Genomic DNA, 144,179 nt, shown 5'->3' on the forward strand with positions numbered 1-144,179 from the left:
ATGTTTAAACAAAAAATACAGACACTAAACTGACTCCCTTACTGGCCAAAAACTAGAGAAAACGTAATGTGTTTGTGTCTGAGTTTGTGTGTGTGTATGTGTGAGAGAGAGAGAGACCATACACAACATGTCTCACCATAACTATGTATTATAATATTATCGAAGGTGATGGTTTCCCTCCGTACAGTGGCGACCCAAGCCATCTGACGCCTCTTGGTGATTTCAGACACCTTGTGTTTTTTTTCCAAGTAGGAAAATGTTGAAAACTAATATGATTCACGAGGCGTTTGCCCTGTCGATCATGAAACCGATTACAGCAGTTCACAATACAGCAATACTGAACCATTTTCCAAAAAATAATCAAAATTAATGACCAAATGACCAACGTTACCTAATGCCTACTATACAGTACATCTACTACTGTACCGCGATTCCCACAATGCATTGCGACGTGACGCAACGATCCCGACCTCTATTAATTATTTATTATTATTATTTAGGTCTTTCTGTGTTGATTTGCTGTTTATTAATATTTTTAAAACTATAACGCTAAATCTATCAACATTTATTTAGATGTTATCATGTATTCATTCATTTCTTTATTTTAATTATATTATTTCGGTCTTATTACAGGTGAAATATTACAGTAAGCCAGAACACGGGCCGAGCGGGGCTCATTCTAAACCCATTAGCGGACATTCATATCACAGAATCTGACAGCGATCAGAGGCTCATCAGCGACAGCATTTTTAAGAAGCCTTTAAAATAGCCTTAATAAAAACTTTTAACTTTAGAGTCTAAAGTAAAAAAATAAAAAAATAAATTAAAAAAAATAAATCTGTAGGCCTATCGCTAATAAATAATTTATTTATTTATTTTTATATATTTTTTTGTTCTTTTTATTTAAACTAAATTGTTTCTTAATGTGAAAATGTGTTACAGTTATGTGTCAAGGACTTGATATTGAATTCTGTAATAAAAATAAAATAAAATCTAGGCCTATGAAAAAAATAAAAATCAATGAAAAAGTAAAGAAAGAACCATTGCACATTTTACAGCCAAAAAAGTTTTAATGTGTTTTTGTCACCAGCAATACAGTATGTTGCTCAGTTTTGTACAGTAAGTTAAGCTCCGATTTTTTTTTCAAGTTTCAGTGAGTTTCTTCTGTTTTCCTGTGAAAAATAAAATAATAATAATAATAATTAATCAGAAATATTGTGCTGAACAGAATCAAAGTGAATCTGAATGATGGCAGGACAATGCAATAGTTACAATAACAGTCAGGTTGGTCATGGTATTTGGTGTTGAAAAAAATAAATATTTCAAATGTTGCGTTTCCAGATGAGATAGCACGTCCATTGAGTGAGGTCTGTACTCCATCACTGAAACGATCCGTGTACGACCACGGAAGATGAGTGCCATTGACTTGCGTTAGAGCACAGACTCACTCCGTGCTCCTATCACAGATTTTAGTTCTGACTATAGCCAAAATGTGTGTAAAACGCCATCAAACTGGATTTTATGATGACAGGACGAGAAAAAATGGCAAGTTAATTACATGCCATTGCAACAGTGTCGACGAAAAGCTTGTAAGTTCCTAAACAAGTGAGTGAAGTCAGGTTGTGGAGGTCCGTGCCATCACGGGACTTTTGTAACTGAAACAAACGTAATTTTTATGCTGACAGGACAATGCAATAACTACAACAGCTGTCTGGTTAATGTCATTATGGCATTTGATGTTGGAAAAGAAACAAACACTTCAAATGTTGCGTTTCTAAATGAGAAAGCACGTCCGTTCAGCGAGTTCTGTACTCCGTCATTGAAACGGGTATCCGTGTGTGGATCACGGGAGGTCAGTGTCATTGACTTGCGTTGGAGAAATATCCGTGGCCGGGTCACGGAATTTGGGGCAATTCCGTGATGGCTTCACGGATTTTGAGTTAAGGACCCGTGGACATTTCACGGAATTCTGTGAGACCAGGTTGGTTCCACCAATCAACTATCGGTGCTGATTAATCGGCAAAACCGATAAATTGGTCGACCTCTAATCCCGATGCACTGCATCCTCAATTGCACGCGTGTGCGTGTGTTCACCTATTTGGGAAGTCGCAGTGACATTCCAGTTAAGGTTTCAAGGGAGTAAAGCCTGTTTATGCCATTAGGAAATTAAATTTGGTAAAATAAATGTTTTTAAAATAAATGTTAATTTAAAAGCAGTGCTCATTCATCAGTGTATTATGCTACCATTAGAGATGCACACAAAGCTTACATTTCCAGGTATGTCCCTCTTTGGCTGATTTATTTTCAAGATGGAGGCTCAACATGGCTTCCGCCATTAGAACAATTCACTCGTATGTATTTTAAATGGCAACTTACTTATACACTTACGAGAATACTTAATTAGTTGTTTGAATTGTATAAACATTGAGAACATATAATTTTGAAAGAACAAATTGTTTTTGTCAAACTTTAACTATTACACAGTGTAGCTTTAATTACTCTTGTCTCGACTCCCTCTGCTATTGTATGCTACCATGACAAAGCACATCAGAATATTATTATTGGTATTCTGTAATTATCCATCTGCCTGCCGTAAGGCTGACCACTGCACAATTGGATATCTTTGATCTAAACTGAGGTCTAACAATAATCTGTAATCAGTCATCTGTCTTTCTTGGTCTTGTCTGGTTCTCATTATATACAAGTTCACATTTTTCATGATATCTACATTATTAAATGATTGAAATTGCATTTGTTTCAATATTCCCAGAGCAGTGCCCGGTGTTCTGTCCAATCTCATTTTGACGTGCATTCTGCAGCATGATGACGAAGCCTTCATTCAAAAATCCACAGAGGAGACCACAGTGTGAATCTACATTCTCAAATTCAGTGACAGATCAGATGACATCGGGATTGTTCTGGAAGGCCGGAACATCTTGCAAGGCTTGGACAACTTTGCGTTAGCTATGGCAATGCTTTTTGGTCTTATGTATGCCTTAAATCTCAACTACCCACCTGAAATGAAAAATACATTTGAGGTACTGCAGAAGATAGTTTTTTAATAACTTGATACTGTTCGTTTACTTCTGTAGCACATACATAAAAATGAGTTGTACTCTTAAAAGAAATGCATGAATTTGACTTCTTATGATTTTAAAATTGAAAACAAAAATGTCAAGGTATGCTTTTGACAACTTGATATTTTTCACCTTTTCCTCTACACCTGTTTGTTTGGTGTATTTGTCTTAATGTTTGTTTTGTTGCAGTTACTGTATGAATGGTTATTACTGTTCACCTTTTCCATGACATGTTTGACTGTGCATTGTCTTTTACTTGAAGTGATGAATAAATGAAATGAGAAAAGTGATATGAGTACTTATGTGCTGTCATTGTTCATTGACATTTGTTCATGGAAAATATATATATATTTTTTTTTTATTAAAGTCACTTATAGTATTCTAAAACTTAATCAGGTTAGTTTTATTTATTGAAACCTCAGCATATATGAATGCAAAATATAAAAATGTCATGTTAGTTTAACAAGCACAAATTATGTATCTTGAACATATATAAATCAAGTTTATTTAACGAACAAATGATGTATTTTGAACATATAAAATCATGTTCGTTTAACAAGCACAAATTATGTATCTTTAACATATAAAAATCATGTCCATTTAACAAGCAAAAAATATGTATTTTGAACATATATAAATCATGTTCGTTTAACAAGCAAAAATGATGTAGCTTTGACATGTGTACATGATGTTGCGTACACCTAACTTTATTATGTGCAACTGATGTACATATTTTTTTTATGTTAATCCAACAGGTTTTTTTTTTCAGTGTATTTTAACTATGACTAAAGCTCAAAACTGAAATAATAATATTATTTAAAAAATTGATATTATATTTACCACGACCGGTGAAACATTCAAATGTCTATTCAAAAAGGTAAGGCGGTCTATGTGCTCAGATGAGAGCGCGTGCGCAGCCTGTTTACATTTAGTTGAATAAATTCGCTCAGCTGGAACAGATTTTGCAGGAACAGCCAGGTACTGGACAAGTAAACCTTCTCTGTCCCTGAAACTAACGCTGCAAATCTTTCACCACCATTTCAGCGAATAGCTTTGTCGTCTTATCGGTTCTGCCTGCGTTGCATTTAAGTCTTAGGGCAAGTGATTCAATGCTTGTCTTAGTTGCCGTTCTGTTATCGCCAGATATTTTATGTACACATTGTAGATGATAGCGCATTGTATTTGTTGTAGATTTGTGTGACAGCTTGGCGCTGCACAGCTTACCCTGAACTGTTTTTTCATCGTTCTTCTCAAAGGGAAACCAGCCATTACTGTGACTTTGAGGCCATGATTATCTGTCTTCTTATGTCTTTTGAGGCATCAAGTGGGAAGCTAACCAATCAGAGATCAGGGCACCGCCCAACGTGCTGCCATAAACAATCAAAAAAAAAAAAGTAAAATAATTTCGATCATAGTTTACGTGATTGATCATCGCTGTAGCGGTCGAGTACTCGATTACTGGATCACTGTTGCCCATCCCTAATGCACTATTTCATCCGTGAAAACCTTAGTCCCCTGGCTATTATGTCAGAATCTGCAATTCAAAATAATTTTCAGCAGCTTTTAGATATTGTTGTTGGTCCGACTTTGTCAAGACAAACCTGACGGAGCTCAGCCCCGAAATTCAACTGCTGTCGCTCTTCTCTTTCTTTTCTTTCCGCTGTAGCTGTTGGGTCCGTGTATATTTTGGTCATTCGATTTTCTATTTAAAAATAAAGATAAATGAGAAACGGTTTGATTGTTGTTTTTTCGTTTTGTTTAAGAAACGGAAAACGAATAGCTGGATTTTTCGTATTTTTGTTTGTGGGTAAAAAATGAGATTATGCTTTAATATTTGTTTGAATGTGTGGGCGGCGCTGAAACGCCCCTTTCATCCCTTCTGTACTGCACTGACAAGCGGCAACCGTGAGCTCAGTTCATTTTCACCAGGAGAGAAGCGGCAGACAGCAGAGTTTATTAATCCTGCCAATTCTTTGCTAGTGGTGCTTGCAAGCTTTTTATATATATATATAGCCTACACTTTTTTTTTTTTTTTGACCAAACAGAAATTAATTTATTCAATGACATTTGAATTTTACTGTAGGATCTACAATGACATGAAATGTGCAGATTTTTAGCCTACTAATTTTATTTTATGCCTATTTAAGAAAAACCTCACAGCCTAACATGTTTTCATTTGCTATACAAACAACAGCAACTGAAGCTTTATCTTGTAGAGTGTAGTCTGCTGCACATCCCGATCCACACCTTCCATCCCGATAACAAGAGGAAAGAGCTTCAGCTCCGTCAGTTTGGGTCGTAAGACACCCTAAATAACATGAAAACCTTACAAAACTCAACAGGATGTGCTCTGTCATCTCGGTCTATATTAACTTCTTTCTGAAATGTCAGAAATGAACCAGGCTCATGCATCAGACGAACCATGTCTAGCTGGACATCATGTCTACTTTTAAAATAAGCAATTTAAATAGAATAATAATAATTTTATATTTAGGCCTATGTAATTCAAATGAAACCAACCAGAGGTGCAGTGTTTCCAGTCTGAACTCATTATCTGTAATGATGTCACACCATATTCGGTCATCTACAGAATTCGTGAATTCAGTTCATAATTCTAAGTAGCCTATAGCCTATAATTAAAACATTTAAAGTAGACTAATTATGGGGAAAACTTAACTTATTTTAATATAAATTTTATCATGGGGTTGGATTTTTCCCATTTTATTTTTTTTTTATGAATGGCCTAGAATAAAATAAGTAGGCAAAAAATTTGTAGTAGGCCTATATTTTATTCCATGTCGTTGTAGATCACAGGCTAAAGCAAAATTCAAATGGTGAATTATGAATAAAGTTGTCGGAAAAATATAATATTATTTTTTATTTTATTATTAATTTAATTAATTAATTTATTTATTATTATTATTATTATTATTATTATTATTATTATTATTATTATTATTATTATTAACCAACAACAATATCTAAAAGCTGCTGAATTTGCTACCGTGGCAGGCCAAATTTATTTTGAATTGCAGATTCTGACATTATAGCCAGGGGACTAAGGTTTTCACGGATGAAATAGTGCACATAGAAATGTCTCTGTGGACGGCGCCGTCTTTTATTCCAACCCGTTATATTCGCTGTAGGCTATCACTGCAATAGTTTGACCAAACTCCCCACCACAATCATTCCCTTTAAATAGATTCCATAATGGTTTGCCAGCTGATGATGATGATGATAACAATAGCCTAATAATAATAATAATAAAAATAAATAATGATAATAATACAAAATAAACAGTTATAGGCTACTAGCTATTTTTTGTTATGTTTTTGGCAGTTTTTGGGCTACAGAAATTTTTACAAACTTTTACAATAGGTAGATAATTTGATTTGATCTTTGAAGTAGCCTATTAGATAGAGATAGCTTCGACATTTGATCACTGTGGTTGGTTACAAAGACGTTACTATTCTGAAAATAATAACGAGATACAAACCTGTAAATATTCAATCGACTTTTCTTAAATTCAAAACAAATTATTAATGCATTCGTAATTTCCATTTCTGAATAGTTGCTATATGGTCACGCAGGTTTGCGCATTAAACCCATGGCCCCGAAAAATATAGCCTATCAACAATTATGTTGTTTCCCCGGACATGATCCCTCTCTGCCAACTTTTTGAACATTTGGTCATTTATTTATTATTATTATTAGGCTATTATAATTATTTAGATAACGCATAGGCCTAAATATAAATGATCAGAAACAAATCGCTTCAACACGTCGAGTTGTTTTTGATTCGGTGTATCAAACGAGTGGATTGAACTCACTCATTAAGACAGTGACTTTCTGCCACCTGGTGTCTGTTTTAGTTTCATAGTAAACGTAGGCTATCACTTCATTGATTCCATCATGTCATATTTATGTCTTCAAAATGTAGGCCTAAGACACTTCATAATATTTGTATGCACTTGTAGGCTAATTGCTGTGTAAATGCATTAAGATCTCTTCTGTATTTATGGCTCTGATGAAGCTCTGGTTGGATTTAAGTGGTAGGCTAACTGCCCTATAGGCTACAGTCTTATCCTCTAACTGAATTTATCGATGTGGATTAACGTGAAGTTCATACATTTAATAAAGCTGTTGCTGTCAGTATTGTTTTTGGAAATTAGGCTACACTCAAATGAAATGGTCTCGTTTCAAAAGCATTGGTCTATATGCTTGCATCGACTTCACTGTAGCCTATGTGCCCTGCTTCCTTTCCATGAGTTTTGACCGAAAAATGGAAAATATCAAGCTCTTCCGTTTCAGAGTCCCTGTTTCATGTTTGTCAGCCCAGGACATTTTACAAATCCAGACCAAACGATGTTTTACGGCCATGTCCGAAAAAAAAGACTAGCCTATCCATGTCACACAGTAAGATTTTAACCATATACCTCGCAGTCACACAGTGTTGCCAACTTCTTTCAATAGAAAGTAGCTAAACCCTGCCTGAAAAGTCGCTAAATGTCGCTAAATGACGTCATATGCTAATTAGCATATTCATGACGTAAGTGCGTCATATTATTTTGCCCTTTCTATGCTCATGTACTGCGTTTTAAGGCAGCCAAAATTCTCAATAAAAGTTTTTTGTTATTATATTTTAATCTTTCTGTTGTCCGACAACGGAATTAATAGTATAATGACTGAAACGCGGTCCATTAAGAACACATAACCAGCTCTCAAAGATGTTAATCTCTGCACTATCCAATTCACGACATTGTCTAATGAAATCACATACACATAAGATTAAGATAATGATTGTACTGTGATCTCGGCTATACTTTTATGTAAAATAGCGTTAGAGGCAACAGAATATATTTTTTAACTGAAAGTGCTGCTCCTCTCTGCTCGCTGAACAGATCAGATGCAGAGAGAGAGGCGTGTGCGCACGCTGGGAGGGAGGGAGGGAGAGAGAGAGAGAGCTCGTGCGGCAGTACCGGAGAGTCTCGGAGACTAAATAAGGTCTGTCAAAAAAAGTCGCCAGATTTGTCGCTAGTCGCTTTTTTGGAAAAAAGTCGCTATGGGGGTCTGAAAAGTCGCTAAATCTAGCGACAAAGTCGCTAAGTTGGCAACACTGCAGTCACAGACCGTATCAACGTCAGTGATCATTATTGTATTTCGCCACAGGGTGTCACTGTGGCCTCAACCCTTCGCCTTCGCTTACTCTGCGCTCGATTGCTATGTCTAAGGTAAACCACGCCCTCCTCATTACCCTACGCAGGAAGAAATGTAGGAAGAAATAAATGAAGAAATAAATAAATGTAGAAATACATAAATGTAGAAATAAATAAATGTGTAAATGAATAAATGTATAAATGAATAAAAGAAGAAATAAATAAATATGGGAAAAAATAAATATATACATAAATAAGGAAATAAATGTATAAAGAATTATTTATTTTCGTTTTTTGCTTTTCTATGTATATTTATTTATATATATATTTATTTATTTTTTTCTTTTTTACATTTATTTGTATATTTATGTATTTATTTATTTTTTATTTCGGCAGACTTGGCATTCCATACCTTAGTAGTTAACAGTAATGAGTTAAGTGTTAATTAATATTAATCACCTGTTAGTTCTTCAATAATTCCTTGTTAGTTATGCAGTAAGTAAGAAACAGTATTCTAAAGTGTTACCCACAGGAGTGTGATTGCTGTGGAATCGAGCCGTGTGCCTGTGTGATACGAGAGGACGCTGCTCATCGCGTTTGTACGGTCCTATGAAATCCGTTGTATTTTTTCCCAAATTCTTTTTTTTTTTTTTTTCAAATTACGCTTTTTTCCATTTACATTTTTCTGGATTACATGTTTTTCTGTTTTAATTTTACTTAACTCCTTTTTAATGGTTAAAATTAATTATATTAATCAAAAAGCATGTCTTATTAATTAAAATCATAAAAAAAACATATAAAAAAATTACATGTTTAGGGTCCTATGAAATGTTTAATTTTTTTCTTCACCATGTGTTTTATTGTTACCCAAATCTGTGTTTTAGCATGTCTAATTATTTAAATGCATTACAATAATTTAATGTATTAATTTTTTTCTTCTAAAAATAGCCTTATGAAATGTTTTTTTTTTTTTTTCTCAGAAATTCTGTTGTGTATTAATTTGTTTCTGATTATCAAATGAAGGCATAAAACATTAATTAAATTTTTATTTTAATTATTGAAAATTAAGCAAACTTTACTTTTTAGTAAACAAGGAGGATTTACTATTAAAAATAAAACGAAACAAAAGAAATGTTGTGTGATTATTCCTTAAAAAAATAATGTTTGTTTCTTTTTAGTAGTAGTAGTAGTAGTAGGCTATGTACATTCTGCTGAACAATAGTTAAATACATTTCTGGCAGATACTTGTCTTAAATTAAATTGGACTTTTATTTTAACGGTTTACCATGTATACAGTACCTTTACAGTTCTGTGTATGTCAGATGCTCATGAAGTGTCTCTCAGTGCAGTTCTGGAGATGTTGTTTGTGTGTTCACGTCCTCATTTAGTGAGACGACAGATGCTGAAATCAGTGCGAGCATCACGTGAGCTTCCATGTGTGTAATAAATGAAGTCACACTTCTGCACCATTCATTAACACAGACACATATGAAGGATTCATATCTAAATAGACTTTCATGGCTTAATATTTACAGGTACAGGTACAGGTCCATAGTGTGATTTGATATAAGTGCAATTACCTTCTTTTGATTAATTCATTCAAATTCTGACAAATTCTGTGACATTCAAATGTAAATTCAGTTTTTGTGACTGGATTCCATGATTCCGTCCTCATTTTCTGCTTGACTTCTGTTGCTATTGTTGATAATATTCTTCTCATGCTGTTTTTGACACGTTACTGTCACTGTGTGGACGCGAATGGCATTGCAGACTCTTTGATGCTCTTTTGACAGTAAATTACTTATTTTCCTGTTTTTATTGTTAAACCAGTGCTCTGGGACTTAACGTTAAGTTTTACTTTTCTCTATTGCATAGTTAAACTTGTATGTTTTGATGGACACTTGAATAAGACTTTATGAACTGGGAACAGAGCTTGAAATTGAAAAAAAAAAAACTTTTTTTTTGTGCATTGAAATTTAGTTTTCCTGTAGCAGAAGCATTTGCATGGATGAACAGGTTTCCATCGGTTAAACTGTAAAATATAAGGACGCTCCAACATCAGCTCAGTTCTGTGGTGAGGTAAAAGACTAATATTGAGTTATGAATCTAACTCTGGTCTGCTGATTGTCATGTTAAAAGTCTGAAGTGAGATGTAAAAATTTACTATGAACTGTTGGTTTAACTGAATAACATCTGAACTTTTTGAGGGAACCGTTTCTTTGATTCTGATTATTGTGGGGATAACTGCAGCACATAAAGAGACTCTGAATGCAAGTTTGAGTTAAGTAAAAAAAATAATTCTTTCTACATTTTCATTGGTCAATTCTCAAATGAAAAGTGATTGTTTATTTTCTGTTATTCTTGTTTCTTTTGTGTATACCCAGTGCCGGCTCTACCCAATATTGGAGACAGGCGCATTTGTCCCCCCCAAAAATCACACCACAATTTTAGTTCTAGCAGTTTGAGAGCGGATGCAGCTCTCTGATGCATGCAAATTAGGCTGCATACAATATCTAAGCTGTTATTGACATTTTAATAGGATGTTCAGTTATAAGCATTTCTTATCTGTGCATTAGAGACCTGCACCGGACGGATTTTTCAGTCCTGCTCCCAAAAGATTCTGTCCTGCGCCGGCCCGCTCCCGCAGAAACATAGCCTAACTTATCTGGGGCCTGATGTATAAACGCTGCGTACGCACAAAATGGGCATAGAAATATGCGTACGCATTTTTCCACGCACATATCGGGATTTATAAAAAATAAACTTGGCGTAAATAAGTGCGCAAAGCAACGATGCTCTTGACCATGCCTACGCACTCTTTTAGAAGAGTATGTGTTTTGGCGACACCAACTGGCCCAAATAGCAATAACTATTTAAAATGAAAAAAACTTCTAAATTATCCTATTACATCACCCAATAAATCAAATTGCATCAACCTGAATTATCATTATAAGCATTGTTAACTAGGTGCAAATACCTTGAATTTACTTTTTTTTTTTTTTAATGAATGGGCTATAAAAAGGTATGTGCGTATATAACATATCATCATAATGGATGCTCTAGCGCTGTTAGAAGACCTTGCTAATGACGCTTTATGGAGAGAGCTTGTTTTCAGAGACCGTGAAGATTTCCTTGTTCATGAAGAAGATTGGCTCATGAGCCGATTTCTATTCCCAAGAGCCATCCTCTTGGAATTGTGTTCTGAATTACGGCCAGTATTGGAAAGACCCTCATGGAGAAACCACGCGCTGCGTGTTCCTGTACAAGTATTGACCACATTAGGCCACTTGGCCACTGGTACTTTCCAGCGAGAGTTGGCAGACCGATCGGGTATGTCGCAGTCATCCCTGAGTCGTGTCATGCCATATGTATGGGATGCCATAGTGAGGATAGCATCCCGATACATCCTAACACGCAAGCTGAACAGGCCAACATCAAAATGCAATTTGCAGCAATCGGCGGTTTTCCCAATGTATTCGGTGCTAATGACTGCACTCATGTTGCAATAAAGGCACCATCTGAGAATGAATTTGCTTTTGCTAACCGAAAACATTTTCATTCTTTTAACGTACAGATCATATGTGATGCGCATATGTCTCTAACAAATGTAGTTGTGAGATGGCCTTGGTCAACTCATGATTCCTAAATTTTGTCCAACAGCAGTGTAGGGAACAGACTGCAAACAGGAGCTGTGCGTGATGGATTGCTTCTTGGTAAGTCGGCAGGAATGCTCAAGTAATTGTAATTGAGTAATGATGCAAATGTGTTTAAAGCATACCTTTTAAAATGTTTTTTCTTTAGGTATAATTATAATCTCCAATGATAAACAAACCCACACTTATTAAAAAAAAAAATTAATTAAAATTTCACATTAATCAATTTAAATTTTCAGGAAACAAAACATGTTTATAGCATTTAAAAATTAAGTGAAATGTTATATTGAATCAATATTGCCCTGGAAAAAAACAAAACGCTATCTGTAGACTATTTTACAAGCATGTACTTTCTTTAAAGTATTCTTATAATATTGTTTATAATTGTTAGCTCTGTCTAGCACTTGATTATATTATAGCAAATGTTATATTAATTGTCCCATTGTATTTATATTCATTGTTTTGTTATATTTTCTTTAGAAAAATATTGTAAATGTTTTACTTCTCAGGAGACAGTGGTTATCCTCTTAGAACGTGGCTACTAACTCCACTAACTAGACCCCAGACCGAACAAGAACGGCGTTATAACGAGAAGCATTGCCGGACGCGTTCAGTGGTCGAACGCACTACTGGTCTGCTAAAAGGACGCTGGAGGTGCTTGGATAGGTCTGGTGGCACAGTATTGTACAGCTCTACAAAGGTTTGCCGCATTGTGGTGGCTTGCGCAGTGTTGCACAACATTGCTCAAAAGAATGGTATACCTGTTCCATCGAACGCCCATACTGAAGATAATGAACCCGACTCTAGCCCTCCTAATGCAGTGCATTGCTATGGAAATACAGCAGCGTATAAATGTAATAAATGGAATGTAAAAAGGCAAGTGAATTCAAATTTTTTTTTTTTCACAAGTTCTTTACGTGAACCACTTATTTCTGACAAAATAATTTGTATTTCTTTCAGTTCAGAACACTGCATTAAAAGCATGAACCATGTGAGGTTGGGTTTGCATGACTTCTTCCGTCAGTACACGCCTTGAGTTACCAGCGCTCGGTGGTGGCACAAAGGATGATGATGATGATGATGCACTGGATTGCGCACAGGATGGGTTTTTTGATGATGGCGGTATGCTGGACGTTGGTGGAGGCACACAAGATGCCGGTGGTGGCACACAAGATGATGGTGGTGGAGGCACACAGGATGGCGGCGGTGGTGGCACGTAGGATCTAAGCCTACATCCCTTGTCTACCCCACTTGGACCACCTAACGGGCTTGAAGGCATTCCAGGATTAACTGTTCCTTTAATCATTAAAAAACGTTTAATTAAATAGAGGTTGTATTGCATATATGTAAATGTGTGAAATAAAATGTTCACTTCATGACTTGCTTTTGTCTTTTTAAGTTACATTTTTAGCATATAAATAAACAGGAAAATCAACTATTTTAATAAACGTATATCTTAAGGGCAGCTGCATCTATTACTAGATTTGTCACTTGGATATTTTAGGACTTTCCACTTCCACAGAATTTGAGTTGGTTGTTTTAAATTATCCACAACACATTTTTTTGGACTCTTGGACTTTGCGAGGCACCAAGGTAACAGCATTGACTGCCTCTGTTACTTGCTCCCATTCTAATATCTTTCTTTTATTTGAAATGCCTGCAGACTTTTTTTCGGCCCTCCACCTCAGACAGTAGTCAGTGAAGTTTCTTTTTTTTTGCTTTTCGTTTCTGTTCTTCCATTTTTAGCCAAACAGATCAATGACAATTATCGGTTGTATTAATATGCAGGGAGATCATACATACTCAAAATAGGCGATCTTAACCTCCTTTTGTGCGTACGCAAATTCTGCCTTATGTGGGTATGCACACTTTAAGAATGGAATCTATGTGAAGTTTTATACATACGGGCCCCTGGTCCCGCTCCTGCCCCCGCCCGCGACTTTCACGTTTTGTCCTGCTCCCGCCCGCAAAAGACCACATAAAAGTAATCTATATAGATTTTTCCAGTAAATGGTCCCCCTCTTTTAGTTTGTTTGTTTTTTATTTCAATGATCAATTTGTGGAAAATAATTCACATAGGAGGTCAAACATTCTAAACATTCAAAATAATATCCTGCAAGTACAATAGGTCTGAAGAGATGAAGAGATTTTTTGGCAAAAAATTTCACAATGCTTGAGTATTGTCTGTTATTAAAGGATTTTAAGGCTGCATTAATTAGGTAAACCGGAACCGGGAACACTTCCCATAACACCTGATTTACTTGCTACTTCATTAGAAGAATGGCATCTACGCTAATATTTGTCTGTTTCTCTCTTATTCCGAGGTCACCGGAGCCACCAGATCCAGTCTGTGTCCAGATCAGAGGGTCACTGCAGTCACCCGGATCCAGTACGTATCCAGACCAGATGGTGGATCAGCACCTAGAAAGGACCTCTACTGCCCTGAAAGACAGCGGAGACCAGGACAACTAGAGCCCCAGATACAGATCCCCTGTAAAGACCTTGTCTCAGAGGAGCACCAGGACAAGACCACAGGAAACAGATGATTCTTCTGCACAATCTGACTTTGCTGCAGCCTGGAATTGAACTACTGGTTTCGTCTGGTCAGAGGAGAACTGACCCCCCAACTGAGCCTGGTTTCTCCCAAGGTTTTTTTTCTCCGTTCTGTCGCCTCTGGCTTGCTTAGTTGGGGTCACTTCATCTACAGCGATATCATTGACTTGATTGCAAATAAATGCACAGACACTATTTAAACTGAACAGAGATGACATCGCTGAATTCAATGATGAACTTCCTTTACCAAACATTTTGCATTATTGACACACTGTTTTCCTAATGAATGTTGTTCAGTGCTTTGACACAATGTATTTTGTTAAAAACGTTATATAAATAAAAGTGACTTGACTTGACTTGTTTTCAGTGTGCTACAGCAGGTGATTTTTAAATCAAATTAAGTCTATGTAACTTTAAAGTAAAATAAATCTGGGACTTCCGGTGAGACGCGCAGCGAGATGGTCGCTTTACACTGAGCTCCTGCCAAAAGCCCTTTGACTGGTGGCTTAACTGCTTGTTTCCTGCAATAAGGTCATTCATATAATATATTGGATAGTTTTGAAACTAATATCGTGAAATGGCGTCAAAGAAAAGTGCAAGTTCGCCTGCAAAACAAGACGTGGGCAAGCGATTCAAAGCTAGCCTTAGCTCAGGAACCTCGCTAGCTAGTTTACTCCCTGAGGAAATCTCCTTGATAATCAAGCAGACGGTAGAGGCGGAAAGGGAGACACTACGGGACCTTGTAACCGAAATGCTGAGTGAGACTTTGACTAAAGCACTAACTATGGTCGAAAGTCAAATAGCTGAAAACGGGACGCTATTGAGATCGCTGAATAGCGACATCAACACGCACGCCAAAAATATGGAAAAGGTGTCCGCTAAAGTCGATACAATGCAAGGAGTGCTTCGCCAGACTAAAAAAGATACCAACCACTGCCTTACAGAGCTGGACACCCTCAGAAGGAAAGTCACCGAGATGGAAGATAGATCAAGAAGGAACAATGTGAGATTGATAAACCTACCAACAGGTGCAGAAGGAGACGATCCAGTCGGATTTCTTTGTAAAATGCTCCCTCAGTGGATCCCGACACTGGCCGGAAAATCCATAGAAATTGACAGAGCCCACCGAATCTTCTCTGCTAACCTCTCCAGACCGCGTACAATGATCTTCAGAGTGCTCCGTTACCGCGATCGTCAAGCCATACTGCAGGGAGCTCGTAATACTAAACCTAAACTTTCAGACAATACTCCGCTTGAATTCTACGCTGACTACAGCGCCGAGACACTGCAGAGAAGAAACAAGTACAAAACGATCCGAGCCCAATTGCGACAGAAAGGCATCGACTCGTTTTTGATCTACCCAGCCATCCTGAAACTCACGTACAGTATTGTTCAAAATAATAGCAGTACAATGTGACTAACCAGAATAATCAAGGTTTTTAGTATATTTTTTATTGCTACGTGGCAAACAAGTTACCAGTAGGTTCAGTAGATTGTCAGAAAACAAACAAGACCCAGCATTCATGATATGCACACTCTTAAGGCTGTGCAATTGGGCAATTAGTTGAAAGGGGTGTGTTCAAAAAAATAGCAGTGTCTACCTTTGACTGTACAAACTCAAAACTATTTTGTACAAACATTTTTTTTTTTTTCTGGGATTTAACAATCCTGTGAATCACTAAACTAATATTTAGTTGTATGACCACAGTTTTTTAAAACTGCTTGACATCTGTGTGGCATGGAGTCAACCAACTTGTGGCACCTCTCAGCTGTTATTCCACTCCATGATTCTTTAACAACATTCCACAATTCATTCACATTTCTTGGTTTTGCTTCAGAAACAGCATTTTTGATATCACCCCACAAGTTCTCAATTGGATTAAGGTCTGGAGATTGGGCTGGCCACTCCATAACATTAATTTTGTTGGTTTGGAACCAAGACTTTGCCCGTTTACTAGTGTGTTTTGGGTCATTGTCTTGTTGAAACAACCATTTCAAGGGCATGTCCTCTTCAGCATAGGGCAACATGACCTCTTCAAGTATTTTAACATATGCAAACTGATCCATGATCCCTGGTATGCGATAAATAGGCCCAACACCATAGTAGGAGAAACATGCCCATATCATGATGCTTGCACCTCCATGCTTCACTGTCTTCACTGTGTACTGTGGCTTGAATTCAGAGATTGGGGGTCGTCTCACAAACTGCCTGTGGCCCTTGGACCCAAAAAGAACAATTTTACTCTCATCAGTCCACAAAATGTTCCTCCATTTCTCTTTAGGCCAGTTGATGTGTTCTTTGGCAAATTGTAACCTCTTCTGCACATGCCTTTTTTTAACAGAGGGACTTTGCGGGGGATTCTTGAAAATAGATTAGCTTCACACAGACGTCTTCTAACTGTCACAGTACTTACAGGTAACTCCAGACTGTCTTTGATCATCCTGGAGGTGATCATTGGCTGAGCCTTTGCCATTCTGGTTATTCTTCTATCCATTTTGATGGTTGTCTTCCGTTTTCTTCCACGTCTCTCTGGTTTTGCTCTCCATTTTAAGGCATTGGAGATCATTTTAGCTGAACAGCCTATCATTTTTTGCACCTCTTTATAGGTTTTCCCCTCTCTAATCAACTTTTTAATCAAAGTAAGCTGTTCTTCTGAACAATGTCTTGAACGACCCATTTTCCTCAGCTTTCAAATGCATGTTCAACAAGTGTTGGCTTCATCCTTAAATAGGGGCCACCTGATTCACACCTGTTTCTTCACAAAATTGATGACATCAGTGATTGAATGCCACACTGCTATTTTTTTGAACACACCCCTTTCAACTAATTCAACTAATTGCCCAACTGCACAGCCTTAAGAGCGTGCATATCATGAATGCTGGGTCTCATTTGTTTTCTGAGAATCTACTGAACCTACTGGTAACTTGTTTGCCACGTAGCAATAAAAAAATATGCGAAAAACCTTGATTATTCTGGTTAGTCACATTGTACTGCTATTATTTTGAACAATACTGTACAAGGGGGATAAATTATCGTTTGATTCAGCAGAGGAGGCTGAAATGTTCTTCGCGGGACAAGACGCCGCTTCAACTCAACCGAATGGGAACAACGCCAGGCCAACTGCTAGAGAATCCTTGCACTTCACAGACATGGAATGACTACTAACAGGACAACATGCGTAGGCATATGATGTTTGAGCTAAAACTTTTTCTATTTAATTTATGATGACGCTATTATGCACGTTAAGTTTTTTTTTTTTTTTTTTTTTTTTTCAGTAGGCTATGCAGCTTTTTCTCATGCCACCTGGGGGTCGCTAAATAGTAGCCTGTGGACTGGATGTAATGTAAAAGCAAGTTTACCTAACAGCGCGGTTATCTTCCGTTTTGTAAATTATTATTATTTTATTTTATTTATTTATTTTTGAACCAAGGTTATTTCTAAAAGCGTGTTTCAGTTATGGAAACAGTGGAAGCGGTCCCAGTTAGGGGCTAATAGGCATAGGTTCCTTGTTAGACATCGCTTCGTGGTTCTCACAGATGACAATATGGGGGAGGGGGAGGGGGGTCGGGGTGTTCAGGGGTGTTTTTTTCCGCATGGGATTGATATGTTTTAACACAGGCAAGTGTTTCATGACAGTAGATTATCTTATTTCATTATACACATTGGCAGTTTACTTTAACCTTATTACACACAGTTTGTTTTTGGCATACCTCAATAGGGACAATGGATAGATACAATGTTATGTCATTTAATGTGAGAGGGCTCAACTCCCCATTCAAAAGGTCCAAGGTCTTAGATTTCCTTCATCGTAAAAATGCTGATATAGCATTATTACAAGAAACTCACCTTAAACCTAATGATACTCTAAGACTACAAAACAGGAGATATAAAATGGTAGCTGCCTCATCAGATGGCAGTAGCGCCAAGGGGGTAGCTGTGTTAATGAGACGTAATCTGACTATAAACATAATTAAAGTAAACTCAGATGCTTCAGGAAGGCTAGCATTCTGTTGTACCTCCATTGAAGGAAGGAAAGTAGCCTTTATTAGTATTTATGCCCCAGTCGTCTTTGACTATGCATTTTTTCATAACATTACAAAAGAATTGTGAACTTTAGATGAGTACCACCTGGTTATTGGTGCAGACATGAATACAGTTTTTGACAATACCCTAGACAGGTCGGCTGATGTCGCTACTCACATTCAGATAACTTCTTCTAAGGCTTTAGGTAATTTAGCAAAGGACCTTAATTTGGTGGATCTTTGGAGACTACATAATCCTTCATCAAGAGATTACACATACTACTCTCCAAGCCATAAGTCTTTTTCTAGGATAGACTACCTACTTATCTCTAGTGAATTGGTTTCTGCATCTTCCTCAATAAATCTTCTTTCTAGGCATATCTCAGATCATAACCCTATTGAAGCAACATTTAGTTTTGGAGATATCAGAAACTATAAGTCTTCTAGGTGGAGGTTTAATTCCTCATTACTACAGAATGAAAGCTTCCTTAATCAACTAAAACTTGAACTTAACGAATTCATAGACATTAATAAGGGCAGTGTAGAGAACCCAATGTTCTTATGGGCCTCCATAAAGGGATTCCTCAGGAACAATGCAATCAGATTCTCATCTCACAACAAACATAATAGACTACGTCAGATTTCAGATTTAGAACAAAAATGTGAACGAATAGAAGGCCAACTTAAAAGGAATTATAATAAAGACATGGAATCTCAATTGAAGACACATCAAGCTGAACTAAACAATCTGTTACGACATAGAGTAGAGTATTTAATGCATATTACTAAGCACAAATATTATTCACAAGGTAGCCGCCCAAGTCATCTTCTTGCCCTAACTCTGAAGCGTCAGGAGAAGAGCCGAACAATAGCGTGCATCAAAAAAGATCAAGGAGAAATGGTGACATCTACTCTAGATATAAATGAATCATTCGCATCCTTTTTTGCAAAACTGTACTCTAGCGACTGTCAGTCCTCTGAGAATGATTATACAAATTTCTTTAACAACCTGAATCTTCCTACTCTTTCCATAGAGGATGCAGAACATCTTGACTTGCCTATCTCACTGGAGGAATTACAATTAGCGCTAAAAAGTATGAAGAGAGGGCGATCCCCAGGCCTAGATGGTTTGCCGGTTGAGCTTTATTCAGTTTTATGGGAGACTTTAGGTCCTTTTTGGCTCGATTCTATAAACTTTGCTATTGAACAAGGGCATTTCCACAAAGACCTTAATACTGCTCTTATTTCAGTTATCCCCAAACTGGACAAAGACCCTTCTGACTGTGCAAGCTACCGGCCAATATCACTTATTAATGCCGACCTCAAAATTTATTCCCGTGTATTAGCCCACAGACTAGAGTCAGTATTGCCAGATTTAATACATCCTGACCAAACAGGATTCATGAAGGGCCGTTTGGCTGCAGACAACATTAGGCGACTAATTCACATTTTAGGTGAAGCGCAGAAAATCCCCTCTTCTTGTGGCCTTCTCTTTCTAGATGCAGAGAAGGCCTTTGATAGGCTTGAGTGGCAGTACTTATGGCGTGTCCTTAAAGAATTTAAGTTTGGTCCTAAGTTTATTAAAATGATTCAGGTGCTGTACGCGAATCCTTCTGCTAGAGTCTGTATAGGAGGTGTCATTTCAAATTTGTTTACTATAAACCGTGGTACAAGACAGGGCTGTCCTCTGTCCCCTTTAATCTTTAAATAGAACCACTAGCGCAGTATATTCGTAATAATATAACTATTTCTCCTATTCACATTGGCACTTCTACTCACAAAGTGTCAATGTATGCAGATGATACATTAATATATATGTCAGATGTACAGAATTCTCTTCCCAACACTATTAAAACATTAAATATGTTTGGTGCACTATCCGGTTTTAAAATTAATTTCTCTAAATCTGCTTTGATGTTAATTAACAGGGATAGAAGTCAGTTAGTTTTACCTACTAATATTGCAATTGCCAAAGAGGTCAAATATCTAGGAGTGTTAATTCAAACATCTATTACAACCATAACTAAATTAAACTACACAAATGCTTTGAAGAAGGTTGAGGAAGATACAAAAAGATGGTCTGCTCTCCCTGCATCTGTCCCGTCTCGCATAGCAGTAGTGAAAATGAATATTTTACCACGCATTAATTTTATTTCCTCTATGCTACCACTACCTCCGCCGAAGGATTACTGGTCCAAGGTTGACTCGCTACTCACAAAATATATATGGAATGGGAGGCGACCACGTATTAAACGGACCACACTACAGCATAACAGACTAGAAGGAGGCTGGGCATTCCCCAACTTTAAATACTATCATTGGTCATTTATCTTGCGTCCAATGAAGCAGTGGTTGGATTCAAATTTTCTGGTCTCTCCATTAACCATTGTACATTGAGGTATGGCCCAGTATTGACATACATGCTTCAGATCATTAGACAAGTTGAGAGATTAGTGGGTTTTAAATCAAAATGGCATAAAACATCTCCTGTATGGCGTAATAACAAGTTATTGTCTGGAAATAAGCCGTTCATTCATGATGTATGGGCAGAGAAGGGTATATGGGTCATTGGAGACTTAAATGGTGAAGATTCTTTACTAAGCTTTAATGACTTGGTTTCACTTTACGGTATCCCTAGACATTCCTTATTCTTTTACTTCAGACTTAGGTCAGCTTTCAAAGCACACAAGGTTGTATGGGGCTCAGAGATGAAGGAGCACCCAGTAGTCGGCTGGATAAAGGTGGCCCCAAAAAGTGTCGTCTCTTTTCTGTATGCTAGGTTACTATCATATTTATCTCCTAAGCCTAGTACATTAGCATGGGATCGTGCAATGGCGCTCAGATGTAGAGAAATAGACTGGAACACAAGCTGGGATAATATATGTAGCTCCTCTCATAATCCTAATCATCAGTTTATTCATATGAAGATATCTCATAGGGCATATCTTACTCCTAGAATCAGACACTTGATTGGTCATGCTCCACACCCATTTTGTACCTTGTGCTCACAAAATACTTTGGGGACTTTTATGCATATAATGTGGGACTGCCCCAAGATCTATGATTTTTGGAATAAGGTGTTACAAGCATTGTCTGATCTGATTGATATTCAGCTCCCTATGGACCCTGTTTTACACCTTCTCAATGATGACTCTAAACTTGAAGACATGAATGAAAGGTCTAGAAAAATTTGGTTAGCTGGTCTTACAGCAGCCAAAAAAATCATTGTTCAAGTTTGGGTTCCACCACACAACTTAGCCCATAAGCATTGGCTGAACACGTTCTTAGAGATTCTTTTTCTTGAACTTTCTTCTGCCAAGATCAACGGCGCTACACCTCGGACTATACAAACATGGAGCAATGGAATCGCTAGAGTTCAGGACATTTTACTGGAAAGACACTAAGTGAACTGTTCTATAACACTGACTGTGCTACACTGATAGTTTTGTTGTATCCCATGCGGTAGGGGTGGGAGGGGGGGTGAGATGGGAGGGTGATGAATGTATTGCTATATATATCTGTACTGTCACAGCATCTCTTTTATATTGTTACCCAACAAGACAAGACAATAAAAATTGAGTACAAAAAAAAAAAAAAAAGTAAAATAAATCTAATCATCCTAATGCAGAACTGATGTTTCACTTTTCAAATGTGTATGCAAGTTCTAATTTACAAAAAACATTACAGTTTAGTCCGTTTCGTTTCTCCTCCAACATGTGAGAAGTTGATCTGAACATCTCTTCACGGTCTACTCATGTTCAGGGCACGGACAGGTACAGTATACGCTTGCGCAGCTTTAGTGCCGGCAGAAAAGGTGCTCTTATTTGTGCGCCAGTACACCAACGGCTGATCGCTTCCTGCTATCTGTGCCTCAGACATGAAACTCTGCACTTCCAGTGCTGAATGGCTGCCTGTGTCCCACGCACCGATTTAGAAATACTTCCACACAAATTACATAGTGAACGATTACAATGTAGTCTGTGCACGCGGGTGCACTTCCGGAAAAATCGGCCGAAAAAAGACCAAAATGTATGGCCGGTCAACCGGTGCATCCCTAATAAATAAATTGTTGTATAGATAAAGGAGACACCATAAAACATATTTTTGGACCAAAATGTATTTTCGATGCTTCAACAAATTCTAACTGACCCTCTGATTTCACATGGACTACTTTGATGATGTTTTTCTTACCTTTCTGGACATGGAAAGTATACCGTACACACAGCTTCAATGGAGGGACTGAGAGCTCTCGGACTAAATCTAAAATATCTTTAACTCTGTTCCAAAGAGGAATATCTCATGGGTTTGGAACAAGATGAGGGTGAGTTATTAATGACATAATTTTTATTATTGGGTGAACTAACCCTTTAAGTGTCATAAGATCTTCCAGAAAACATTATAATATGCAATTTTTTTTCTTCTGATAAATATGAATGTAAAAAAAAAACAACAACAAAAAAAAAACGTTTTAACAGCATATAGTTTATTTATTTTAAAGCTTCATTGTTATATAGACCCCAAACTTCTAAATGGTAGTGTACACTACATTTTTTAATATAAATTATTTTATTTTTTTCAGCAAGGATGCATTAAATTAATCAAAAGTGAGTGTCTAAAAGAAATTTCTATTCATCAAAGAATTCTAACACATTTACAGTATATATTGAGCAGCACAACTGTTTTCAACATTGATAATAATCAGAAATGTTTCTGAGCAGTAAATCATATTATTCTGATTTCTGAAGATCATGTGACTGAAGACTGGAGGACTGATGCTGAAAATACAGCTGCGCATCACAGAAATAAATTACATTTCACAGAAAACTGCTATTTTAAATTGTAATATTATTTCAGAAATTGGTAAGCATTGCATTAGTGTATGTTTGGGGTTAACTTGCTAGTCATATAGTTCAGTGTACCATGGAGAGGTTGTTGGACAGGAGGTTTGCTCAGACTCTGGGATGCAGAAGGCCATCAAGCACTAGAAGAATCTAGAAATATAACAAGCAATCTGTCACAGAGCCAACAATATTCAGTGTACAATGACAGTTTTATCACAAGGGACCAAGCTAGAGCACAGGTCAAATGTAGAAAAGAGAAAGAATATGTATTTAATAAATATCCTGAACAGTTATTATCAATATTATCATTAGACGAGATCAAAATGCATTTAAACTGCAAAGGTGATGTAATGATGTCACTGATTAACGGTAAGGTTAGTGTATATTTAGGTTAAATAAAAAAATGCTATTTTCAATCATCCATTGAAAAATTACCAGCAAATCTTTTATAGAACTATCAATGCCTGTCATCTACACATAAATGTGTTATTATGTGTTAAATGTGTTAAATCCCAAACTCTTCATGAAAACCTCAGTCTACGGAGTTAACATGCGTTACCTCATCTGATAACGGACTTGTTCGAAAACCATTTCTATGAAGTAAATTCAACAGATGCGGGTCAAATACAAGCAAGAGAGATGTCAGGAACAGTGGCATATGATATTTCTGCAATTTTAATTTACTAAACTTACCAAAAGCAGTGAAAACAGCAGTGAGACACGGAGAGCCCAGCTTGCCCATGTTGTTGATCGCCCCGTTTCCATGGCAACTCCCTCCGCTCCAGTGTTTGAATCTGAATGAACGCTATTAGACGGTAGGCCAAGGGTCCGTATCTGCTTTACTTTTCGAAATGGATGATCCCCATGGAGGGAGAACCTGGATTTGTAAAGTTGGGACGGTTGTTTAATTATCAACGATATTAAAAGTGTTGCCACTCCCATTTATTGCACATTTTCCCCAGAATCATAATGCATGAACCGTAAATATGCAGGCAAACGCGGTTGCCTACTATAATAGTTGATCCAATAGTGCGGCAAGATACTGACATGGGATTATTATTAACCAATCAGATATAGTTTGTTTAGAACAGCTTTTTCACGGATGATTTAGCTATGAGACACGAGCAGCAGCAGCGCATCGATATCGTCAAGGATATTCTTTGTGTGATTGTAAGGATTCATTTAATTAGAATATGATATCTATATAAAATGTTTATTCTGTACACTGTTGTTCAAACGTAGCATCTCGTCAGTGTCGTTTTAGTAGGGTAACGTTTCAGCTGGTGAACTATCAGTAGCCAGAGCCATTGAGAATCTTCGTGATATTTGTGAAATGGCTGTAGCACTCCCTGTGGTAGCCAGTGTTTGCTGGTTTGTAGGTTTCTGATTTTGTAACCTGTATACCTGTACTGCCCCTTCTGCAGTGATGCTCATCAGAATCAGAAACATTGATTCAATAAATTTATCCCAACTTATGCCTGTTAAGGGAATTGTGGGTCCACCACTTCCCTCAAATATATGCATACAGCACTTCATGTTTTTCCATTTCATCTAAGTAAACATGGGCAGGAAAGAGAGTATTGACTGTCTCGTTTTTGCATGACGTTATGTTTCCAAGCAATAACATTATGTCAAATGTGTTAAATCAGAAGGGTGTATTTATTAAAGATTACAAAGAAATGACAGGATTTCGTATGACAAAAGGTGTTTACATAGAAAAAATATGTAGCGCTCCAAACAGAAAAAAAGTTCTTGTACTGCAGGTCCTTGTACTACAGGTGCGTAGAGCCAATGGCATTGAAATTCTTCAGTGCTCCAGTGTGCGGCTAGCCACTTCTCTCTCTATTTTTGATTCAAAACAGCTGAACACCTGTGGTAGTGCGATTTGTAGTTGTAGAGAAAAGCCACACATGTGTATCAGTAAATTTGAAGTCACAGAGAGAAATGTTTTAAGAGTTGCAAACCTGTAGCCTTTTTTTCTCTCCCACAAACACAACACAACAGTTACACCTTCTCAAATTCTTCATTGCAGGTGCACAAATCCTATTCTACAAATCACACATTTAGAAACTCGTACGCTCACATTTTTGAAACAATTGCTGCAGTGAATGTGGTGCAAAACGCATTTACACACCCGCATCAAGAAATGTGCAGTCGTGGAGAAATGTTGAACATCCGCAAATCAGTACGTGAATTCATCAAATGAGAGTTGCACACTTGTAGAATATTTTTCTCAGAAATGTCTTGTATATTTTTCAACCTGATCTCAAAGAAATGCGTGAAATGAACACGAGCCCTTAATCCCGATATACGTGGTGGTGGCACGGAATGTGTTGAAATTACGTGTCGGCACCACGGAAACAACACACATACAAAGTCAATGAAGCTAATTTGTCGTGGTGGACACACGGATTCCCTGGTTCAACAACGTCACACAGTGGGCGGCGGTAAATGTTGTTTTCTAGTTTAGGAAACGTCCTCCTTTTATAATTTATTATTTTGAATTTGTTGCTATTTTTGTTGTCTAAATAACAGTAAATTATTTGTTATTTAACTATCGATTTATAGATGGAGTAGTTTTAAAGAATTGACCGAGGCAGTGTTAAATAGATTGTTCCCTTTACGTTATTAAACCCTTTACGATAATTTATGATTTTCAAATGAATTTTCTGTCATAGCATCGAATATTATTAATAATTATTCTTACGAATCAGAAAACTTTCAGTGGTTACCGCGGCAACGGTACGTCACGTTACGCACCGTGACCCACGCTTCTTACCCATAATCACTTTTACCACTCATTTCACCCGCCAATTGACTACAGTAAGTATCTCAACTCAATGGGTGTTTGTTTGTTTGTTTGTTTGTTAAAAAGCACGCAACACCTTTGCTGTTATTTCTTTAGTTGTAGTCAACCCTGGAGATTAGGTTGAATTTGTTACTGTTGCATTCTCATTTACACGGCTACCCGCCGCTATCCAGCCAAATGACAGCTGTTCCCGGCACAGCTGGATTGTGGCACTGCTAGACGCTGCTACCAAAATCAGTTTAAACTCATGTATTTGTCCATGTGTTGTGAAGACAACAATTAACAACGAGTTGTTGCAGTGGTTAATGTTTTATTCAAAGTGCGAAGTAAATGTCAGAAGTGTAACTAAGGGGAATTACCAGAATCAGGGATGGACTGGAATAAAAAAGTGGACCTGGAGTCTTTCCAGAGGATTTGACTGCTCAGTGCGACTTAATGTCATATACCTGATATAATCAAAGCACAATTAAATAGAGAGATATAGATAGAATAACCTGTAACACTATGGTGCCATACTTTTGTAAGACTTTGCCATTTCAGAAGACACTGAAATCATCATGACATAATTGAGGGTAATTGTTACTTTAGTTATGTGTGACATTGAGAAGACAGAGCAGTGGATATTCTGAGAAGCATTTTACGCAACAGGACAGAAAAAGACCACTGTTTCCATTATTTGTAGGCCTAAATAAAAATAGATTTGTGTATGTACTTGCTTGTGTCAAGTGACTGTGGTACAAATCTGACATTTGTACGGTAAGGATTGATTTGTATTTTGATATGATATTTGTGCGTAGTGGTTGTGATTGATTAACATTTATATTTACTCTGTCCTAACAATTAAGAAATGCTCATTTACTACAAAGGCTATTCTAATAATCTTTTGCTTTTTCCTGTTTTACAGCTTTATTGCAACACTTTTTGCCTTCACCAACACACACATATATACACACACGCACACAAATCAAAACAACGGCACTTTTAAGAGCCACACTCTCTCTCTCTCTCTCTCTCTCTTTCTCACTTGTCTCTTTCGATCACTCTCTTTCTCTATTTCTTCATCTTGTTTTTTTTTTTTTTTTTTTTTTTTGTGTATTGTTTCTATTTGTATGTGATGTCCCTAAATTCTGACGTCAGGGTCTTTGATGATCCCAATGATGCCAGGATCCACATGGCAGCATTGATTAGTGATGCTTATCTCCATGATGCCAGGGTAAGGCTTGTCATGAGAAGCAAATACCTAAGTCTGAAAATACTAATTGCTATTGCTGTTTATAGTGATGAAAAGGGTTAGTAAGACCCTTTTATGCAACTACTGAATAATGCACAATTATAAGTGCTGCTGGTATAAGTGCTCTGCAAATATATAGGCTGCCATGGCCAAGAAAAACCCTGCCTTTCCCCAAAGAAAAATGAGAAAAAGCAGGAAGAGATCCCTCACTAATCCACTGGTCACAGGCAGGCGTGAGAAACGTCGGGAAACACACTGCTCTGCATCAGGTTTGTTCTTTACTAAAACACGATTACTGTATCTAAGAATAAAGATAATTCATTAAATAGTGTTTTGGTGGTTACACGTATTATAAAATGAGAGTCAAATACTACTTTGAAAAAATGGTGTTGCAATGTTTGTGAAAATTTTTCTCACTAAAGTATAAGATATTTGAAGAGCATGTGACTGATAATCCTTACTTGTGTTGTGTTTTAATACCTTTTGCTTAGTTCCCCTGCCTCCACTCCAATATTTTCATTTTGAAATGAATTGGTTTCATGTTATATTGATCAGTTATGATTATATTGAAGTAAAATGACTGTCTCTGCAGCTGCTTCTCAATCCAGAAGAAGGGATCCAGTGCATGAGGAAGGCCTTCAGATAGAAGATCAAGAGTTGGCAAGTCTTGGTGAGGATACTGAGTGGTACAGTAGTAACAGTCCACTACAGTTTTTCTATTTCCCACCATTTATTTAATTATAATCAAGCATTATGTTTGGTCAGTTCCATTACAGACTCACAGTATAACTGATATATTAAATTTAATTAAATTTATGCATTTAGCAGACGCTTTTATCCAGAGTGACTTACAGTGCATTCAGGCTAACAGTTTTTACCTAACATGTGTTCCCTGATATATACTTGTGATATATACTCGTGTGTGATCATAATCATGAGTACAGACCTTTTAAGGACAAGTGAATGTATATTTTTGTTTTTTTAGAAACAAGACTCCAAGAGTTAAGGGACACTATAACTGCAGACCAGGTTCCGGAGGGAACAGACAGAATGGTTTCTGCTTGGGAACAAAGGCAGCTTCTCACAGATGTGAGAATGAAAACTGCTAGGCCTATGCTTTTTGATGCAAAGCTCTCAGCCGAGAGAGTATCCGTCCAAAATTGTCACAGATGCTGTGCTGTAGAAGCTGTGATTAGGTGCCTGGACTGTGTACCACTGGACATGGAGTACCTCTGTGCTACCTGTGACATGGAGGCCCACAAGAGAAATATCTTCCATGACAGAGAGGCTGTGTTCCATGGATTTCTTGAGCCCATTCCCCCTACAACTGCTGTGGTGCTGAATGAAAATGGCCAGCCTCAGTTTTGTGAACAAAGTATGTTAAAATTATTATTATATCAAATTGTCTCATACTTATAGTGTAATTCCCCAAATGTTTTTGTAGATTGGCACGTTTATATTTAACAGTGTTTCTAAATGGCTTAGACATTTTTTTCTAAAATGCTAATCTCATTCTAAGATTATTCTCAAAAAGTGCAAGTGTGAAATTTAGTAGCTGAATAACAAAAGTATGATTGGTTTTGACAGTTCTGACCAGCATATCTTTGACCAGCTAAGTCAATTGCATCTTAATAAATGTGTCTAAGCATTTACATAGTGACAATTACAGTTGGTATAGTGGTGTGGCCAGTTTTGATTAATGGTTGTGTTTTAAAGCACTGTTTTGAAAATGAGCTTAGCGTTTTGAGAAATGCATCTAAGGGACTGAGGAAAAGCTGTAAATATGGCCTTCATAACTTCTTTCTGTTTTGCAGTATGTCAACTGCCTGTTCCTGCACCAAGGTCAATTTGTGAATGCACACATGACTTCACAATCACTCCAGGGAAGCATATTTCTGTGGTCACCATCAATTTTTGTGCCTTATTGTACTAGAACTAGCAAAGCGTTGCCCAAATGCCATGTCAAATAGCTAATATATCATAAATTTGTATCTCTGTATAGAAGGCAATCTGTTGCAGTTTGATTACTGAAATTATTTTAGTCTTTACTACAGCATATTTACTTGTTCACAGGACGATACGATGTCTGCTTGCCTCGGAAATCCTGTTCATCATGCTCTGCAGAGTGGACTCCCGAGTTGAAAGAACTGCTCATTTATCGGTACTGGCCAGCTAGCACCAGCTGCCAGACCCTGTACAAGTTTGATGTCTTCACCTCGTTTGAACATATGAAGGTGACGGCACCAGCCATGTCCAGGCAGGCCTTCCTGAAAATGTTGGAGCACAGATCTGTTCAAGCTGGAAGGGTAAATCTGCCTGAATATCACTGAAACGTATAACAAACAAAATTATATTACTTTATACCTAATATTTAATTGTGGGCATTAATTCAAAAAATCCTAACCCGATCATTTCTTAATATACAGACAGGTAGTATCTGTGCTGATACATTTCAGCGAAGCTTTTTTGAGTTTACCTTCTGTCAATACAAAGAAGAGGATATGTGCCAGGTCCATCATTTTGAGTGTCCAGCATGTTATCCAGACATGTTGGCTGTCTGCTCTGATGGGAACCGAAAACATTACCGCTTCAGCAAGTCAAAAGGGTAGGTATAGGTATTTTTCAGAAGTTTATTTTAGACTTGTCTTACACAAATAGTAGCTCTGCGGGTTGTCTTTGAGTGATCATAACTTACATTTTAACAAATAGTAAATGTTGTACTTTTGATTTTTATTACTGACGCATTTTATCTTATCATGGACAGGACTGAGGAGCCACCCATATACGAGGGCTTGTTCTTGGCCAAGGACGAGGAAGTTGCTACCTTTGTTGACCTCGTCAGAGGCAACATGAGAAGTGTACGAACATTTGATTTATTTTTTTAAATATTTTTTATAATACTTGTTTATACAGATATTTTGTGTTTTTATGTATCTTAAAATGTGTTATAAACTGACTTTATAGGCAAATGAAAGTGCTGTGTGCGGTACTGCCAAGTTCACCGCTGGCAGAGAGATGTCAAAAAAGTCTGGTGCTCAGATAGACGAGGAGGGCATTCAAGTTGCAGTTTGCAGGTATGTATGAGCTTGTGTATGATTTTTGAGTCTGATATTTGAGTTTTAATGGTAATCCAAGTCTTAAGGTCCTTGCACACCAAGTCCGAAATTTTCACATGCGTTTTTTCATATTCATGATTCCGTGGCTCTGAATTGTCAAAACACCAGTCAAAGTGAATGCTACTGAAAAACGCAGAAAATCAAACCCGATTCTTAAGTTTATGACAGACGAAAGTTTAGGAGGGAGTCTAACCACTAGATTTTCTTCTGATTTATCAGACATGGGTTTCTCTTACGAGGACTGAACCATTACCGTGGAGAAATATTTGCTTACCCAATGTTTCTTCAAAGAGAGATGTCAAAGAAGGCAAATGTTACCTTCTTCTGTCTGGATGTTACATGCAGGTAATCCACATTGTCATATTGCAAATCAAACTCCATGATTAAATTGTCTTGTTTCTCAGCTTTACAGTGATTTTAGATTTCAATTAAAAATGGATCTTTGTTACACTCACATAATGCTGCTCCTGCTTTTTAGGCACTGGCCCTACCTTAACAAAGTAGCAGAGGGTTTACCAGAGCTTCTGCCATTGACAGAAATGAGGTCATGCCAAAGCCCATACAGCAAAATGCGAGGTACATGCAGTAACTTTGTCTGGTATGGCTGTAGCTATAGGGAAATAATAATGGGTCGGATAATAAAGGATGCTGTGTGTTATCTTTCACCAACTGCTTTTCAGCTGCTTTTGTAGGACATGGATTTTGTTTTCCTCCGCAAAATAAAAAGATTGTGTCATGAGATGTTTTAGAGATAATTGTATGCATTAATGTAGATATAACATTCAAGCAATCTTCAATGCAAAGGATTATTTTTACATTTGTGCATGTTATGCCTGATTGGATGATGTTATATAAAAACTTCTGAAGTACTGCTACATAATGCTTCTCACTCTGTGTTGCAGGTGAGATGGGGTGGCAGAAGCCAGGATGGAGCAGGAAACACGGTGGGAGAAGAAGTAGAGCAGGTATGGTATTAATGTCAGTATTTTAACTATGGCTACAAAGAGTCTTAATAGAATCCATAACACCAAAAGGTACTTATTTGTCATCTAAGTAACACGCCTGGTGTGAGGGTTAAAGTACATCCTTTATGTATGAGTTCAAATAAATAATAGGCAGTTCAGTTGTTCATGCATGCGTAAGGGGTCCCAGATTCCTAGGATAATATAGCACACATTTTTTCTGTTAAACCACAACCAGAGGATCTATGGTGTGTAGGTAATATTTTTATGTAATGGAGACCAAAATTTTATTGTATTATTTTCTTTATAGGTGAACAGCTTTCTCTCCAGGGCAGCACTTGTCACAAAATACATGACAAAGGCTGGTTAGTGTTGCCATTATACTTCACGCTGTCATAGCCTAAATAAATAATAATAAATACTTAATAGTGTTTTTACAGGGAATTAAAAAACAAAGTTTCTCTGTTCTGTTCTTACGAAAGTTATCATTGTATTACTTCAAGGGTATTACCCGTTCAACTAACTTTTAGTGATAGGGTTTAGGCATGTCTGTTGGGTTTCTCTTTTTGTCTTTTGGTTGTGAAATCATACTTTTTGGCTTGTGGGTGCATTGTTTTCATTGGGAAGAGTGAACATGCTAACGCGACAGGCCATGGGTTGGAACAGAAGAAAGAGGGACAACCTTCATCAAGTGTTAGCCCACAGATATGTCAAAGTAAGGGTAAATTATAATTGAGATCCTAAGCACTGCCCGTTTCTCTCAGTGCACCATCTACAGCTAGATCTGAAACTATTTGTTGATTAATTGTTTAATAAAATAAATATGTGACTATTTGGATAATAATCTTGTAACTGAGGGGAGGGTAGTGTTTAGGATTGGTCAGTTACCTTCTAAGATTGTAACCTCACTGTTTTACAGACATTTTTCTCCTATTTACAAGTCTGCTTGGTAGTATACACAGATATTTAATGTGTTATTTAATGTAACACCTGTTCTGATGAATGTCTTGTACCAAAAGCTCAAGTAAAATTTGTGGTTTTTTGCATTGTAGTGGTGCGTAGAGCTTTTTTTCTGACTTTTTTTTCTTTTTAAAAGATCACAGAGAGGGCAAAACTGGAAGCTGCCAGCCTTAGCAAAATCAAGAAGGAGCACAACCTTGATCAGGAGACAATACAGCAGTGGGTGTGTGATGTCAGACAATGGGCGGTTACAGGTAAAACAGTACACTATGTATATAGAGTGTGTGTATATATGCACACACACACACACACACACACACACACACACCTGTTAATGACTGTACCTTATACAAATAATAAAAGGTGGCTATATTTTGAAAATGTCACTAATTGTCTCTTGTTCAACTGTTTTGTTTCACCTATTTAGAGAGAGTCTACACTACAGGTTGTACTGAAGAGCTAAGGGCTGACATTGAGAACATCACTGTAACCCTTTTGCGCAAGAAGACAGATCTGTATCGTTTACATGGTTTGTTGTCAAATCAAGTTATTTAAGTTAATAACACTTCAAAAAACAATAATATTCTGGGATTATGGCACAGTTTTCTTTTCGTTTCGATTTGCAGATAGCAACCAGGCAAGACAAAGAAAGAAAAAGAAAATGACAGAGTTGAAGAAGAAGCTTCGCGAAAAGGTCTTGCAATACAACACCGTAGTGGAAGGAGATCCGATTGACGAGGAATTAGCTTGCAGTCTGACAGAGGGATACATCCTACCATGGGAGAGACACAAAGATGGTATATGTATGAATTGCTAGTTTACCATTGTCCTTTTTGTTACTTGTCATGCAACAACACAGGAATGAGATGATACATTGAAATAAAAAATATCATGAATACGAAAATATGGAAATATTTATCATGGAGCATAAACATTTGAATGGTGACATCAACACCATGTTATTCTGCTGTAGTAAATGCAAATAAAATGCTTGACCATCACAATTTCACAAGCTCTCCATCCAGATTATATTATTGTTACTTTTATTCATATTTTTTTAATTGTTTATATTCTACAGAACCAATGCTGTCACTAAAAAGATTTTTCAGAAATAACATAATTCTGTTATACTTATATAATATAATAATAAACATTCCTTTGTCCACTGTTCCATTCCTTTCCCCAACCAAAGGCAACACGTTCAGGTTGAAGAGATCTATCTTCGACCAGGTAATGCTGCTGAAACGCTTGGAGGAGGAGCAGAGCATCCTGGTAAAGGAGATGTCTCAGCACATCAAGTACCTTCTGAAGCAAGTGCAAGAAGTCGAGTCACTTAGAGGACAGACTTTGGAGCGCATCAAAACCAGCAGTATGTACAGTATCTTTAGATTTTAGTGTCATGAATTAATTTATAATAAATAGATATATAAATAAAGATATAAAGATAATAAAGATATAGATATATATCTCCAGGGAGCTCTATACATTGAGTTGTGATCAGACACTAAGCTGACCTGCTATTTGGCTCCAGTGTGCACAATGTTAAAGTTGTAAATATAATGACTAAAAAATAATGTTGGAGTTGCAAATTCAGCATTGTAAAAAGCAAAAATAGTTACAAATGTCATGTATTGTTTTATGTCTCATATTTCTCTTTCTATTGTTTTCCACAATTCCTCTACAGGTTTCAGTGACCTGACAGAGGACGCTACACATGGGCTCAACAGTGTCCTCAGTCGGAGGGGTCACTCACTTAGAAGTCAACACCAACAGGCTGTTAAAGCATACAGCAGTATAGCCACTATGGAATGTGATTTTCTTTCCATACAGGAGGACATTGAGGAGTGGGATGACAATGGGTTCACCAGCCCTGAATCTGAGGAAGACACCTAAAGACTGCTGCCAAACAACACAGAGGAACTGGAGATTTGTACAAAAAAATCTTGCCTTTGTTTTTAAATAGCTGTACCAAAGTATCTACAGGAAAGTTTGTGTAGAGTCTGTATTTTTATAAAAGGAAAAAAAAAATAGAAAAACATTGTTTTATTTATCTCTTCTAACATTTGAGTTTGCTGGTTTCAGACCAAAACTGCTTATTGCTGCTTTAAATAATTAATTGTCATATTTGCATGGAAAAATGTAATGAAGATTCAATGGCAGTCTGTGTGTAATTGTAACAAGTATAATACTAATGCTTTTTTTTTATTTCCATAATATATTTGGATTTATATTTGTTTGCAATATGCATATGCATGTACCCATATTATTTTGTAGTTATTTGTAGTTATAGCATACTTTATGTTTTCTATATCTACATGTAAATACAGACAGACAAATCCAAACATTTTTCACTTACATCCTGTAAAACTGTATAAAGAAATGTCTTGCATATGCACAACTTTAATAAACCCATTTAATGGAATTGTCTGTTGTGTGAACTTAATATGCCAGTTAAATCCTTCAGTGGTGGACCTGGTCGTGAATAAGTACATTTACAAAAGTACTGTAATTAGGTACAAAATACTGGTATTTTGACTTCTGTATTTTCTATTCAGAAAACTGCTTTAGTTACTATTTACTTCACAAAGTTTTCCACACAAACAATATGAAGAATATAAATTAAGGTACTCAACAGTTTATAAAAGTATAGCTAGTACATTAGTTAATCGACAGAACTTTAATTGCCAGCTATTTAGATAATTGTTTAAGTCATGTCATGTAAAAACATTTAATGGTTCCAGCTTCACAAATGTGAAGATTATCTTTTAATTTTGATTATTTAATATATATATATATATATATATATATATATATATATATATATATATATATATATATATATATATATATATATATATATTAAACATTTTTAGGTTTAGACTGACGAAACAAGCAGTGTGAAGGTGTTACTTTTAGGCTATGGGTTCTTGATTAAGGTTGAGGTTTAACTCTGACTCTACTCTAACCCTAATCCTTTACTTAAGTAACATTATTTTGACTTTTACTTGTAACAGAGTATTTGTCCAGCTAATTATTAGCACTTTTACTTTAAAAGTAAAAAAATTAAAAGTAAATTATCTGAAAACATAATCCACCATTGCCATCATTTGAAAGTACTATTTGGACACCTAATTGCTCCTTTTAGACTAATGCTGATGCGCATAAGTTTATGACTGTGCCAAAACACTCAAATAGTCTGTTTGTTGCTTGGCTGCAGTACATACATACAGGTGCTGGTCATATAATTAGAATATCATCAAAAAGTTTATTTATTTCACTAATTCCATTCAGAAAGCATTTTATCTATTTATTTTAATTTTGATGATTATAACTTAAGTAATATTCTAATTTTATGAGAAACTGATATAATCATCAAAATTAAAATAAATAAACAATTGAAATATATCAGTCTGTGTGTAATGAATGAATATAATATACAAGTTTCACTTTTTGAAGCCATCAACTTTTTGATGATATTCTAATTATATGACCAGCACGGTATAATACTACATTTCTAAAAAAATATATAAAAGTTGAGGTCGGGGCTGCAAAGTCCTCACTGAAACTAAGCCTGAGCCAAGGCTGTGTCCATGAGAAGTTGAAATTTAAACTTTTTCTTAGGACTAAACCAAATATATTGTTGGAAAGGGCTCGACATGAAGAGTAAAATATGTCAGTCTGAAGGTTGTAAATAGCTAAAAACAGCATACATGAAACCAACTGTTATGAATAGTTCTTGACCTCAGCTGTATGACTGTACTCATATGGATAGAGTCATCAAGAGGGGAGCTGTCAAAAATGGTCAAACTTGAATTTCACCTATTTAACAGTAAGGTATTTACAATTTTATTACACAAATGTGATTCCCATCCCCTTTAATCCATCACTAGACTTTTACATCATTATTTACAAATTTCAATTTCAGTAAATTGAGTCATATATTTTTAAACTACAATTCCCTCTAGCCACGCCATCCCACTTGATACTAATTAGTATCATATTTGTAGTTTTTCCTGTTTGCAAAGTTGGGCTGTGACTAGGGTCGTAAAAAGCTGTATGCACAGAAAATATATTGAATATCTAGTACAACCAAACTAGTACTTACACTGTATTTAGGTGTTGTATGTTATACAAAAGAAAAGAATTTGGTTTATTTGAGATATTTTCAGAGCTTGAAAAGAAAAGAAATCAGCATCACAGTAGTTCTTCTGGTTTGCAAAATAGGGTTTCCATAGAAAAACATATCAGGAGAGTATCTTAATGTTTAACTACAGCCGAAACATATATTACACTGAATTTATGTAATTTATTTGAAAAAAGCTAACTTTAGGCATTTGATTTGTATATTGTTTAATTAGAATTTTAAAATGTTTGTTGGGCCACCACGACTCAAATAAAATTGCTCCTGTGTGAATGGTAATGTTATCAGTAGCTTACTTACACAATATTGCATTGTGTTAGTAAGGATTAAGGTGCTAGTATATTACGTAGTCAAGGTCAATGATATATGGACAGACCTAAAAAACACCCATATTAAATTAAAACATTTACAGTGCATACTCACGTCGTTTTTAACTTACTAATATAAGGCTACAAATTACTCCCAAATGTGTAAATATGTATATATTATCTCCTTTCCCTTTTCTTGTTATACAGGTATACATTACCTTTTTCAAAATCTCTATTCACTTTTCTTAAACTCTATTTTGATATGAACAGAAATGGTAAATGAACCAAGAAAATGTAGTACCAAAAACTTTTATTAAAGATTGTCAATTCCCATATTTGAAGTTTGTGAAATGTACATTTTCATTCCCATCAAAACTTTAAATAGCTATTTTACATTGTCAATACACAATCAGCTTCAAGGTAACTGCTACAGAGGGTTAGTCCAAACAGTATGTTATGCAAATTAGGATATGGCATGTTTTCATAGTTAATTACGGTACTGTAATTTAGCACAAGAGGTTGAAAGACTGCTATTTCGAAGCCTGTGAATAAAATGGGAAGTTGCTCATTTAGTTTAATTTGTGGCGGAGGTTATTTAATATGAAATCTTAAAATTAAACCGTGTCCTCTTTGATATTAAGCTATGTCCCCCAGTAAAGCACTCCAACTGTGTGTGTCATCAGTGGACTGAACATTATGGCAGTTGTGAAAGGATCAGTTGTTACTAAGTTGTTAGTTTAGCTTGTCTGAGTCAAAATATGATCAACTGTAACTTTTCCATGGTCTGTTGGCCACAAAACAATCCATATAGGGGTCCTTCAAGTTTAAGAAATGTTAAGTTTTGTTGACTGTTGCACTTTATTGAATCCATACACATAAAAGAGATTGTAACAAGCTTGAAGACAAAACATGAAGAATATTAAAGTTCAAATTACATTACAAACTGCTTAACTGATGTAACATGACAAAGTTATGGAACAATACAAGTGGACAACAAAAAATATGTAAAGAAAAAACACTTAACAAGACCAAGGAAAAAAATTATGTTTGCAATGTATGTTGCATATTTGCAGGCTGCACGGGATGGGAATCAGGCTGGCTGCCAGGATGGAGGCCAGATCTTTCCATTGTGAAAAACAAATAAATAAAGAGAGGGAAGTTGAAGGAGAATTAGTAAGTATAATACACAATGAATTGATTGTCATGATTGTAACATTTACTGTTTTACAATACTTTGTATAGTAGTGCAGTGCATCAAGAATCTGTTGTTCCAGAGTGGGGACGAGGTGATAAAATTATGTAACTGTTAACGTAGTCTTGCATAGCAAGACCTATCTCCACACTAGAGCTGTGCCAGAGTTGGAGGAAGGTCTTGTAGTGTTTAGGTCATTATCATTTTGTTGTATCTGGTTTCCATGTGCGCAAAATTACTTTAAAACGAGATATAAAACATGACGGCCATTATGGTATGTCAGAGTTTCTTACAGTAACTGTTGCTCATGGAAAAATAAACAAAACTAGATAATTGTGTAAAAAAATTTAGATAGGCACAATACAGCTGTCAGGTGGACCAAACGTGGTCTTAAAATGTCAAAAATGCTGTGAAAAAAAAAAAAAATCCTCTAACTGACAAATAAATGTATCCATTCACAGTGTACTAACTGCCAAACCCTGAAACCCTGATGTTTCCTCTGACTATACCATAAACATCTCCAATCACTGCATTCCTCTTGTAGAGACTTACAGCAGAAACGTAACTTTTCACTTTTGGTTTCATACGGCTGCGGATGCACAGTACAACATATCAGTTTCTTCACAATTGTAAACAGCATACAAAAACTGTTTGCAGTACAATTTTTCTTTAATAATCTCTACCCAAGACAATGGCTTGTCAACAATCCCCACAAATTAAAACAGTACATTACGTTACATTTATTCATTTAGCTGATGCTTTTATCCAAAGCGACTTACAAATGCTGTTTATGTCAAAGGTCGCACGCCTCTGGAGCAACTAGGGGTTAAGTATCTTGCTCAGGGACACATTGGTGTGTGAATGCTTTCTTCCAGTACAGAGAGATCCATGCACAGATAGATCCAAGAGCCCAATAATAAAATGCATGTAATCATACATAACCAAAAGCTATTTAACATACCACATTGTGCAGGGCTGCCAGTCATAAAGATGTTCTGTCCTCCCCTGTGGCAGGAAGACAAAGACATTGTATTACTGTATGTTATTTAAATGTTGTTCTTTAACAAGGAGTCAATACATATTCATTGTTGACATTTTATATACTGCATATTTTGAATCATAGTAATCAAATAAGATCCATAACTGACACTTCAAGCTAAAGGTATTTACAGGATGCCTACTTATACAGCTCAATGTTGTGACTTAGACAACAGCATTTTGTCAAGGTAACATTAAGTAATTGCAAAACAATTTATCCAACAGTCATAGAATGTCATCCAGTGTTTCCTTTGTATTTTTTTAGGGTGGAGGGAGGTGGGTGTCTTTAGGGGTAATGTTTGTTTTTTTGAATAAATAATAAAAGCGATAAAAGCAATAGGTCTCATTCACTAATTTTTGCGTACAATTTTCTTATTTATACGCACATTTGAACTTCTCACGAGAACTTTCCGCCTACTTCACAACACGTGCGTACGCACATGAGCTTGTTCTTAAACTCGTTCTTCTGTTAGTGAATTTGGAGTCTTCTAAATGAGCGCCCGCGTGCACAAGGTCAGTAATTAGCATAATTCACGCCCAAACCAGCTCCATATAAGGGCTTTCCACAACAAGGCACTTGTACAGAGAAAGAAAATTATGGCACCTAAACAAAAGACAAAGAAAAATAACTTTAACGATAATGAACGTGAGGTATTGCTGTCTGAGGTGGAAGCCAGGAAAAATTTGTTATTTATAAGTGTATCCTCTGGCATAATGGGCACAGGTAAAATAGAAGCATGGGTTATTACACAGGCTTGAAAATAAGGTGGTATAGGGTGAGAGTGGTTGGTGATGTGGCTTAGGTGTGGTTCTTTTTTGTTGCATAAATTAATGAGGACTTCTCTGGGCAACCTAAAGCGACTGAACAGCCATTCGTCACTCTCTGCGAACATATCTGTGCGCACAGTGCGCTCTCTAAAGACGCGCCACGATGTCTTCAAGCAGTACCAAGTGTGCCATGCCTCTAAACAGAAGATGAGACACATTAATCACCGTTTATATAAGGATAGATCAGGTGATTGTTGTTTGGACCTCTAATATATATATATATATATATATATATATATAAAATTGGAACTGTAGCCTAATTATAATTGATCAATAACATCTAATTATATAGGGTTCTTAACACATGCTTATAAGGCCCCGGTGATTATTGCGTACGTGTGGTATAAGTTGTTCTTGAATCTTTTCGTACATTTAGGATAAATTTTAGTATGAAAGTTTTTGATGAATCATGATTTATTCGTGAAAACGTCCGTAAGCACATTTCACGCAAAAATCTGTGCCTACGCATATTTAGAGAATGAGACCCATTGTTCTTAATCACATATTTGTTGCTGCATTTAAAGTGAAATTTAAATTAATTAAGGTTAATGACAATTCCAATAGCATTATTTAACTAATTGAAAGGAAACACTTTCGTCCAGTTAGTCATTGTCCTACCTTTCTTTTCCTTGTCTTTATTATTTCACGGACTGGGAACATTTCAAGCCGATTGTGAGGACAATCTGTAATTGTAAGGAATATATTATTTGCACCAATGTCCACAATATGTGTTGTACTTTTTGTGGAGGAATCAATTCACAATCCACACATGTATGCATTTTTTCCACTGTTTGTCATTAGCACATTTAGCTCGTCCTAGTGAGATTTAAGAACCACAGGAGTATCAAAGGCTGCACATGGTTCTATTCAAAATCTTTTTTTTTGCCATTGCTTCTTTATGTTGTGTTTCCTAATGGGATGTTTACATTTTCCATCGCTTGCCACAAAGGCAGATATATTTTACACTGGTATTCTTTACACTGGGACTTTAACTTTGCAGCTCTCTAATTACATGAAGCAGGGATGTGTAAAGAACCATCAATTAAATTATTATTTAAAAAAACAATAAAATAATATATTATCTAGGCATACAGTATAATTGCAATTCTGGATCAGATCCATAATAAATAAATAATGTTTGGAGGGTTTACAAAAATTACATTAACTTCAAGATAATTATGCAGGGGGAAAAATGTCTGTGCATAGACTAAAACAGACCTTTGATTTTTTGTAGTCTTTTACGTTGCTGTGGACCCCGCAGTGTTGGCTGCACAGCTGAGACCTGGTGTGCTGGTTCCTGGATGGGTGGAGCCTGGTGTGCTGGTTCCTGGTTGGGTGGAACTGTGTGTGGTGGTGTGTGGCTGGAAAGAGCCTGGTGTGCTGGTTCCTGGATGGGTGGAGCCTGGTGTGCTGGTTCCTGGATGGGTGGAGCCTGGTGTGCTGTTTCTTGGATGGGTGGAGCCTGGTGTGCTGGTTCCTGGATGGGTGGAGCCTGGTGTGCTGGTTCCTGGATGGGTGGAGCCTGGTGTGCTGGTTCCTGGATGGGTGGAGCCTGGTGTGCTGTTTCTTGGATGGGTGGAGCCTGGTGTGCTGGTTCCTGGATGGGTGGAGCCTGGTGTGCTGGTTCCTGGATGGGTGGAGCCTGGTGTGCTGGTTCCTGGATGGGTGGAGCCTGGTGTGCTGGTTCCTGGATGGGTGGAGCCTGGTGTGCTGGTTCCTGGATGGGTGGAGCCTGGTGTGCTGGTTCCTGGATGGGTGGAGCCTGGTGTGCTGGTTCCTGGATGGGTGGAGCCTGGTGTGCTGGTTCCTGGATGGGTGGAGCCTGGTGTGCTGGTTCCTGGATGGGTGGAGCCTGGTGTGCTGGTTCCTGGATGGGTGGAGCCTGGTGTGCTGGTTCCTGGATGGGTGGAGCCTGGTGTGCTGGTTCTTGGATGGGTGGAGCCTGGTGTGCTGGTTCTTGGATGGGTGGAGCCTGGTGTGCTGGTTCTTGGATGGGTGGATCACATGGCACCAAATTTAGAATGAAGTTCTCCTCGTCTTCTTGAGGCAGTTGGTCTGGGTTGAGTCTTGTCCAACCTATAAATGGACATGGAACACACACAAATATAATATATAATATGCAATTAGCCCAAAGTGAAAATAAATGCAACCCCAAATCAACCCTAACGGTTAAAAAAAGGTGGACTTAGTGAATGTGATTATACCCACAGGATTCTGAAAGGCATAGGGCAGAGGAGTCAAGGAAAAATGGAGAATCGGTTGGATATGTGTTCTTTCAACAGCTGTTAAGTATCGCCATTATTGTGTCACAGTCTAAGATGCAAAGAACATTGTTATCCATTGTAAACTTCTACAACCTACAATAAAGGTCTACAACCGCCAACAATTCTAAATCTAATTTATTGAAGCACCGCCATCTAAAACATATAAAAAGAAACACCGGCGCTGACCGGTAGGAGGCTGCTGTCAGTGATGCAAGCACTCGTCGGGAGAGTAGCATTAAGCAAAGTTTAATCTACTGTAAAAACACTGAATACTGCTCTTATAAATACAGGAGCAGAAAAACATTAGTTCAAAAGTCGGGGTTGAGTTGCTTTATTTTTTATTTCAGCCAGGGATGTTAGGAAATGTTATATGTTTTGTAAAAAAAAAAAAAAAACATACTCCATGCTGCTCTTATCAATATGATATTAGTTAAATAGCATTAGATATCTGTTAGTTGGGAGAGACTTTATTATTCTTAAATATGCACATTGCTTCTCTGTATGGTATCACCTGGTTGGAGAAGCAGCAATATGTAAAGATTGGCTGATTGTTGACTCCTAATGTTAATTATTGTTCCAGTAAAGTGGATTAATTTGATGGCTAATTTCACTGGTACTTGTGACTAGTGACAATAAAGGGCTACTACTACTAATTTCTAAAATAAGCAGACTAAACAGGTTATCTGTCACTTTTTAGAAATGGGCGGACAAGTAACATAACAAGTAACTTTTAATTCCCTGTAATAAGTAAAGTAATATTATCATTTTTACAGGAGGAGTAACAATTTCGGAGTAACTTTCCCAACACTGGTTGTGGTCTCAGTTAGGTACTTCCAATCTCCAATCTCTATTCGCAGTGGCACAAGTAGTAGATTTATTTTGACTAGGTACCATTGTTTTTAAAAAATACATTAACATAAACACAAGTTAGTCATAAAGGGCAAAATGAGTAGGATTGTTTCTTGCGGTTTGTAAACACATGATTCAAAGTTGGCCCCTGTTGGAAGGAGCCACATTGGCGGATTTTGTGTGAATACAGCCGAAGCCACCGTCAGCTTTTAATATAGGTCTGCTATAAGTGTGTGTGTGTAGCTCAGACACACATACCTGCTTGACAGAGACAGATCACAGAGGAGAGAGATGGAGACAGCAATGTAACCTGGTTGCTACGTTACTACAGAGTCAGAGTCGCGGCTTTTACTTTATGAAAAACCACAGGAAGTCCTGTTTCCCATTTGCGCTAGCTTCCCAGCTGAGTGTTTAGGCCCAGTCAAAACAATACAGTTGCATTAATTTACATCATCCAAGTACTGACATTTTTATTGATTGGATTTATCTGGAGGTCACTAATTTAGCTTTAGCACACATCCAGTGTCCTGCTTTGCTTGTCATCTGGCTGAAATGCAAACTGTGACTACATAAGTCTGCTGGTGGTCTTGTGCTAGAGCTTCCAGCATATTTGATTTGACAGTGAGTGTGACTCATTAAAAAGTTCAGACTGAAAAAAGTGCTCCCACTGCAGATTTCAAAAGTTTGAATAACTTAAAACTACCAAGGAGATAGAAGTGAGGTATTTTAAAGCACATGTGACCCCTGCCATCATCCCAAAGCATTTTTTGTCCTTGTTTTCCACAATACCAGCTCTTTAAAATTACTCTAAGTTTCAGCTAGGCTACAGCCAGATCGGAATTTCTAGTCTTTGATGTTTGGAAAAGTACAGGACAACACCAAAAATTGTTCAATTGATAGAGAATTAATTTAATAAATAAGGTTAAATAAATGCAATCTCACCTTCAACCATCAATTTGTAGATGGCATTCACATTCTCTAAGCATGTCTTAGCGGATGTGCTAAGTTGGGCATGCACTGGCAGCATTATTTTAGTCTGGTACGTGTGAGTCCCTGTCACCATCTTAGGAGGATGTGCAATCAGCAGCAGGGGCTTCATGCCAAGGGTATACAACTTCTCAAGCTGGAACAGAGAGGTAGAGAGATCAATATACACAAAACTGTAGTTTACAGCTGAATTTGTCCTCAAGCTTGATCTGAAGTTACATCAAAGCTAGAAAACATCTACAAACAATCAAACTATGGTTTTTACATAATCTTTGGGTAGATAAATGTGAGAAGTTTTATGAGTTTCAACTCCATAGACATAATAGTTTGGAAAAACCAGTAAACATGAATTGTATTCTTATTAATAGTGTGGATGTATGAGGCAATATATTATACCAGTTATTATACCAATACATTTATTTGCTTATGTCAAAATAATAAAACACTTTTGGTAAATGAGATGATCGGAAATCTACATACCAGAATGGCAGCATCATCAAGCACGTGGGACTTTATTTTATTTTTTTTCATGGATGCCAACCACTGCTTCTGCTGACTTTTAAATTTTTCCATCTTTTTCTGAAGTCTGACATGTTGGGGTTGTGGATGTTTGCAAAACGAACAAATTTTAAGTCCGCAGTATATTTTTTCCCCACAGTTTGGGCAGGTCTTTTTTTGTGATCCTCCAGCCATTGCTGAACAGAAATAGCTGGGAGTGAGATAGCTAGATTAAAAGAGTGATTAAAAGAGGGAGGGAGGCAATAAGAAAAGAGGAGGGAGGCAATAAGAAAAAGAGAGTGATCGAAAGAGACAAGTGAGAAAGAGAGAGAGAGAGAGAGAGAGAGTGTGGCTCTTAAAAGTGCCGTTGTTTTGATTTGTGTGCGTGTGTGTATATATGTGTGTGTTGGTGAAGGCAAAAAGTGTTGCAATAAAGCTGTAAAACAGGAAAAAGCAAAAGATTATTAGAATAGCCTTTGTAGTAAATGAGCATTTCTTAATTGTTAGGACAGAGTGAATATAAATATTAATCAATCACAACCACTACGCACAAATATCATATCAAAATACAAATCAATCCTTACCGTACAAATGTCAGATTTGTACCACAGTCACTTGACACAAGCAAGTACATACACAAATCTATTTTTATTTAGGCCTACAAATAATGGAAACAGTGGTCTTTTTCTGTCCTGTTGCGTAAAATGCTTCTCAGAATATCCACTGCTCTGTCTTCTCAATGTCACACATAACTAAAGTAACAATTACCCTCAATTATGTCATGATGATTTCAGTGTCTTCTGAAATGGCAAAGTCTTACAAAAGTATGGCACCATAGTGTTACAGGTTATTCTATCTATATCTCTCTATTTAATTGTGCTTTGATTATATCAGGTATATGACATTAAGTCGCACTGAGCAGTCAAATCCTCTGGAAAGACTCCAGGTCCACTTTTTTATTCCAGTCCATCCCTGATTCTGGTAATTCCCCTTAGTTACACTTCTGACATTTACTTCGCACTTTGAATAAAACATTAACCACTGCAACAACTCGTTGTTAATTGTTGTCTTCACAACACATGGACAAATACATGAGTTTAAACTGATTTTGGTAGCAGCGTCTAGCAGTGCCACAATCCAGCTGTGCCGGGAACAGCTGTCATTTGGCTGGATAGCGGCGGGTAGCCGTGTAAATGAGAATGCAACAGTAACAAATTCAACCTAATCTCCAGGGTTGACTACAACTAAAGAAATAACAGCAAAGGTGTTGCGTGCTTTTTAACAAACAAACAAACAAACAAACACCCATTGAGTTGAGATACTTACTGTAGTCAATTGGCGGGTGAAATGAGTGGTAAAAGTGATTATGGGTAAGAAGCGTGGGTCACGGTGCGTAACGTGACGTACCGTTGCCGCGGTAACCACTGAAAGTTTTCTGATTCGTAAGAATAATTATTAATAATATTCGATGCTATGACAGAAAATTCATAAATTATCGTAAAGGGTTTAATAACGTAAAGGGAACAATCTATTTAACACTGCCTCGGGCAATTCTTTAAAACTACTCCATCTATAAATCGATAGTTAAATAACAAATAATTTACTGTTATTTAGACAACAAAAATAGCAACAAATTCAAAATAATAAATTATAAAAGGAGGACGTTTCCTAAACTAGAAAACAACATTTACCGCCGCCCACTGTGTGACGTTGTTGAACCAGGGAATCCGTGTGTCCACCACGACAAATTAGCTTCATTGACTTTGTATGTGTGTTGTTTCCGTGGTGCCGACACGTAATTTCAACACATTCCGTGCCACCACCACGTATATCGGGATTAAGGGCTCGTGTTCATTTCACGCATTTCTTTGAGATCAGGTTGATATTTTTCTAACACAAACACAAAGTACATAACTACAGCTGCTTGAATCTGCTGCGATGAATCTCTAACACTGTTTTTCACTTTCAAGTGACAAGTTTCGCGCTCTCCCTTTTGCACCGAGATATTTGGTTCAAAAGTGATTTGTGCATTTGTAGAGGTAGTGGGCGGGACTGTTTAGAGATTAGAGAATTTCAGCCAATCAGAAGAGCTACTTTGGTTCGTTGCTGAGCATAGACTCATGGTGTCTTATTCACATTGTTTCTAATGTCAAATAGTTTATCCATAATGTTAGACCATTGCTATAAAATAATAGTTTTTTGCTTAATATAGAAAAGGAATTTTTTTTTGTATTTTGTTGTAAAAAAATAAATAAAAAAAAGCTAAATGATGCTTGGCTTATTTGGGCTATGATAAATCTTTCTCTGGTAGTCCATCATCTGTGCTCTTGCTGTTGTGAAACGTGTCCATCTTGGAGGCTGAGGAGAAATTCCTGCGAGGACCTGTCATTGACACAAGGTACTGTAAGGATCCTATAAAGGAAAAAAAAAATGAAACATGACATCCTGCCATAATATATAAATAACCATTATTTATACCAATTTTTTATTTATTTTTATCAGTGAGTGGTATCACTTTGAGAGCAGGATAAAGAAACAATTAAAGAAGAGTGGCAAGCCATAGGAGAGTCATCTACAGGAGTCATGATCATAGAACGGCTGTACTTGAGCTCCGTCACTATATTCTTTTCACTGACTATTTTTTACTTAAAAATCAATTTTATACATCATCGTTTCTGTTTATATAACGCGTGAATATATCCTCTATTGTATTCTACAACAAAAACATTCAGAGCGCCTCGCTATCACTAGTTTTATTTTGATCTCCCGGGTCTGCTATTAGCTTTTAGCCAGTTAGCATCAGCAAGCGTGGTTGCTGCTAACTGCGCTTACATTGCTAATACTTCTATTCACACACATTACCACTGCTGTACTCACTGTTACTTGCTTTAATGGCGGATGAATGTCTCCACTCTGTGCAGCTCAAGCTCGAGGCCGTGGGGAAGCAGATTCGCGACCTGGAGGTGAGGCAGGCCGAGCTGAGAGAGCGGAGAGCCGCGCTGGAATCATCCCGGGCTGACGCTCACAAGTCCGGGGTAAGTATACAGCATGCTGTTAACAGTCCCACCACGTCTACTCTGTGTGTTTCTCTGCGCAGGCCCGGTGCACCCAGGACGCGATCTTCCCAGATGTCCTTCACTGCAACGCCGGGACACCACGGACCCTGGGTGCATCCACAGCGGAGGACGCGAGCTGGGTCCCAGGCGACGACTTCTCCCCCTCCTGCCTTCGAGATCTCCATCCAGAACCGCTTCGCTCCCCTCCGCGAGACAGGACGTGACGCTGTGATCATCGGAGACTCCATCGTCCAACACGTAAGTGTTACGTTAGCCGAAGGTAAAGTGCACACTCATTGTTTACCTGGTGCTCATGTTCTTGATGTTTCTGCGCAGATACCCGCGATCCTGAAGGACGGCGAGAGCCCCAGAGCGGTCGTGCTTCACGCCGGGGTTAACGACACCACACTGCGGCAGACGGAGACGCTGAAGAGGGACTTCAGGAGCCTGATCGAGACGGTTCGCAGCACGACGCCCGCGGCGACGATCATCGTGTCAGGACCACTGCCCACGTATCGACGAGGACACGAAAGGTTCAGTAGACTTTTTGCTTTAAATGAATGGTTGTTGTCATGGTGTAAAGAACAGAAACTGCTATTTGTTAATAACTGGAATCTTTTCTGGGAGCGTCCTAGACTGTTTCGCGCTGATGGATTACACCCCAGCAGAATTGGAGCGGAGCTTCTCTCTGACAACATCTCCAGGACACTTCGCTCCATGTGACTAGTAAGACAATTCTCAAATAACCATTATGATGAGTTTTGTTCCAACCGCTTAAATGCTAAAAGTACTTGCGCTGTAAAACCTATTAAGACTGTGTCTGTTCCCCGAATAGTAAGGTCAAAATATAAATATAATGTAGGATCTAGAAAAATCTCATTGTAATTAAACCAGAAAAATGTAAAGTAAATGAACAAAAACAATTTTTAAAGTTTGGGCTCATAAATATTAGATCACTCACACCAAAAGCAGTTATTGTAAATGAAATGATCACAGATAATAGTTTTGATTTACTCTGCTTGACTGAAACCTGGCTAAAACCAAATGATTATTTTGGTCTAAATGAGTCTACTCCACCAAACTACTGTTATAAGCATGAGCCCCGTCAGACTGGTCGTGGCAGGGGTGTTGCAACAATATATAGTGATATTCTCAATGTTACCCAGAAAACAGGATGCAGGTTTAACTCTTTTGAAATACTTCTGCTAAATGTTACACTGTCAGACATGCAAAAGAAATCTAATGTATCTCTTGCTCTGGCTACTGTGTATAGACCACCAGGGCCGTATACAGAATTCCTAAAAGAATTTGCAGAACTCCTCTCAGACCTTCTAGTTACAGTTGATAAGGCGCTAATCATGGGAGATTTTAATATTCACGTTGATAATGCAAATGATACATTAGGACTTGCGTTTACTGACCTAATAAACTCCTTTGGAGTCAAGCAAAATGTCACCGGGCCCACTCATCGTTTTAATCATACACTAGATTTAATTATATCGCATGGAATCGATCTTACTGCTATAGATATTGTACCTCAAGGTGATGATATTACAGACCATTTCCTTGTATCGTGCATGCTGCGTATAACTGATATTAACTATATGTCTCAGCGTTACCGTCTGGGCAGAACTATTGTTCCAGCCACCAAAGAAAGATTCGCAAATAACCTGCCTGATCTATCTCAACTGCTATTTGTACCCAAAAATACACATGAATTAGATGAAATTACTGACAACATGGGCACTATTTTCTCTAATACATTAGAAGCTGTTGCCCCAATCAAATTGAAAAAAGTTAGAGAAAAACGTACTGTACCATGGTATAACAGTAATACTCACTCTCTCAAGAAAGTAACTCGTAGTCTTGAACGCAAATGGAGAAAAACTAACTTAGAAGTTTTTAGAATTGCATGGAAAAACAGTATGTCCAGCTATAGACAGGCTCTAAAAACTGCTAGGGCAGAGCATATACACAAACTCATTGAAAATAACCAAAACAATCCAAGGTTTTTATTTAGCACAGTGGCTAAGTTAACAAATTACCAGACGCCACCTGATTCAAATATTCCACCAACATTAAATAGTAATGACTTTATGAATTTCTTCACTGATAAAATAGATAACATTAGAAATACAATAGCGAATGTAGATTCTACAACATCTAACACTTCAGTTTTATCCATCGCACCCAAAGATAAACTGCAATGCTTTACAACCATAGGACAGGAAGAGCTAAATAAACTTATCACTGTATCTAAACCAACAACATGTTTATTAGATCCTGTACCCACTAAATTACTGAAAGAGCTGTTACCTGTAGCCGAAGAACCGCTTCTCAATATCATAAACTCGTCGTTATCTTTAGGACACGTCCCAAAACCATTCAAGCTGGCGGTTATCAAGCCTCTTATTAAGAAACCAAAACTAGATCCTAGTGTACTGGCAAATTATAGGCCTATTTCAAATCTTCCATTTATGTCTAAAATTTTAGAAAAAGTTGTGTCTGCTCAATTGAGCACCTTCCTGCATAAAAATGATCTGTATGAAGAATTTCAGTCAGGTTTAAGGCCCCACCATAGCACAGAAACTGCACTTGTTAAAATTACAAATGACCTGCTCCTTGCGTCAGACCAAGGCTGCATCTCATTTCTAGTCTTACTTGATCTTAGTGCTGCGTTCAACACCATAGAACAGTGGTCCTCAAATCTGGCTCGCGAGATCCAGTTTCCTGCAGAGTTTAGCTCCGACTCTAATTAAACACACCTGCCTGTGATTTTCTAATGATCCTGAAGATACTGATTAGCAAACTCATGCGTGTTTGATTAGGGTTAGAGCTAAACTTCGCAGGAAAGTGGATCTCGCGAGCCAGATTTGAGGATCACTGCCATAGATCATGACATACTCAAAGATAGATTACAAAACTATACAGGTATTCAAGGGCAGGCTCTAAGATGGTTTAGATCCTACCTGTCCGATCGCTACCATTTTGTTTTATTAAATAGGGTGTCATCTCATTTATCATCATTAAAATATGGAGTGCCACAAGGATCCGTCCTAGGTCCTCTTCTATTTTCAATATACATGTTGCCCCTTGGTAATATTATTAGAAAATACAGAATTAGCTTCCACTGTTATGCTGATGATACTCAGCTATATATCTCAACGAGACCAGCTGAAACTTCCCAATTATCTAAGCTAACAGAGTGTGTTAAAAATGTAAAAGATTGGATGACACACAATTTTCTCCAATTAAATTCGGATAAGACAGAGATACTAATTATTGGACCAAAAAACACTACACAGAATCTTGTAGATTACAATCTGCAACTAGACGGATGTACTGTAACTTCCTCTACAGTCAGAAATCTGGGTGTTATATTAGACCGAAATTTGTCTTTTGAAAATCATATTTCCAATGTTACAAAAACTGCATTCTTTCATCTTAGAAACATTGCCAAGCTACGAAACATGTTATCTGTTTCTGATGCACAAAAGCTAGTTAATGCATTCATGACCTCTAGACTGGACTATTGTAATGCACTTCTAGGTGGTTGTCCTGCTTCGTCAATAAACAAGCTACAGGTAGTCCAAAATGCAGCAGCTAGAGTCCTTACGAGGTCAAGAAAATATGATCATATTACCCCAATTTTACAGTCTCTGCACTGGCTACCTATTAAGTTCCGTATCAGTTACAAATTATCATTACTTACCTATAAGGCCCTAAATGGTTTAGCTCCAGCGTACCTAACTAGCCTTCTACCACGTTACAACCCATCACGCACCCTAAGGTCACAAAAAGCTGGACTTTTGGTAGTTCCTAGGATAGCAAAGTCCAATAAAGGAGGTAGAGCTTTCTCACATTTGGCTCCCAAACTCTGGAATAGCCTTCCTGATAATGTTCGGGGTTCAGACACACTCTCTCTGTTTAAATCTAGATTAAAAACACATCTCTTTCGCCAAGCATTCGAATAATGTATCTTTTTAATTGTGAGTGTAGTTGCATCTGATCAAAGGTGCATTTTTATTCATTAGCTTGGGTTAAACTAATTTTACTTTGTTGGATCAGCAGCTATGCTAATGATGTCTGTATTTTGTTTCTATGTTTCGCCACGGGATTTACATCCCGTGGTAACTAGGATTTACACAAGCTCCAGTCTGGATCCAGAACACCTGAGAAGAGATGATGCTGACCCTCAGAGGACCCCAGATGATGCTAACCCTGAATCAACAAACAGAACTAACAGTTATTGCTAAATGTGTGACTGAATCATATAATAACTTAATTATTAATATTGATAGTTCATCGTCTAGCTGACTACGTCTTTTATTATTATTATTTTAATTTTTTCTAAAATCCTGTCAAATGTGCACAAACTACTAGCTACTACTTAATATTCTAGAAACATAATTTTCTGTAAAGTTGCTTTGTAACGATTTGTTTTGTAAAAAGCGCTATACAAATAAACTTGAATTGAATTGAATTTAATTGAGTCCAACCCTGCTCCTGGCGATCGACTGTCCTGCAAAGTTTAGTTCCGATCCTAATCAAACACACCTGCATTTATTTTTTAAATGAGCCTGAAGACCTTAATTAGTTGCTTCAGGTGTGTTTGATTAGGATTGGAGCTGAACTTTGCAGGACAGTCGATTGCCAGGAGTAGTGTTGAGCACCCCGGGTTTATGCAGTCTGCGAGGTGGTAAAAGAAAAGAGAGTGTGTCGTTATTATAGTTATAGTAGTTTTTTGTAACAATTACATGAACAGCATATTCCCGTCCTAACCGGAAAACGAACTGCTTTCATATACGTACTCCGCAGTACATGCGAGCTCATTTACATAATGTCAGTCGGAAATAATAAGAGGGGTGTTAAAATATGTTCATTATGTCCTCAGTTGTGTAATGCTGTACTGGTTTCTGTGTTATGCATATGTGTATGCCACAAGTCGGCACTAAAGTGTAAGCTACAGAAGACGCGTTTGCTTTATTATGTTTGTCCCATTTGAATTACGGTTCTCTCTTACTGATGGCTGTCTGACCATGAGACAGCAGCTGGAAAAATAAATATGCCAAGAACGGCTAAAGATGATCCATCTCTATCGTCCACTTTTTCCTCCGAATGCAACGCTAACTGAAACTATGAGTGTAGCACAACATAACAGGTTATGGGCCCAGGGGGCTGTTCCATAAAAGCAGGCGAAAAGCGGGGATTAAAGTCCAAAACCTGACTTGAATGAGCCGAGCTAAACATCCGCGCTTAAATTGGTTCCATAACAGTAAGTTGAGGATCATGTGATTTTACTAATTTGAGTCATGTTTAAATAGTCTAGATAATTGCGCGTGCACGCCATTGTTTAAAAGTCCTGAAAAGTCGAGCATGGGTCAATTGATCTACTGTGGGCTACCATGGCAACAAAAGGAAAAGATAGAGCAGCGATGTTCACGGCAACGGAACAGCGTTTGCTATTGGAAACATATGAAGAATTTAAAGATGTCATCACCAAAAAAGGCATTACAGCGGCAATAAATAAAGCAAGAGAGAAAGGTTGGCAGGAAATTGCTGATCGTCTCAATGCGTAAGTAGCGGTGTAAGCTATTTTAAATAATTTATCAACATTGAATGTGTGTCACAATACATTGCAAAGTTTGTGTGTGAATAACAGTAACGTTAATTGCTTTCACGCAGCAGCAACTTAAGTGAAGGAAAAAGACCTGGCAGCAGGTGAAAATAAAATATAAAAATATAGTTCAGAATGGTAAGTAAATCTAATGGGATGTATATATGTAATCAATGCCAGCTTGAAGTTACAACTATTCAGGGTTTTTTTTTTTTATGTATTTTTTTTTAATTGCAGCGACCAAAAAGAAGACTGAGGTTGCTGGCACTGGGGGAGGGCCACCACCAGCCAGCTTCACTCCTGCAGAGGAGCTGGCTTTGGAAATTAATAAAGGGAGGCCCGTCCTTGAGGGAATAGAGGGGGGGGGGGCATCATCTAAAATGATATCAGGTAGTATAAGGAGTGAGTATATAAAAGGTGTGTGTGTTTTATTAGCATTATTCCTTCCTGACTAACTGATTTCCTCCTTCCTTAGGCATTGTAAACCTAAGTACATCATAGCAGTAATGTCACATAGAAGTACTTGTGCTACTGTAATGGTGCATTTTGGTAAAAAAAATATATATTTTTTTCTATCAAGATTCTGTATGCTGTATGGATCCACCAGACATCATGTTGCCTGTGAGTATGAGACCTTTTAAATAAGACATGTAAGCTAATGATTTTAACTGAGTTTAATCAGTGGTCACAGGGAGAAGTGATGGGAGTTGAGGAGGATGAGGAGACTGTGTCTGTATGTTCAAGGAGGCCTGAGGTAGTCACAGGTTCCATGTGATACTTTATTGAATATAAAAAAAGTGTACTTGTGTGATAAAATGATCATAATGTGTTTTCAGGATGCTGACACTGTTCTAGAGCCCTCTCAGTCTGGGACCACATGTGACAAAGTGAGTATAAAGAAATGAAAACAATGTGACAAGAGTATTCAATGAAATAACTTAAATCTATGTTGCTACAGAACCCAGAAAACATAAAAGGAGTGTATAAACGCTACCTCCTTAAACAAATGGAAGTGATTGATATCGACATCCAGTATAAAAAACTGAAGATGAGGAAGTTGGAGCTGAAAATTCAACAGCTAAAGAAAAATGCAAGTAGAACTACCATTTTTAAAAAAGGAAAAGGAAAAAAAAATGACCTTTTTGATCACTTTCCACTACATTTATTTGTGTGTTTTCACCCCTAACAGGCAGATTCACTCTGAATAAAGACAAATCACATTAAATACTTTGACTTCTGTGTGTTTGTTCAACTAAGGAGAACGTTGAGGGGCCAGTGGAACATTTTAAAGGCTACACATGGTTTAGATCATATTAAGCAAAATAATTATTTGCATATGTGTCTCGTATAAGTCTGCCTGTTTCGTTTTCTTCCAATACTGCCTCATTGCCCCAGTCTTCCTCTTCAGCAATCCTTGGTTGCCTCTCTCTCCTCAGACAAGCAATGTCATGGAGCACTACACAAGCAACTACAATGTCACATGCCCTAGGTGGAGTCACTCTGAGGTGCTTCAGGCACTGAAACCTTGACTTTATCAGCCCAAATGCCATCTCTATACGACCTCTTGTGCGTGAATGGGCAATGTTGTAGCGGTGCTGTGCCTCTGTCTGGGGCTCCTGACAGGGAGTCAAGAGGTAAGGCAGGCATGGGTATCCCTTGTCTCCCCTGCATCACTAATCATCTAAAATAAATTTAAACCTGTAGGTCACTACATTTTAATTGCAATGAACTAAACACTGGTGCCCAGCTTAGTACAGAACACTCAGTGCTAGAGCATAGCCTTCAATATCATCTCAGTGGGACCGTATGTCACGGTTCGTGAATGCACCGTCTCCAGCTGTAGTCATGTTACGTCATGTTGATTGTTTCACGTGGGTGTGGCCGCTGATCGTCTGATCAGCGGCAGGTGCGGCTCGTTCCCACAGACGATATAACGCCCTGTCTTTCGTTTCCTGTTTGTCTGATCGTTGTTTGTAGATCCTGGTGTTTGATGTCGTGTTCGTGTTGTTCCTGCCTTGCCTTGTCGCCGTTCTGTCGGATCCTGTCTTCACGCTTGGAATACACTCACCACCATTGGATTATCACCACTATCATCGTCGTTCAGCGCACCCCACGTCACAACTCACCAGTCTGTGCTGCCACCGTGGTTCCTGCGTCATTCTCCGGCCTTCCACCATCATCATACTACCAATAAACTTACTTGTACTCACATTTGTCTCCTGTCCTCCATTAATGCTGTCACAGAACGATCAGACCATCATGGAGGCAGCGAGTACTCAAGCTTCATTTCTGGAGGAATTTCTCAGCGCCAGTGTTCGGAGGATGGACTCCCAGGAGAGGACTCTTAACGACACTGGTCGCGCAGTCCAAGCTTTGGTGACGCAGGTGTCCGAGCTCACCCAGCAGTTCCATCTTCTTCGAGCACCCACTGCGCCACCCACACCGCCCGCTCTCCCGATACCACCAGTGACCGCCTCCCAGCAGGAACCGCGCCTTCCGATCCCGGAAGCGTACTCTGGTGAGCCCAGTTTTTGCAGAGCATTTCTAACCCGCTGTGATATGCATTTTGCCCTGCAACCCAGGACATTCTCCAACGAGAGGGCGGGTGGGAGAACCAGGACCCATGCTGCGACTCGTTCCTGGTGCTCTCCGAGGAGATGAGGCGGGTCTTCGATCGGGCCGTCGCAGGACGGAAGGCGGCCAGGAGGCTGGCGGAGTTACGCCAGCAGGAGAGGTCCGTCTCCGACTTCTCTATTGAATTCAGAACCCTGGCGGCGGAGTGTCATTGAGAACGAGGAGGCGCAGTGGGACATGTTCCTGCATGGGCTGGCTGACCGCGTCCAGAGGGAGATCTACGCCCTGGATCTGCCCCCCTCTCTTAATGGACTCATTGCGTTACGGGTGGATGCCCACCTCACTCGGATGGAGAGGAGGGGGCTGTTCAACACCCCATCCAGGGGCCCGGCGGACGGGCAATTCAGCGGTGGAGACGTGGTCAGCCCCACCTACGATCACGAACCCATGCAGGTAGGGCGTGCTCGGCTTTCCCGGGAGGAGAAGGAGAGGCGGAGATCCCTGGGCCTCTGCATGTACTGTGGGGGAGCCGGACATCAAGCCCATATCTGTCCAGTAAAAGGCCAAGCCCGGTAGTACGCATGAGGCTACTATCGGGTGGGATCTCTGCCGAGAAGACCTCATCACCACCATCATCTACGCTCCTTCCGGTTAGACTGCGGTGGTCAGCACAGACACACCACTGTCAGACACTACTGGACTCTGGGGCAGAAGGTAACTTCATGGACCGTCATCTTGAACACAAGCTCCACATTCCCCTCAATCCCCTTCCGCACCACATCATGGTCCATGCCCTCACTGGACAGCAACTTCCCACTATTTCTCACAGTACTGAGGACATCACACTCATCACCTCTGGCAACCACTCCGAGACTATCTCTTTTCACATCCTTGACTCTCCCTTGGCACCCATTGTCCTCGGGCACCCTTGGCTCCTTCTCCATAACCCCAAAATAGACTGGTCCTCTAATTCCATCCTTTCTTGGTCTCGAAAGTGTCATGAGTCTTGTTTAGTGTCTGCTTGTCCGTCTGTGTCTGTGTCTGTGTTACAGGAGGAGGCGGTGGATTTATCTAACGTGCCCGCTGAGTACCTCCACCTGAAGGAAGTGTTCAGTAAGTCTCAAGCTGCTTCTCTTCCTCCGCATCGGCCTTACGACTGTGCCATAGGGTTATTGTCAGGTAAGTCTCCGCCTAAGGGCAAACTTTATTCACTTTCTGTTCCAGAGAGGGAGGCTATGGAGAAATATATTTCTGATTCTCTAGCTTCCAAATTCATCCGCCCTTCCTCTTCTCCTGCGGGGGCGGGGTTCTTTTTTGTGGGAAAGAAGGACGGATCACTGCGACCTTGTATTGATTACCGAGAGCTGAACAACATCACGGTAAAGAATACTTATCCTTTGCCGTTGATGTCTTCAGCCTTCGAGAGGTTGCAGGGAGCATCTATTTTCACAAAACTGGACTTACGCAATGCGTATCATTTGGTTCGGATCAGGGAGGGGGATGAATGGAAGACCGCGTTTAACACCCCCAGAGGGCACTTTGAATATTTGGTCATGCCCTCCGGGCTCTCCAACTCCCCAGGGGTCTTCCAGGCACTCATCAACGACGTACTGCGAGATATGATTGATCAGTTCATTTATGTCTACCTGGACGACATATTGATTTTTTCCTCTTCTCTCCAGGAACATGTGCAGCACGTCCGACGAGTGCTTCAGAGGTTGCTAGAGAATGGGCTTTTTGTCAAGGCGGAGAAATGCGAGTTTCATGCACAGTCTATTCCATTTTTGGGGTTTATCGTGTCGACTGAGGGAATACGCATGGATCCCGAGAAGGTTAGGGCTGTGGTAGAATGGCCAAGCCCAGATTCTCGTAAGGCCCTACAGAGGTTTCTGGGGTTCGCTAACTTCTACCGGCGTTTCATTCGCAATTTCAGCCAACTAGCCGCGCCTCTGACCGCCTTGACCTCCGCCAGAACTGCATTCAGGTGGTCAAACACAGCGGAAGCTGTGTTTGCGAAACTGAAGAGCCGTTTCATTTCAGCTCCCATTCTGATTACCCCTGATCCCACACGTCAGTTCGTGGTGGAGGTCGATGCGTCAGAGGTGGGGGTAGGAGCGGTGTTATCCCAACGTTCTCCCTGAGACGACAAGGTCCACCCTTGCACGTATTTTTCTTATCGTTTATCTCCTGCAGAAAGTAATCACGATATTGGTAACAGAGAATTGTTGGCAGTCAAGATGGCATTTGAGGAATGGCGACACTGGTTAGAAGGATCGGGGGTTCCTTTTATAGTATGGACCGACCACAAGAATTTAGAGTACATTAGCACTGCCAAAAGGTTGAACTCCAGGCAGGCTCTATGGGCACTTTTTTTCGGACATTTTGATTTTACTATTTCGTACCGCCCGGGTTCTAAAATTATCAAACCCGATTCCTTATCTCGTATTTTTGACCATTCCGAACGCCCGTCCACTCCCGAGTGTATTTTTCCTGAGACATTAGTGGTCTCCACTCTCACATGGGAAGTCGAATCGAAGGTCAGAACAGCCTTAGAAGGGGTAACGCCTCCGCCCGGGTGCCCACCGAACCGCTTATTTGTGCCGGAGGGATTAAGGTCCAACGTTATCCAGTGGGGACATTGCTCTAATGTGGCTTGCCATCCAGGGGTTAACCGTACTAGATTTTTAGTCAAGCAACGATTCTGGTGGCCACTTATGGCTCGCGACATTCACAATTTTGTTTTGGCTTGCTCGGTATGTGCCACTGGTAAGGCTTGGTAATGGACCGCGTGCTGACATAGCGGAACAACGGAGGACATACAGTTTGCCGGAGATGAGACTAAGTATGAGCTTTGGGGAACCAAAATGTTGGGACATTTTCTTTTATCAGGGCTAAAAGACACGGTGCTAAAAAAAAAAAACACAGTCGGAAGTTGAGATGGCAGCGGATGCAAAGAAAAATGCTGATGCATATGCTGAATTGATTTTATTGTTAGATGACAAAGGCCTTTCATTAGTTATGAGGGATGCCCCCAACAACGGAAGAAAAGCTCTGGAAATATTGAGAGAATATTATGCAGGGAGGGGAAAGCCCAGCATAATCAGCTTGAACACCACGTTGACATCGCTTCAAAAGGCAAACGATGAAAGTGTAATGGACTATATCATTAGAGTAGAGACCACCATCACAGCACTGTGAAACGCAGGTTTGCAGAGTTCAAGACTAAACTACGTAGTTTTGAAGAAACAGAAAAGATAAAAGCAGCTGAGTCAAGCGACAGTGTGATGAAGACCGGATGAAGCCGGACGGCGGCCTGCAAAGACAAGCGCACGTGGCTGTATCAAAGATGACACAGAGATAGTGTGCTTCAATTGTGGTACCAAAGGCCATTGAGCTAGAGGATGTCGACAGAAAACGTGGTGCAGTATCTGCAGAAGTGACACACACAAAGACGCAACGTGTAGGCATTAGGACAAGGACATTAAAGACAAAAAGGACGGTGCAAGTAAAATCTCATAAGATGTCGAGGACTACGTTTTCAAGATGAGAGATGGATGGACCAGTGCCCAGCGGCAGCCGACATGCAGCATCCAGGAGAAGGGACTAATGGTGGACACGGGGGTTACCTCTCATATCACGGACATAACCATGTTCAAAAGTTTCAACAGCGCATTCAGGCCAGAAACACACAGTGTCGAGCTGGCAGACGGCACTCGGTGCAACGGGGTCGCTCAGCAGAGGGGTAATGCTGAGGTTTCCCTCATCGACAGCAAAGGACAGCAATGCAAGGTGATGCTGAAAGACGCTTTGTTTGTACCGTCATACCCCCAAAGCATTTTTCAGTGAAGGCAGCGACCGCATGCGGGGCTACGGTTTACTTTAAAGAAGATAAAGACATCCTGATAACCAGAGACGGTACCAGGTTTAACATGCACATATATGGCAAGTTGTATTATTTGCATACCGGAGCTGAATCTAATGATAAGTGTAATGGATGTCACGACATACAAACATGGCACGAGATTTTAGGTCACTGTAACTATGACAATGTTCTTAAGCTGCAGGGTGTTGTTGAAGGTATGCAGGTAAGGGGTAAAACAGGCAGACCTGAACAAGAGTGTTAGGTGTGTATTCAGGGAAAGTTTGCCCAAACCAGAAATAGGGACCCTGATACCAGAGCAAAGGCTCCCTTACAGATGGTACACACAGACCTTGCAGGTCCAGTAGCCACAGAATCCATAGACGGTTACAAATAAGTGCAGCCATCCACTGATGATTACTCAAACACAGTGTTTGTATATTTTCTAAAGAGAAAAAGTGACACCGTACAGGCTACTGAAAAGTTCCTTGCAGATGTATCTCCTTACGGGAAAGTGAGATGCATCAGATCCAACAACGGAACAGAATTTACGTGCAGTGATTTTCAGACACTTTTGAGGAAAAACTAAATCAGACATGAAACATCAGCTCCGTATTCCCCACACCAGAATGGAACTGCAGAGAAGGGTTGGCGTACTCTTTTTGAGATGGGCTGGTGCATGATAGTTGAAAGTGCATTACCAAAGCAACTATGGCACTACGCAGTACAAACAGCAGCAATGGTACGCAACGGGTGTTTTAACAGGCGTACAGGGCAGACTCCTTATGAGTCACTGACAGACAAGAAGCCAAATGTGTCAAAAATGCAAAAGTTTGGATCTGTGTGCTACACGTACAAACAAGACAAGGGGAAATTTGATTCCAGGTGTGACCAGGGTCGTTTTGTAGGTTATGACAAGAACAGCCTGGTGTATTTGGTTTATCATCCAGATGCAAACAAAGTACAAAAACACAGGCTAGTGAAGTTTGTGGGCAAGTCAGTTGTGGAAAAACAGACAGAGACAGGTGAGCCAGATCTAAGCACTGGTTAAGGCAGTGTGAAACCCAAGACTGGTGAGACCACACAGAGTAGGAGTACAGAAAATGCTTCAGAGCCAAGTATACAGAGTGGAAGTACACATGGTGGTATTCTAGGTGAAGTAACGAGGTCTAGTGACCAAAATCAGACATAGCAGAGTGTGACAAGTGGTAAACCAGAGAGTAGGAGGTTTCCAACTAGAGAGAGAAGAACACTGAGTTACTTGGATGACTTCGTAACTGAAGACAGTGATAGTGATGGGGTTAATATCACAGTAGACTACTGCTGCAGAGCGGTGTGTGGCATTCCACAGACTTTTGAGGAAGCAATGAGGTCAGCTTACTCAAAAGAATGGGTAAAAGCCATGGATGAGAAAATCAAGTCTCTACACGAGAACAAAACGTTTACCCCGACGACACTGCCAATAGGCAAGAAAACAGTCGGGGGTAGATGGATTTACTCTATCGAGACTGATGTAGATGGAAGAGATAAATTCAACGTGCGGTTTGTGGCTAAGGGTTACAACCAGAGAATGAGAATAGACTATGGGGAGACATTTTCACCTACGGCAGACTTGACGAGTGTAAGAGTGGTGCTACAAAAAGCAGCGCAGGCATCAAATGGATGTGAAAACAGCGTATCTGCACGCTCCCATAGACTATGAGATCTTCATCAAGAGAAAGAGGGTGTAGTTTACAAGCTAGAGAATCACTTTACGGCTTAAAACAATCCGGACGAAATTGGAATAAGGTTTTACACGATTGTCTAACTGAGAATGGATTCACTCAAAACCCAGTCGACCACTGTGTTTATGACAAAGAGTCAGAAGGAGACAAAGTGATCATAATTACATGGGTCGATGATTTAATTATTGCAGCAAGCAATCAAGAGAAATTAAAAGAAGTGAAAGAGATGCTTGCAGAAAAGCTTAAAATGAAAGATCTGGGCAAACGGAAACATTTTCTGGGTATCGAATTCAATCAGTCAGATGGGTGTGTAAAAATGACACAGGAAAAGTACATTAACAAGATACTTAAGTGTTTTAATATGCAAGACTGCAGGATCAGAGAAACACCCTGCAAGCAAAAGTTTTGTATACTGAGAATGCAGTAAAGTTGAAAGATGTCAGAATGTACAGAGAAGCTGTGGGAAGCCTAATATACCTGACCACTTGCACCAGACCAGATTTGAGTTTCGTAGTTAGCAAGTTATCACAGTATTTTGCTGAACCTACAGAGGAACAGTGGGTCACTGTAAAGCACGTACTTAGGTATCTCAAAGGTACAGCAGGGAAAGGGTTAAGTTTTAGGAGAAACAATTCTGAGAAACAAGGTATACATGCCTACAGTGATGCTGACTGGGCAGCTGATACCTGTGACAGACGCAGCACTACGGGGTACTGTGTGAGTCTAAGCCAAAGCAGCTCTCTAGTGTCTTGGAAGACTAGAAAGCAGCCATATGTGGTGCTATCCACATGCGAAGCGGAATATATGGCACTGGTTTCAACCATACAAGAGTGTTTATACCTAGAACAGTTACTGGGAGGTATAGATAACTACAAGTACACACAAACTGTAGTACATGAGGATAATCAGGGAACAATTGCTCTCGCCAAAAATCCTATAAACAGATCGAGATGCAAAAAAAAAAAAAAAAAAAAAAAAAAATTAAGGCACTCCAGTGTCTATAACTTTTAATTTTAATTTTGAGCATTATCAAATCTGGTTGATTAAAAAGTAAAGCCCAAAGACACCAAAATTATGTTTGTCTTACTTGATCTTAGTGCTGCGTTCGACACCATAGATCATGACATACTCATAGATCGATTACAAAACTATACAGGTATTCAAGGGCAGGCTCTAAGATGGTTTAGATCCTACCTGTCCGATCGCTACCATTTTGTTTACTTAAATGGGGAGTCATCTCATTTATCATCAGTAAAATATGGAGTGCCACAAGGATCCGTCCTAGGTCCCCTTCTATTTTCAATATATATGTTGCCCCTTGGTAATATTATTAGAAAATACGGAATTAGCTTCCACTGTTATGCTGATGATACTCAGCTATATATCTCAACGAGACCAGATGAAACTTCCCAATTATCTAAGCTAACAGAGTGTGTTAAAAATGTAAAAGATTGGATGACACACAATTTTCTCCAATTAAATTCGGATAAGACAGAGATACTAATTATTAGACCAAAAAACACTACACAGAATCTTGTAGATTACAATCTGCAACTAGACATTGTACTGTTACTTCCTCTACAGTCAGAAATCTGGGTGTTATATTAGACAGCAATTTGTCTTTTGAAAATCATATTTCCAATGTTACAAAAACTGCATTATTCCATCTTAGAAACATTGCCAAGCTACGAAACATGTTATCTGTTTCTGATGCAGAAAAGCTAGTTCATGCATTCATGACCTCTAGACTGGACTATTGTAATGCACTTCTAGGTGGTTGTCCTGCTTCTTCAATAAGCAAGCTACAGGTAGTCCAAAATGCAGCAGCTAGAGTCCTTATGAGGTCAAGAAAATATGATCATATTACCCCAATTTTACAGTCTCTGCACTGGCTACCTATTAAGTTCCGTATCAGTTACAAATTATCATTACTTACCTATAAGGCCCTAAATGGTTTAGCTCCAGCGTACCTAACTAGCCTTCTACCACGTTACAACCCATCACGCACCCTAAGGTCACAAAACGCTGGACTTTTGGTCGTTCCTAGGATAGCAAAGTCCACTAAAGGAGGTAGAGCTTTCTCACATTTGGCTCCCAAACTCTGGAATAGCCTGCCTGATAATGTTCGGGGTTCAGACACACTCTCTCTGTTTAAATCTAGATTAAAAACACATCTCTTTCGCCAAGCATTCAAATAATGTATCTTTTTAATTGTGAGTGTAGTTGCATCTGTTCAAAGCTGCATTTTTATTCATTAGCTTGGGTTAAACTAATTTTACTTTGTTGGATCAGCAGCTATGCTAATGATGTCTGTATTTTGTTTCTATGTTTCGCCACGGGATTTACATCCTGTGGTAACTAGGTTTTAAACAAGCTCCATTCTGGATCCAGAACACCTGAGAAGAGATGATGCTGACCCTCAGAGGACCACAGATGATGCTAACCCTAAATCAACAAACAGAACTAACAATTATTGCTAAATGTGTGACTGAATCATATAATAACTTAATTAATAATATTGATAGTTCATCGTCTAGCTGACTACGTCTTGTATTATTATTATTATTTTTTCTAAATTCCTGTCAAATGTGCACAAACTACTAAATATTGTAGAAACATAATTTTCTGTAAAGTTGCTTTGTAACAATTTATTTTGTAAAAAGCGCTATACAAATAAACTTGAATTGAATTGAATTGAATGTTTGTAACAAACTGACGTAGGAAACTGTTACAATTATAAGTTAGGTAGAGCACTTTCAGCTGTCCCATAATGGGGGGTCAGGTTAACATGTTAAACAGGGAAATAGTGTGTCAAATATGAGGCCAGCAGTTTAATTCTAGGTTGCCGCAAAGTCAGATTATGCAGAGGAATCATCTGGTTCCCGTGGTCCTGTCCTGGTCTTCGGAGGGGAGATCTGTCTCTGGAGCTCATCTAGTTGACGTGGAGGATGATGGAGTTGACAAGGTGAAGATGATAAAAAGCCCAAACCAGAGCTGGCAGACACACACAAACACTCATAATGAGAAAGACTGACATTTCCGATTTCTGAACCTGAAGAATAAATAATTAGATTTTTCCATTTTATATTTATTATTTATTTATTCCATTTTTTTTTTTTTTGGCAAGTACATGTTTTTTTTTTTTTTTTACTGATTATTTTATATTGATCAAAAAGGGTACATTTTTTCTTTGTTTAATAATTTGATGCTGATTGTTTTGATGTTGCAATATAGTATTTACACCAAACAAAGACTGGATTAAGTAACCTGATATTTCAAATTAACCTGTAGACTCATAACATTGCATAGCTGTTATGTTTATTCCGAGGGTGTATTTTATTCACATGACATTGATTAGAAAACCACTAAACACAGTTATGGCATTTGCCTCATCCCAGACTCTTGTGTCCTTCCGGAGCACAATATAAACCTGTTCTCCTTTCTCTAACAGCAGTGTTACACCATTGCCTCCATTCTCTGTGTTACAGCTACTCTTGTGATGTTTTGTCATTGCTACTTGATTTCCATTTCTATACAAGGCCAACAGCGTCGGCTGATCAGCCATACAATGGTAGAAGAAGCTGAAATAGTATATTCCCCGGACCGGTGCTGTGAAAATCCCTGTTAAAGAGTGAGATCATTCTCCAGTTAACAGTTGTTAACGTGATTATGGAAGTGTTTTTCAGAAATATAAGATGAGTGGATTAACAATACCTGTGGCATTGTTGTAGGCATTACCAACATTCATGATGACATTCTTGTAAACTAGTGTTACATCTGTGTTGCATGGTCCTAAGAAACGAACGGGCCCGATTGAAGCTGAAAATGCCACTTTTGTTCTGTCTGAAGAGAGCATATACTTTATTAAAATGTTGAAATTTGGCTCAGTAGCAATGCAAATAAATGTTAAAAAACACTTCTACACTATAAAACGTTGAAGTTGTAAATAAAACAAAAATTATCTTCTGTATTTCTCTTTCTTTAAAGCACTTTATAAACACGTATTTAAAAGGGGCTATACATAAAGCCTTACTTACTAAAAAAATATTTTGAGTGCATTCTTTTAAGAAAATACAATTTCAGTCATTTTACACCAAAAATTAATCAATGTTTAAAATTGCCTTTTTTTATTCTTCATGATATTTACTATATATATAAACAGACAGACTCACCTCTGTTTTCCATTTGGATTTTCTCAATCTCAGCTTCACTCTTAGCAAGTCTGGACATCAGCTCTTGCACAGAGTTTTCAAGAGCTTTGAGTCGTGTCTCTGTGGCTTGTAAATTATTATCTGATGTTCCAAGCTCCTTCAGCAGGTCTGTGCATAGTTTTTTGAAAGGACAGCTCAGCTGTTCTTCATTAGACATTTCAGAGGTGACCAGTTCTGTTATGATGAAGATCAAACCTGTTATCGTTACTCTCCCTCTTAATGCTTTAGCTTAACTGTGTCAGAGATTACTGTGAGGTATGTTTTTATCAGAAGTACATTTATATGGCTGTTTCTCAGACAGGATTGTTTCATTACCTTTGTGCTTAATGTTTTACAAAATGTAAAAGCTAACTAACACATTAAAGCTTTTTACAATCTTGTTGACAGCTTTGACCTGAACAAAGCTCTAAATGTTGTACTTTACTAGTTCCTTCATTAAGTGCACTTACTGTAAGTTGTCATGCTTCTTTCACCTTTGTCTGTCATGTTTATGGTTTTAGTGATAGCAGCCTGACTTGTGCTCACGTGTTCGAGTATGCAGTGTGGATCCTGACTTTTCTGTCTGAATTGGTTTCAGTTGGTTGGGATCTGGATGGTCATGCTCCATCTTGTCTCTTTTGTTGTAAGCCTGTGCCATTGGATGTTGTTTCCTTGCCATTGCTACTATCAGTCTGGTTTGTTGTGTCTGCTCTTACCAAAAATAAGTATACTTCGAGATTATTTTATTAAATATACTTGAGTATAGTTCAAATATATTTTAAATATACTTTATCTAGTAAGTATACACATATCAGTGTTCTATTAGTATACTTGTAAGTGTATTATTTCAATAATAAATTGGCCCACTTTTGGTATAGAAAAGTACACATTTAAGTATAACAGCTGTATATTTTTACTACACTACCTCTATGTTTTCAGTTTGTACTGCAACTATACCAAATGTGAACTTATAGGCATACTGATAGTTTACTAAATAAATACTTGTAGCATTTTTAGTTCAATTTGAAATATACTCGTACGTTTTCTTCAAGTAAAGATCATACTTTAAGTATATTTATTCATTTGTATATATTTTGTTATATGAAAATGTGAACATTATAAACACTTGAATGTGGTTAAGTTTCATAAATAAGAAAAATAAAGTAATAAATGAATATCATTTTAATCAAAAAGCTGAAAAAAAAAACAATGAATTGAATTCAGAATGATAATCAAAACATAGATGGAGTCGATCAACACCCCAAAGCTTGACTGTACTTATTACCTCTTCATGGGCCAACATTTTATTTCATAATGTTTCACAGTTTTGATGCTGTTTCATGTCTGTCAGTGTTAGATTACTTGTGGAAGCATCTGCTGTTTTTTGGTTTCTTCTTCACTTATGTTTTGGAAATTCTGTACTGAAGATATGTAATTGCGCCCCTACCTATAACAATAGAAACATTCTAGGAGCACAAGGGCAGCTCAAATACATTTATACTTTTAAGTCAAGTATGCTTAAATTGTCATTTTAAGTATATTTCTGAGAAGTACATAAAAATTAGACAAAGTAGACTTTCCTGTTTTTAGTTTAAAAGAAGTATACTAATAGCAGACTTGAATAAACTTTTTTTTCATAAGGGTGGGTTTGAGCACAAGACTTATGAGTTTTTGTTTGCCATGCAATCTTGTTTTGTCACGTTTATTGTAAGCATGTGAGCACATGCTTGTTTCTTTGTGCCATGTGCTCTTCTGTCTTGGCCCCATCCCCTTTTCACCCTGTCATTTGCTCCACGTGATGTATAGCCAATGACAGGCAACATGTACATCAATGTTTCTCAAAAAGTGTTGTTTCATTACCTTTGTGCTTAATGATTTACAAAATGTTCATTAATGTAATATTGACAGATTACAGCTGTTTAAATTATCATCCTCATGTCATTCCACTCTTATAAGACGTTTGTTCTTCTTTGAAATACAAATTAAGATATTTTTAAGGAAACCTGAGCATTTTTTGTTCTTCCATTGAGAGTCCAGGTAACCAAACCTTAGAAGATCCAAAAATGTCATAAAGTCATTGTAAAACTATTCCACACGAACTGAGCAGTTAATTCAAGCCTTGTGAAATACAATTATACAATGCATAACATTGTATTCACATATAAACACACATTCATAGAGTCATATATCAAATATAGCAATGGAAACTAACACGTGCACGTGCCATGCTAGAACAAATCTCACTGGTTCTTGTTCATCATGGATGTTTGAGATTCTGTGTTTATTTGATGAGCTCAATGTTCATGTGTTGATCATAAAAACTAAAATGATGAAGTCAAATGAACACCTGTAATGAGCAGCCCACTGAGTGGCAAGTTGAAAAACCCATGTGATAAGCTTCTCTTAAAGTCTACAGTAAATCAGTTATGTGAATACCAATTCTACTGTAAGAGTCACATGAAACCAGTGAGATGAGTAAGACAGAAATACCTCTCTGTGTAGCTGTTGTCTCGGGGGTTTGAGGAGTCTGTGTCTCTGTATAAGGAGGAGGATTTCAGTTCTGATGCATCATATTTGATCAAATCCATCTTAGCTCTGTTTGACTTCATTGTTCATCGACTGCTGATGTGTGTCAGTGATCATGTACCTTGTTCTGTAGAAGCTGCTGTAGTTTGACTTGATTTCTTCTCAGAGTTTGAGCTGCCGACTGGAATCAGTGTTGAATCAGCTGAAGCTGCAGAAGAAGAATGATCAGGGCATTATTATTAATATTATTATTATTTTCAAAATAAACTCAGACTCAGGCAGCTCTAGCTCACACAGACAGTTAAAGAGAAACACCGTCAGACATAAATGTAGAAATGTAAGGTTAGATGCAGTTTATTTGTCAAAGTGACTAAAGTGTAGACAAGACACAGTGTATCTCTGAAGGCATCACTGATGATCTTGTCTCCTGAATTCTGTTCAGTGATAATGGAAGTAAGACTTTGCAGATGAACCTCATTCGATCAGAAACAGCCCTGATTACAATATAAACACATGAAGTTATTAATGCCTCATTTATATTACCATTCCATAGTAATGCATTGTCTGATTTGAAAATTGTTTTATCATTTTTTTTTTGGTATTAAGCTTTCAAATAATATATAACTTATGATGATTACAAAAAAATATGTGAGAGGTAAAATGTAAACAAAAATACAATTATTTTAAACAAAATTATTTTTATGGTATATATATATAGGTCACAGTAAACATTGATCTTAACAGCTGATTCTGGACCTGCTTGTGTAGGAGCTGCAGCTGATTTAGAGCTGGTGACTGGAGACGGTGGATTTGTTTCGCTTGGAGCTGGAAAAGATGAATGTTCAGATACGTCATAGACTACCATCATATTTAAATGACTGATGATTAATTGTTCATATAAATCATTTACTTGGATACTTGACAGTATATGTGGCTGAGGTCTTCAGTTGATCTCTGTGTTTAAGCTGACATCTCCACTCTCTGTTGTGATCTTCATTCAGGAGTGTTGTAGTCAGAGAGATGTTACACTGTCCTGAGGAGAATGAGATCTGAAATCTGGAGTCTGTCTGCAGATTCACACCAGCCTGATTCACCCAGATCAGATCAAGACCCTCAGAACGGACTGAAGTATCACAAGAGACTGGATCATCATTATATAACTGACAGAAGAGAGTCAGAGAGCGGCCTGATCTGATCTCAGACTGTGAGGATGATGAAGACACTGAAACAGAAAATCAGACAGAGATTACATGACAATATTACTGTTTAATTCAACATATAAACATAATATTCACAGAAACACTGACCATGAAGAACATGCAGAGAAACACGTGCATCAGCTCCTTGTTGTTGTTCATTCACATATTGTCTGCAGGAGTAACGTCCACGATCTTCTTTTGTGACTTTCTTGATGTTCAGAGAGCAGTCAGAGCCCAGACTCAGTCTCTCGTGTCTCTCTGTGTCAGTCTTCTTTACTCCTCCAGCAATCAGTTCAACTGTCTCTGACGGTCTGCTATAGGTCCATGTAGTTGATGTGCAGCCAGGAAGAGCATTATTACAGGACAGACGGACATCTTCACCAGAACTGAAGAACACTTGAGTCATGTCTGCTCCACTGATACCTACAGATAATAATAATAATAATAATAATAATAATAATAATAATAATAATAATAATAATAATAATAATAATAATAATAATGTGGGTTAATGACTTGGTTATGAAATCACTGATTCTTGAGACAAAACATATCCAGCTTCTGTAACTGTGGGTTTAAAAATGATAATATTTTAAATTTAAATGTTTTGAGGGATTATTGTATATAACACAATTATCCCCTTCAATGTAATTTAATAATTATTTTCTCAAATCTATGACTCTTATTGTGTTCACTACATCTAAAAGAGTGCCACGGAGAAGGTATATTTAATTACTTTAAAATTAATTTATTTATTTGTTATGATGATGTAAAAGAGCTTGTTTGATCAAAAACAACTCTTAACAATATCTCATATTAAAGCGCGGTTTTTTTTCAAGCACGCGTGTGTGTTTCATAAGGTTTTAAAGTAGTGTCCTCTCTTTCTGTCAGCAGCGTCAGATCTTGATTAAAATGTAAAATCATCAGGGAATCTGAGGGGCAGCTGTCTCTCTGAAGGACCTCGTCACATTCCTCCACTCACAATGGAAAAGACAAGCACAAGAATTCAGATAATGATTTAACAAGGGAGTGAAAAACTACAAGCGGACCACAGTGGATATTTCAGAGTCAAAACCCCCTCCAGATCCACCAGATGATGCAGATGAACACCACACCAATGTAACCCTGACCCAACCTGGGAAATAATGCTCAGCTACCAGTATAATATTGTCAGTAGTTGTGTCACTACATATAGACTGAGGAGCAGTTTCAGTATCAGGTCACTGAGGAAGAGGAGGACGATGAAGGATGAGATTTGGCATCTAACGAAAAGCCCAAACCACACAAACACTAGTGATGAGGAAGATACACAGTCTGATGTCTGAACATGAACATAGTTATTTCAGCAGCTGTGTTAGAAATATCATGATCGCTGTAGATTATTGCATCCTCTATGATCACTCCGAGTTGCTGGAGGACAAATAATATTATAGAGTGAGTGATTTACCTTGCTGTGTGCGTATGAAATATGATCTGTTTGAATCATCATCAGCAACAGTAATCAATCACATTATGCTAACATCGTGATGTACAGTATGCTGTACTAAACAACACGGACGAAAACATTTTAGATTTCTTCTCTACACAGAAACTAGTGTTTGTCATGATCATGTTTGTTGATTAATTTTCAGATTGTGTATATTTGGGAATCAACATTCACTATTCCAATATTCCATCGCATTTTTTAAGAAAACATGTCGCAAAATCAAGGATTTTTGCCCGCAACAATCACAAAAATAATCCGCAATTTTCTGGAGGGACTGAATATACTATATGTGCTATACAATGTACACTACACACAGAATGTACACGTTCTGCATTCTGTAAACATATACATGCATAAAATATGCTAAGGTGCAACAGAGTGTACGTGAACTGGATAAAGAAATGTCATGGATGTGCATCGGATGGTATCTGGTGGTTATGGGTAGGTTATTGTATTAAATGCAGTGTGTATGTATAGTACATTGTTGAGCTGAAAACATTAAAGTGCAGTGTGTGGCATACCATATTGTGGGAGTATGTGTCACGGTTCATGAATTCACTCTCTCTCTCTCGTCTATCGTGTTTGTTATGTGTGTGTCTATGGGCGTGGTCACTGATCAGCGATGATCAGCAGCACCAGCTGGTTTCAATTGTTTGTGTTCTATATAAGTTCAGTAACTGGTGTTTCATGTTGTCAGATCGTTGTTTCTCCCTGGTGTGCTCCCGCACCTGTTTCCTGTGTCCTAGTTCCTGCCTGAGTCTTCCTGTGTCTTCATCGTCTTGGAACTTCACGCTTCTCTGGATTATTTGTTCACCTTCACGACGATTGCGCACTCACCGGGATTCGAGGGATCATCACCGAAGCAAGCACCATCATCGTTGCCCACCAAGGTCCCTGTGTCACTGTGCCATCTGCCTTGTGTCCGCCCCTGTGTTGCCTTGTAATTCTGTGACTTCCTGACTTTTGTGCTTTGTTTAATAAACGCCTGCGTTTACATCCTGTCTCTGTGTTACGTAACAGTATGCTGTAGGGTGTATTAGATCTGACTGTTCATTAGTATGATTGTCTGAGGGAAAAAGCTATCCCTCAGTCGGCTAGTGCAGGATCGGATGCTGTGGAGCCATCTTCCTGAGGGCGGCAGAGAGAGCAGTCCATGGGATGGATGGCTGCAGTCACTGATGATCCTCCGGGCTTTCCTTAAACACGGCCCGGTGTAGATGTCCAGGAGGGAGGGAAGCTCACCTCCAACAATGTGGCTGGCAATTCACCTGACCCTTTTCAGAGCTTTACAGTTGCCAGCAGTGCTGTTTCCAAACCAGGCAGTGATGCAGCCCATCAGGATGCTCTCTATAGTGCATGTGTAGAATGTTCTGAGGAAGTTCTCATTCCAAACTTCCTCAGCTGTCTCAGGAAAGGAGAGGCGTTGGTGTGCCTTCTTCAGCACTGCATCAGTGTGTATGGACCAGGTGAGATCCTCGCTGATGTTAACGCCAAGGAACTTAGAGCTGCTTACCCGCTCCACAGGTGTCCTGTCGATGGTGATTGGTGTGTGTTCTCTGCTCTGTCTCCTGAAATCCACCACCAGCTCCCTGGTCTTTTCGATGTTGAGTGAGAGGTAGTTCTCCTGACACCATTTAGTCAGGGTGCTCACCTTCTCTCTGTAGGCCGTCTCATTGTTGTTGGTGATCAGACCTATCACCCTTGTGTCATCTGCGAATTTGACGGTGACGTTGGAGCTGTGTGTGGCTGTACAGTCATGTGTGTACAGGGAGTACAGGAGTGGGCTGAGGACACAGCCCTGAGGAGCACCAGTGTTGAGGGTCAGCAGGGATGAAGTATCGTTGCCCATTCTGACTTTTGCCTGTCAGGAAGTTCAGGATCCAGCTGCACAGATATCTGTTTAGTCCCAGAGTCTGGAGCTTTGCAACAAGTGTGGCAGGCACTCATGTGTTAAATGCTGAGCTGTAGTCCACAAACAGCATTCTCACATAGGTAGAGGGGTTGCTGCGATATGCAAATTGTAGCGGGTCCAATGAGGCAGGCAGCACAGAGCAGATGTAGTCTCTGACGTGGAAGAGATCAGATTTGCCGAAAGGTGGGGGTGGGATTTGTAGGCGTCCCGGAAAGGAGAGTAGCGGTGGTCCAGTGCACGATCACCACGCGTGTTGATGGTGATGTGTTGGAAATATTTTGACCCTATTGTTCTGAAGTTGGCTTTGTTAAATTCCCCTGTAACAATAAACGCTGCAATTGGGTGCACAGTTTCCTGCTCCCATATATTCCCATACAGTTCTTTGAGTGCCTGGTCTGTGTTAGCTTGAGGGGGAATGTAAACAGCTGTGATTATGACCGCTGTTAATTCCCTCAGTAGCCAGAGTGGTCGACACAGAAGCGTTTGAAATTCCAGATCAGGGAAGCAGAAGGATTTAATACAGTGTAGGTTCCTTTCATCACACCACGAGTTGTTGATAAAGAAACAAACGCCTCCACCTCTGCTTTTCCCTGTGAGCTCTTTCGTTCTGTCCGAGCGGTGCAGGGAGAACCCCGTAAGCTCGATGGCTGAGTCTGGAACCTCTGCAGACATCCAGGTTTCTGTGAGGCAAATAATACAGCAATCCTTAGTTTCTCATTGGTGTGAGATACGTGCCCGCAGTTCACAGAGATTGTTCTCCAGTGACTGAACGTTAGCCAGCAAAATGGTTGGAAGAGGAGGTCGGAGGCGACGACGTCTGAGTCTGACAAGGACGCCGGCTCTCTTCCCTCTTTTCCGGCAGCATTTCCTCAGTCGCGAGGAAGAAAAGAGTCTCAGGGGCCCCAGAATCCAACAAGCTGAAGAGTGACTGTGTCTGTGTGAAGACTTCAACCCTGGAACAGTTACAGCTGAATATTTGAGAAATGTTAACTATTTGAACTCTACAGTTGTGTCTACTTCACGAGTTCACACTTACATACAATTGGGAGGGTAAGATTTAATGCGTATTTGGCGTGCTGTCCGGAGGGAGGGCTCCGAGCTCGGAGTTCGGCCCGAACCCAGAGTACTCCCCCCTACCCTATGTAAGTGGTTTAGGATTAGAAGTGTGGAGAAGGGGTGGTGGGGGGATGCTGCGAGACTGTCAAATGAATTGAGGTGAGACTGCTGTATATATACACCTCTTACCATTGATTGCTGAGTGCTCTCCACCTGTGTTAATTATCTGCTCGTGCTTCTCCCGAACTTTGTTAATAAAACATCATTTAATGACACGAGGATATGAACAATTTAATTTGGTTTCAAGGACAAGAACAAATATGACATGATTCTTCAAAATAATTTGTCAGTTGCAGACTAGGATGTCTGAGATTGACACACAATAGTCTAATTAGCATTTGGTTTTCTTCCCTATTTTTTGTACATGTACATCTTTTGTATTCATTTTAAATTTAAGATGGCTTATTTCAGCGTATCCGTTATGCATTAAGTTATCCTGCCAAGAGATATGAGTGGTTTTCTGCTTTCCTTGTACATGTCTTTTGATGAACATATATTTCTATATTTTTATTCAGTGCCATTTTGGTGTATGAAATCAATAAATAATAGAGTATAATCTCTTTTTTTATTGGACAACATTTTCACCACAAATTGTAGACCAAAAAAACAAACAAACATATAATCATGTTGAACTGTGTTGTGGAAAACACAATCCTTCATGTGTTTGCTTCTTTAGGGTAAAGAGGAAACATAAGTAAGGATTTGTCTCTGCATTGAAATGATCCATAAAATAAAAAAAAATAAAAACATATGCTAATATATTGTGATCTGGACTATTAAAACATTTTAAATCTTTTTTAACATTTTAAAATATGTTTATTAAGGTACCTGACTCGCTTTGATGATGACCTTATTTAATATCATATTTAAAGCAGTCTGTATAATATGGATAACTGGAAAATAACATTCAGCTTAATGCAAATATCTATAATATCCATAAACATTAAAATAATTATTGCTATAATCTTTATAGTATACACTGTTTGGGTGTTTCATTGTAGAACTGCAGACATCTCGATTTCATTTTGGTGACGAGAGTTCTTCCTTCCTAAATAAATAAAATCAATATAAACACATTACTGGCCTTTTTTCTCTCAGTCATGATTCAGATTGTTAGAGATCAGTGTGAATCATCAGGTTTTGTGACGATCAAAACTCACCAGCTCTTCTCACACAGATGATCTGAAGAAGAATCACAGTAGGAGCAGCAAACACTGCAATCTCTACAATACTCACAATCACTACAGGAACCATGTGTGGACAGAACAGAGAGAAAGAAGAGAAGAAACAATAATCACAATCACTACAGGAACCATGTGTGGACAGAACAGAGAGAAAGAAGAGAATCAATCTCTGAAACTGTGAATTGATTATTAACAATGAACAATTACTCACAAATCATTTATAAATTCACTGATAGTTTCAGCGCAGTCATTCATTACCTCTGATTAATGATCCAGCAGTCATACAGACTACAGTTTCTGATGCTGTGTCAGCTGCTTCTGTGGATCATGAACATTAGTTCAGTTCAAACATCACGTGACATCAATAAGACATGAAAACACTGCACATGTGAGAGCTGAAGTCATCTCAGTGATTGAGATAATGAGCCATTTATTTATAATTATATTTAGAGATGCAAAAACCATATCAAACATAAAGATTACTTGTATCCCTATTTGGCTAAACTCATTATTTAACTAAATGTAAGGTTAGATGCTGTTTATTTGTCATGCATTTCATTTAAAAAGTTTTTCAAAGACATGTTTTGCTGTCTACTGTCCCCCTATTAACTCCCGTTTTGAACATAGACATGAAATTGCACTATTCAAATTTGAATTGTTATAATTCATGATTTTTTTTTTTTTTTGTAATATGACACTGTCACTAAGGGGATGAGCCTGCTTACAGATTTTAAAGGGGGGGTGAAATGCTCGTTTTCACTCAATATCCTGTTAATCTTAAGTACCTATAGAGCAGTACTGCATCCTTCATATCTCCAAAAAGTCTTTAGTTTTATTATATTTATAAGAGAAAAATAGTCTGTGCCTATTTTTTTCTGAAAAACACGAGCCGCTGGGGGCGTGACGTGTGGGCGGAGCTAAAGAATTACGAGCGCCAGTAGGCTTTTGCGTTGAGAGCGTGTGGAAGTTGTGACATTACCGTGAGGAAAAAAACATCCAAAACATACCATGGCTAACAGTCAGATTCAGCGTATATTTATGATCCAGAATCAGATCACGAGGCTGAAATTGAACAAGAGCAGCATCAGCAACGACTACAGCAGGACGTCTCTATGTGGTATGTAATTAAACTGTATATATTTGCTTAGCGGTTTTGGAAAATGACTAAGTTCCACTTTATGTCGTCTTTTTTTTTTCTTTAAAGGTGTCAAGGTTTACTTGATGTGCTTACACGCCGACAGCTAAGTTAACAACACAGAGATATTTGAAGCAGTTTTTCTCACCGCCTGCGCTTCCAACACACGAACGTCACCCTTTTTCATTGGGATTGCATCATCTTTAAGAAATAAACGATGTGCAAATCCGTTATCAAACTGGGCTTTGTTTGTAAAACAAGCATCTTCGAAATGCAGGGAACAAACACAAACACTTGCACAACTCCGTTGATGCTCTGTAAAAATAAACTCCATCCACTGGTCCCTTAATGCTGTTTCTCTTTTGGTAATCTGTGCAGGGTTGTCTTGCCCTGGCAACCAAAAACACACTTCCTTTGTGACTTTTCGTGACGCTCTCGCTCTGATCAGTGAAGTCTGTTGTGCTCTCAGTGCTCTGCTATACGGGAGCGCGCTCTTCCGGGAGAAGTGCCCTCAGGACCCATATAAGGAAATTCCGCTCCATTTAACGTCACACAGACCCATACTCGAAAAAAAAAAAAAACTTTCAGAAACTTTTTTTTTAAAAAGAAGACAAGCAGCATTTAAAATTAAAATAAATAAATAAATTGAATAAAAAAATGAAAGTATAAAAAAGTTATAGAAGTTTATATTTACTTTAGTGTTTTTATTTTATATAAATAAATATTTTACAAAGTAGGTTTTAATCCAAAATTGATATAATTCCAAATCCATGTGTCTAAATAATATTGAGTTTGATATAAAAAATGCGGTTGCTATACCATTTTTTTCAGGTCTTATACTATACAGACTCCGTAGATTGAATTTTGATGCATTTTTCAGTCACAAATGTATGTATTAATTTCTCTCTCAGTGTTACCTCTATCACAAAACATAGAATATTGATAATCAGACCTTTATAATTATATGTATTTTGTCAAGATTATGTCACAGTGTCTGGGTTGTTGTTCCCCGGGGTTCCACTAGATGTCCTCCTTCTCACGGTGTCTGTCCCAGATCACTTCCTGTTCCCTTATATGGTCACCTTCCTCCTTGTTACGTAATTGATTGTTCCCCCCACCTGTCTCCTGTTTCCCCATTATCCTTCTGTGTATAAATACCCAGTCTGTCTCAGTCTATGTTACGGAGTCCTTGTTTATATGTTACAGTTTCATGCCCGTCATCCTTATCTTGCCTTGCCTTGCGTTCGTGTCTTGTTTGTGTTTATGTTTTGGATTCTCTGGTTTTGACCCTGCCTGGACTGTTTACTCTATTGGATTACCCCTTTAATAAACGACGTACCTGCAAATTGGTTCCTTCTTCGTGTTTCCTAACACCTAACGTGACAGAAGGACTCCGTCAACGTAGGAACCAGCGGTATGTCACTTTTCCGTTCCCCAGCCAAGATGGCGGAGAGGCGGGTCAAGTATCTTCGGTTGACCGCCCTCCGTCAAGACGGCAACGAAGTGGGTGCCCTGGCTCAAGTGTTCTGGTCCCTGGCTGAAGGCATGTGATACAATGATGTGGCCCTTAAGGACCACTTCAATGGCGGCCTGGATGATCCAGTGCCCGAGGAAGAGATGGCGCAGTTGGAGATGCTGGAGTTCTGGGAATTCGTGCGCTACCTGCAGTTTCGGTGTCGGTGGGATGCCCCAGCCACTCCTGTCTCTTCCGGCAGGGTGGTCGTCAGCCCAGCACCACTGCCCAGGATGGCCGCCAGCCCAGCGCCACAGTACAAGATGGCCGCTAACCCAGCGCCAATGCCCAAATTGGCCACCGGTCCAGCGCCACAGTACAAGATGGCCGCCAGCCCAGCGCCACAACACAAAATGGCCGCCAGCCCAGCGCCACAGCACGAGATGGCCGCCAGCCCAGCGCGACAGCACAAGATGGCCGCCATCCCAGCGCCACAGCACAAGATGGCCGACTCAAAGCCTGAGTCTCCAGATAAGGTGCACGATGCTGTCCCGGAGGCAGAAGCGGTGCACGATGCTGTCCCAGAGGCAGAGGCGGTGATCAATGCTGTTCCGGAGGCCGAGGCGGTGCCCGAGGCTGTTCCAGAGGCCGAGGTGGTGCCCGAGGTCGAGGCAGCGCCCATTGCTGTTCCAGAGGCCAAGGCGGTGACCGAGGCCGTTCCCGAGGCAGTTACCGAGGCGGTGCCCGACACTGTTCCAGAGGCGGAGGTGGCACCCGATGCCGAGGCGGTGCCCGAGGCTGTTCCGGAGGCCGAGGCGGTGCCCGAGGCCGTTCCCGAGGCAGTTACCGAGGCGGTGCCCGAGGCTGTTCCCAATGCAGCTACCGAGGCTGTTCCGGAGGTCGAGGCGGTGCCTGACGCTGTTCCAAAGGCCGAGGTGGAACCCGACGCCGAGGCGGTGCCCGAGGCTGTTCCGGAGGCCGGGGCGGTGCCCGAGGCTGTTCCCAATGCAGTTACAGAGGCAGTGCCCGTTGCTGGTCCAGAGGTTGAGGCGGTGCTCGAGGCCGATCCCGAGGCCGTTACCGAGGTGGTGCCCGAGGCCATTCCAGAGGCCGAGGCGGTGCCTGATGTCGAGGCTGCGCCCGATGCCGAGTCGGTGCCCGACGCTGTTCCAGAGGCCGAGGTGGTGCCCGAGGTCGAGGCAGCGCCCATTGCTGTTCTGGAGGCTGAGGCGGTGCCTGATGCCAAGGTGGTGCCCGAGGCTGTTCCAGAGCCAGGGCCAGTCACCGAGGACCCTCCAGAGCCAGGGTCAGTCACCAATTACCCTCCAGAGCCAAGTCAAGTCACTGGGTGGTCTGCTGCTCCGTTCCGGGAGACTCCGGTCTCAACCACGGGGACGTGGTGGCCGTCCGCTCCACCCTGGAGGGCTCTGACTTTGACCACAAGGCTGTGGTGGTCTTCCGCTCCACCCTGGAGGGTTTTGACTTTCACCACAAGGCTGTGGTGGTCTTCCGCTCCGCCCTGGAGGCCTTTGACTTTGACCACAAGGCTGTGGTGGTCTTCCGCTCCGCCCTGGTGGACGCCTCAACATGTCCTTCATGGACTTCTGTTTTGTGTTTTTTGAGTTCTGTTATGTTTCTGTCTGTTCCCTTTAGTTTAGTCTGGCCCTCCGTCCCTCCCCCTGTACCTCCTCCGGTCCTCCTCCCTCCTGGTCTCCCTGTTTTAGGTTTACATTTCTGGTGTTTGTTCCCCATGTGTTCCTTTTCTGGCCCTCCGTCCCTCCCCCTGAGCCTCCACCTGTCCGCCTCCCTCCTGGTCTCTGTGTTGTGTTTTGTCTTGGAGCGTCTGGGAGCCGCTCCGTAGAGGGGGGGTACTGTCACAGTGTCTGGGTTGTTGTTCCCCGGGGTTCCACTAGATGTCCTCCTTCTCACGGTGTCTGTCCCAGATCACTTCCTGTTCCCTTATATGGTCACCTTCCTCCTTGTTACGTAATTGATTGTTCCCCCCACCTGTCTCCTGTTTCCCCATTATCCTTCTGTGTATAAATACCCAGTCTGTCTCAGTCTATGTTACGGAGTCCTTGTTTATATGTTACAGTTTCATGCCCGTCATCCTTATCTTGCCTTGCCTTGCGTTGCGTTCGTGTCTTGTTTGTGTTTATGTTTTGGATTCTCTGGTTTTGACCCTGCCTGGACTGTTTACTCTATTGGATTACCCTTTTAATAAACGACGTACCTGCAAATTGGTTCCTTCTTCGTGTTTCCTAACACCTAACGTGACAGATTATAAAAAGTTTTGATTCCAAAAGACTGTAATACATTTTGTAATATGACACCCCCACTAAGGGGAGGAGCCTGCTAAAAGATTTTAAAGTAACATTTCCATAATGCAATGTCTGCTTTAAAAAGTTTTTTTTTTTTTTTTGGTAGGATGAATTTTGAGGTTTTAAGGTTTAAAATTATATGAATAATTTATGATGATTACAAAAACCTCTTAGGTAGAAAGTAAAAGGTCAGAACTCCTGTTATGATTTATCTGTTGTCAAAATTTTATATATTACTGTGTCTACATAATTATTAAAAACAAAGAGGAGTCTTAGACCTTTCCAATTATATATAGTTTGTGATGATCAGATCAGGAGTTAATCATAATATACTGAAGTGAGCGTGTGTCAGTTTGCGGGGTTAAAGAAATGTAGTGTTGTTATCTGAACACATGTCAGTGCATCTGAGTGAGGTCTTCAGGTCACAGTAAACATTGATCTTAACAGCTGATTCTGGACCTGCTTGTGTAGGAGCTGAAGCTGATTTAGAGCTGGTGACTGGAGACGGTGGCTTTGTTTCGCTTGGAGCTGGACAAGATGAATGTTCAGATACGTCATAGACTACCATCATATTTAAATGACTGATGATTAATTGTTCATATAAATCATTTACTTGGATACTTGACAGTATATGTGGCTGAGGTCTTCAGTTGATCTCTGTGTTTAAGCTGACATCTCCACTCTCTGTTGTGATCTTCATTCAGGAGTGTTGTAGTCAGAGAGATGTTACACTGTCCTGAGGAGAATGAGATCTGAAATCTGGAGTCTGTCTGCAGATTCACACCAGCCTGATTCACCCAGATCAGATCAAGATCCTCAAAACGGACTAAAGCATCACAAGAGACTCGATCATAATAATAATAATATAACCGACAGAAGAGAGTCAGAGAGCGGCCTGATCTGATCTCAGACTGTGAGGATGATGAAGACACTGAAACAGAAAATCAGACAGAGATTACATGACAATATTACTGTTTAATTCAACATATAATCATAATATTCACAGAAACACTGACCATGAAGAACATGCAGAAAAACACGTGCATCATCTACATGATGTGTTGTATTCACATATTGTCTGCAGGAGTAACGTCCACGATCTTCTTTTGTGACTTTCTTGATGTTCAGAGAGCAGTCAGAGCCCAGACTCAGTCTCTCGTGTCTCTCTGTGTCAGTCTTTACTCCTCCAGCAATCAGTTTAACTGACCCTGACAGTCTGCCATAGAACCATGTAGTTGATGTGCAGCCAGAAAGAGCATTATTACAGGACAGACGGACATCTTCACCAGAACTGAAGAACACACGAGTCACTTCTGCTCCACTGATACCTACAGATAATAATAATAATAATGAAAATATTTTAAATTTAAATGGTTTGATTAATAATTGAATGTATTTAACTCAATTATCCCCTTCAGTTTAATTTTATAAGTAGTCAATCACACACATTATTTGACATTGACTCTAAGTAATAATTTTATTGAGTTTAACATGAAAAGTTTAAATCCATGCAATCACTTTTTAAAGGTTGATCAAACTAATTATTTTAAATTAGAACAAACTAAATAAACAAATCTATATAGCTTAGTATGTATTTACTGATAGACAGTCAAAAAGACAAATCAATCAATATTCTATTTATAACAGGGTTATATTTATTTATAAAGTAATAACACACCACAGATCCTGAAGAAACAGTAAAAAAAGCACAGTGACAGAAATGTCAGAAATAGCAAATAATCTCTGACTCTTATTGTGTTCTCACTACATCTAAATCAGTGTGTCAACAGAGAAGGGGTATTTAAACAGTTTTTTTTTTTTAAGATGAAGAAGAGCTTGTTTTATCAGAAGCAACATTTAATAATCTCATATTAAAGCGCAGTTGTTTTTCCAAGACACGTGTACGTGTGTTTCATAAGGTTTTAAAGTTGTGTCCTTTCTTTCTGTCAGCAGCGTCAGATCTTGATTAAAATGTAAAATCATCAGGGAATCTGAGGGGCAGCTGTCTTTCTGAAGGACCCTCGTCACATTCCTCCTCTGCAGAGTACATCAGTGTCACTTTATAGTTTTGCAATATTTTAAATATTTCCTCTGTCACAACCATGATACTTCAACACCATCTTCCAGTTTCTGATAATAATATTAGAAATATTTAGATCATTGTATTCTCCTGAAGCAGGTTCTGTCAGCATCAACAGAGAAAACAACAGCTGCTTCATCAACTCGATTAGTTTTGTGAAAGAAAAGATAAATTTGTCACCACTGTCAGATGTCACCAACACCGTATGATTTTCTGTCTGACTTTAGTGATGGACCACTGATGGAGATGACATTCAACATGAAGTGATCATATTTTACACATAACACAGCTGATTTATATTCTGATCATCTATAAGTGAGTGACCTATAAGTGAAGTGACATTCAGCCAAGTATGTTGACCCATACTCAGAATTTGTGCTCTTCATTTAACCCATCCGAAATGCACACACACAGAGCAGTGAACACACACACACACACACACACACACACACTGTGAACACACACCCGGAGCAGTGGGCAGCCATTTATGCTGCGGCGCCCGGGGAGCAGTTGGGGGTTCGATGCCTTGCTCAAGGGCACCTAAGTCGTGGTATTGAAGTTGGAGATCATGTGGGTTCTGATATTCTTTGGATCATGTTCAGATGTTTAAATGTGAATATTAATATTCTGCTGAATGTAAGAGAGAAACAACTAATGGATTTATTTATTCATATAACTGTTTTTAAAAGTTACTGTGTTACCATAGCAACATATATAATGTTCAGAGATGAGAGAAAATAGATCACAATAATAAATGTGAATAAACATTAACATACTGTTAGTTGTGTTTGTTATAATACAGTATCTGATTCGATGTATGTGATGTTAAAATGACTTCAAATGCAGGTTTTTGTCACCATCGTCAGATGAATATTTTGATAATATTTAATTCTGATATTGTATATTTGTTGAGGAATTGTTGTCACATGTGGAAATGTAATCTATCTGCTAACATGAGAATGTGTTTGGCAATGTTAAAAACATCTTGATTGCAAAATAAATGATGGTAAAGTGAAAAATCTAATCAAAGCTTAGCTCAGGAGCTAAATATACTAAATATACATTAAAGAAAAACTGACTGAATTATAAATACACAATATATTTGATAGTGACGTGACATACAGCCAAGTATAGTGCTCTGCATTTAACCCATCTAAAGTGCACACACACACACCATGAACACACACCTGGAGCAGTGGGCATTAGGGTTGCCACCCATCCCTTAAAATGCAGAATCATCCCGTATTTGAGAATAAAATAGCGCGTCCCGTTTTGAATTAATACGAGACGGGGTTTGTCCCGTAATTTCGGAGTTGTATTCAATGCAGCATCTCATGCAGATCATCCCACCGGCATTCTGTGAAGACTCGTCCTATTCTGCCCCTGATTGGGTAATACTCGCAGCCATTGTTGGATTGATTGGTTTGTTTCATAGATATATACATGTATATATCTATGGGTTTGTTTCAGGTTCACGGCCAATCAGAGTCGGAGGAGGGCGGGTCTCTTGGCAGAGAGTCCATTTGAAAGAATGGCGGAAACTGCTCCAGATACAGCTGTTCATTGTTTGTTCATGTTAGTTCACAGTGCATTAACTCATATTAACAATATTTTAATAAGGTATTATTAAATGTGGAAATGAAGATGAACAAAGATGAACAATTGCTATATAAGTGCAGTTCATTATTAGTTAATGTTAATTAATGTAGTTAACTAATTAAACATGTTAAAGTGTTACCGATTTGTTTATTACGGTTAAGGCGTACAGTCAGACACATAAGCATTATTTTAATAAGAGATAAGAGAGATATATTTAATGATAAAAAAAATACAGTGCCTATGTGAAGCAAATAAACAACTTAACTCATTTAAATGATTGCATTCTTCAATAGGCTACTGTAGAATTAACAGACTATATCAAATAGATTTACTTACCAATAATAAAAAGAAAATAATAATAATTGTGTTTTACATGAATTTAGAAATGTTTGTAGATCGGTTATTTATTATGTGGTTTTGGATGGTGTTACTGTCTGCAAACAATGGCAAATATTTTACCCAAAACCTGTGTTCACGCCACCTTATACAATTATTAAAGTACATTAGCAATTAATATTTTTATGAAAACATGTTTTAAGTTGTGATTTACCACCACTGGCACATCATCGGACTTGTGGTCATCGTGGCTCTGAGGGGTGTCCCCCCCAGGCGTGGCAACCCTAGTGGACATCGCTTAACATTTTTTCGCTGTGGCACCCGGGAGCAGTTGTGGGATTGGTGCCATGTTCAAGGGCACATCAGTCGTGGTGTTGAAGAGAGAGAGAGTGCTGTACATTCACTCCCCATCTACAATCACTGCTGGCCCAAGACTCGAACCCACAACCTTTGGATTATTAGTCTGAATCTCTAACCATTAGGCCACAACTTCCCCAAATGTTTTTAATGTCACTTTTGATCAGTTTAATGGATCCTTTCTGAATAAAAGTATTAATTTATTTAATTCCTACCCCCAAAAAATAAATAATAAAAATTCTTACTAACCCCAAACTTTTGAATGGTCGTGTAAAATGTTACATATTGTATCTATTTCAGATAAATGTTGTTCTTTTGAATGTTCTGTTAATCACATAATCTAGAAGAAAAAAAAAAAAAAATAGTACACAACTGATTTCAACATTGATGATAATAATAATAAATATTTCTTGAGCAGCAAATCATCATATTTTCATGATTTCTGAAGATCATGTTACACTGAAGACCGGAGGAATGATGCTGAACATTGTTTATTAATGTATTATTATTTTAAACTGTAATAGTATATCAATATTACAGTTTTACTGTATTTTGGATCAAATCAATGCAGGCTTGGTGAACAGGAATGACTTTGGAACAGTAGTGTATGTCCAAAAGAATAACTCTAGCATTATTTACCAATGTAGTATTTATTATTTCCCCTAAAACATATAGATGATTGAAAACTTTGTGATAATAATGTTTGTTCCAAAAGGCTTGTCTAAAAGCCATAATGTTTATTACATTATTACAAATATGTCTGTCAATCAGTGTGTTAGTGTTGTGGGGATTTTTCAATGATTTCAGTGCAGTTTAACGTTACATACTTTATTTAGGTCCAGTAGATGCTGTTATGAATGAGTCTGTCAGTCAGCAGAATATTCAACCATTTCTGTCCAAACGTCTTCATTCAGGAACTAACTATAGCTATCAATGTGTCAATCATAGCTATTTCAAGAGTGGATCCTGCAGTTACACCAATGTAACATTAATTCCTGAAACATTGCAGCGTGTATGTGACCGTTGATCTTAGCATCAAAAACATGTTTTATACAATTCTGAATGGATTACATATGGCACAGAAACCGCACACCGAGCAGTCCTTTTTTATAATTACTAAAAAAGCTTTCACTCATCTTCATCGAGATCTCTAGCACGCCAGCTGAAGTTAGCTTCACCAGATGCCAATCAAGCATCACGTCGTTGATGTTCTGCGATTAGCGGACTTTACAATTTAAAGAGACATGACAACTAGCCCATAAAAAAAACTTAATATAAATCATTGTAAATAATTAATTCACAAAATTTACATATCCATTGAATGAATTTAATTTGTCATTATAATTTTTACTCAAAAATATCTGAGGGACCCCAAGTCTATTTTTTACTTCTTATGGGGATCCCGGATCCTCCAGCCCCCCTTCAGTTCGAGCACTGGGAGAATGTTGTTCCCTCAACATAAGAAGTTGTGGCAGAGCGGATGTTTTTATTGTCTGTGGTCCTGTCTGATCTCTCACCTGCAGTAATTGACAAAATAATCGACAGTATTTTACAGTAAGACTATAGTTCTGCACCCGACCCGAACCACAATTGTATTCTCCTACATGAGGTACACAAAACTTTAAATCTGTGTTCAAATTGTAGATAGCAGGAAGGTCTGTTTCGCTGTGGGTGCAGAGGCGGTGTGCAAGAGGTCATGCATCAAACTTCACCAGAGATAAAAACTGTTTATCTTGATCTTTTTATCGACTTTTACCTATTACAGTGCAGATTATTATTTGTCATTAATGAAATGTCTCCCCAGAGACAAACACCTCCACTACGAGAGAAAGCGATTCCTGGATGTCATCATCTCAATTATCTCCACAAAATTATCTTGTTGCCACGTTTTCACGAGTTAATATGTTGTGGCCACGACAAAACTATCCTAAGTGAACCGAACATTTCTGCTTCTGTCACCCTTAATGCTTTATTCGACTTTTCAGAGATCATCTACTCTTCCCTGTGGATAACCTCTGACCTACTTTCTCTATGAACTGAATTTCTGCATATTGAATTTTGGATATTGAATTTGATTTTATTAATTTCTTTGTCTGTAAAGAAAACTACCATTAAAAAAAATAATAAATAATAATAAATAAATAAAAATTGTCCTGTTAAATTTGTCCTGCTTAGTAAAACTGGCCCATAATGGTAATATGGCCTTAAACTTTGTATTTTTCTTATTTTGTTTTGCTTTATTTTGCTTTTACCTTACGCATTTGTTATAAGGTGAGATGTATGATGCCTTTTATTATTATTAATATTATAGAAATTACAGAAAATATGCAGTTGCAAAAATCCTTTTCAAGGCAGATCCATACTGTGTGAGATACTGTCCAAATAAATTGGAGTAAAATCAAATAAGCATTGCTTTATGTTATTGCACTTTATAATTATAATATGTTGTATATAAAATATAAATATAAAGATATATAATGGGCCCTCATTAACAGGAGACACATGTGCTGAACACATCTAAAGTAAACTCATCCCAGAACAAAACCTGATCCAGAGCCAGTAATGTTCAGAGAATGGGTTGCTATGGCTACATACTCTGATAGTTATTTCAGTTTTAGGATCCAAACGTTGAATTATTTGTTTATGTATTCATAATCTAACCCAGACATGTCACATAACCTGATTTCTGGAATACAGCAGAGTTCACTTTATAATACTTTTAACATAAATAGAGCTTTGTAAGAGACTTCTGAGTGGGACAGCAGTATATGCACAATTTGTAACGTGCTTTAAATAATAAAACAGTATTTACTCATGACCCTGAGATAACTGCTTAATGACTTAATGAATTTCATAAAAATAAAACTGTGCATATTCAAACTCCAGACACTATGTCAGAGTTATTAAACTAATTTTTTTGGATAGATGGTTATTCACATCACACACATATTTTATCTTATAGATCATATACAGATGTCTATACCTGTGAGAAGTGCACAGAGAATGGTCCGTCCCAGCAGACACATGTGACGCTTATCAGCCATTTTCTGTTTCTGTCAGTCTTTCTCTTCACTCTATAATTAAAGCTCTTCTTTTTAACACCATCATCTCATCCTGTGGGTGTTAACTTCCTCTGATCTCAGCAACTGACCGTGCATCTGAAACAACCGCACACTCACATAGCTAATGTAACAACGTTAGAAATAAATACCCGTGACATTGAGTTTTCGCCACTAAATACAGCGAACCCCCATTGAAACTCAAGAATGCTGGTCTCACGAGAATGCTTAAGTACTATAATGGTGGCACGTCCACACGCAGCGGCTTCTCTCTATCCCAACAGAACTGTGTTTTTTTTTAGTCACAGTGTTTTTGTACATCGTCATCGCGTCTACCTGTCTTTAAGCACACATACAGTCATGAGTTTCTGCTGGATGCCGGCAGAACTGGATTTTCTTGAGTAAAACACTGTTCCAGACGGCACTATTCAGCTTGACCAGCTGAAGTGTCTTCGAGCAGACAGAGCTCTCGGCAGCGGGCTTTGTGTTTACATCAATGATGCGTGGTATGCTGTTGTGATCTGCAAACACTGCTCACCCCTGGTGGAGTTTATGATTATTAAGTGCCAACTGTTTTATCTGCCGAGGGAATATACTGCCATACTGCTACATTCCCCCGAACAACATCAACTGCCTTCATATAGACCACTCATCAAGGTCACCAAACTAGTTTCAAAACAGACTCATGTGTGGCCGGAAGGAACGTCAGAGGCTCTTCAAGACTGCTTTGACAAAACTGACTGGAATATGTTTAAGCAGGTTGCCACATACAATAACACCACTGACCTCCAGGAGTACTCAGAGACTGTCATTGCCTAAATCAACAAGTGTATTGATGATGTAACAGTCACAAAAACCATCACTGTCCGGGCCAACCAGAAGCCGTGGATGACAGGGGGGGTCTACAGACTCCTGAAGACACGGAACGCTGCCTTCAGAGCTGGAGATGAGGTGGGTCTGAGAACAGCCAGGGCCAACCTGTACCGCGGCACCAGAGAGGCTAAGAGACATCACTCCAGGAGGATAGCCCATCAATTCAGCGACAGCAGAGACACTCAGAGCCTGTGGCAGGGAATACAGACCATTATGGACTACAAGCCTCCACCACGGACCTGTGACAGCAACATCTCTCTGTTGAATGAGCTGAACAACTTCTTCACTTGCTTTGAGCAACAAAACAGCACCACTGCACAGAAGACTCAACCTCCTCCCGGTTGACCACCATTACCACCATTATTCCAGTCCTGAAGAAGCCATCTCCATCCTGCTTCAATGACTACTGTCCTGTTGCACTTGCAGTGACAACAATCTCTCTCTTAATGTGGAGAAGATGAAGGAGACTGTTGCGGACTTCAGGAGAGCGCACACTCAGCATGTTCTTCTGACCATCAATGGTGCGACTGATGAGAGAGTGAGCAGCACTAAGTTCCTGGGTGTGCACATCAGAGAGGACCTCTACTGGACTGACAACACCACAGCACTGGCCCAGAAATCACAGCAGCGTCTCTACTTCCTCTGCAAACCCCACCCCCCATCATGAACACCTTCTACAGAGGCACCATCGAGAGCATCCTGACGACCTGCATCACTGTGTGGTATGGAGCCTGCAACGCGTCCTGCCGAAAGACTCTGCAACGCATAGTAAGAGCAGCTGAGAAGATCGTTGGTGTCTCTCTCCCCTCCCTCCAAGACATTTATGGAACCCGTCTCACCTACAAAGCCCTCTGCATCACAGGTGATTCCACACACCCATCACACAGCTTCTCCAGTCTGTTGCCACCAGGGAGGAGACTGCAGAGTCTCCAGGCCAGGACCGAAAGACTGAAGGACAGCTTCATCCATCAGGCTGTCAGGAAGCTGAACTCACTCCCGAACTTGCCCCACCATCCCTCTTCTGCCCCAGGCACCACTGAACTATGGCCAGTCACTTTGTGCAGCATTGGTCTGCTCACTACCTCATTCAGCATGGAACTGATGTCATTCTTCTACCTCATCAGTCAGTTTAATAAAAAAAACTTCTCTTGAGCCCTTTGTGACTTTAATCATACTGAATAAGTTATTTTTTTTGCACTAAAAATCTTTTAAACGCACTGTTTGTTCACTTCACTGGTTTGCACTCTCCACTGCGCGCCACTTAGTGACATCTGTTCTTCCTGGTCAGAGAGCACCTGTCCATCAAAAGCTCACTATCCAATCAGTGTAGATCACTGTTAAGCCGCTCCCACGAGAAGTTTGTGTCAAAACACCAAACGAAAAACTGCAACGCATAAGCGAAATATGTATTATCCACGATTAGTGAAAACAAATCTTTGAAAAATATTAACGAAGAATGAAGTATATTTTAAGAGCCTGTTAAATTTGTGCAACTGAGTTTTAATGTTCATTGTGTTTTTCTTCTTTTGTTATGGCATATTTTTTAAAGTTTCTGAAAAAGTTAAGTTCAGTTTTAAAAAGTTTAGTTCATTATTATTTAACCAAATGTAATTCCATAGAACGCATGACTACAGAGTGTGAGAACTCGTTAGTTTTCCCACACTTGTTCAACCCACAGTGAACAGTGCAGTCATCTCTGAAGCCAGTTTAGACCGACGGCTGTGAATTCTCACACATTCTGATGACATTTCCTGTTTTTCTTCTTCTTGTTTTTGCTTTTTAAATACTGTGACATTTTGCTATATGTGGATGTATTCACATCATTTTATTTTGAAGAGTTTTTTTTTTTTTTTTAAATAAACTGAGATCGGAACTGATGTGAATTTTACAGAGCCTGGGAGGTCAACTGTGGGAGAAACAAAATACAATCCGTACCGACGATTTTTCAATCCGTCCCTTCAGTTTGTAAACCATATGCCTACTCATGAATTACCAAGAAAGGGAAAATAGATCATTTATTTGTTTTTCCATTTAGTTTACCAAATGGAAAAATTAGAATTTGGCTTAATTTCTCATTTTTGTTTGGGGTTTACAAATCGGTTTATGGCTTCAATATTTCATTTGCACTTGTGGGCGGTGCTGAAACATTCCTTTAATCTGATAGGTCGAACTGCTCCGCCTTCAGCACGGCATTTTCATTATTTCCTGCAGAATAAGAGTCTTTTAAGAGTAATGTCTGAAACCACCACTCACTGTTAATTAGCATAATAATATAAATGAAATGTTGCTGGGCACAGATTTCATCCTGCTGTGACTTGCAAGGGACCCCTTTAAATTATGTATTAATAATTATTATTAATAATTACTGGTCAAACTTAATTTTCCAAAAATTCCTAGTGACTTTGTTATCTGAGTAATGAAGGCCTTAATACTTAATGTCCACTAGAGGGGGTGACAGGATAAAAAAATCCAGTCTACTTTTTTTTCTGTTTACATCAGTTTTAATGACAAATAAATACATGAATTTCATGTGTACTGCCATTAATACAATAAACTTCACACTTCAAGCTTTACAACTATTAAAACTTCCCATTCTGGCTTTTCAACCTACCTCCAAATTTCTTTTAAGATATAGTTTATCCACACTGGTTTCCATATTTAATGTTTGTCCATCTGGAACTTTTATTTTTCATGAACTTTACTATATTGTAAGAAGTACTAGGTGTTGATAAATCACATGCACTGAATGTAATGAGCTAACATCAGGGCTCTCAGTCCTGCTCCTGGAGGGCCAGTGTCCTGCAAAGTTTAGCTTTCCAAATGAACACACCTAAGCTAAGCAAGGTCGTTGGATCTGAACCAATGTCCAAGCAAGTGTGTTGAGGCTGAACTCTGCAGAACATGGATTTCCATGTTCAGGACTGGGTTGTAAATATATAAATTAATTTGTACAGTTGGGTTTCTGCATGCACAGGTGATCTATAGAAGACGAAGAGAATGACGTGTTCTCCCGGTAGTGACGTCAGAGGCTGTCGCCGGCCAACAAGTTGGTGTTTTTTCAATGTATGGTTCAGACACAGGGCACGAAGAGGTGTTCCACATAGCACCCCTTAGAGGACGCAGTTCAAAGTTTCCTTGAAAGGGAATGTTCCTGGTTACTTAACTGTAACCTTGTTTCCTGAGAAAACGGAAATGAGCTGCTCAGCGCATTGGGAAATGTCTTATTCCTGACCAGCTGTGAATAATGTGTGTAACACATTGATAGGATTGACCCGGTGGTGATATAGCCTCTGTTGATGACATTTTTGGGGAGTGCAACCGCAACACGGGGCTATAAATAGATACGCCACAGGTGCATCAACAGAATATTTTGTCTGAAGAGCAGTCCTGGGATATATTCAGTATGGCAATTCAGCGCAGAATCTAGTTCCGCTTTCTCAGGGAACAAGGTTACAGTTAAGTAACCGGGAACGTTCCCTTTCGAAAGCTTCAGTCGATGCTGAGCTGCTCAGCGCATATGGAATGAGAATACCCACACTGCCATACTTAAAATGTCTGGACCTCTAAGGTTGTGCAGGTGTGCTATCAAACCACAAGAAGGCCTCATACATCAGCTTGTGATGTTCACTCAAGGACATGAGAGCCCGGAGTAGCATGGACATCCAATCTATAAAATCTTATGAATGTGTGCGGAGAGGACCAACCTGCTGCATCACAAACCTGTGGTAAGGGGGCACCCCTTGTTAAAGCACTAGAGAAAGTGACCCCCCTTGTGGAGTGAGCTCTAAGACCTATAGGCGAAGCTTGACCGCGCGCCTCATAAGCCAAAGCAATAGCATCCCTGACCCAGTGAGACATGCTCTGCCTGGTGGCAGCTGCTCCTCTGTTACCACCACCATTACAGATGAACAGCTGCTCTGACTTATGCCACTGGCTAGTGCGGTGGACGTAAGCCTGAAGAGCACAAACTGGATACAGTCTATAAGATTTCTCCTGCTCCGGCGTTGCGAACGGCGGAGGGCAGAAGGCTTCTAGAATGACCGAATGTACAGCCGAAAATGGAACCATAGGCAGGTAACCAGGATGAGGATGCAAAATCACTTTTACCCTCCCTGGGGTAAAGTCTAAGCATGATGGTGAGACAGACAGAGTCTGCATATCCCCAATTCTCTTCAAAGAAGTTATTGCAATGAGAAAAAACATTTTCAAAGTCAGAAGTTCATCAGACGCTGACTCTAAAGGTTCAAAGGGTTCTCAGTTGGTACCCCTCAGTGGCCAAACGTGAATATTCCACAGGTCAGGCCTGGGATTGAATATCATGTCCCCTGCCTGAGACAGAAGGTCCATCCTCTCCGGAATCACCCATGGCGAGCCGTCGATGAGAGATATTATCTCCAAGAACCATACTCTGTTCGGCCAACATGGCGCTATCAGCAAGAGGAAAGACCTTTGTTGGCGAACTCTGGTTAGGACTCCCGGGAGCAAAGAGACTGGAGGAAACGCATACATAGAGACATCATTAGCATAGCTGCTGATCCAACAAAGTAAAATTAATTAGTTTGACCCAAGCTAATTAATAAGAATGCACATTTGGTCATCGTGAGAACGTATTCAAGGAAGTCGTGGCCTAATGGTTAGAGAGTCGGACTCCCAATCGAAATGTTGTGAGTTCGAGTCCCGGGCTGGCAGGAATTGTGGGTGGGGGGAGTGCATGTACAGTTCTCTCTCCACCTTCAATACCACGACTTAGGTGCCCTTGAGCAAGACATCGAACCCCCCAGCATAAATGGCTGCCCACTGCTCCGGGTGTGTGTTCACAGTGTGTGTGTGTGTGTACACTGCTCTAGCCTTCTACCATGCTACAATCCATCACGCCATAGCAAAGTCCACTAAAGGAGGTAGAGCTTTCTCACATTTGGCTCCCAAACTCTGGAATAGCCTTCCTGATAATGTTCGGGGTTCAGACACACTCACTCTGTTTAAATGTAGATTAAAAACGCATCTCTTTCGCCAAGCATTCAAATAATGTATAAAATTATTACATCTTAAATTGTGAGTGTAGTTGCATCTGATCAAATGTGCATTCTTATTCATTAGCTTGGGTTAAACTAATTTTACTTTGTTGGATCAGCAGCTATGCTAATGATGTCTCTATTTTGTTTCTATGTTTTGCTAGGACTGCTGTAACTAGGATTTACACAAGCTCCAGTCTGTATCCAGAACACCTGAGAAGAGATGATGCAGACCCTCAAGGACCCCAGAGGATGCTAACCCTGAATCAACAAACAGAACAAACAAATATTGCTGTAAGTGTGACTGCATCATATAATAATAATTAATAGAATAGAAGAATAGAATAAATTCTTGCTCTAATTAAGGTGCCCTTTGCTCTTTCCTCTAAGATATCTCTTATCTCAAGTTACCTATTCCTTAAATCATTGGATACACCCAAAACATTTACATCCATCAAATTTTCTATACCAATAATTTCTTTCTCCAACTGCTCAATTTTCTTTTTAACACACATAGTAGTATTGTAGGAAAAATGTTGACAAAAAAAACCTTTATCTGTGTTTTCCCCACCTCCCACCATTGTGTCACTGTTTCAAAATTACCTTTATTTAACTTCCACAATTTCCAAAAATCACCAAATGTTTCACAAAAAGACCTGACCTGCAGTATTTTTTTTTATTAAAGTGCCAATAATACCTGGGTCGTTCTAAAGTAGTGATGTTAAAATCTATGGTTGCAATATGATGATCTGAAAAACAGTTAGGGAAAATATTAGCATTAGATACTCTATTCAAACTTGTTTTACTTATATATATTCTATCTAATCTTGCTCCAGTTACATTACAGTCCAGTAGTTTAACCCATGTATACGGTCTAATTATCTTATTCATATTCCTCCACACATCCATCAAATCAAACTCTTTAATAATATTCTGAAGAGCATTACTAGACAGTGGATGAGGCTCTTCTCTATTCCTGTCTAAAATATAATTTGTGGTGCCGTTCCAATCCCCACTCATTATTATGCAAGAATCATTATCACATTTTCTTAATGCACTCTGCAACTTTTTAAACAATCCCACAAGATCTGATCCATTGTTTGGAGCATAAACATTTATAAAAATACATTTTAAATCATTTATTTCTCCAGCAACCATTACAACTCTACCCTTTTCTATTTCTTCAGTTAACACAATTTTAAAGTTCTAATTCTTTGAAAAAAGAATAGCTACTCCAGCACTCAGATTTGACCCGTGACTGAAGACGCTCTCCCCCTCCCACCATCTACACCTCTCTACTTCATTTTTACAATCTGTATATGTTTCTTGCAAAAAATTTACATTCTTAATTTTAATTAATTCAGCCACCAAAGCTCTCTTGCTCTTGTCTCTCCCTCCATTAATATTTAAAGAGGCTACCTTTATCATCTCCATAGAACATATAAAGAGATAGAAAATAGAGACAGGAAGAAATAAAGAATATAGTAAAGTCATCCTGAGTGATGTATAAACCATTGATCCAATTACTTTAATTTACGTTTTATAAGTGTTTTATCCATTCACAGTTTTGCAAGAAACTTTTTTAAACGAAATCTCTTTCTCTGACTGAGTTCATCTTCTCCAACCTTCCTCTGCCAATAACGAACAGAAGTCTCAAACCTCTTCAGATCAGAAAAATAATTCCTCACATCAATAGATTTTCCAAAGAATTCATCCAAGAATTTATTTCTAAATAATCTACAATCTAGTGAATAAACCTGCTCCCAACTTTTTTGAGAAAAATCAAACAACCCACCACCATTATCATCATCATTGTCGTCGTCATCATCATCATCATCATCATCATCATCATCGTCATCCATTTCTTTATCAACCATTTCTGATTGCACCTTCTTAATCAAAGATACTATCCTTCCTCTTTCCAAACCTTCACCTTTAAACTGATTGTGTCATCCTCCGTCTGGCCTGTATTCACGGAGTCTGAACTCTGCTCAGACCCCTGTACCACAACACTGCTCTCAACAGTCACAACATTATCTTTCTTCATTTCCCCCTGTTTTATCTTACTACCAGAAGCTTCCTCTGTATCTTTTTCATTATTTGGGAACAAATCTTTTATTAACATTCCTTCCACATTCTGATCGTCATTATTCACTGCTGCTTCATTTGGTACATTACTCTTTTGCATTTCATTTTCCTTCGTCTTGTCTGAAATATTGCTAGGGCCTGCTTCATTCTCAGACTCAACTCTATGAGGACAAGACAGCCGAACATGTTCAACAGTCCCGCACTCGTAACACCGCATCTCTCCCGTGCTTGCGTACATCATGTACGACTTGCCCTCAAACACACAGCAAAAGGAAATGTTAAGCATCGGTTCATTTAAAAACATGTACACCTGACGACTAAATGACAACACGTGTTTTAAAGCAGCATTTTACAACCCAGTGGAACCGTTCTAATTCCACTGGCAAGTTTTCCAAAATGAGAAAGCTCTCGCTCAATATCTGCAGCCGGAATAAAAGCCTTTTAACAACCATTATCATCATATATAATTATACATGAATTTGTAAATTGCCATTGCAGTCAACATCACAACATCACATCACAACAATACAGTTATTTATAGCCCACTTAAAATCTTCAATATTCTCATTCAGTCGATAATATTCAAATTCTATTCTTAACATTGACTTAACCAAACCCTCATAAATCAGTACCAAATCAGTGTGTCCCACACCACCTATTTTACTTTCACGAGAGAGCCAAACAGCTAACTTTGCTTGTCCAAAAATAAAATTGAGTAAATGATAAATCTCCCTCTTGCTATGTTTGTATTTAGGTCCATAGATATAAAAGTCAAGTGTGAAAACTCCAAGAATTTCAAAGAAAGGCAATAACCTGCAACAGTCAGCAAACAAATGAAAAACTGTCTCCTTCTGTTCACAGAAGGGACAACCTATCCCCGCTAGTGGATCAAAATGTGCTCTGTGTCTGTTTGTAGCTATAATACCATGTACAACACACCACTGCAGGTCTCCAGACCTTGTTTCAATGGGGGGCTTGTACATGGTCCTCCAGCTACCTTTCCATTTAGTCTCTTTAACAGTTTCAAGTGCAAGAAAATGAAGATATTTTATGCATAACATATAAGTAGCTTTTTTCCCAATGTCTCTGAAATATTAATATATTCTCAATATTAATACAATTACACCGGCGTGAGAAAGTTCAGCGAGTCATATCATCAGCTGCTAAATTCAGATCTGTGTTGGCTGGCTGGCGCTGAGCCAGAGATAGATGTGTTTTTACATCGCTGCGCATTATAACCAATCACACAAGATTTTGTTGAGCTTATGAATGCAATAGCCAATCAGAGGCGTTCAGATGAGTCATCACTAAAATGCCGCTGCTTCCTTCACTCGCTCGCTGACTGGAGACCTCTTTCTGACTAATTCTCTCGTCAAAGTGCAGATGTGTGTACGAATCTGTAAATATGATATTGATTTCACAGTGTTAACAGTTTCAGTGATTTTAATGGGAGTTTCTGAGAGTGATTGAAATCTAGACTGTCAATATGTTATTTGCTCTCTTTCTGAACAATGAAAGATTAGCAGCAGTTTTTATATCACATTGACTTTCAATGGTAAATTCACATTTAATATAAAGTCAGTCGTATTAAAAATATGTTATGGCATGACACCTATATCTGTTACTTAAGTAAACAGGTGTTCTGTAGTTAACGGTCATGTGAGGAGTTTTCTCTCTTCTCTGTGTCAGAGGTTATTTATACATATACAGGTCCTTCTCAAAAAATTAGCATATTGGATAAAAGTTCATTATTTTCCATAATGTAATGATAAAAATTAAACTTTCATATATTTTAGATTCATTGCACACCAACTGAAATATTTCAGGTCTTTTATTGTTTTAATACTGATGATTTTGGCATACGGCTCATGAAAAACCAAAATGCTTGTCTCAAAAATTAGCATATTTCATCGGACCAATAAAAGAAAAGTGTTTTTAATACAAAAAAAATAATTATGTTCAGTTATGCACTCAAAACTTGGTCGGGAATCCTTTTGCAGAAATGACTGCTTCAATGCGGCGTGGCATGGAGGCAATCAGCCTGTGGCACTGCTGAGGTGTGATGAAGGCCCAGGATGCTTCGATAGCGGCCTTAAGCTCATCCTTTCTCTTCACAATATCCCACAGATTCTCTATGAGGTTCAGGTCAGGAGAGTTGGCAGGCCAATTGAGCACAGTAATACCATGGTCAGTAAACCATTTACCAGTGGTTTTGGCACTGGGAGCAGGTGCCAGGTCGTGCTGAAAAACGAAATCTTCATCTCCATAAAGCTTTTCAGCAGGTGGAAGCATGAAGTGCTCCAAAATCTCCTGATAACTAGCTGCATTCACCCTGCCCTTGATAAAACACAGTGGACCAACACCAGCAGCTGACATGGCACCCCAGACCATGATATGCCAATTTTTTGAGACAGGAATTTTGGGTTTTCATGAGCAGTATGCCAAAATCATCAGTATTAAAACAATAAAAGACCTGAAATATGTCAGTTGGTGTGCAATGAATCTAAAATATATGAAAGTTTAATTTTTATCATTACATTATGGAAAATAATGAACTTTTATCCAATATGCAAATTTTTTGAGAAGGACCTGTATAATACATACTTTAAAATATAATTTATTTGGTAATTCAAGTCCGAATTTTCATCAGCTTTTACTCCAGTTTTCAGAGAGTTATGATCCTTCAAAATATAATTCTAATATATTGATCTATCTATTGTTTAGGATTATGATAAAAAGAACATCATTGATAGTAAATCAACATATTGGAATGATTTCTGAAGGATTATGTGACATTGAAGACTTGAGTAAAGGCTGATGAAATATATTCATACACACACACACACATTACATACATTTTATCTATTTATCTAAATAAAAATAGGCTCAGTATATATGACCAAATGTAACTAGTAACTAACTACTTGAGTAGGTTTTTTTATCCAATACTTTTTTACCCTTACTCAAGTAACTATTCAGACTAGTACTTTTACTTTAGTACAAGTTTCTGGGTTCTCTACCCACCTCTGGGGACAAGTGATTCAACTGTCGCGATAGTTTCATAGTCCAAACGTAATCATTTTGCCATGATCGATTGAGGTCATTTTGTTCAAAATCTAAGAAAATAGTATTATTATTTATAATAGATCGCAATTACAATCGGGGTGGCCAGTGGGGTGGCCGTGATTATAGCTCCCCATAGCTCCGAGTTGAAAACAGACACGTTAGGCCAGACATATTCAGCTCCTGTTAGTGACACTCACGTGGTGTTTGCATACTTTATCACAGATGAAGTTAATTAAATGCAGTATTTGTAAAATACACAGACGTTTTAGAAACGTTTTCATGAGCAACAGAAACAGTGTTTATGTAACCCACCAAATCAGAGGGGGCTAATAACTGGCCCCAAGCTGTAGTGTAGGCTTCATCGCTTATGCAAGCAGTTTTATTACATGTCACAGATACAAACTTTCACATAAAGTAATAAATATCTAAAACACTGAGACAAACCTCATTCAAATTAAACTAAGAAAGAAAATAACATTTGACATGCCACAGGGCATAACTATTTATGTGAAAATATACAACCACTAATTGAAATCCAAACATAGCACAGCAGTCACAGCACTCAGAAGGAAATATGGATCAGCAGAAACCACAGAAAAATCCCCACCACCTCACCAGTGCCAGTCAGACCCATGGAGAAGACCCTGCAGCCGCCATTAACTCAAGAAGTAGGACAACTACAACAAAAAGAAAGAAAAATAACAATCTTAATACACGTAATACAAAGCGAACACAGGGCAATTCACCATAATAAAATATAGTAACAATAGTCGTGCTAGTCCTTTTAAATAACTTGATCTATAAAAGAGGAATTAAAACCAACCGGATGGCTCTCCTTTAAGAGACATCATTAATTAGTTTAGACATTAATTAGTTAATTAGAAAGGACCTCTACTGCCCAGAAAGACAGCGGAGACTAGGACAACTAGGGGGAAGACGTGGCCTAATGGTTAGAGGGTTGGACTCCCAATCGAAGGGTTGTGGGTTCTAGTCTCGGGCCGGCAGGAATTGTGGGTGGGGGGAGTGCATGAACAGCTCTCTCTCCACCTTCAATACCACGAATTAGGTTCCCTTGAGCAAGGCATCGAACCCCCAACTGCTCCCCGGGCGCCGCAGCATAAATGATGAACACTGCTCCGGGTGTGTGCTCACAGTGTGTGTGTGTGTGTGTGTGTGTGTGTGTGTGTTCACTGCTCTGTGTGTGTGCATTTCGGATGGGTTAAATGCAGAGCACAAATTCTGAGTATGGGTCACCATACTTGGCTGAATGTCACTTCACTTCACTTCACTTTTAGAACTAGAGGCCCAGATACAGATCCCCTGTAAAGACCTTGTCTCAGAGGAGCACCAGGACAAGACCACAGGAAACAGATGATTCTTCTGCACAATCTGACTTTGCTGCAGCCTGGAATTGAACTACTGGTTTCGTCTGGTCAGAGGAGAACTGACCCCCAACTGAGCCTGGTTTCTCCCAAGGTTTTTTTCTCCATTCTGTCACCGATGGAGTTTCGGTTCCTTGCCGCTGTCGCCTCTGGCTTGCTTAGTTGGGGTCACTTCATCTACAGCGATATCATTGACTTGATTGCAAATAAAAACAGACACTATTTAAACTGAACAGAGATGACATAACTGAATTCAATGATGAACTGCCTTTAACTATCATTTTGCATTATTGAGACACTGTTTTCCAAATGAATGTTGTTCAGTGCTTTGACGCAATGTATTTTGTTTAAAGCACTATATAAATAAAGGTGATTGATTGATTGTATTATCAATATAAGCAGCGCAAATGTTCAAGAATAAAGTTCAACAAACATATACTATTTAAATACTAATACAGTGGGGCATATATGCTTTTATCAGTGTTGTATGATAAACGGCACTCAATACAACAGTGCAACTACATTTAAAAGCATTTACCATTCTAAAAACTCAAATTTGTTGCCATTATTGGAACTGTAAATGCTCTCGCGTTACTTTGATGGCACATGTGGCGTCGGCGCCGTTTCAAGTTTGACAAAATTTCTAACCGGCATGCACTGTTTCAAGTCAGACTGCAGGTCGTACCATTTACACTGATTCAAGAAGGGTGGTGGGGCCCTGCACAGCATGATAATGACTTTTTTATACCAAACCAGTGCCTAACTACAAGTTTAGTTTTGCACAGGAACTTTTTTATTTGTGATTAAATGCTGGGTTTACACCCCCAGTCCGACGCCCCTGTTAATAAACAAGGCCCAAGTCGACACTGGATTTGCAGATCGTTTGCTATTAAAACATGGAGCCGTCCCTGTGATAAAAGACCCCATTCATGTAAGTACAACTGCATCATATGTCTGTATTTTGAGGGAAATCAGCACATACGTTTATATATGTTAATGGGAAAAACACAAAACATCAATATTATAGCTCCGCTCAAACCGGAAAGCTGTATTTTTACTTAATAAATATGATAAAACTAAAGACTTTTTGGAGATATGAAGGATGCAGTACTACTCTATAGGTACTCAAGATTAACATGAGATTAGGTGAAACTGTATGTAATGAACCCTTTAATGCTGCATATGTTATGGCACACAGAAGAGGATCTTAAATCACTCTCAGGCTCATCAAACAGAGACACATCACACACCAAGACAGGGCAGGGGTCTCCAACACGTCACTCGAGACAAGTAGCTCACAGCCTGATTGGAGGCAGCTCACCAAGACATATTGACAAATTGCCCATGAAGTTATTTTAGTTCAGCTTTAATCAAAGTTATTAAGAATCTCACACAGGCGCAACACATAATAGATTAGTTTTGTGTTAAAAAATGAAGGCAGACTGCTGGGGGAAATTAAATGAAAGAATATATGATTTCATTATTTGTGTGAATGCATAATAAGAAAACCGAATGTCTTCAGAAAAGTTTAATTTGCTTTCCATCTTTCCTCAGTGTAATGCTTTGTTTACAGATGTTACCATAGAAACGGCTCTGTTCTGCAGTTCATAAGCGCCCTCTGCTGTCAAACTGTGGATTTACAAATTCATTCAGTCTGACATATCTGTGTTCAGATCACTGCAACATCACACCAGATCTTTGTTGTCGATCTTAACCGGTTGAGGGAAAATAGCCTACCTTGTTATCAGAAGTGTTAAGATTTTTAGAATATTAGCTTATGTAGAACTGTTTATGGAGCTGAAAAATTAATTTATCATTCTGACTCATCAGAAACAACGCTGATATTTCAAGGCTGATATGTTATCATTTTGTTTTTAAAAAAATGGTCAGAACTTTATTTTAATGTACAGGTAGATAATCTGGCCATTTTTTAAATACTTTATTTCACTGTTTGGGCAAATACATGTGCATTGTGCTGCTAATTTTATTAGTTTATTTGGTATTTCAGTGTGTATCAGTACGTTTTTTAACATTTCCAGCACATTTTAACAATGCCGTGTATAAGAGCTCAGATTGATATATTAAGAGATTTAAGTACTATAAAACACTGGTAGCTCTCAGCCAGCTTTCTTTTTTAAAAAGTAGCTCCCGAATGAATTAAGGTTGGAGACTCCTGACCTAGGGAATCCACCTGTAAAGAAATTCACAGAGATTATCAACATGATTATTAAGTACAGCAATACAAAGGTAAGAAATCAACAGTGAACACTGCAAGTGTGTTTTTGATGAGAGCAGTGGAAGAGGATTTAAAGGTGATTGAAAATGTTTCAACCAAACAGATCAGCATTGTTAAAATTGTGGCAAAACTGAACAAGGAGGGAGCAAATATAAGATTGTGTGAAGTTAATGCACTTAGAATGGAAAAGACAAGCACAAGAATTCAGATAATGATGTAACAAGGGGGTAAAAATTACGAGCGGACCACAGTGGATATTTGAGAGTCAAAACCCCCTCCAGATCCACCAGATGATGCAGATGAACACCAATGAACATGAACATAGTTATTTCAGCAGCTGTGTTAGAAATATCAGGATCGCTGTAGATTATTTCATCCTCTATGATCACTCCGAGTTGCTGGAGGACAAATAATATTATAGAGTGAGTGATTTACCTTGCTGTGTGCGTATGAAATATGATCTGTTTGAATCATCATCAGCAACAGTAATCAATCACATTATGCTAACATCGTGATGTACAGTATGCAGTACTAAACAACACGGAGGAAAAAATTTTAGCTTTCTTCTCTACACAGAAACTTGTGTTTGTCATGATCATGTTTGTTGATTAATCTCCAGATTGTGTATATTTGGGAATCAACATTCACTGTCTCATATCACCGCAGTGATGGGTAATAACTGATTACATACAATATGGATTACACAATCTCATTTAAAAAGAAAAAGGTTAATTCAATTATATTACATTTTAATCAGATTAAAGTTATTTTCTATATGGATTATATGATTTCATTTTTTTACACAATAAAAGTAAATTAATAATTTATTGATTCTTCCTAATTATTTTACTGTCATATTTAATACAGTGAGTATTCACAATATTAAATGAACATCTAAATGTCATGTAAATTAATTAGTGATCTGTTCTTCTGAATTGTCATTCTGTAATCATTAGTTCATGTTGAACTAAGTATTAATTAAGTCATTTATATTTATTTATGTACCCTTATTATGAAGTGTTAAGCTCATAGCTGAATCTTTTGCCATTTTTTAAAATCTTTCTAAGACCCAAGATAAAGTCCCAAACATATGAAAATCTGCTTTATTTTTTTTTTTCTATTTAAAGAGAAATTAATCACAATTTAACAGTTATAGGCTACCTGATCTCTTCACATAAACTTACCTGTGGGAACTTTTTCACAAGATGTGAACCAAAAAGTACATATCACTTCAGTTCCCAATAGTAAAACGTCATGGAGCATTAGAGTAAAGGACATTTCATTTTTGACTGCAGTGACACATACAAAACCAATGTCACAGAAAAGATACCATTTATCTTTTCTTAAATAAAGTAACAAACACACTTTTAGAACCATTCAGTGGACATTTACTGTTGAATATGTCATGAAACGTGAATGGCGGTAAGTATTTCCCGTCTGATGAAATGGTCCACACAGGTAAGTTTTCGTCGTGAGATCAGATTGGTCATTTGCTAATATTAAAATTATGTTTGTTCTTCTTCTAGAAAAAATCTTTTGTCCTCTGATTCCTTGGCTCTTGCTGAGTTAAATGCACACTAGAATTAAAATTTCTTTTGCCATTTTTAATTCTCAGAAAACATTTTTTCCTACACTCCACATCCGGGGGTGTGTTTCCCAAAAGACTTGTTAGCTAACTACGGTTGTAAGTTCACTGAACTCTATCGGTAACAACAGATCGTTCAGCAACATTGTCTCAGATCATCTTCAGACTATGACTATGATAATGTCATGCTGTCTAGTCTCTGTTTTCCTGGGTGTCCACTAGTGGGCTCACTTCCCCTTAGGCACTAGATTTCCTCTAGTCTTGTCCTGTCATAACAGTAATTGCACTCAGGTTAATTGCACCAGGTGCAGGCACTCTATTGTCATTAGCCTCCCTATAAATTCCAGTCTTTTCCTGTTGTTTGGATGGAGTCTTTTCCGTTCGTATGGTCAGCCTTCTTGTCTTCCGAGATTCCTTCTCTTCCCTTCCTCCGAGTTCCCTTTCCTGTTCCCTCTTTTGTTTATTGTTCTTTTGTTTTTGGACTGATTTTTGGTTTTGACCTTGGACTGTTGTTTGACCACAATTTGGATTACCTTGTACAATAAAATACCTGCAATTGGATCTCTCGCTCTCCCTGTGTCTCTCTGGGCAACGATCGTCACAGATAAACCCTACCGTTCTTGAATAACACACAAACACATTTGATGAAGAGCACACAACATTTGATGCAAGGCTATATCTCTGCAGTGCTTTTGTATATTCTGACCAAACTTGGTACAAACCATTTTAAGCATCAACATCTACTGATCAGGAGATATAGGGGGCCAGTTTGAATTTTGTCATGAATGATGCATTAAACTAACATAATTACAAAACTTAGTTTGTGTCATCGGGATCTCTGAATGTCCAATGTCTCTGAATTGCCCATTTTAATGAAATTGGTCTTCACAGATTTATTGCATCTTGCTGAAAACATTGATACCAATAATGCCATATTCAGTTGAACTCTGCCAGTTTTAATTTCTTTGAAAACCTAATTGTCCAACCTTCTCCTTTACAAAAGTGGCTCAGATCATCTTCAGACCAGATTCTCTGCCATAATATTATCAATTTGATACAAAATACGATGCAATGTAATTCAAACTACAAAAAAATCTATATGGCCATTTCTTTCATATTAAAACAGTAGGCATACATTGTCACACTACGCTGCTGGAAGGCAAGGCAAGTTTATTTATATAGCACATTTTGTACACAATGGTAATTCAAAGTGCTTAACATAAAACTGGAACTAAACTGGAAGGAAAACATAGCCAAGGATAAGCGAAATAAGACTTTATTTATCCAACATCGAAGACTGAGAAAGACACAAGCATGTCCCAACAAGACTGAACTGAAAGGACAAGGCTTATAAAAAGACAGGATAATTGGGGAAACACAGGTGCATTAAATAACTAAATTAACAGGTACACAGAACACATGTGGAGGGAAAACTAGACACACCTGGTTACTAATCAAACCAAACACAGGAGATAGAAACTGGGTTACAAGGGCATCAATACACATAAAGACCCAGACAGCAAGCAGTTTCGGCCCAGATCTGGCCCACATTTGGCCAAAAATGCTCATCTAGTCAGCAGCGAGCCAGCTTTGGCTTCTGACTCTTCCAATCTAGATCAAGCCACATGGTGGCATGATCCATCACATCCAATATATCCCTGTATGTGTGGCTGGGAATGACCGATGACAACACAGTGCTCACAGTCTCATCATCATCATCACCAAACACATCCACATCTTCATCAACTGTTCCACAAGCTCAACCTGCGATCCTTACGAGCCGAGTTTCCACTGTGCCTCAGCAGCAGCAGGACTCGACCCGCGAGGCTAGGACGCTTGCCACTTTCCCCCCTAAAAATAGGGACAAACATGATCAGAGCTTATGCATAGGAAATAATTCACAACATTTGGACCCTAAAGCACTGATCGTGTCTGCTCCTCCTCCTGGCACATAATGCACGCACGCACTTGAAATGCTCACCTGGGTTAACAGACTTAAGCCGCTTTCAGGGCCGGCACTCCGCACACGCACATGCTTAATTTTGTTCAGTCTGTGGTGTGAAAATGGCACAAAGTCAGATTGTGCAGAAGAATCATCTGTTTCCTGTGGTCTTGTCCTGGTGGTCCTCTGAGACAAGGTCTTTACAGGGGATCTGTATCTGGGCTCTAGTTGTCCTGGTCTTCGCTGTTTTTCAGGGCAGTAGAGGTCCTTTCTAGGTGCTGATCCACCATCTGGTCTGGATACATACTGGATCCGGGTGACTGCAGTGACCCTCTGATCTGGATACAGACTGGATCTGGTGGCCACGGTGACCTTGGAACAAGAGAGAAACAGACTTATATTAGCGTAGATGCCATTCTTCTAATGATGTAGCAAGTACATCGGGTGGCATGGGAGGTGTTCCCAGTTCCGGTTTACCTAATTAATGCAGCCTAAAAATCCTTTAACGGATTTGGATGTTAAAAGCATATTAGTATGTTATGTGTAAGCCAGGTTAAAGAGATGGGTCTTTAATCTAGATTTAAACTGCAAGAGTGTGTCTGCCTCCCGAACAATGTTAGGTAGGTTATTCCAGAGTTTAGGCGCCAAATAGGAAAAGGATCTGCCGCCCGCAGTTAATTTTGATATTCTAGGTATTATCAAATTGCCTGAGTTTTGAGAATGTAGCGGACGAAGATGATTATAATGTAAAAGGAGCTAATTCAAATACTGAGATGCTAAACCATTCAGGGCTTTATAAGTAATAAGCAATATTTTAAAATCTATACGATGTTTGATAGGGAGCCAGTGCAGTGTGGACAGGACGGGGCTAATATGGTTATACTTCCTGGTTCTAGTAAGAACTCTTGCTGCTGCATTTTGGACTAGCTGTAGTTTGTTTACCAAGCGTGCAGAACAACCACCCAATAAAGCATTACAATATTCTAACCTTGAAGTCATAAATGCATGGATTAACATTTCTGCATTTGACATTGAGAGCATAGGCCGTAATTTAGATATATTTTTGAGATGGAAAAATGCAGTTTTACAAATGCTAGAAACGTTGCTTTCTAAGGAAAGATTGCGATCAAATAGCACACCTAGGTTCCTAACTGATGCCGAAGAATTGACAGAGCAACCATCAAGTCTTAGACAGTGTTCTAGGTTATTACAAGCAGAGTTTTTAGGCCCTATAATTAACACCTCTGTTTTTTTCAGAATTTAGCAGTAAGAAATAACTCAACATCCAGTTTTTTATATCGACTATGCATTCCATTAGTTTTCCAAATTGGTGTGTTTCACCGGGCCGCAAAGAAATATAAAGCTGAGTATCCTTCCTTAAGCGTAAAGGAGCAACTGTATTTAAAGTTCTAGAAAAGAGAGAGTCCATAGTTTCTGTTACATCATCAAGTTGTTCTGGGGTTTTGGATATGCTAAGGAATTTGGATACATCTGGAAGATAACTTAAGAAGCAGTCTTTTGTGGTAGAAGTGACGGTTCTTCGATACTTATAACAAGAAGTAGAATTTACAATTTTGGATTTATGAAGTTTGCACAAAACTAAATAATGATCTGAGATATCATCACTTGGCTGAATAATTTCAACACTATCAACATCAATTCCATTTGACAGTATTAAATCTAGAGTATGATTTCGACAATGAGTAGGTCCTGAAACGTGTTGTCTAACACCAACAGAGTTCCAGAATGTCTATAAATGCTGATCCCAATGCATCTTTTTCATCAACATGGATATTAAAATCACCAACTATTAAAACTTTATCTGCAGCAAGAACTAACTCGGATGTAAAATCACCAAACTCTTTAATAAAGTCTGTATGGTGCCCTGGTGGCCTGTATACAGTAGCCAGTACAAACATAACAGTGGATTTATCATTAACATTTGTTTCTCTGGATAATGTTATATGAAACACAATTACTTCAAACGAGTTATACTTGAAGCCTGCCCTCTGAGAAATCCTGAAAACGTTATTATAAATTGAAGCAACTCCTCCCCCTTTGCCTTTTAGACGCGGCTCGTGTTTATAACAATGATCTTGGGGGGTGGACTCATTTAAAATAATGTAATCATCAGGTTTTAGCCAAGTTTCTGTCAAACAGAGCACATCTATATTATGATCAGTGTTCATATTATTTACAAAAAGTGTTTTCGTAGAAATGGATCTGATATTCAATAAGCCAATCTTTATCATTTGTTTATCCATATTGCATTTGTTTTTTATTTGTTGAACCTCAATTAAATTGTTAACCTTAACTTGGTTTGGACGTTTTTTGTATTTTCTAGTTCGTGGAACAGACACAGTCTCTATAGTGTGATATCTAGGTGAAAGAGTCTCTATGTGCTGAGAATTAACGGACCTCTGTGATGGGAGGCAGCTAGCAGACGGTCGGTTTAGTCAGTCTGTCTGCTTCCTGACCTGGGCCCCAGTTAGTCAAGTATAAACACTAAGACTGTGTGCCATATTTCTAGACAGAAGAGCAGCACCACCCCAGGAGGGATGAAGAACATCTCTTTTCAACAGGTCAGGTCTGCCCCAAAAGCTTGTCCAATTGTCTATGAAACCTATGTTATTCTGTGGGCACCACTTAGACATCCAGCCATTGAGTTATGACAATCTGCTATGCATCTCGTCACCACGGTAAGCAGGCAGGGGACCAGAGCATATTACAGTGTCTGACATCGTGCTTGCAAGTTCACACACCTCTTTAAAGTTATTTTTAGTGATCTCCGACTGGCAAAGTCGAACATCATTAGCGCCGGCATGAATAACAATCTTACTGTATTTATGTTTAGCATTAGCCAGGACTTTTAAATTTGCCAAGATGTCAGGCGCTCTGGCTCCCGGTAAACATTTGACTATGGTGGCTGGTGTCTCTATATTCACGTTCCGTACAATAGAATCGCCAATAACTAAAGCACTTTCATCAGGTTTCTCAGTGGGTGCATCACTGAGTGGGGAGAACCTGTTTAATGTTTTGATCGGAACAGAAGAGCGGTGTTTTGACCCACGACTACGCTGCCTCACCGTCACCCAGTTGCCCTGCTGCAGGGGCTCTGCTGGAACCGGACAATGTACAGGAATCCCTGAGCTAGACGCATCCAAAGCCATATCTAGAGGATCTAAAGTTTGGATGCGTGTATCTAATTCTGAAATAATCTCTGTCAGCCTAACTATTTCCCTGCATTTATCACATGTGAATCCCTCATCAGCGACAGAGAGAGATAAACTGTACATGTGGCAAGAGGTGCAAATAACAATTGTAGGAGAAGCCATTACTCACCGTGCTTGATGAAATATTCTTACTGTGGTTATAATGTCTGAGTTCGCTTTATTTTTGCTATACTCACATGCATAAACTAATTATAGTGTCTAATCAAAATCAATCTGGGATTAACATTACAGCAGCTAGCAGCTAAATCAGACATAGTCATGGGCGTAGCCAGGATTTGGAAATTAGTGAGTTCCAGGGGGTTTCTGTAATAACCCCCTTATTATAGAATTGTGCCAAATAACCCCTATAAATACAACTAATTATATACACTAATACTTGAAAAGAGACAGAAATGTAGATGTTTTTTGAGGGATGCTCATTTTTAAATCATATTCTATTTATTGCATCAAAGTTAATACTTTAGAAGAGCCCTGCTACAGTTACAGAGGGATAATCTGTACGACATTTTAACCATTTGAGCTCTACAGTTGTGTCTGCTTAATGACACAAGGATATGAACAATTTAATTTGGTTTCAAGAACAAGAACAAATATGACATGATTCTTCAAATTAATTTCTCAGTTGCAGACTAGGATGTCTGAGATTGACACACAATAGTCTAATTAACATCCAGGGGTTCTTCCTTTTTTTTTCTTTTTTTTTTTACCTGTGCATCTTTTGTATTAATTTTCCGTTTTAGATGGCTTATTTCAGCTTATCCAGAGTTATGTATTAAGTTATACTGCCAAGAGTGTTCTGCTTCCTTGTACATGATTTTGATGAGCATCCTTTATATATTACTGTATATATATATATTTTTTTTTTATTTGGTGTATGAAATCAATAAATACTACAGTATAATCTCTTTTTCATTTTACATAAATATTGTTTAGATACCTAATACATCAAACACATTTTCACTAGCATTTGTAGACCAAAAAAAAAAAAAAAAACAGTTTTCAAATTGTGAATTTATATTATACTTACAATACTTAACATGAAATCATATTGAACTGTTTTGTGGGTGGAGAATACAATTCTTCATGTTTAAAGCAGCCTGTACAATATGGATTACTGGAAAATGACATTCAGCTGTATGCAAATATCTATAATATCCATAAACATTAAAATAATTATTGATATAATCTTCATAGTATACACTGTATGGGTGTTTCATTGTAGAACTGCAGACATCTCTGTTTCATTTTGGTGATGAGAGTTCTTCCTTCCTAAATAAATAAAATAAAATAAATCAATAAAAACAATTTACTGTCCCTTTTCTCACAGTCATGATTCAGATTGTTAGAGATCAGTGTGCATCATCACGTTTTGTGATGATCAAAACTCACCAGCTCTTCTCGCACAGATGATCTGAAGAAGAATCACAGTAGGAGCAGCAAACACTGCAATCTCTACAATACTCACAATCACTACAGGAACCATGTGTGGACAGAACAGAGAGAAAGAAAAGAAGAAACAATAATCACAATCACTACAGGAACCATGTGTGGACAGAACAGAGAGAAAGAAGAGAAGAAACAATACTCACAATCACTACAGGAACCATGTGTGGACAGAACAGAGAGAAAGAAGAGAAGAAACAATAATCACAATCACTACAGGAACCATGTGTGGACAGAACAGAGAGAAAGAAGAGAATCAATCTCTGAAACTGAACTGATTATTAACAATGAACAATTACTGACAAAGCATTTATGAATTCACTGATAGTTCCAGCACAGTCATTCATTACCTCTGATTAATGATCCAGCAGTCATACAGACTACAGTTTCTGATGCTGTGTCAGCTGCTTCTGTGGATCATGAACATTAGTTCAGTTCAAACATCACGTGACATCAGTAAGACATGATGAATTTTGAAGTTTTAAGCTTTCAAATGTTATATAATTTATGATGATTACAATGATGATTACAATAAACATCATAAAAAATAAACATAAAATATTTTCTGTGGCAAAGGACAGAACTCCGGTTATGATGTATATATTTGAGGTGCAGTCTTGTCATAATTTAATCTATTACTGTTTCTACATGATTATTAACAACAAACTGTGGTAAAATATCTATTTAGAAGTCTTATATAGTTTGTGATGATCAGATCAGGGTTTAATCATAATATACTGAAGTGAGCGTGTATCAGTTTGCGGGGTTAAAGAAATGTAGTGTTGTTATCTGAACACATGTCAGTGTATCTGAGTGAGGTCTTCAGGTCACAGTAAACATTGATCTTAACAGCTGATTCTGGACCTGCTTGTGTAGGAGCTGAAGCTGATTTAGAGCTGGTGACTGGAGACGGTGGCTTTGTTTCGCTTGGAGCTGGAAAAGATGAATGTTCAGATACGTCATAGACTACCATCATATTTAAATGACTGATGATTAATTGTTCATATAAATCATTTACTTGGACACTTGACAGTATATGTGACTGAGGTCTTCAGTTGATCTCTGTGTTTAAGCTGACATCTCCACTCTCTGTTGTGATCTTCATTCAGGAGTGTTGTAGTCAGAGAGATGAGACACTGTTCTGAGGAGAATGAGATCTGAAATCTGGAGTCTGTCTGCAGATTCACACCAGCCTGATTCACCCAGATCAGATCAAGACCCTCAGAATGGACTGAAGTATCACAAGAGACTCGATCATCATTATATAACTGACAGAAGAGAGTCAGAGAGCGGCCTGATCTGATCTCAGACTTTGAGGATGATGAAGACACTGAAACAGAAAATCAGACAGAGATTACATGACAATATTACTGTTTAATTCAACATATAATCATAATATTCACAGAAACACTGACCATGAAGAACATGCAGATAAACACGTGCATCAGCTCCATGTTGTTGTTCATTCACATATTGTCTGCAGGAGTAAAGTCCACGATCTTCTTTTGTGACTTTCTTGATGTTCAGAGAGCAGTCAGAGCCCAGACTCAGTCTCTCGTGTCTCTCTGTGTTATTCTTCTGTATTCCTCTATCAATCAGTTCAACTGTCTCTTGACGTCTGTTATAGAGCCATGAAGTTGATGTCCAGCCAGGAAGAGCTTTATTACAGGACAGACGGACATCTTCACCAGAACTGCAGAACACACGAGTCACTTCTGATCCACTGATACCTACAGATAATAATAATAATATAAATAATATAAAAAAAAATAATAATAATATTAATAATAATAATAATAATAATAATAATAATAATGATGATGATGTGGGTTAATGACTTGATTATGAAATCACTGATTCTTGAGACAAAACATATCTGTAACTGTGGGTTTAAAAATTAACTAACTAACTAAACTAATATGTATAGGTTAAAGTAAATTAATTATTTTAGGTTGGAAACATAAAAAAAAATAGCACTTGTTATTATTCGAAATTTATAATAAATACAATTTAAACAAATGCTCAGTACATTTTGGTCAATTACTACTCAGAACACTTTCCTTTTCACACACATTTATTGTTCAATAAACTGACAACATTGAACATTTGTTTCTAAAGTATGAAGATTGACAGTCTGCTTCACACAGAAACACTCTGAACACTGTGATCAGTCTCTCCAGATGAACACAACACTTGAGGCTGTAGACATCAAACTTGGACAGACACATCTGTAAATGCTGCAGTGATAATACAGCCTTGTAAGTGCAAACTCTTATTAAAAAGGATCCAAAGTATTTGCTGTAAAAACACCATCAAATGTAACAACAAATGGAAAATAAAATAAAATCAAGTCTGTGTAATTCAGCTCTGCCTACTCTGTGCTGTACAGCTGGGTGGTCAGTCTAATAGAGATGTGTCGTTCTTGAACGAATCTTTAATGTGACTCGAGAAGAACGAGTCCCTCATGTGCTTCAGGTTCTGTTCTGCTAGTATTAGTGTCAGTCAATGCAGTCTGAGCCGGAAAGAGAATTGATTAGTTCATCTTTCAGTTCTTCGGGTTGTTCGTTCTTTTGTCCCGAAAGCAAAGCGCTGCTTCATCAACTCTATTAGTTTTGTGAAAGAAATGAAAAATATGTTATTTGTTCTATTAGCATTTATTATTAATAGAAACGATTTTCTGTCTGACTTTAGTGACGGACCAATGATGGAGATGACATTCAACATGAAGTGATCATATTTTATACATAACACAGCTGATTTATATTCTGATCATGTGTGTTCTGAGGATCATGTTCAGATGTTTGAATGTGAATATTAATATTCTGCTGAATGTAAGAGAGAAACAACTAATGGATTTATTTCTTCATATAACTGTTTTAAAAGTTACCGTGTTACCATAGCAACAGACATAATGTTCAGAGAATAGAGAAAATAGATTGGTTGTGTTCCAAACATTATAATGAAAATTATTAAATGTGAATCTTGAACAAAGTGTAATAAACATTAACATACTCACTGTTAGTTGTGTTTGTTATAATACAGTATTTGATTTGATGTACAGTATTTGATGTTAAAATGACTACAAATGCAGGTTTTTGTCACCATCGTCAGATGAATATTTTGATAATATTGTATTATGATATTTTATATTTGTTGAGGAATTGTTGGTCACATGTGTAAATGTAATCTGTCTAGCATGAGAATGTGTTTGGAAATGTTAAAAACATCAAAGCGTAGCTCAGGAGCTAGATATACTAAATATGCATTAAAGAAAAACTGACTGAATTAAAAGCACTTAGAACAGTTTCACTAACAGCAGCACAAACCATCTTTTAAAACAGTTCTGTCAGGATTCACTAAAGACAGTGAATTAGCGCTGGACAGATGTGCACAGATATTTTTGGGCCTGATCTTATTGAATATGCATTTCTAGGAGTTTCCCTTTCAGATGCTAATTTGTGGGAGGAGAGAATTCAAATGAATCACACAAAGAGTTTACTGACAGTTGTGCTCAAGACTTCTTTTTGTTTTTTTTGGTGGTTAGTCTCATAATATACAATATACAGTACAGACCAAAAGTTTCTTCTGCTCATCAAGCCTGCATTTATTTGATAAAAAATACAGAAGCTATGTTTTTAAAATATAAATATTTTGTAATAACAATATACACTACTGGTCAGTAATTTGGGGTCAGTTTCTTTCTTTCTTTTTAAAATAAAATAAAAATCAATACTTTTATTCAGCAAGGATGTGTTAAATTGATAAAAAGTGATAGTAAAGAAAATATATAATTAGAAATATATATTATTAGAATTTTTTATTTTATTTTATTTTTTATAAATGCTGTTCTTTTTAACCTTTTATTGATCAAATATATTAGACAGCAGAACGGTTTCCAACACTCATAATAAATCAGAATATTAGCATGATTTCTAAATGATCATGTGATAGACTGATGTAACATGTGACACTGAAGGCTGGAGGAATGATGCTGAAAATTCAGCTTTGCATCACAGGAATATTATTATTTTTTTTAAGTATATTCAAATAGAAAACTATTATTTTAATTTATAATAATATTTCACAATATTACTGTTTTTTTTTCTGTATTTTTGATCAAATAAATGCAGACTTGATGAGAAGAATAAACTTCTTTCCAGAACATTAAAAATAGTAATGTTTCCTAAATTTTGGTCTGTACTGTGTTTGATCATAATATGCATGACTATATTCTATTTATTAAAAACAGGCTTACATAAAAGAACAGGCTTCTTTGTTAATAAAGAATAATCAGTCCAATGTTGCATAATAAAACGAGCTACTCTTGTATAAAACGTATAGTCTTCTTCTTTTAAATGGCTCACTCCAAGTAATACTGGATTTAGAGGGAGACAAAGAACCAGACCAAAAAGAACAACTATAAAAAATATACCAGGGACTACATATAAGTAGGGATGGGAACCGAAAACTGGTTCTTATTCAGAACCGTTTTTGTTCTTTGAAAAGAACCGGAACTGTGAGCAATTTCTAAGTTTCGGTTCTGAAACGGTTCTGGTGCAACACATGACCAAGCGCTGTGAGCAGCCTTGCGCCAGTGTTCTGGATATTCGGCGTTTCCAGTAAAAAGGATGTCACGAACCGAATAACAGACATACCTCCCTGCCTCTTTAATTACTGAGCACATTGATTCCAATGATGCGCATCCATAAACTCGTTGTGCTGTCGCATCTTTAATTGTTTCCCACGACTGTATGTGCACTCGCGCCTTTGATAACTGCACATCGTTTTGTCTGACGGTACATCTAACGGCAGCGCACTGCACCTGCCGCCACTAAATTACATTATATTTGTCCCATATTGTCATTAATATACATACTGGCTTCAACTTGGACCACTAAATAAATAGACTGCTATTGTTATGGAAGTATGAGGGTTAGATAATTTAGTGTACAGGTCATTTCAAGAGTGATAAACAAAGTGATAGAAAATATTTATTTTGATGCATTTTAGATGTTTAAAAATGTGTAAACCACTCATTGCATCACACCATCTCCTGACTGCATTATTATTTGTATAATAGGGACTTTATGGAGAGTGTGTATACATGTTTGAGTTTAACCGTTTATATTTCATTAATTTAGGGAAATTAACAAGTGTCTCAGCCCTCAAGGGACTATTTGGCCAACAAGCTGAAAAGCAAAACGTTATTGATAGTGTAAAAAACATCAACTTTGAAACACATGCTGATTGATGGACTAGCATTACTCAACATTACTTACGACCTTCCAGCAACGCTACATTCCGTGAAGGTAAAGTAGTAAAAAAACATAGTTCATTTAAATGAAACCGAACCAGAAAATTAAAAAAAAATACTTCACCCTACTTATGAAGATCTGTCACTGTAATATATGTTGCATTTTGACATTGACAACCTTTAAATTAAGTTGACAGCAAGTAATAAAGAATATTGAGCATTGAGTAGTTGAGTATTGTGCATTTTTCCTTACCACTATTTCTTAATAATTGTTTAATGATTTTAATGGAACCGGAATCAGAACCGGAACTGTTGGGTGGAACCGGAACCGGAATCAGAACCGGAAAATTTCTAACGATTCCCAACCCTACATATAAGGCACTTCAAGATCTATAAAAGCATGTGAGTTCTAAATACACTGAAATTTCTCAAAAACAGTAGAACAAATTCAGATGGCTTTCAGACTCAGATTCAGCAGTGGCACTGGAATATTTATTTCATAATGTCTCAGAAAGCAGTGATAAAGGAGCAGTCAGTCACTTAAAATGGACCTGTTTAGGGACCTTTTTATTACTAAACAATAGTAAAAAGATGGAAAAATGCTTTCAGGCTGTAATGGTACTATAGTGTTGAGATTGGTGTTTTTCAATGAGTGCAAGACAACTGGGCAAACAGGATTTAGTCTTTATAATAGTTCATAAGTTTAACATAGGCAATGTTGAAAACAGTTGTTTAAAAATTGTTTTCAGGATTCTTTGATGAGTAGAAAGTTCAAAAGAACAGCATTTATAAAAATAAAAAAAATGTTTCGTAACATTTAAAAGAAAGTGAAAGTGACGTGCCATATAGCCAAGTGTGGTGACCCATAGAGTTAGTGCTCTGCATTTAACCCATCCAAAGTGAACACACACAGCAGTGAACAAACATACACACACACACACACACCTGGAGCAGTGGGCAGCAATTTTGGTGGGACTGGTGCCATGTTCAAGGGCACATCAGTCGTGGTGTTGAACAGAGAGAGAGTGCTGTCCATTCACTCCCCATCTACAATCACTGCTGGCCCAAGACTCGAACCCACAACCTTTGGATTATTAGTCTGAATCTCTAACCATTAGGCCACAACTTCCCCAAATGTCTTTACTGTCACTTTTGACCAATTTAATGGATCCTTTCTGAATAAAAGTATTAATTTATTTAATTTCTACACAAAAAAGAAATAATATACATTCTTACTAACTAATGACTTTTAAAATGTCAAATGTCACAAATTGTATCTATTTCAGATAAATGATGTTCTTTTGAATGCTCTATAAATCACAGAATCTAGAAGAAAAACAAATGGTACACAACTAGTTTCAACATTGATGATGATAATAATAAATGTTTCTTGAGCAGTAAATCATCATATTTTCATGATTTCAGAAGATCATGTGACACTGAAGACTAGAGGAATGATGCTGAACATTGTTTACTATTGTATTATTATTTTAAACTGTAATAGTATATCATGATATTACAGTTTTACTGTATTTTGGATCAAATCAATGCAGGCTTGGTGAACAGGAATGACTTTGGAACAGTAGTGTATGTCCAAAAGAATAACTCTAGCATTATTTACCAATGTAGTATTTATTATTTCCCCTAAAACATATAGATGATTGAAAACTTTGTGATAATAATGTTTTTCCAAAAGGCTTGTTTAAAAGCCATAATGTTTATTACATAATAATCTAATAAACTAAACCAGCTTATTAGATATTACAAATATGTCTGTCAATCAGTGTGTTAGTGTTGTGGGGATTTTTCAATGATTTCAGTTCAGTTTAACGTTACATACTTTATTTAGATCCAGTAGATGCTGTTATGAGTGAGTCTGTCAGTCAGCAGAATATTCAACCATTTCTGTCCAAACGTCTTCATTCAAGAACTAACTATAGCTATCAATATGTCAATCATAGCTATTTCAAGAGTGGATCCTGCATTTATATGCCAATGTAACGTTAATTCCTAAAACATTGCAGCGTGTATGTGACCGTTGATCTTAGCATGAAAAACACGTTTTATACAATTCTGAATGGATTACGATATATATGGCACAGAAAAAACACACCGAGCACTCCCTTTATAATTACTAAAAAAGCTGTCACTCATCTTCATCGAGATCTCTAGCACACCAGAACCAGACCTATAAATAATTAAATACAAAAGCCCCAACATGGAGTTGATAAATATAGTGGAAAGATATATATAGAGACAGTGACCCCGCCAAAAAGTCAGTACGAAGCTTCCTCTTTCCGACCGCGAGTGGAAGTTTATTATTCTCCATTTTTAGCTGAAGTTAGCTTCGCCAGAGCGGCGCCAATCAAGCGTCACGTCATTGATGTTCTTCGCTTAGTGGTCTTTAGATGAGGGCGGGGCCTTTACAATTTAAAGAGACATGACAACTAGCCCATAAACAAACTTAATATAAATCATTGTAAATAATTAATTCACGAAAATTAACATATCCATTGAATGAATTTAATCACATTTGTCATCATAATTTTTACTCAAATAAAAATATCTGAGGGACCCCTGAGTCTATTTTTACTTCTTATGGGGGATCCTAATGCCTTATGAAGGTCCCGGATAGAGCTGAAGATCTTTGCCCGAACCCGATGGGACCCGACGGGTTCGGGCTTAATTTATATCATCTTACGCGGGCTCGGGTTGGGCTCGGGCTCACGCTCCGGTTTGCGAGGTAAACGAGCGCTCATGTGATGTGTCTCGATTAGTGCGAGAAAGATGCGAAAATCTTAATTTCGTTATTGCCAAATACCCATCTTAATTTAAAATTTATCTTAATTTAATTTGTTTAAAAAAAAACTTGTTTTTATTGGTGCGTTGGTCTATTTATAGGCTAAATGAGCCTATGTCTATTTAGAGTGAGATGTTAAGATGTTAGACTACAGAGGACTTATTTTAGTTCTTTATTCCAACTTCCAAGTGGTCTAGTCTACGTTAGTTATGAATAAATTATGTTAAAACATCTATAAATGACTCATTCTTGACACAAGAAAAAAAAAGCTGTGTGTGTGCGCACATTTGAATAATGTCGGGCTGTAAACGGGTTCGGGCTTTTAAAAAGCTGTCACTAAAAATGCACTTGTCGGTCTCGGGTCGAAACCTGTCGGGCCTAACTTTTAAGGCCCTATTACAGCTCTAATCCCGGATCCCCCCAGCCCCCCTACAGTTCGAGCACTGGGGGAATGTTGTTCCCTCAACATAAGAAGTCATGGCAGAGTGCTGTTTTTATTGTCTGTGGTCCTGTCTGATCTCTCACCTGCAGTAATTGACAGAATAATCGACCCGTTATTTGACAGTAAGACTATAGTTCTGCACCCGACCCGAACCACAATTGTATTCTCCTACATGAGGTACACAAAACTTCAAATCTGTGTTTAAATTGTGAATATCAGGAAGGTAGTCTGTTTCGCTGTGGGTGCAGAGGCGGTGTGCAAGAGGTCATGCATCAAACTTCACCAGAGATAAAAACTTTTTATCTTGATCTCGATTATCTCCACAAATAGATCTCGTTGCCATGTTTCCACAAGTTAATGTTGTGTTCACGACAAAACTAGCCTAAGTGAACCGAACATGTCCGCTTCTGTCACCCTTAATGCTTTGTTCGACTTTTCAGAGACAATCTACTCTCTCCTGTAGATGACCTATGACCCACTTTCTCTACAAACTGAATTTCTGTGTATTGAACATTGAATTTGATGTCATGAATTTCTTTTTCATATTGAAAACTTGAAGATGTATTTTAAAAAACTGGATATTTGCAGTCTACCTTTAAGAACAAAAAGTCTGCTGTTTGAAAATACACATCTATAAAGAAATCTACCATAAAAAAATCTAATCTGTTAAATTTAAAATCTTAAATATTCAAGTAAAAAAAAAGGAAAACAATGTTAAATGTCACATAAAATTCAGTTTTGTTAAATGAAACTTGTGAGTAATTCACATTTACACAACTCAAATTCAAATAGTATTGTCATTTTATCAGCTTTATAGAGATGTTACTTCAGCGTTCTTTAATTTGCGAGATTGTTAGTAAATCACCCGCAGACATTTTTACACCCTTCGTTGCAGTTTTGGAATTGTGCTCTCGTGCTAATTTGTCTGTAGACATGTTTATTTTTATTTTTTTTGCTTAATAATTATAATATGTTGTATATAAAATATAAAATATAAAGATATATAATGGGCCCTCATTAACAGTAGACACATGTGCTGAACACATCTAAAGTAAACTCATCCCAGAACAAAACCTGCTCCAGAGCCAGTAATGTTCAGAGAATGGGTTGCTATGGATACATACTCTGAACGTTATTTCAGTTTTGCATCCAAACGTTGAATTATCTTTTTATGTATTCATAATCTAACCCAGACATATCACATAACCTGATTTCTGGAATACAGCAGAGTTCACTTTATAATACTTTTAACATAAATAGAGCTTTCCAAGAGAGTGTGACAGCAGTATATGAACAATTCTAAACGTGCATTAAATAATAAAACAATATTTACTCCACATGACCCTGAGATAACAACTTAATCAATAATAAATACATTTGTACATATTCAAACTCCAGACACTATGTCATAGTAATTAAACCAAATTTTTTGGACAGATGGTTATTCACATCACACACATATTTTATCTCATAGATCATAAACAGATATCTTTACCTGTGAGAAGTGCACAGAGAATGATCCGTCCCAGCAGACACATGTGACACTTATCAGCCATTTTCTGTTTCTGTCAGTCTTTCTCTTCACTCTATAATTAAAGCTCTTCTTTTTAACACCATTAGGTCATCGTTTGGGTGTTAACTTCCTCTGATCACCAACTGACCATTGAGTTGCATTTCACTCACACTATACTGATGAAGAAGTTTCTATAAAATATAGGGTACAACGGGGCTAAACCTTTAGCCTACCTTTAGAAAAAATAAACACATAAAAAAATAAAAAAACTTGTATTGGACATTAATCAAGCAACAGATATTTTGAAAATCAATAATTCATGTTGTTTATTTTGTTTAAACATGTTGTAAATGTATGAGGTGGTAAAGAGGGGCCTTTATCTGCACACGGGGCACACAGTATTAACACATACTATTCAATCAGGACCACTTCTGTCAAGTATATTTATTACAGTTATATAGGATAGAGTTAGTGTTGGTGGTATGGTTATGTTCTGGGCAACACTCCACACACCCGTCTATGCAGCCATGCTTGGACAAAGCAGCAAGACAAACCCCCCTGTGGTACAGAACAGAACCATTATAAGCATACATAATTACAATTCACAATTACACGAGTTGTAAACAAAATGAGATAGAGATTGCTTCAAATGAAGAGACTGTAAAGAAAGAACAAAGTTAGATCAGATTACAGGTTCAATTGGTGGAGTTGGGATTGGAGGAGGGAGTTCATTGCAATCAGTCCAGGTCCGCTCTGGCCGTGTACATGTCCGGATTGCTCATGCAGGAAAGTATAATAACACAGGCTTTACAATTCCAACTTCATTGTGCTGTTACTACTTTTGAGCCGAATTTCACAAAATTGGTCAGCTCCCGGCAGCATCAGGTGTTTTATTTATGGGGAGTAGGCCTAGAATTATTTAAGTGTTTTGCACACAGTGCTGTGCGGGAGACCCTGCTCTTGCACGCGGCTGATGGATGTAGTGCTTAGCGCCGCTTCACACTTTTATGCAGTTTTTGCTTTCGCAGTTTGGTGTAATTTAGAAAGTTTTTCCCTCACGTCGGCGATCAGCTCTCAACTCGACCAGTCCAGAAATGTCCCGGTGCTCCCGATGGAATTTGAGCAGAGCTCTCTTGCTGCAGCAGACACACGCACTCAGTAGATGATGGGCAGGGAAGGTAGAATGACAGAAGTGATAATGTATCAATTACAACAAAGAATCAAGAGTTTCACACAACTCTATGGTACACCATTAAAGGCGAAACAATTAATGATAGTAGATTGCAGAATTTGCAAAGCAACAAAACAAGTGGGTATATCGAGGGTATATGCAGATACTGAACCTTTAGTAACCGTAATATGCAAATGGCCTGGAGAAAAAAGTAATCTTTTATACTTGCGTATTACCCTTAGTACACCACTGCCGTAGTGTGTATGTGATCATGTTCTGGCCACATGACTGAACGCACGAATTAACACTAGAGGTTCAAATATTAGTCTGTTTATTCAAAGCAAGTGAGAGCAATTATTAAAAATATTAATGTAACTGTTTGTTTGTTTTTTCTGCTAATTTGTATATCATCCTAGGCCACTTAGCATGTCCCAAAATCGAGAGCACGAGCACATGTAAACACCATATTGAATTAGATAACGTCTCATGTAAACAGTCAACTGAATATTTAAATCTGAATGACAAAATAAAAGACATAAACATGGCTATTGATATCATGTTTTTATAGGCATATAGAAGAGTGATAAGTGCGTGCTTCTGACTCTGCGTGCATCTGAAACAACCGCACACACACACAGCTAATGTAACAACATTAAAAACTAACACCCGTGACATTGAGTTTTCGCCGCTAAATACAGTGAACCCCCATTGAAATGCCTATACTAGAATGCTGGTCTCACGAGAATGATTAAGTAATATGATGGCGGCGCGTCCACATGCAGCAGCTTCTCTCTGTCCCAACAGAACTGTGTCTTTGTGTTTTTTGTCTTGTGAGTCGCAGTGTTTTTTGTACATTGTCATCGCGTCTACCTGTCTTTAGGTGCACATACAGTCATGGGTTTCTGCTGGATGCCAGCAGAACCGGATTTTGTTGAGATAACCTCCGTGCACGCGGAACAGTTACGGGATCTCGATCTGATCCAGAACCCTACACCATCACCGACCCCCATTGCTGCATCTCGCCCACAGTGGAGGCACCACAAGTGACATGAGAGGAAGCAGAAGAGGGGTAAGCACGGAGGTATAAGGGCTAGGCTAATGGCTAACCCACACAAGCCCTCTATCCCCACCATCGTATTGACTAACGTACGCTCTCAGGACAATAAACTGGTCTACATTCGATTACTACGTTCAACTCAGAGGACTGTTCACGTAAACATGGCTCAGCAACAGCATTCCAGACGGCACTATTCAGCTTGACCAGCTGAAGTGCCTTTGAGCGGACAGAGCTCTCGGCGGCGGACTTTGTGTTTACATCAATAATGTGTGGTGACGCTATGCTGTTGTGATCTGCAAAATCTGCTCACCCCTGGTGGAGTTTATGATTATTAAGTGCCGACTGTTTTATCTGCCGAGGGAATATACTGCCATACTGCTACATTCCCCCGACAACATCAACTGCAACAGGAACAATGCACTGAATGAACTTTACCATCACATCAGTGAGTAGCAGACTACACACCTGATGCTTTTCTCATCATAGCTGGGGATTTCAACCACGCTGACTTAAATAGTGTGTTTCCAAAAATACACCAACACATTAACTTTCCAACTCGAGGTAAAAACATTTTAGACTTTGTTTACACCACACAGAGAGGAGCTTACAAAGCCCTCCCTCCACCCTGGAGCCTCAGACCACATCACTGTCGTGCTAATGCCTGCATATAGACTGCTCATCAAAGTCACCAAACCAGTTTCAAAACAGATTCAAGTGTGGTCAGAAGATCTTCTGACGATCCGTCAGGGGCTCTTCAAGACTGCTTTGACAAAACTGACTGGAATGCTTAAGCAGGCTGCCACATGCAATAACACCACTGACCTCCAGGAGTACTCAGAGACTGTCACTGCCTACATCAACAAGTGTATTGATGATGTAACAGTCACAAAAACCATCAATGTCTGGGCCAACCAGAAGCCGTGGATTACAGGGGAGGTCTACAGACTCCTGAAGACACGGAACGCTGCCTTCAGAGCTGGAGATGAGGTGGGTCTGAGAACAGCCAGGGCCAACCTGTCCCGCAGCACCAGAGAGGCTAAGAGACAGCACTCCAGGAGGATAGCCCATCAATTCAGTGACAGCAGAGACACTCAGAGCCTGTGGCAGGGGATTTGGACCATTATGGACTACATGCCCCCACCACTGAGCTTTGACAGCAACATCTCTCTTTTGAATGAGCTGAAAACCTTCTTCACCAACTTTGAGCAACAAAACAGCACCACAGCACAAAAGACTCCACCTCCTCCCGGTGACCTGGTGATGACCCTGACCCCAGACAGCATGAGGAGATCCTTCAGCGGGATCAATGCACGCAAAGCTCCAGGTCCTGACAACATCCCCTGGGTGTGTACTGAGAGGCTTTGCAGCAGAACTCACTGATGCATTCACATACATTTTCAACACCTCACTTAGTCAGGCTGTTGTTCCCACGTTTCAAAAATACCACCATTATTCCAAGAAGCCATCTCCATCCTGCTTCAATGTCTACCGTCCTGTTGCACTTACTCCCATCCTCATGAAGTGCTTTGAATGGCTAGTCATGCACCACATCAAGTCTTCCCTCCCCCTATCCCTGGACCCCTTCCAGTTTGCATATCCGTCCAACAGGTGGCGGAAGTCTCCACGTTCAGCGCAAATCCCGCCCTGCAGCTGATTGTAAGGCCGGTGACACACTGGCTGCGTGGCCTGAGCGTGCCGTTTCTGCTGCGTGTCAGTTGCGTGACGGCTGCTTCGCGTTTTCTGTGTCTTTACACACCAGAATTGTGCCTGACGCGGCGCTGGTGTGCTGCTGCTGTAGGTAACATAGAGGGAGGCCGCCGAGGCGCCGTCAGACCAGGATCTTGTCTTCACAACAACAATATCTATACTTCATGTTGAGCATAAATATAAAGTCTACTGATAAAGGACACCGTCAACAGTATTGACGGCAAAATAGACTATGTTTGACAGGTGCAATATGCCAGTGTGTCACCAGCCTAAGGTTTTCAAAAGGCATCACGCAAGTGTGAACAGGGATGGGCAGTATTTCAGATACATGTATTTAAAATACGTATTTGAAATACAAAATACTATTTTGTATTTTAAAGCCTTTGGAAAAAAAATCTAATGTAATTTGTATCTAAATACATTTAAGATGAGTATTTATGTATTTTCAAAATACTCAAAATACTTTGAGCCAGTCAACCTCTTTATCAGGGTGCTGTTTTCATGCATCAACTAGTTCAGACCAGACACACCCCTCCCCCCAACCCCAACATTCATCCACGCGAGCCGCAGCTGTACAACCCAGCCTTGGATTGGCAACTTTTCTGGAATAAAGTGAGGATGTGCTACTTGTTGAATAAAGTAGCTTGTCAAATGTGTTTGAATCATTAACGATACTGCATATTAGGGATGGGTGATATCATATGACAATATCGTAGATTCGTAGCAATGGTATAAATTGTGAATCCATGGAATTTTTCTAAATCTTTTACATAGGACTTTCCGCTTTCTCTTTAGCTTTGTGCAGTTGAAGCCTTGTTTATACTTTCGCAATTCGCATGGCTCTACGCCATGAACCTGCTTACTGCATGCGCTCCTCAGTAAACCTACAAGGCTTTTATGCTTGACGTGCTCTCCGTTGTATAATTCTGTGAAACAACCGAAGGCGACTCTGAGTAATTGTTCTCCAAACCTGCGCCGTCTTTGCTGACAGGCGACAAATTGCAAAGAATTATAAATAAAAAAAGTTTATTAAATCTATGTATCATATTATGAAAGCTTATTCTCTATTGTTATCTACTGTATCCTTCAGGTTGTTGCTTTTAAAGAGTTGTTGTGTGAACATTTAAAATAAAAAATGAATAACTATGGAATAACTATGGAGGGGAGGGAGGGGGGGCTCTCTCGTCTTGGGCACCAAATAACCTAGAGCCGGCCCTGCTCCAAACCACCAAAAAGCAGCGATGAGAGGAAGTAGTTTGCCGAATAATTTGTCAAACATCTCTTATACAGTCTATGTCAAACACTCGTCTCGTGAGAAGTTTGTGAATAAATGGATTTCTTGACATTACAACAAAACATATTAATATAATAACATATTTATAACACTAATATAAATTAACAATACTGTTATAAATTATATAATTTATAACAATACTGTGTTATATATGTTTTTTTAATTCATTAATTATTTTATTTCAATTAAATTACTTACCATTACTTTATTAATTATTTCTCATTTTGTAAATGTAATCATTTTAAATTTTACAAACATGGTGCTTTATGAAAATGTAACTGGACACATTTCCAAATTGTGATTATGTTTACCCATCTATGCAAATGTTTGTTTATGTAGATCTAAAGAGTTTGAAATTCAGTTTTTGCTGTGGTATCAAAACTGATATTGATAATTGTGAAACCATGCCATATATTGTTACTGCAAAATAAAATTAAGATTTTGGTCATATCACCCATCGAAATTTCATCAACTAGTTCAATTGGGCGGGTTAGGTCAGCAATATTGGATGGCAGATACTTTAAGATTGTGAAACAAACAGAACTGGGCCACATTGGAACGCCAGTCTGTCACATTGTATTTTAATGATGGTGATAAAACATAATAAAAGTTAGTTTTTGTAGTTTTTTATTTCTTACACTGCAGGGGAAGGAAAGAGGTATATAAAATTAAAACGAAAGTTTCTAAGCAGTTGCACACATCTAAATGCTTTTTGGCATTCAGAATAGGCCCAGATAGATTTCAGCCTAACAGGGATATGTGCACTGAATCTTAAATTTCACATTCATTTTGTGTATTTTCAAAATTCAAAATACTGTATTTGTATTTAAATACATTTTTCCACACAGTATTTTGTATTTGTATTTAAATACATTTTCCACACAGTATTTTGTATTTGTATTTGAAATACATTTCCATGTATTTATGCTCATCTCTGAGTGTGAACATCACTACAACTAGGAAAAAAAAACGATTGCAATTCAAACGCAGCTCCAGTCGGCATTTAACCAGACCTTTGCTCTTAATTCAGATCGGTCCAACACAATAACGAAATCTGAGAAGGTCTAAAAACTGAAACTGATACTGCACTTTACACTTTGGAAAAGTTGTATATATATTTTAAATATGATATTGGTTTGAGACTGAGAGTATTTTATTTAGTGGAGAACTTTGCAGCAGTATTTTATTTCTTATTCTTTTTTATTTTCTATATATTTTATTAAAAGTATTAAAAAAAAGTGTAAACAAATAAATAAAAAAAAGTTTATAGTATAACAACCTGCAGTTTAATGTTTGCATTTCTTTCCCTTACTGTACCAAAACTTAACCGAACCGTGACTTTAAAACCGAGGTACGTACCAAACCATGATTTTTGCGTACCGTTACACCCCTAGTGGGAACTATTTGTTAAACTGAGGGAACAGTTTAAGAATTTGTGAGTATGGTTTATAGACTTAGGTGACAGATTGCAAAACTGTTGCCATGGATAGATTTTTTTTCTCCTACAGGTGACCTCCCGGGCTCCGTAGTACGTGACTGGAGTGAAAACGAGGGGCAGAAAAATAATACGAGCTTGAGGGGCACGCGACATACGAACAAACGAACTGAGAATAAATAAATAAAGCCAATTTATTGTGATTCATTTGCTTTTAGGTGGACAGCATTTGATACATTTTGATAATTTAATTTCCTATTTAGAATAAAATACCAAGAAAGGGAAAATGGATAGTTTATTTGTTTTTCATTTAGTTTAACAAATGGAAAATTTGATTTTGGCTTGATTTCTAATTTTTTTGTTTGGGGTTTACAAATCGGTTTATGGCTTCAATATTTCATTCTCACTTGTGGGCGGTGCTGAAACACTCCTTTCATCTGATTGGTCGAATTGCTCCACCTTCAGCATGGCCTTTTCATATTTTCAGGCAGAATAAGAGTCTCATAAGAGTAATGTCTGAAACCACTGCTCACTGTTAATTAGCATAATAATTGAATGTTGCTGGGCACAGAAATCATCCTGCTGTGACTTGCAAGTGACCCCTTTATATTTTGACCACTTATTTATAGGTTATTGTATTGTATGAATATTGTCCCATTGATAAATACAGTGTAAATTATTCTGTCTTCTAGTCGGTGTCAATTTCTCTCATAATAAATAAATATGTTTAAATATATATTGGTTTTCTCATTCCCAACAAAGATGACTAATAAGAGAAACATCAACCAATTTAGTATGTTATAAAAATAATATTACTAATTAATTTAATAAATTGAACTTTATTAATTTTCACAATTATTTATTAATGTCACACGCACATCTACCTAGTGCATATTGACTTCAAAGACGAGATTGGTAAATGTTACAGACATATTATCATGGAATAGTCTATTATTGATTTTTATTTCCACTTCACTTTTATCCAAGGAGACATAATTATTTGCACTGCATTTATCAATGGGACAATATTCATATGATACTGTAACCTATAAATAATTTAAAGGTGTCACTTGCAAGTCACACCAGCATGAATAATGTGCCCAGCAACATTTGATTCAAATATTACTCTGCCTGAAAGAATGGAAAGACGGAGCTGAAGGCATAAACCGATTTGTAAACCCTAAGCGAAAAATTTGAAATCTAGCCAAAATTGAATTTTCCGTTTATTAAACTAAATGGAAAACAAATAAACAAACCATTTTCCCCTTTCTTGTTATTGCATTCTAAATAAGACATGAAATTAAATGAAATCAAAATGTACACGGACCTCACAGGATTGTGATTGCTGTGATACTGTACCTGTGCTATACAAGAGTGCGCTGCTCATCGCGTTTACTGAGATGGTGTTTGTCTACGTCTGAAGAGAGCTGACGTACTATGAGTTTTCTTCATTTTTGTTCAGCTACAGTTGACATCCGGAAGAAATACATGGAATATTTTTTTCTTCTTCTGGTTGTTAAAACAAAGCTGATTTCTGAACGGATGACTTCTGTTGTTATTGTTTCGAGAAAATTCTTCCCATGCAGTTTTTGACACGCTACTCTTTGATGCTCTTTTGACAGTACTTATTTTACTGTTAAACCAGTGTTCTGGGACTTAGTATTATTTTTCCTTTTCTCTATTTCATGGCTGAACTTTTTGGATGTTCTACAATGTTTTTTTCTCAATACGTTTCATTTTATTTTTTTTTTGTTGATGGACACTTGAATATACTTTGTGAACTGGGAAAAGAGCTTGCTTTTGAACAAAACTACCTGTTTTTTTTTTTGTTTTGTTTTTTTGCGATTTTCCTGTTTACTAGATGCATTAGCATGGACAGCTATTTTGTTTTTTGTTTTTATTGTTTAGTTTTTTCTAAAATGAAAAGACTTGATATTAACAGGTTTCAATTGGTTGAACTGATTACCCTGCCATATAAGGACGCTCCAACATCAGCTCAGTTCTGTGGTGAGGTAAAACAATAAATTTTAGTTATGATTCTCTTTCTCATCATAAAATGACTGCCTAGACATTATTTCTTGTGTTTCTTTCTTCTTACATTGCAACATATTTACAATGAAAAACTATTGATATTTAAGTCCCTTAGAGACACAATCTGCTCACTAACAGAAATATTTTTGCATAAACTCCTCTGCATCCTAAAGATTTGAACACATGTAATCAAGAGGTTTCTGTATGATGTCTAACAAATCTGTACAAGAATTAATAACTGTTAATTTACATTTGACAGACTGCTTTATGTCTTAAATTTATTACTGACAAATTAAATCTGGTATTACAAGTGTTACTAAAAGCAGCTACTCAAGTGTTCAACACCACATTATCATTAACGTCTTATTGATGAACATTTAAATCATTACATAACTTTCTGTTTTCATGATTAGATAAGAAAATAGATGATTAAATGAGAATGATCTAAGAGAGAAACAGTCTTTTATTTTATTTGTACAAGCATAGAGGTTAATGCACAATTCAGAATTATTAAAGGTCCCGTTTTTCGTGCTTTTTTGAAGCTTTGATTGTGTTTACAGTGTGCAATATAACATGCAAGCAACAAGACCACGCCCCCTTTTTGTGTATTCATGTGGATGGAGCTTAGTCAAACAACTGTTTTAGTGACGTCATTACAACAGAAACTAGAGGGATGTAGTCCAAACGGGTCGTTCGATGTAGGCGAATTATGTTAAATAAAATATCTCGCTTGGCATAGAACTTTGATATTATAATATTATAAGATATTATCTATACTCTAACAACAACATTACACACTAATTAAAGTTTGAAACATGGGATCACAAAGAAGGGGACCTTTAATAAAGGCACTAGCATTAATTCAGCAAGCAGACAGCTACTTTGAAATAAACATCTCAAATAGGGATGCACGATATTGGATTTTGGCCGATATTCGATATGCCGATATTTTCTAAATAATTTTGGCCGATGCCGATACCGATATCGATATATATACAAATATATACTGATATATTTACAAATATATACTGATATATTTAAACTTTAATTTTACTGAAGAGAAATCCATGTATCTCTTCTGTACTGATTCTACCATAAATTTATTATTTTACAAATGTAGACAGACATTCACATCTGAAAAACAGGTCAATTATTTCACTTGGAGAATATCGGTTTGGCTCATCGGCAGAAATATTCATATCGGCCGATACCGATAATGGTCATTTTAAGCTTTTATCGGCCGATAACGATGTTGTGCCGATATTATCGTGCATCCCTAATCTCAAACTGACCAAAACATTACAATCAGATCACCACTTGGGACTGTTTGTTAAAATGTGACAGACAGCATTTACAATGGGACTGAATGAAACCCTTAGGAGTCGATAAGGTTCAAATTCCTCTGTGATTGATATTAGGAGGTCTTTGTATAATTAATGACTGTTAAACTTATTTCTGATGGTTCTTGTCCACAAATGCAGTCATCCTGAGGTTCAACTGTTGCTTGTGTGATGAAAGAATAAATCACTTCATAGTCATCATGAACCTGCATGAACATCACAAATATTGTCAAACAAGATGCAAGTGTTAACACACAAAAATTACAGCATGATGTTAGAGCCTAAGAATAAAACTTGTGTCAAACTGTTAAGAGAAGATATTTGGCATCAACAGAAGAACAGGGAAGTGTTTTACTCACCTTGTTCTTTTTGGCTCTGGTTTTCCAGTTTGTTTCAATCTCAGTATAAGTAACATCATCTTTCTGCTCCTAAACATTAATGGAAACATGGTGAAGTTATGATTGCATCAGATGGATCTATTATATTTACTGTTATCTGTGACATTTAAAATGAAACAGTAAATATACTAACTTTTCTTTCAGCTGACGCATTTATTTAACCTGACTAATAAAAGTACAGATAACTGAGACCTTCTGCTCTGGAGCAGTGATTATAGACGTAATAATAGCTAGCTAATGTATCAATCATGAGTCACTGGTATTATGATACTTACCACAGAGTTATTAGTCCCTTTTCTGTTATCTGAAAAATAATGGGAATATTTATGAGAGCTCACCAAAAAAAATAAAAATAATAATACTAATAATAATAATACAAACAATGAATTATAAAAGTCTAGATGAATTATAATGCAGATAATACGTGGTTCTTGTTAGTTTGTATATTACTGTTCACTCAAGCCAAACATTTGATCACACACATATTTAACATCACATCTCAGAAGATTTCCGTGATGAAACTGAAACTGATTTCCGTGATGAAACTGAAACTGATGTGCCTCTCTAAATCTGAAGTCAGATATTTTTAAACTCTTGTCTAAACTCTAAATACTCACCAGCTCTTTTTTTGCGAACCACACAAAGAATAACAGCAGTAACCAGAACAGCCAACACAGCAGCAACAACAATCACGATCACTGATGGAGAGACTATATAGAGAGACACATTCAGATTCAGATCAAAACAACAGCAGAACATTTACTGTACACTCTAAAAAACTCTGGGGTGTTTTTTCAACCCAAATGCTGGGTTGAGACTGCTGGGTAGGCGTTGGGTTGTTTTAACACAAGATTGGGTTAAGAATTGGTCTTCAGTAAAGACGCTCCTGTAATTAAAAGTATATCTCCAGCACGTGTGTTCAGATCATGGTTGCCAGGTTTTCACAACAAATCCTGCCCCGTTTCTTCTCAAAACTAGTCCAAAACTAGCCCAATCGCGTTTCCAGGAGGTTTCCCGGAGGTGTTTTTCATGGCCGCGGTTTGAAGAAACCCCAATACCAATAATGTGATATTTAGCCCCTAACATGCGAATTTTACCAAGACAACCATGCCAAAACAAAAACATAAACAAAAGAAACGTATATTTTAACCCCGGGAAGCAATTTCTTTATCTGGGAACCTCCTGGAATTGCTTTTAGTTTTTGACTTTTGAGAAGCAACTGGGCAGGATTTGTTGTGAAAACCTGGCAACTCTGATCTGAACACACGTGCTGGAGATAATACTTCTAATTAAATGTGTTTTTTGCCTCAGAAATGGACAGCCTCTTTTACTGAACAGAAGAGGTAACGTTACTTTTAATATAACGTTCATGGGTGCCTTATGTCATATTTACATTCGATTTTACAATATCTGAGGTGTTAATAGATGGCTATATTTACTACACTCATGTTAATTTGTTATCTTATTTGTTGTGGTTTCCTAAAGGAAACGGCATTGTGTAGTAAAGACCAGCATGCTTATTTTGAGGCTGTTGAAGTGGTAATTGTTAAAAGTATGTTTTGCAAGTAATATTTCAGACTCAGCGGCATAGCACCAAATTTTGGGCCCTGGGTACAAACCATCTTGCTAAGCCCCCGTACCAAATACCATAGTGATACCATTGGGTGGGGTTTTGCATTTTCATCATAAAAACACTTAAAATGTAAACAATATAAGTCACACTCTGATTAATATATTTTGGTTTTATTGTCAAAAGTACTACTGCTTACTGAGATGACAAAAGGTCTAGCAGGTCCAAACCTGAACTAAATCAAATATACTGTAAAGCAGTCCTGAACAATGACCATACCAAATGAGAAAAAAAGCTTTGGTCTGATCATTAATAAACACAAACTAAATAATGTCAGTTTTTACTAAATGCCCATCGATGGGTCTTTGCAATCTGCAAATTTGCTGATCAGGTCTTTAAAGTCCAGTTTTTTGGCCAACTGACTTTCTACAAAGAGTATGGCAAGGCTGTTCAGTCTATCCTGGGACATTGTTGATCTTAAATAGTTCTTTATAAGTTTAAGTTTACTGAAAGCACGTTCCTCTCCAGCAACAGTCACTGGGAGTGTACAAAATATTCATCAAGCCAATGCGAACTTCTCCAAAAATGCTTTCTAGCTGCAATTTGTATATGGCATTCAGCAGCTCCAGGAGTGAATGAGTATTTGGAAATGTGTCTCCACTGATTGCTTTTAAATTAAGCATATCTTTTTGAAATTCTGCTGTAAGGTCTTTGTTGTATTTTTTTATTTTTTATTATTAGAGTCTGACACTTAATTACTAAGTGTTAAAACGTGAAATACCGCCAAAAGCTCACCTTGTCTCACTGTCACATCCACCTCACTGTCACTGCTTTCACCTGGCCATGATGAAGAGGAGCCTGCTGCTGCAGGGTCTGAAACTGAAATATATGGCTTCAAATGGTTGCTATAAAATCCTTTATTGTCACAATACCTTTTTTCAAGTGTAGGCTAAGGACAAGCTAATTGATGATTATTTGTCTGTTTAAAATAAATGCAGACTATAGAATCACAGGGTACACTAACCGCCAAACTAGACATTCAGTCTTTGAATTATGTTTTTAAATAAGTAATTTTCAACCATTCAGATGTGCATTAAACTGAGAACAGTCCTGTACTTAATGTAAGAGCGTGCTCGAGCTAATTTACATAACAATGCGGTAAAATAACGATCTGTGTTTTCGCGAGTGTTAGATTTTGACAGTTGAGGGAAATATACAGTGTTTTGATGTAAAAAAAATGCTATGTAGGGTTTGATACTATAAAGTATTGGTATATTGTTCAAATAGAGTACAAACATAAATGTATGCTGTTCTACCTGAAGTAGATATTTGTTAAAACAATGTCAAAGCACGATTATGCATTTGGAGCTCACCTTTCTTTTAAAAAAAACTGAGTGAGCAACTGCTTGCCCTCATTTGCCTTTCTCTCTTTAATCTTCTTTCTTTTCATTGTTGAGCCCCTGATTTTCCTTTCTTAAAGGGGGGGTGAAGTGCTATTTCATGCATACTGAGTTTTTTACACGGTTAAAGAATTGGATTCCCATGCTAAACATGGACAAAGTTTCAAAAATTAAGTTGTACGTTTGAAGGAGTATTTTTCTTCGAAAAACACTCCTTCTGGTTTGTCACAAGTTTCTGAAAGTTTTTTTTTTTTTCGAGTATGGCTCTGTGTGACGTTAGATGGAGCGGAATTTCCTTATATGGGTCCTGAGGCACTTCTGCTGGAAGAGCGCGCTCCCGTATAGCAGAGCACTGAGAGCACAACGGACTTCACTGATCAGAGCGAGAGCGTCGCCAAATGTCACAAAAGAAGTGTGTTTTTGGTTGCCAGGGCAAGACAACCCTGCACACATTATCAAAAAAAAAAAAAAAAAAATCAGCATTAAGGGACCAGTGGATGGAGTTTATTTTTACAGAGCATCAACGGAGTTGTGCAAGTGTTTGTGTTTGTTCCCTGCATTTCGAAGATGCTTGTTTTACAAACAAGGCCCAGTTTGACGCCGGATTTTCACATTGTTTATTTCTTAAGGATAATGCAGTCCCAATGAAAAAGGGTCACGATCGTGTGTTGGAACCGCATGCGGTGAGTAAAACTGCTTCAAATATATCTGTGTTGTTAACTTAGCTATCGGCTCGTAAGCACATCAAGTAAACAAAATGCGATGTTGTCATCAAACTGCACTTTCCACATGTACAGCTTAAAAAAAAAAAAAGACAACATAAAGTGGAACTTAGTCATTTTCCAAAACCGCTAAGCAAATATATGCAGTTTCAGTACATACCACATAGAGACGTTGTTGCTGATGCTGCTCTTGTTAAATTTCAGCCTCTGGATCTTATTCTGGATCATAAATATACGCTGAATCTGACTGTTAGCCAGATTAGTTGTTTTGGATGTTTTTTTCCTCACGGTAATGTCACAGCTTCCAAACGCTCTCAACGCAAAAGCCTATTCGCGCTCGTGATTCTTTAGCTCCGCCCACACGCCACATCTCCAGCCGGTCGTGCGAGCTTCTCCTCCTGTCTGTACGGTAATGCGACAGATAGTCGAGTGGTTATGACGCAATCGTTAGCCTTTCTACGAGGCCATAATGTAACATAGAAGGTAATGGAGCCATTTATACATTGTCGTGTATCTTTATAAATAAATAATGGACAAACGGAGTATTTAAACATCTCAGATGTAAAGTTATTCCCTGTCAAAGTGACGCCAAAATCAATGGGAGTCAATGGGAAGCTAACGCAAGTGAAGTTCTGCTACAAGATGGCGGCACCCAGCAGACTTCAACTTCTGGTCGACTTCCTTGCCGCCTTGCTAACTCCAGCTCCTGTCTCTCATTCTTCTTCTTCTTCTTCTTCTTCTTCTTCTTCTTCTTTTAGAGTTTAACTGGCGGTTGGCAGACCAACTTAAGGTGCATTTACCGCCATCTACCAGACAGGAGTGTGGTCGTTGAGAATAGTCAGAGGGAATTATTCACCTATGCGCATACTTATTATATAAATATGTACATATTAAATACGGTAGAACAACCCCATATTTTTGAGAAACCTCATAACTTGATTTTTAACATTTTTAGATACATAATAATCCTAATAAATTAACTAAAGTAAGTGCTTTTCCTTCTTTATATAGGACTGATGTTAAACAACTACGCTCTTCCATATAATTATTATACTCTATTAGGACATGTTCAACTGTTTCTGGCTGACCACAATAATCACAACCTCCTGTCTGATGTTTCCCTATACGGAGTAAAGATCTATTGAGACCTGAATGGCCAATTCTTAAACGTTTCATCACTGCCTCTTCTCTCCTACTTCCATCCCTAGATCCTCCCCCTCCCACATTTCTTTGCACACAGTAAAGATGTCTGCCAGTGTCATTATTATCCCACTGCTCTTGCCACATCCCAATCACTTTTTCATGAATAATAGATTTCCCTTCAGCTTTGCATAGAGGGACATTGATGTTAACCTCATCCAATTTCAAGGCCTGTTTAGCTAGAATATCCACCTCTTCATTTCCATCAATACCCACATGGGCAGGGACCCAAACAAACTGAACATAAACACCTTTACTATGCAGCTGAAACAATATATGGTACATTTTGTATAATAGATCTAGTCTGCATGACTTTCCTGTTTTTATGCTCAATAATGCAGCTTGACTGTCTGAGGCAACTACAGCTCTGTTTATGCCCCCAATATAATTAAAAACCAACCAATTAAGAGCTAAAGCAATGGCAGTGAGTTCAACAGTATACACTGCAAGATAATCAGAAGTTCTTCTTTTAATTTTGATGTTATATTGTGGAATATACATTTCTTCGTATTACACAAATACGCCAGCAGGTGGCGAAAATAGCTGCTTATGTGTCATGTCTCAAGTCAACGAACATATTCACTTGTTAAAAAAAAAAAACTTATTTGGCTTTATTAAAATGTGTGCATAATTGCATTCAGTATATAAAGTCTAATTAAGATGTTCAGATGAACAAAGCACGAGGTTTTCTTGCATAATTAGCATTTTAATTGTTTAGTCAGTCAGTTTGTATATTACATATTTACATTCATAAATCGGGGATTAAACGTCTAGTTATGTTCTGTATGCTAAATATGAAAACAAACGTATGTGCACAGTACCTAGAACTGCGCTTTGCGTTTGCATTTTACAACTGACCCGGTTTACTCTCATTCATTTAGCTCATGAACAAGATAAGCTATGTACCATTTCATTTCATTCACGGATGACATGTATCCGTTCATTTAACTCGTTCACGAACAACATGTGCACAAGTTCAGTCATTTCATTCACAAACGACATGTGTCAGTTCATTTAACTTGTTCGCAAACGACATGGGTATCAGTTCAGTCAATTAATTCATGACATTATCTCTCGATCTCGTCCAGACTCATGAAACTCGTTCAGTGAAGGGCGTATTCGTTCACTACATTCAACAAATCACATGCTCTGTCACATCTCATACTCGAAGGCTATTGGCTCGAGGTTGAGTAACTCTTTGACAGGATGAAACAGTTCACCGAGCTACGCGGTTCACCGAGTTCTGCAAGCGCGGCTTATAGCGTCGCGCTGCTGTGGAGGGAGGAACTTCAGTGAACGAGAAATATGAGTCAGTGGATTGTGTGAACGAGAACGATTCGTTCACCTAAAAGATTTGTTCAAAAATAACGATTTGTTCACAAATGACACATCACTACCCTGTTCAGACTTGTCGAGCTAATGTCGAGAGTTAAATACACAGAAGCTGTTTGTGTGAGAGTCACAGACTGTGTGAGGAGGAGGAGACAGTTCTCTCAGCTTCTTCTGAAGAGTTTCCTTCTTCAGAATTCCATCGTTTTCATTTTTTTTACTAAGACTGAAAGAATGTTTGTTTTTGTAGATGTTGAAGGCCGGAGACAAGATAACTTCATTCTTTTGAGATTTGATGTAAGTTATTTTTAGAAAATAAATGTTTCTGTTATCTCCTGCCTGTTTAATTCACATTGTCTGATTTGGAGAGTCATAATTCTTGGTCTTCTCTCTTAAAGGGGGGGTGAAATGCTTGTTTTCACTCAATATCCTGTTAATCTTGAGTACCTATAGAGTAGTACTGCATCCTTCATAAGTCCAAAAAGTATTTAGTTTTATTATATTCGTAAGAGAAAGATAGTCTGTACCGATTTTTTTCCGGAAAAACACGAGCGTCTGTAGGCGTGACGTGTGGGCGGAGCTAAAGAATCACGAGAGCCAGTAGGCTTTTGCGCTGATAGCATTTGGAAGCTGTGACATTACCTGAGGACAAAACCAACCAAAACAAACCATTGCTAACAGTCAGATTCAGCGTATATTTATGATCCAGAGGCTGAAATTTAACAAGAGCAGCAGCAACAACGACGTCTCTATGTGGTCTGTACTGAAACTGTATATATATTTGCTTAGCGTTTTTGGAAAATGATTAAGTTCCACTTTGTCGTTTTTTTTTTGTTTTTTTTTAAGCTGTACATGTGGAAAGTGCAGTTTGATGACAACATCGCATGTTGTTTACTTGATGTGCTTACACGCCGACAGTTAAGTTAACAACACAGAGATATTTGAAGCAGTTTTACTCACCGCCTGCGGTTCCAACACACGTGACCCACGTGACCCTTTTTCGTTGGGACTGCATTATCCTTAAGAAATAAACGATGTGAAAATCTGTCGTCAAACTGGGCCTTGTTTGTAAAACAAGCATCTTCGAAATGCAGGGAACAAACACAAACACTTGCACAACTCCGTTGACGCTCTCGCTCTGATCAGTGAAGTCTGTTGTGCTCTCAGTGCTCTGCTATACGGGAGCGCGCTCTTCCGGCAGAAGTGCCTCAGGACCCATATAAGAAAATTCCGCTCCATCTAACGTCACACAGAGCCATACTCGAAAAAAACTTTCTGAAACTTGTGACAAACCGGAAGGAGTATTTTTGGAACAGAAATACTCCTTCAATCATACAACTTAATTTTTGAAACTTTGTCCATGTTTAGCATGGGAATCCAACTCTTTAACAGTGTAAAAAACTCAGTGTGCATGAAATAGCATTTCACCCCCCCCCTTTAAAGGAATAGTTCTCTCTCTCTCACACACACACACACACACACACACACACATTAAAATTTACTTGCCCTCATGTCATTCCAAACACAAATACATATATTTTAATTGTTCATAATTTTTAGTTAATCCATAATCTGTATTTTCAAGCCTCATAAATAGAGTTATTGTATAAGTAATCCATTCCAATATTTATACATGAACAAATCCTAAATTACATGATAGTAAACATGTGTTCAAAAGAAAATATTGGTCTCCTAGACTAGCAATGGAGGACAAATATTAAGAGAATATTAAATATATTTGTGTTCCACAAATTAGCAGAGTTTGTGTGGGTCTGGAACAGCATGAGGGAGAGTAAAGTATGACCATTTTTATTTATTTTATTTATTTATTTTATTGCCAGTAGAAATGGAGTTTAGACTCATACACATGCTCACATCTGTTAAAGGTTATTAATATCAGAGTTAATGTTGTGGTTTATTTGTGTACTGTCATGCCAGAATAGTTGGTAATTGTACATTTATTTTATAAAAGTGTTTTTTTTTTTTTTTATATATATATATATTTTATACAATATATACAATTTACAAAAAAAAATCTAATTATCCCTCTGGAGACTAAGGGTATTTTTGGGGGATAAGTTTTGTCATGTCCTGACATTTGTGCTTTTTCAGTTTCTTATAAATATCTAAATGGGTAAAGTCTAGTCTCACTGTAATCAGCACAAACTGGGCTATAATAATATGTGAGCAGCATGTATGTACATGATTGAGTTTTTGAGAAAAAAAAAAAAGTTTACGTGGTTAGTGAAAAACTAAAAATGTTAAAACACTTGAATAAGGCAAAAGAAAAGAAAAAAAAACACAAGAAAAAAACGCAGAACATTGATTCCTGGGACTTTTGGGAACTGGAGCTTGTAGCCTCAAATTTTTCTTTCTAAATTCTGTGAAAATCATACTCACTCACAGAAAACAATATATTGATTTAAATTTTCTAAGACCCTTTTTGTTGGTAAAAGTCATATGTTAGTAGGCGTCAACTATCATAAATTATGTTCATCAAATGTTCAATGCTTTATAAACTCTGTTGCTGTAAATGCCATACTTTTCTGTATTTCTTCTTAAATGTGTTACTGACTGTTTTCTCTCATTTTTAATAAATATGTACCTTTTGATAGTTACTATTTGTGTGTAAAAGTGATTTTAAAATTAATTAATTAAATTAAGATTTGTAAGTTTAATGCTCAATTTGGGTTCATTTTAGCCTAGCAATGTAGTAAATTTAAATCATAAAAAAGCAATCTAACATGCTGAGTTAAACATAAAAATAACCCAAATTGGGATGTTTTCAACCCAGCAGTTTTTAGAGTGATATATTACTGTCTTTGAAATCAAATATATAAAACAATACTACTGACAGATACATAAAATCATAAGTAGCATGATTGTTTTGGAGACTTGATATCTCAGTGACATGATGAAATAATTCTGGATTGGTGGATTGGTGTTGATGTACAGGAGACATGACATGAAGTCAAAGGTATGATCAGCTGTTCTAAGGGTGCTTTCACATCTCTAGTTCGGTTCATTTGGTCCGAAACTAGGGCAAACAATTATACATTGTAGCATTTTTTCAGCTTATTTGGTTCCTTTTCACACCACACTGATTGCTTTGGTCTGAACTAGTTGAAACGAACCAAAATGCAGTCACATGAAAACATCCACATCACTCATTGGCCATGACGTAATTCCTAAACTGCTTTTCAAATGGTTAGAATTTACGTGTGTAAAAATTCCAGCATAAGAGGAAAAGCCAGCAAACAACACGAAGACAACACAACTATGGAGAAACGAATGTAATGAAGCGTGGAAGTGGCTTGAAAACATCGTTCTGATGCACTGCAAACGGCGAGCGGCCATCACATGTAACTTCAAGCGGAGGTGTGTAATAACTCTTCTTAACTCTGACATGCTCATGGTCATCTGACCAAATTTATATAAGGCTCCGCACCTCCTCACTACTCTAAGTTTGTCCACGAGCTGCCATGCTAAATTGTAAACTGTCAGCAAACACTTCCTCATCCCATAATGCACAGCGCAGCCGACTACGGCAGATGGTTTAGTCCAAAAATGATCAGTACTTTTTGCAGTTGGGTCTGTTCTCACCACAAACGAACCGCTCCAGAGTTCGTTTGAAAGCGTACTGAGACCACCTCTTCAAGCAGGTCTCGGTACGCTTGTTTGGTCCGCTTTTGGTGCGATTGCTGCTCTCACACCTGCACAAACGAGCCGCACAAAACGGGGAAACGAACTCTGGTACGATTCAACTGAACTAAATGAGGCAGGTTCGAAAGCACCCTAACATCTCCACAGAGAATCTGTTGTGTATTTAGAGACTGATTCTAGAAGAACAACAGAATGTGAATAAAACCACTGAAATCACAAACACATAGAAACTGGCCTCGGTGCTTTTGCTGATTTTATAGAGGAAGGATTTTTAGTTCAGATTCACCATATTCAACACAAAATAAACCTTACTTTCCCTTCACAGTACTGAATTTGATTTAATTCAAGTGTTATTTTACAGCAGCTCCATATCAGTGTAACTCTCTGTTGAGATGCTGTATAACAAAGAAAGATTATTAATAAGAGTTCACTGTGATTTTAATAGTTACGTCCTGAAACTAAAAGAACCGAAGTCCCATTCATCTTTGTGAAGAAAGAACAATCTAGTGAACTAGCTTTCACATTGACTTGCTTTTTGTGAAAGAGAAAACAAGTGTTTGAGGTCTACAAATTAAACAAGACCAGTGATAAGCTTCTCTTAAAGTCTACAGTAAATCAGTAATGTGAATACCAATTCTACTGTAAGAGTCACATTAAACCACTGAGATGAGTAAGACAGAAATACCTCTCTGTGTAGCTGTTGTCTCGGGGGTTTGAGGAGTCTGTGTCTCTGTATAAGGAGGAGGATTTCAGTTCTGATGCATCATATTTGATCAAATACATCTTAGCTCTGTTTGACTTCATTGTTCATCGACTGCTGATGTGTGTCAGTGATCATGTACCTTGTTCTGTAGAAGCTGCTGTAGTTTGACTTGATTTCTTCTCAGAGTTTGAGCTGCTGACTGGAATCAGTGTTGAATCAGCTGAAGCTGCAGAAGAGGAATGATCAGAACATTATTATTATTATTATTATTATCATTATTATTATTATTATAAGTACACTACTAAAAACTGAAAGTAAGACTCAGGCAGCTCTAGCTCACACAGACAGTTAAGGACAAGGAGGAGAAACACAGTCAGACATAAATATAGAAATGTAAGGTTAGATGCTGTTTATTTGTCTGCATTAAATGTAAAAAATCTGCTAATATTTAGCCCTGATTACAATATAAACACATGGAGTTATTAAATACCTCATTTATATTTATATTACCTTTCCATAGTCTGATTTGAAAATTGTTTTATCAGGATGATTTTTTCTTTTTCTTTTTTTTTTTGGTATCAAGCTTTCAAATGATACATAACTTGTGATGATTACAAAAATACAATTATTTTAAATGTAAAAGTATTTTTATGGTAACATATCTATTTAGGAGTCTTCAACTTGTTTTTATTTTATTTTTTTGCGGGGTTAAAGAAATGTAGTGTTGTTATCTGAACACATGTCAGTGTATCTGAGTGAGGTCTTCAGGTCACAGTAAACATTGATCTTAACAGCTGATTCTGGACCTGCTTGTGTAGGAGCTGCAGCTGATTTAGAGCTGGTGACTGGAGACGGTGGATTTGTTTCGCTTGGAGCTGGAAAAGATGAATGTTCAGATACGTCATAGACTACCATCATATTTAAATGACTGATGATTAATTGTTCATATAAATCATTTACTTGGATACTTGACAGTATATGTGGCTGAGGTCTTCAGTTGATCTCTGTGTTTAAGCTGACATCTCCACTCTCTGTTGTGATCTTCATTCAGGAGTGTTGTAGTCAGAGAGATGTTACACTGTTCTGAGGAGAATGAGATCTGAAATCTGGAGTCTGTCTGCAGATTCACACCAGCCTGATTCACCCAGATCAGATCAAGACCCTCAGAACGGACTGAAGTATCACAAGAGACTCGATCATAATAATATAACTGACAGGAGAGAGTCAGAGAGCGGCCTGATCTGATCTCAGACTGTGAGGATGATGAAGACACTGAAACAGAAAATCAGACAGAGATTACATGACAATATTACTGTTTAATTCAACATATAATCATAATATTCACAGAAACACTGACCATGAAGAACATGCAGATAAACATATGCATCAGCTCCATGTTGTTGTCCATTCACATATTGTCTGCAGAAGTAATGTCCACGATCTTCTTTTGTGACTTTCTTGATGTTCAGAGAGCAGTCAGAGCCCAGACTCAGTCTCTCGTGTCTCTCTGTGTCAGTCTTCTTTATTCCTAAAGCAATCAGTTCAACTGCAGTCTCTTGACGTCTGTTATAGATCCATGTAGTTGATGTGCAGCCAGAAAGAGCATTATTACAGGACAGACGGACATCTCCACCAGAACTGAAGAACACATGAGTCACTTCTGCTCCACTGATATCTATAGATAATAATAATAATAATAATAATAATAATGATGTGGGTTAATGACTTGATTATGAAATCACTGATTCTTGAGAAAACATATCCAGCTTCTGTAACTGTGGGTTTAAAATGAAAATATTTTAAATTAAATGTTTTAAGGGATTAATAATATAATCTTATTGTCTTATTAAATTTTATTGTGTTCACTACATCTAAACCCGTGTCCACATAAAAATTATATTTAATTTTGTTTATTTATTTATTTATTTTTTATGAAAAAGAGCTTGTTTTATCAAAAGCAACACTAATATTTCATATTAAAGCGCGGTTGTTTTTCCAGCACACGTGTGTGTTTCATAAGGTTTTAAAGTTGTGTCCTCTCTTTCTGTCAGCAGCGTCAGATCTTGATTAAAATGTAAAATCATCAGGGAATCTGAGGGCAGCTGTCTCTCTGAAGGACCCTCGTCACATTCCTCCTCTGCAGAGTACATCAGTGTCACTTTATAGTTATACAATATTTTAAACCCTAATGTTAATATTTCCTGTGTCACAACCATGATACTTCAACACCATCTTCCAGTTTCTGATAATAATATTAGAAATATTTAGATCATTGTATTCTCCTGAAGCATGTTCTGTCAGCATCAACAGAGAAAACAACAGCTGCTTCATCAACTCTATTAGTTTTGTGAAAGAAATGATAAATTTGTCACCACTGTCAGATGTCACCAACACCATATGATTCTGTCTGACTTTAGTGATGGACCACTGATGGAGATGACATTCAACATGAAGTGATCATATTTTATACATAACACAGCTGATTTATATTCTGATCATGTGTGTTCTGATATTCTTTGGATCATGTTCAGATGTTTAAATGTGAATATTAAGATTCTGCTGAATGTAAGAGAGAAACAACTAATGGATTTATTTCTTCATATAACTGTTTTAAAAGTTACTGTGTTACCATAGCAACAGACATAATGTTCAGAGAATAGAGAAAATAGATCGGTCGTGTTTCAAAAATTATAATCAAAATTATTAAATGTGAATCTTGAACAAAGTGTAATAAACATTAACATACTCACTGTTAGTTGTGTTTGTTATAATACAGCATCTGATTTGATGTATGTGATGTTAAAATGACTACAAATGCAGGTTTTTGTCACCATCGTCAGATTAATATTTTGATAATATTTAATTATGATATTTTATATTTGTTGAGGAATTGTTGTCACATGTGAAAATGTAATCCGCTAACATGAGAATGTGTTTGGCAATGTTAAAAACATTTGATTGCAAAATAAGTGATGGCAAAGTTAACACATTTTGATAAAAAAGAGAAAAGTTGGGAGGTTG

At 38.1% G+C, this 144,179-nt stretch overlaps 6 protein-coding genes and 2 long non-coding RNA genes across 13 annotated transcripts in view; 1 reads left to right on the plus strand and 7 right to left on the minus strand.

Moving 5' to 3' along the window:
- Positions 1-23,214: 23,214 nt before the first annotated feature.
- Positions 23,215-24,162, minus strand: LOC113105339 (uncharacterized). Its single transcript, XR_003292356.1, has 4 exons — positions 23,997-24,162; positions 23,863-23,896; positions 23,382-23,453; positions 23,215-23,249 (listed from the first exon to the last, which is right to left on the minus strand). It is a non-coding gene; the product is annotated as an uncharacterized LOC113105339 (long non-coding RNA).
- A 3,028-nt stretch (positions 24,163-27,190) lies between these two features.
- LOC113106579 (uncharacterized) lies at positions 27,191-34,780 on the plus strand. 6 transcript variants are annotated; one of them, XR_003292507.1, is made up of 14 exons: positions 27,191-27,325; positions 27,483-27,612; positions 27,936-28,013; positions 28,329-28,718; positions 29,158-29,649; positions 29,770-29,948; positions 30,108-30,201; positions 30,308-30,417; positions 30,679-30,804; positions 30,938-31,035; positions 31,362-31,424; positions 31,732-31,786; positions 32,049-32,136; positions 32,518-32,607. XR_003292507.1 is itself a non-coding variant. In XM_026268660.1 (6 exons), exons 1-6 carry the CDS (start codon positions 32,056-32,058, stop codon positions 34,272-34,274), a joined length of 858 nt encoding a protein of 285 aa, XP_026124445.1. In that variant the 5' UTR covers positions 32,050-32,055; the 3' UTR covers positions 34,275-34,780. The 6 variants fall into 6 exon arrangements, 2 of the variants coding, with proteins under 2 accessions (XP_026124446.1, XP_026124445.1); XR_003292509.1 differs by lacking the exons at positions 31,732-31,786; positions 32,049-32,136 and adding an exon at positions 32,809-32,827 and having other exon boundaries at positions 32,518-32,635; XR_003292508.1 differs by having other exon boundaries at positions 27,191-27,612.
- A 2,386-nt stretch (positions 34,781-37,166) lies between these two features.
- LOC113106580 (early nodulin-75-like) lies at positions 37,167-44,745 on the minus strand. The gene is made up of 6 exons (XM_026268662.1): positions 44,469-44,745; positions 43,944-44,124; positions 41,107-41,964; positions 40,507-40,571; positions 38,984-39,027; positions 37,167-37,950 (listed from the first exon to the last, which is right to left on the minus strand). Coding segments are annotated over exons 1-6 (1,362 nt in total). The 5' UTR covers positions 44,682-44,745; the 3' UTR covers positions 37,167-37,949.
- A 19,868-nt stretch (positions 44,746-64,613) lies between these two features.
- On the minus strand, positions 64,614-65,792 carry LOC113105340 (cerebellin-2-like). The gene is made up of 3 exons (XM_026266382.1): positions 65,489-65,792; positions 65,031-65,159; positions 64,614-64,937 (listed from the first exon to the last, which is right to left on the minus strand). The coding sequence occupies exons 1-3, from the start codon at positions 65,682-65,684 to the stop codon at positions 64,657-64,659; spliced, it is 606 nt and encodes a 201-aa protein (XP_026122167.1). The 5' UTR covers positions 65,685-65,792; the 3' UTR covers positions 64,614-64,656.
- Positions 65,793-67,613: 1,821 nt separating this feature from the next.
- On the minus strand, positions 67,614-87,260 carry LOC113106634 (uncharacterized). Its single transcript, XM_026268735.1, has 7 exons — positions 87,194-87,260; positions 80,855-81,166; positions 80,452-80,769; positions 80,298-80,366; positions 68,154-68,240; positions 67,997-68,041; positions 67,614-67,624 (listed from the first exon to the last, which is right to left on the minus strand). The coding sequence occupies exons 1-7, from the start codon at positions 87,252-87,254 to the stop codon at positions 67,614-67,616; spliced, it is 903 nt and encodes a 300-aa protein (XP_026124520.1). The 5' UTR covers positions 87,255-87,260.
- Positions 74,530-75,250, minus strand: LOC113106581 (uncharacterized). The gene is made up of 3 exons (XR_003292511.1): positions 75,188-75,250; positions 74,906-74,986; positions 74,530-74,793 (listed from the first exon to the last, which is right to left on the minus strand). It is a non-coding gene; the product is annotated as an uncharacterized LOC113106581 (long non-coding RNA).
- Positions 87,261-110,891: 23,631 nt separating the features above from the next.
- LOC113106583 (uncharacterized) lies at positions 110,892-120,181 on the minus strand. Its single transcript, XM_026268664.1, has 3 exons — positions 120,121-120,181; positions 111,545-111,859; positions 110,892-111,459 (listed from the first exon to the last, which is right to left on the minus strand). Exons 1-3 carry the CDS (start codon positions 120,179-120,181, stop codon positions 111,140-111,142), a joined length of 696 nt encoding a protein of 231 aa, XP_026124449.1. The 3' UTR covers positions 110,892-111,139.
- Positions 120,182-130,106: 9,925 nt separating this feature from the next.
- The window catches only part of LOC113106582 (uncharacterized), a 17,619-nt gene continuing 3,546 nt past the window's right edge, over positions 130,107-144,179 (minus strand). The window contains exons 2-11 of the mRNA XM_026268663.1: positions 142,516-142,833; positions 142,119-142,430; positions 141,965-142,033; positions 141,298-141,384; positions 141,141-141,185; positions 132,937-133,020; positions 131,189-131,281; positions 130,847-130,875; positions 130,533-130,601; positions 130,107-130,379 (exon numbers count right to left, since the gene is read on the minus strand). Coding sequence (XP_026124448.1) covers positions 130,248-130,379; positions 130,533-130,601; positions 130,847-130,875; positions 131,189-131,281; positions 132,937-133,020; positions 141,141-141,185; positions 141,298-141,384; positions 141,965-142,033; positions 142,119-142,430; positions 142,516-142,833 — 1,238 coding nt within the window. The 3' untranslated portion in view covers positions 130,107-130,247. The remainder of the gene's footprint in view (positions 130,380-130,532; positions 130,602-130,846; positions 130,876-131,188; positions 131,282-132,936; positions 133,021-141,140; positions 141,186-141,297; positions 141,385-141,964; positions 142,034-142,118; positions 142,431-142,515; positions 142,834-144,179) is intronic.

Source organism: Carassius auratus, chromosome 7 (assembly GCF_003368295.1).
Source record: "Carassius auratus strain Wakin chromosome 7, ASM336829v1, whole genome shotgun sequence".
NCBI lineage: Eukaryota > Metazoa > Chordata > Actinopteri > Cypriniformes > Cyprinidae > Carassius > Carassius auratus.

What these genes read in the sequence shown, in the direction of transcription:
- LOC113106579 (XM_026268660.1), top strand. Translation starts at nt 32,056, where the DNA reads ATGCTAACGCGACAGGCCATGGGTTGGAACAGAAGAAAGAGGGACAAC. An exon ending in CAGACAATGGGCGGTTACAG is followed by an intron (nt 32,636 to 32,808) that starts GTAAAACAGTAC and finishes TCACCTATTTAG; the next exon opens with AGAGAGTCTACACTACAGGT. An exon ending in ATGGGAGAGACACAAAGATG is followed by an intron (nt 33,179 to 33,573) that starts GTATATGTATGA and finishes CCCCAACCAAAG; the next exon opens with GCAACACGTTCAGGTTGAAG.
- LOC113106580 (XM_026268662.1), bottom strand. Translation starts at nt 44,681, where the DNA reads ATGGCTGGAGGATCACAAAAAAAGACCTGCCCAAACTGTGGGGAAAAA. An exon ending in TTGATGATGCTGCCATTCTG is followed by an intron (nt 44,125 to 44,468) that starts GTATGTAGATTT and finishes TCTCTGTTCCAG; the next exon opens with CTTGAGAAGTTGTATACCCT. An exon ending in AAGACTACAAAAAATCAAAG is followed by an intron (nt 40,572 to 41,106) that starts GTCTGTTTTAGT and finishes TTACAATTACAG; the next exon opens with ATTGTCCTCACAATCGGCTT.
- LOC113105340 (XM_026266382.1), bottom strand. Translation starts at nt 65,684, where the DNA reads ATGTCTAATGAAGAACAGCTGAGCTGTCCTTTCAAAAAACTATGCACA. An exon ending in AATCCAAATGGAAAACAGAG is followed by an intron (nt 65,160 to 65,488) that starts GTGAGTCTGTCT and finishes TGCTCTCTTCAG; the next exon opens with ACAGAACAAAAGTGGCATTT. An exon ending in TGCCTACAACAATGCCACAG is followed by an intron (nt 64,938 to 65,030) that starts GTATTGTTAATC and finishes ACTCTTTAACAG; the next exon opens with GGATTTTCACAGCACCGGTC.
- LOC113106634 (XM_026268735.1), bottom strand. Translation starts at nt 87,254, where the DNA reads ATGGCTGATAAGCGTCACATGTGTCTGCTGGGACGGACCATTCTCTGT. An exon ending in TTTTCTGCATGTTCTTCATG is followed by an intron (nt 80,770 to 80,854) that starts GTCAGTGTTTCT and finishes TTTCTGTTTCAG; the next exon opens with TGTCTTCATCATCCTCACAG. An exon ending in TTCAGCTCCTACACAAGCAG is followed by an intron (nt 68,241 to 80,297) that starts GTCCAGAATCAG and finishes CTTCTTCTGCAG; the next exon opens with CTTCAGCTGATTCAACACTG.
- LOC113106583 (XM_026268664.1), bottom strand. Translation starts at nt 120,181, where the DNA reads ATGGCTGATAAGTGTCACATGTGTCTGCTGGGACGGATCATTCTCTGT. An exon ending in TCTCTGTGCACTTCTCACAG is followed by an intron (nt 111,860 to 120,120) that starts GTAAAGATATCT and finishes TATTATCTGTAG; the next exon opens with GTATCAGTGGATCAGAAGTG. An exon ending in TTATCTGCATGTTCTTCATG is followed by an intron (nt 111,460 to 111,544) that starts GTCAGTGTTTCT and finishes TTTCTGTTTCAG; the next exon opens with TGTCTTCATCATCCTCAAAG.